The sequence below is a fragment of the Engystomops pustulosus genome, chromosome 6 (genome assembly GCF_040894005.1).
Source record: "Engystomops pustulosus chromosome 6, aEngPut4.maternal, whole genome shotgun sequence".
Classification (NCBI taxonomy): Eukaryota; Metazoa; Chordata; class Amphibia; order Anura; family Leptodactylidae; genus Engystomops; species Engystomops pustulosus.
This window is the reverse complement of record NC_092416.1, coordinates 186,191,332-186,335,510: the sequence shown is the minus strand read 5'-3', so window position 1 is coordinate 186,335,510 and position 144,179 is coordinate 186,191,332. Positions and strand designations below refer to the sequence as shown.

Here is a 144,179-nt window from a genome sequence, read left to right as displayed (position 1 = left end):
AGACTGTGCAGACATCAGCTCCCTGCTCCACCATACAGACTGTGCAGCCATCAGCTCCCTGCTCCACCATACAGACTGTGCCGCCATCAGCTCCCTGCTCCACCATACAGACTGTGCAGCCATCAGCTCCCTGCTCCACCATACAGACTGTGCAGCCATCAGCTCCCTGCTCCACCATACAGACTGTGCCGCCATCAGCTCCCTGCCCCACCATACAGACTGTGCCGCCATCAGCTCCCTGCTCCACCATACAGACTGTGCCGCCATCAGCTCCCTGCTCCACCATACAGACTGTGCAGCCATCAGCTCCCTGCTCCACCATACAGACTGTGCAGTCATCAGCTCCCTGCTCCACCATACAGACTGTGCAGCCATCAGCTCCCTGCTCCTCCATACAGACTGTGCAGCCATCAGCTCCCTGCTCCACCATACAGAATGTGCAGCCATCAGCTCCCTGCTCCACCATACAGACTGTGCAGCCATCAGCTCCCTGCTCCACCATACAGACTGTGCAGCCATCAGCTCCCTGCTCCACCATACAGACTGTGCAGCCATCAGCTCCCTGCTCCACCATACAGACTGTGCAGCCATCAGCTCCCTGCTCCACCATACAGACTGTGCAGCCATCAGCTCCCTGCTCCACCATACAGACTGTGCAGCCATCAGCTCCCTGCTCCACCATACAGACTGTGCAGCCATCAGCTCCCTGCTCCACCATACAGACTGTGCAGTCATCAGCTCACTGCTTCACCATACAGACTGTGCAGCCATCAGCTCCCTGCTCCACCATACAGACTGTGCAGCCATCAGCTCCCTGCTCCACCATACAAACTGTGCAGTCATCAGCTCCCTGCTCCACCATACAGACTGTGCTACCATCAGCTCCCTGCTCCACCATACAGACTGTGCTACCATCAGCTCCCTGCTCCACCATACAAACTGTGGCGCCATCTGCTCCCTGCTCCACCATACAGACTGTGCTACCTGCTCCACCGTACAGACTGTGCCGCCATCAGCTCCCTGCTCCACCATACAGACTGTGCTACCATCAGCCCCCTGCTCCATCATACAGACTGTGCCGCCATCAGCCCCCTGCTCCACCATACAAACTGTGCCGCCATCAGCTCCCTGCTCCACCATACAAATTGTGCAGCCATCAGCTCCCTGCTCCACCATACAGACTGTGGCGCCATCTGCTCCCTGCTCCACCATACAGACTGTGCAGCCATCAGCTCCCTGCTCCACCATACAGACTGTGCTACCATCAGCTCCCTGCTCCACCATACAGACTGTGCCGCCATCAGCTCCCTGCTCCACCATACAGACTGTGCAGCCATCAGCTCCCTGCTCCACCATATAGACTGTGCTACCATCAGCTCCCTGCTCCACCATACAGACTGTGCAGTCATCAGCTCCCTGCTCCACCATACAGACTGTGCAGTCATCAGCTCCCTGCTCCTCCATACAAACTGTGGCGCCATCTGCTCCCTGCTCCACCATACAGACTGTGCCACCATCAGCTCCCTGCCCCACCATACAGACTGTTCAGCCATCAGCTCCCTGCTCCACCATACAGACTGTGCCGCCATCAGCTCCCTGCTCCACCATACAGAGTGTGCAGCCATCAGCTCCCTGCTCCACCATACAGACTGTGCAGTCATCAGCTCCCTGCCCCACCATACAGACTGTGCCGCCATCAGCTCCCTGCTCCACCATACAGAGTGTGCCGCCATCAGCTCCCTGCTCCACCATACAAACTGTGCAGCCATCAGCTCCCTGCTCCACCATACAGACTGTGGCGCCATCTGCTCCCTGCTCCACCATACAGACTGTGCAGCCATCAGCTCCCTGCTCCACCATACAGACTGTGCTACCATCAGCTCCCTGCTCCACCGTACAGACTGTGCCGCCATCAGCTCGCTGCTCCACCATACAGACTGTGCAGCCATCAGCTCCCTGCTCCACCATATAGACTGTGCTACCATCAGCTCCCTGCTCCACCATACAGACTGTGCAGTCATCAGCTCCCTGCTCCACCATACAGACTGTGCAGCCATCAGCTCCCTGCTCCACCATACAGACTGTGCCGCCATCAGCTCCCTACTCCACCATACAGACTGTGCTACCATCAGCCCCCTGCTCCATCATACAGACTGTGCCGCCATCAGCTCCCTGCTCCACCATACAGAGTGTGGTGCCATCAGCTACCTGCTCCACCATACAAACTGTGCAGTCATCAGCTCCCTGCTCCACCATACAAACTGTGGCGCCATCTGCTCCCTGCTCCACCATACAGACTGTGCTACCTGCTCCACCGTACAGACTGTGCCGCCATCAGCTCCCTGCTCCACCATACAGACTGTGCAGTCATCAGCTCCCTGCTCCACCATACAGACTGTGCAGCCATCAGCTCCCTGCTCCTCCATACAGACTGTGCAGCCATCAGCTCCCTTCTCCACCATACAGACTGTGCCGCCATCAGCTCCCTGCTCCACCATACAGACTGTGCAGCCATCAGCCCCCTGCTCCACCATACAGACTGTGCAGCCATCAGCTCCCTGCTCCACCATACAGACTGTGCAGTCATCAGCTCCCTGCTCCACCATACAGACTGTGCAGCCATCAGCTCCCTGCTCCACCATACAGACTGTGCAGCCATCAGCTCCCTGCTCCACCATACAAACTGTGCAGTCATCAGCTCCCTGCTCCACCATACAGACTGTTCAGCCATCAGCTCCCTGCTCTACCATACAGACTGTTCAGCCATCAGCTCCCTGCTCCACCATACAGACTGTGCCACCATCAGCTCCCTGCCCCACCATACAGACTGTGCCGCCATCAGCTCCCTGCTCCACCATACAGAGTGTGCAGCCATCAGCTCCCTACTCCACCATACAAACTGTGCAGTCATCAGCTCCCTGCTCCACCATACAGACTGTGCCGCCATCAGCTCCCTGCTCCACCATACAGACTGTGCAGCCATCAGCTCCCTGCTCCACCATACAGACTGTTCAGCCATCAGCTCCCTGCTCCACCATACAGACTGTTCAGCCATCAGCTCCCTGCTCCACCATACAGACTGTGCCACCATCAGCTCCCTGCCCCACCATACAGACTGTGCCGCCATCAGCTCCCTGCTCCACCATACAGACTGTGCCGCCATCAGCTCCCTGCTCCACCATACAGACTGTGCCGCCATCAGCTCCCTGCTCCACCATACCGACTGTGCAGCCATCAGCTCCCTGCTCCACCATACAGACTGTGCCGCCATCAGCTCCCTGCTCCACCATACAGACTGTGCAGCCATCAGCTGCCTGCTCCACCATACAGACTGTGCAGCCATCAGCTCCCTGCTCCACCATACAGACTGTTCAGCCATCAGCTCCCTGCTCCACCATACAGACTGTTCAGCCATCAGCTCCCTGCTCCACCATACAGACTGTTCAGCCATCAGCTCCCTGCTCCACCATACAGACTGTGCTACCATCAGCTCCCTGCTCCACCATACAGACTGTGCCGCCATCAGCCCCCTGCTCCACCATACAGACTGTGCCGCCATCAGCTCCCTGCTCCACCATACAGACTGTTCAGCCATCAGCTCCCTTCTCCACCATACAGACTGTGCTACCATCAGCTCCCTGCTCCACCATACAGACTGTGCCGCCATCAGCCCCCTGCTCCACCATACAGACTGTGCAGCCATCAGCTCCCTGCTCCACCATACAGACTGTGCAGCCATCAGCTCCCTGCTCCACCATACAGACTGTGCAGTCATCAGCTCCCTGCTCCACCATACAGACTGTGCCGCCATCAGCTCCCTGCTCCACCATACAGACTGTGCCGCCATCAGCTCCCTGCTCCACCATACAGACTGTGCAGCCATCAGCTCCCTGCTCCACCATACAGACTGTGCAGCCATCAGCTCCCTGCTCCACCATACAGACTGTGCAGTCATCAGCTCCCTGCTCCACCATACAGACTGTGCAGCCATCAGCTCCCTGCTCCACCATACAGACTGTGCCGCCATCAGCCCCCTGCTCCACCATACAGACTGTGCAGCCATCAGCTCCCTGCTCCACCATACAGACTGTGCAGCCATCAGCTCCCTGCTCCACCATACAGACTGTGCCGCCATCAGCTCCCTTTATAAACACATGTACAATAAGTTTCCACTTTCTTTCTTATGCAAAGTGAAACAGAAAACTGGTGCAAACACTTTAGTAAACGTGCGCCATTGCTGGGTTCATCTGAATCCAAACAGAAACATTTGTGTTTGCAGCCAGAATCTGAAAATTTGCCTCTGCTATCAATCGTCTATGTATCTCCTGCCATGCATACAAAGCTATCATTACCTGCCCTGCTCACACAGGTGAAGTTTTGTTACTATGTATCAGTTAGGACACTATACTAGGTGGTTCTCCATATTCCAGGTTCCCCTTAATCAATAACATGTCGCTGTGTCAGTCTTCACTGACATTCTGGATTTGAGTTCATGAAGAAGGCAGAGCAGGATGAACAGTGTTACAGATCCCTGCCAGGATTGGCCGTGACCCCGAGAACCCCCTTTATGGCTGGCACCGGGCACTTGATGTCATTCAATCCCGGACGGTTCTGTAGTAACGCAGCGACCCGTTCTCACAGTGATGCCAAGGAGCCCCGGAGCCGGGGTGAGCGGTAACCGGAGCCCTCCTTTATTATAATATCTTCATTGTCTCTGCTTTTATTTTAATCCATTAATAGGATGTGATGTATAAAGCGGCAGGAGAGCGCCGAGGCCGTAACAACCTGCATTATTCATCTTGTACCAGAATGGGCGCAGGATATGCAGAACCAGGGGTGAGCAGGTCAAGCACTGGGTCAGTGATCCGGATCAGGGACTACATGGGAACCAGTTACTAATACAGGTCCCTGCACGCTCTGAACCTGCGTTATTAATGATCTGGCTGTGTGTCAGTCTATACTGTCATGCTGGAATTTGATTCATGCACTGAAAAAGAATCTGAATACTGAGAGCTGTAGACACTTTGTAGCCCATAGGCCTCCTGCAGGCGGCCATATTTGATCAGTGTAATAGTGACTGGATGTCGGCTGGGACCTAGGACCCCGGGTTATGATGCTGACATCTGGTGCACATTACACGTCTGTGTGAGACCATGGAATGATGGGAGTAAAAAATCTGAAAAAATTGGATAAATGAATGGCTACACATGGGCACTAGATATAAGGATACAGATACGTGTCCTCTGCCTGATACACAGGACCAAAACCTCAGCCACTGGGGGCGACGACACTGAAGATTCATGGGATAAATTAGGTCACTGTCATCGACCAGTCTATAGACTGCTTTCTATAAAACAGCGCCTCGCCTGGTGAAAAATGTGCTATTACAACTCAGAATTATCAAACGGGTATGAGACCCGACACATCACAAGAGCAGGGGGGGGTCCAATGGGGTCCGAGAAACTTCCGCCTGACCCCTCATTGCTCCCCAAAAGCAGCTCCATATAGATGAAAGGAGCAAAACGGACATGCACGCTCGTCTGCTCCATTATATATTGGAAACCACGAGTGGTCCGACGGAGGTACCACGGGCCCCCTATTCTCGTGATCTGTGGGAGTCTCACCACTTAGACCCCACTAATCAGCAGGTTAGGCCCTATTCCATGGATAGGGCCTAACTTGTTTTGAGGGAAAACCCCTTTAATTTGAAAGGGCTGAGCTGTAATACCACGCAAAACCTACACCCAGGTGTGGCGCTATTTTTATAAAGAAAGCAGCCATGTATTTTTTTGAATATTAGACAAAATTAGTAAATCAGCCTCATTGTTTCAAATACTTTCCACATCTCTGCTTGCTGTTAGTGAATGGGAACATAATTTTAGCTATACGGTGAGGTGTTCATGAGCAGCGGATTTGCTCCATATTTCGGCTGCTGAAAATCCCTTATCCTCCTCTGAGTGCCGTTAGCCTCAGTGAAAGGTGATCGAATCTCTGCAACAATCTGCAGCGAGTGAATATACACTTATATACAGGAATCCTCTTGTCTCAGGTATTAAAGGGGATGTCTGGAGGTCGGAAAGTATGTCCGCTTACATCCAAGCAATTCTTCTCTCCTTACCATGGATAGTGCATGGGATTACGACTAAGCTCCATTCGTCTCTATACGGCTGAGATGCAATACCAGCACCAGCCATGCTCTGGAGTGGCGCTGTTTTTAGAAGAAAGCAGGTCAATCCCTTTAATGACAAAGCCTCAGGACATATGTGAGACCAACAACTATACTAAAAACAGAGGCGGCCTGACCCCCCATCCTGTAGGCCCAGCATGCCGCCGGCTCCTCATTCACTTCTATGGGAGAGACACAAGTAGCTGATGCTGTTTGCTTGACTGTTTGTGGGCACCCAGCAATCTTATCATGTGGTCAGGCCACGCGTGGTCCATGGCACAGACTGACAATGGTAGAACGGTTCAGCTCTAATAAATATCTGACGAGATCAGGTCAGTCTTTTGCATGTAAACAATATTTCCATTCACTGCCCGGAAGCAGGAATCTTGAAAATGGAGAGTAAATCAGAACACTGAGCCTATAGGAAACTACAGAACCTTTCATGATACTGTGACCCATGTTGTTCTCGCATCTCTGTGGTCCAGTTTTCATTGATTTCTGGGCTGTGATTTTTGTAGTGTTTTGTAAAATTTTAGCAAAAATCACAAAACGGCGTGAAATGACTGCGCAGTGTGAACAGGGCCTGAGGTCCCTGTGTCACTGTGTCAAGGTCAAGGTGTTATACTGGGATCTGTCAGGGCTCGTTCACACGTTGCGTTTTGGTTGCGTTTGAAACGCATATACAACAGCTGATGAGAGGTCATTTGCCTAATTATATTACCGTTTACGTTTGTAAACGCAATGTTATCGCATGCGTTAACAAAACGCATGTGTTAACGCTTTGTTGTAATTAGGCAAATCACCTCTCCTCAGCTGTTGTATAGGCGTTTCAAACGCAATGAAAACGCAGGTCAAAACGCAACGTGTGAACGCGCCCGCAAAGTTGGAGGAGCAAAGTTTTAGGCTACCTGCACACAATTCAGATTGTCATGCGGAAAAAGTGCATTAAATATGTGTGTGTGTTTTTTTATATTTGTGTTATTTGTAGTGCATTTTAGATGCAGATCTACGTGCGTTTTTTTTCTACATGTTCTTTTTGTTTGTTTTTTACCTGCTTTGTTTCACCTGATCATTTCAAGCTTAAACCTGCATCATATCCGTGTCATGCTGCAGATTCGATGCAGATTTTCACATGTAAATAGACTTCAATTTAAAAAAAAAAAAAAATTTTTAAAATCTGCATCTACGCGCAAGAAAAGTGACGTAATCATTATTATATTTTCCACAGGGGAAAAAAACCCCATCATCTTTGTTACTTCCAAATCCCATCTCTTAAATGCTTCTGTGTTGTATTTTGTATTTTCCGCACCATAATCTGCAGGTAAAATCCGCACATAATCCGCACATATGCAAATATCCTGAGACCTGGAGGGTTTTGCGTTTCTTACCTCTTCCACCAGTGCGGAGAAGTGATCCAGGGGCGCGTAGGACAGGTCCCCGTACACCAGGCTGCTCTTCATGGAGTCGGGGCTCAGGAAGACGTTGGGCCTCTTCAGGAAGTAGACGGCTTTATTCTTGGTGGAGTTGGGGTACTCCAGCATGGGCACCAGCAGTCCGGCCGGGCTGAGGGCCACCACCAGCACCATGTGATCGGCCTTCTCCAGGAAGTCCTGGAAGACGCTGCGGTTCTCCTCGGTGGACAGACATTTGTGCCAGCGCTCGGGCTTCAGCTTTAGGGTCTTCAGGACGTATTCCTCTATGAATTGCAGCCTCTTGTCGACGTTGGGGGCCGCCGGCTCGTCCATGTCTGTACCGGGATGGCAGAGATTTGTTCAGTTCATGTGCAGGGGCTGCAGGCAGCGAGGACTGAGGCTCCCGGCGGCTCGGATACCTCCTTCTTCTCTCTCGGCTGCTATGGGAACTCTGTTTGTATCCAGCACGTTGCAGAGAGTTGTGGTTGCTGCAGTTGGGACAATGGTTGGTTCTCTCCCCCGGGGAGGCTGTGAGGAGACAACGTGGTTACTATTGTGTGTAACTACAGACAGAGACTCTGATTAACTTGTCCGACCAGGTGGAACCGCTGCGGGGAAACAGGGACTGTGGATCCTGGGGAGGTCCTGTGTGCTGTCACCTATAACACCGTGCAGGACCTCTACATGACACGTCCTAGTGGCCCCATGTAATATCCATACAATGTCCTGGGAATCAGGGACTGTGGATCCTGGGGAGGTCCTGTGTGCTGTCACCTGTAACACTGTGCAGGACCTCTACATGACACGTCCTAGTGGCCCCATGTAATATCCATACAATGTCCTGGGAAGCTGCGGGGAATCAGGGACTGTGGATCCTGGGGAGGTCCTTTGTGCTGTCACCTGTAACACTGTGCAGGACCTCTACATGACACGTCCTAGTGGCCCCATGTAATATCCATACAATGTCCTGGGAAGCTGCGGGGAATCAGGGACTGTGGATCCTGGGGAGGTCCTTTGTGCTGTCACCTGTAACACTGTGCAGGACCTCTACATGACACGTCCTAGTGGCCCCATGTAATATCCATACAATGTCCTGGGAAGCTGCGGGGAATCAGGGACTGTGGATCCTGGGGAGGTCCTGTGTGCTGTCATCTATAACACCGTGCAGGACCTCTACATGACACGTCCTAGTGGCCCCATGTAATATCCATACAATGTCCTGGGAAGCTGCGGGGAATCAGGGACTGTGGATCCTGGGGAGGTCCTGTGTGCTGTCACCTATAACACCGTGCAGGACCTCTACATGACACGTCCTAGTGGCCCCATGTAATATCCATACAATGTCCGGGGAAGTTGTGGGAATCAGGGACTGTGGATCCTGGGGAGGTCCTGTGTGCTGTCACCTATAACACCATGCAGGACCTCTATCTGCAGGACCTATGGCCCCATGTAATCTCCATACAATGTAGCGGCTTGCAGGGCTGGTGATATTGGGGGTGTTTGGGGTGCGCCAGGTGCTTGTTTTCCCGTTACCTCTACAGTCTGAACGCACGAGACAAGACTTAGAGAAAATGTCTATAATCCGCAGTGTCGGGGGGGGGGGGGGGGGGGTGCTTAGGGGTTTGGCAGGGGGGGAGGGGCCTCTTATCTCCTACAATGTTACTCTCACTATTGTCTGCCAGTCGTTTGCTTTGTCTCAGTTTATGAGACTTGTGTCCACACTGTGATACAGCTGGAGATCTGGTACATTGTTTCCCTAAAGAGGTTGTCTGGAAGTTGAAAACAAGTCTTCTTTCTTCCAAAATCAGCGCCTCACCTGACTATGGCTCGTGCTGGTATTACAGCTCAGCGCCTCCCCTGACTATGGCTCGTGCTGGTATTACAGCTCAGCGCCTCCCCTGACTATGGCTCGTGCTGGTATTACAGCTCAGCGCCTCCCCTGACTATGGCTCGTGCTGGTATTACAGCTCAGCGCCTCCCCTGACTATGGCTCATGCCGATATTACAGCTCAGCGCCTCCCCTGACTATGGCTTGTGCTGGTATTACAGCTCAGCGCCTCCCCTGACTATGGCTCGTGCTGGTATTACAGCTCAGCGCCTCCCCTGACTATGGCTCGTGCTGGTATTACAGCTCAGCGCCTCCCCTGACTATGGCATGTGCTGGTATTACAGCTCAGCGCCTCCCCTGACTATGGCTTGTGCTGGTATTACAGCTCAGCGCCTCCCCTGACTATGGCTCGTGCTGGTATTACAGCTCAGCGCCTCCCCTGACTATGGCTCGTGCCGGTATTACAGCTCAGCGCCTCCCCTGACTATGGCTTGTGCTGGTATTACAGCTCAGCGCCTCCCCTGACTATGGCTCGTGCCGGTATTACAGCTCAGCGCCTCCCCTGACTATGGCATGTGCTGGTATTACAGCTCAGCGCCTCCCCTGACTATGGCTTGTGCTGGTATTACAGCTCAGCGCCTCCCCTGACTATGGCTCGTGCTGGTATTACAGCTCAGCGCCTCCCCTGACTATGGCTTGTGCTGGTATTACAGCTCAGCGCCTCCCCTGACTATGGCTCGTGCTGGTATTACAGCTCAGTGCCTCCCCTGACTATGGCTCGTGCTGGTATTACAGCTCAGCGCCTCCCCTGACTATGGCTTGTGCCGGGATAACAGCTCAGCGCCTCCCCTGACTATGGCTTGTGCTGGTATTACAGCTCAGCGCCTCCCCTGACTATGGCTCGTGCCGGTATTACAGCTCAGCGCCTCCCCTGACTATGGCTCGTGCTGGTATTACAGCTCAGCGCCTCCCCTGACTATGGCATGTGCTGGTATTACAGCTCAGCGCCTCCCCTGACTATGGCTTGTGCTGGTATTACAGCTCAGCGCCTCCCCTGACTATGGCTCGTGCTGGTATTGCAGCTCAGCGCCTCCCCTGACTATGGCTCGTGCTGGTATTACAGCTCAGCGCCTCCCCTGACTATGGCTCGTGCCGGTATTACAGCTCAGCGCCTCCCCTGACTATGGCATGTGCTGGTATTACAGCTCAGCGCCTCCCCTGACTATGGCTCGTGCTGGTATTACAGCTCAGCGCCTCCCCTGACTATGGCTCGTGCTGGTATTACAGCTCAGCGCCTCCCCTGACTATGGCTTGTGCTGGTATTACAGCTCAGCGCCTCCCCTGACTATGGCTCGTGCCGGTATTACAGCTCAGCGCCTCCCCTGACTATGGCATGTGCTGGTATTACAGCTCAGCGCCTCCCCTGACTATGACTCGTGCTGGTATTACAGCTCAGCGCCTCCCCTGACTATGGCTCGTGCTGGTATTACAGCTCAGCGCCTCCCCTGACTATGGCATGTGCTGGTATTACAGCTCAGCGCCTCCCCTGACTATGGCTTGTGCTGGTATTACAGCTCAGCGCCTCCCCTGACTATGGCTCGTGCTGGTATTACAGCTCAGCGCCTCCCCTGACTATGGCTCGTGTCGGTATTGCAGCTCAGCGCCTCCCCTGACTATGGCTCGTGCTGGTATTACAGCTCAGCGCCTCCCCTGACTATGGCTCGTGCCGGTATTACAGCTCAGCGCCTCCCCTGACTATGGCTCGTGCTGGTATTACAGCTCAGCGCCTCCCCTGACTATGGCTCGTGCTGGTATTACAGCTCAGCGCCTCCCCTGACTATGGCATGTGCTGGTATTACAGCTCAGCGCCTCCCCTGACTATGGCTCGTGCTGGTATTACAGCTCAGCGCCTCCCCTGACTATGGCTTGTGCTGGTATTACAGCTCAGCGCCTCCCCTGACTATGGCTTGTGCTGGTATTACAGCTCAGCGCCTCCCCTGACTATGGCTCGTGCTGGTATTACAGCTCAGCGCCTCCCCTGACTATGGCTCGTGCTGGTATTACAGCTCAGCGCCTCCCCTGACTATGGCTCGTGCTGGTATTACAGCTCAGCGCCTCCCCTGACTATGGCTAGTGCTGGTATTACAGCTCAGCGCCTCCCCTGACTATGGCTCGTGCTGGTATTACAGCTCAGCGCCTCCCCTGACTATGGCTTGTACAGGTATTACAGCTCAGCGCCTCCCCTGACTATGGCTTGTGCTGGTATTACAGCTCAGCGCCTCCCCTGACTATGGCTCATGCCGATATTACAGCTCAGCGCCTCCCCTGACTATGGCTCGTGCTGGTATTACAGCTCAGCGCCTCCCCTGACTATGGCTCGTGCTGGTATTACAGCTCAGCGCCTCCCCTGACTATGGCTTGTGCTGGTATTACAGCTCAGCGCCTCCCCTGACTATGGCTCATGCCGATATTACAGCTCAGCGCCTCCCCTGACTATGGCTCGTGCTGGTATTACAGCTCAGCGCCTCCCCTGACTATGGCTAGTGCTGGTATTACAGCTCAGCGCCTCCCCTGACTATGGCTCGTGCTGGTATTACAGCTCAGCGCCTCCCCTGACTATGGCTCGTGCTGGTATTACAGCTCAGCGCCTCCCCTGACTATGGCTCGTGCCAGTATTACAGCTCAGCGCCTCCCCTGACTATGGCTTGTGCTGGTATTACAGCTCAGCGCCTCCCCTGACTATGGCTTGTGCTGGTATTACAGCTCAGCGCCTCCCCTGACTATGGCTCGTGCTGGTATTACAGCTCAGTGCCTCCCCTGACTATGGCTCGTGCCGGTATTACAGCTCAGCGCCTCCCCTGACTATGGCTTGTGCTGGTATTACAGCTCAGCGCCTCCCCTGACTATGGCTCATGCCGATATTACAGCTCAGCGCCTCCCCTGACTATGGCTCGTGCTGGTATTACAGCTCAGCGCCTCCCCTGACTATGGCTAGTGCTGGTATTACAGCTCAGCGCCTCCCCTGACTATGGCTCGTGCTGGTATTACAGCTCAGCGCCTCCCCTGACTATGGCTCGTGCTGGTATTACAGCTCAGCGCCTCCCCTGACTATGGCTTGTACAGGTATTACAGCTCAGCGCCTCCCCTGACTATGGCTCGTGCTGGTATTACAGCTCAGCGCCTCCCCTGACTATCACTCGTGCTGGTATTACAGCTCAGCGCCTCCCCTGACTATGGCTCGTGCTGGTATTACAGCTCAGCGCCTCCCCAGAATATGGCTCGTGCTGGTATTACAGCTCAGCGCCTCCCCTGACTATGGCTTGTGCTGGTATTACAGCTCAGCGCCTCCCCTGACTATGGCTCGTGCCGGTATTACAGCTCAGCGCCTCCCCTGACTATGGCTCGTGCTGGTATTACAGCTCAGCGCCTCCCCTGACTATGGCTCGTGCTGGTATTGCAGCTCAGCGCCTCCCCTGACTATGGCTTGTGCTGGTATTACAGCTCAGCGCCTCCCCTGACTATGGCTCATGCCGATATTACAGCTCAGCGCCTCCCCTGACTATGGCTTGTGCCAGTATTGCAGCTCAGCGCCTCCCCTGACTATGGTGTGTGCCGGTATTACAGCTCAGCGCCTCCCCTGACTATGGCTTGTGCCAGTATTACAGCTCAGCGCCTCCCCTGACTATGGCTTGTGCTGGTATTACAGCTCAGCGCCTCCCCTGACTATGGCTCGTGCTGGAATTGCAGCTCAGCGCCTCCCCTGACTATGGCTCGTGCCGGTATTACAGCTCAGCGCCTCCCCTGACTATGGCTCATGCCGATATTACAGCTCAGCGCCTCCCCTGACTATGGCTTGTGCAGGTATTACAGCTCAGCGCCTCCCCTGACTATGGCTTGTGCCAGTATTGCAGCTCAGCGCCTCCCCTGACTATGGCTTGTGCTGGCATTACAGCTCAGCGCCTCCCCTGACTATGGCTTGTGCTGGTATTACAGCTCAGCGCCTCCCCTGACTATGGCTCGTGCCGGTATTACAGCTCAGCGCCTCCCCTGACTATATCTAGTGCTGGTATTACAGCTCAGCGCCTCCCCTGACTATGGCTTGTACAGGTATTACAGCTCAGCGCCTCCCCTGACTATGGCTCGTGCTGGTATTACAGCTCAGCGCCTCCCCTGACTATGGCTCGTGCTGGTATTACAGCTCAGCGCCTCCCCTGACTATGGCTTGTGCTGGTATTACAGCTCAGCGCCTCCCCTGACCATGGCTTGTGCTGGTATTACAGCTCAGCGCCTCCCCTGACTATGGCTCGTGCTGGTATTGCAGCTCAGCGCCTCCCCTGACTATGGCTTGTGCCGGTATTACAGCTCAGCGCCTCCCCTGACTATGGCTCGTGCTGGTATTACAGCTCAGCGCCTCCCCTGACTATGGCTTGTGCTGGTATTACAGCTCAGCGCCTCCCCTGACTATGGCTCGTGCTGGTATTACAGCTCAGCGCCTCCCCTGACTATGGCTCGTGCTGGTATTACAGCTCAGCGCCTCCCCTGACTATGGCTTGTGCTGGTATTACAGCTCAGCGCCTCCCCTGACTATGGCTCGTGCCGGTATTACAGCTCAGCGCCTCCCCTGACTATGGCTTGTGCTGGTATTACAGCTCAGCGCCTCCCCTGACTATGGCTCGTGCCGGTATTACAGCTCAGCGCCTCCCCTGACTATGGCTCGTGTCGGTATTGCAGCTCAGCGCCTCCCCTGACTATGGCTCATGCCGGTATTGCAGCTCAGCGCCTCCCCTGACTATGGCTTGTGCAGGTATTACAGCTCAGCGCCTCCCCTGACTATGGCTCTTGCCGGTATTACAGCTCAGCGCCTCCCCTGACTATGGCTCGTGCTGGTATTGCAGCTCAGCGCCTCCCCTGACTATGGCTTGTGCCATTATTACAGCTCAGCGCCTCCCCTGACTATGGCTCTTGCCGGTATTGCAGCTCAGCGCCTCCCCTGACTATGGCTCGTGCCGGTATTACAGCTCAGCGCCTCCCCTGACTATGGCTCGTGCTGGTATTACAGCTCAGCGCCTCCCCTGACTATGGCTCATGCTGGTATTACAGCTCAGCGCCTCCCCTGACTATGGCTCGTGCCGGTATTACAGCTCGGTTCCATTCATCGACAGCTGAGCTGCAATACCGGCACCAACCATGTTCAGGTGTGGCGCTGTTTGTGGGAGATGACAGGGATATTTTTCAACCTGTGGACAACCCCTTTAAGGCCAGATTTTCATGAACTATGTCCATTAAGTTCAGTGATTTGAGGTTCAGTCAGGCCTGAGTCCACTATGAGATGAGTGGGATCCGGACCCCCAACAACCAGGATTCCTCCAGCTTCTGACAGTGCTGCCCCAGTCTCTGTTTAGTGGCTGGACTGAGTTACTGCACCTCAGCTCTCATTCATTTAAAGGGGTTGTACATTATTATCCCTCCTCTTCAGGATCCCCCCCCCTTATTCTCAGTCTCCAGCGCTTGTATGCAGAGCTTGTATTACACAGAGCGCCCCCTACAGAGCACTCCCCACCTCTGCAATGTACATCAGTGATCTCGGCATAACCCCGGAGCGGGACCCCCGCACTCACCAGCGACAGCCAGCAACCGGATTATCAGATGTTCCGGACCATCAGCACTGCAAAAAAGAGAGAAGGTTTTAATGTTTATGTAATTAAAGGTTATTTATTGTTATGTAATGGAGATGGCACAGAGCACAGCAGTGTGAGGACACGCCCACTCCCTTACAATCCTGGAATGTAATTCCATATTTCACAGTCCCGCTGCTACAACATACACAAATGTCTGATGGGACAATACATAACACTGGCTGCAGAGAGCACAGAGCACAGCAGTGTGAGGTCTGATTACACATCTCTCCAGGAACAATACATAACACTGGCTGCAGAGAGCACAGAGCACAGCAGTGTGAGGTCTGATTACACATCTCTCCAGTAACAATACATAACACTGGCTGCAGAGAGCACAGAGCACAGCAGTGTGAGGTATGATTACACATCTCTCCAGGGACAATACATAACACTGGCTGCAGAGAGCACAGAGCACAGCAGTGTGAGGTCTGATTACACATCTCTCCAGGGACAATACATAACACTGGCTGCAGAGAGCACAGAGCACAGCAGTGTGAGGTCTGATTACACATCTCTCCAGGGACAATACATAACACTGGCTGCAGAGAGCACAGAGCACAGCAGTGTGAGGTCTGATTACACATCTCTCCAGGAACAATACATAACACTGGCTGCAGAGAGCACAGAGCACAGCAGTGTGAGGTCTGATTACACATCTCTCCAGGAACAATACATAACACTGGCTGCAGAGAGCACAGAGCACAGCAGTGTGAGGTCTGATTACACATCTCTCCAGGGACAATACATAACACTGGCTGCAGAGAGCCCAGAGCACAGCAGTGTGAGGTCTGATTACACATCTCTCCATGGACAATACATAACACTGGCTGCAGAGAGCACAGAGCACAGCAGTGTGAGGTCTGATTACACATCTCTCCATGGACAATACATAACACTGGCTGCAGAGAGCACAGAGCACAGCAGTGTGAGGTCTGATTACACATCTCTCCAGGGACAATACATAACACTGGCTGCAGAGAGCACAGAGCACACCAGTGTGAGGTCTGATTACACATCTCTCCAGGGACAATACATAACACTGGCTGCAGAGAGCACAGAGCACAGCAGTGTGAGGTCTGATTACACATCTCTCCAGGAACAATACATAACACTGGCTGCAGAGAGCACAGAGCACAGCAGTGTGAGGTCTGATTACACATCTCTCCAGGGACAATACATAACACTGGCTGCAGAGAGCACAGAGCACAGCAGTGTGAGGTCTGATTACACATCTCTCCAGGGAAAATATATAACACTGGCTGCAGAGAGCACAGAGCACAGCAGTGTGAGGTCTGATTACACATCTCTCCAGGGACAATACATAACACTGGCTGCAGAGAGCACAGAGCACAGCAGTGTGAGGTCTGATTACACATCTCTCCAGGGACAGTACATAGCACTGGCTGCAGAGAGCACAGAGCACAGCAGTGTGAGGTCTGATTACACATCTCTCCAGGGACAGTACATAGCACTGGCTGCAGAGAGCACAGAGCACAGCAGTGTGAGGTCTGATTACACATCTCTCCAGGAACAATACATAACACTGGCTGCAGAGAGCACAGAGCACAGCAGTGTGAGGTCTGATTACACATCTCTCCAGGGACAATACATAACACTGGCTGCAGAGAGCACAGATACCAGCAGTGTGAGGTCTGATTACACATCTCTCCAGGGACAATACATAACACTGGCTGCAGAGAGCACAGAGCACAGCCGTGTGAGGTCTGATTACACATCTCTCCAGGGACAATACATAACACTGGCTGCAGAGAGCACAGATACCAGCAGTGTGAGGTCTGATTACACATCTCTCCAGGGAAAATATATAACACTGGCTGCAGAGAGCACAGAGCACAGCAGTGTGAGGTCTGATTACACATCTCTCCAGGGAAAATATATAACACTGGCTGCAGAGAGCACAGAGCACAGCAGTGTGAGGTCTGATTACACATCTCTCCAGTGACAATGCATATCACTGGCTGCAGAGAGCACAGAGCACAGCAGTGTGAGCTATGATTACACATCTCTCCAGGGACAATACATAACACTGGCTGCAGGGAGCACAGAGCACAGCAGTGTGAGGTCTGATTATACATCTTTCCAGAGAGAATACCTAATACTGGCTGCCAAGAGTGAGGACACGGCCGCCCCCTTACAATTCTGAAATATAAATACATATTTCCCAGTCCTGCTGCTACTAAGAACATATATAAAGGTCTGATAAAATATCCTGGGACTGTACACAACACTGACTGCAGAAAGCACAGCAGTGTGAGGTATGATAACACATCTTCCCAGGGAGGATACTTCTCACTGGTTGCAGAGAGCACAGTGCACAGCAGTGTGAAGAAACAACCCTAAAGGTTGGAATATAAATTCATATTTCACAGTCCTGATGCTACTAACAACATACACAAAGGTATGATTACATGGCTCTGCAGGGACAATACCTAACATTGGCTGCAGAGAGCACAGAGCACAGCAGTGTGGGGATAGACAGTGCTCTTGGAGAATATACAATACGTAAAGGTTAGGGTGAAGACAGACGTGGCGTTTTTAGGCCGTTTTTGCAAACGCATGCGTTTTTGACAGGTTTGACCAATTATCTTAATTCAAACTGGTCAAAAACGCATGCGTTTTTTACGATCTGAAAACGCACTAACTAAAAACGGCCCAAAAACGCCACGTTTTCACCCAAGCGTCCACACTCAAATATCCGTATCAGGTGTCGCCTTCCTTTAACCCATTCCCCTCTTCCTGACTAACTCCGACAAAACGTCACCTCGTGTAGTAGTCGTCCCCATAATGTTGTGTGTTTTTAATGGGTTTTATTTAAATTTTTGAAATTTATGAAATGTGAAAAAAATCCTCTCCCTTTCTTCCCACATCATGTGATATAAAATCTGCCTGCACTGACACAGTGTAACGCAGCAGCGCTCTTCCAGTGGGGTCCGTCAGTCATGGTCGGTTAATCATGGTCGGTTGGTCAAGGTCGGCCATTTTGTCGGCCATTTTGTCCTGTATCTGATACTGGTAAATGGGGCAGCCCGTGACAAAAACACGTTGGCCTCCACTAGTCGCCTGCAGGATCAGGCGGAGACGAACCCTGGAGCCAGTGTGAACACGGCCTGAGCTGCCGCAGATCTCTGAGGTAAATTATGAGATTTTACCTCAGAATAACTCAAAACTGTCAAAAACATGAACCATGTCCTAAAAAGCGAAAACGTGTCAGAAATATGAAATTTGTGAGAAAAATGTCATAAAACTGCACATTTCCATCACTTTAACATGAAAATATTCTCAGAAGAAGGAGAAGAAAAACATCTTATAGAGTCACTCATGTTTTACCACAGATTGTGCACCCCCCTCCCCTCACCACATGAACCCGTCCTCTAGAGAGCAGGCGCCATTTTAGACTTTCTGGAGCCTCAGCACTGACTAGACCCGCACAGCCAATAGGCGGCCGCCATTTTCCCGCCCACGCGTGACGTCATCCGGAGGAGGGCGTGGCTACTCAGATGACAGTTTGCCCGTGTGCTCAGTGACGGTTTTCTTGGTGGGTGTGGCTTATTTCGGGGGCGAGGCTTCTGAATAGAAGAGGCGTGGCTCGGAGACTGTTATCACATGGGACCGTATGTAAGGGGCGGAGCAACATTTAGTTTTTTACATGGGACTGTATATTTTATAATAAAAAGAGAGAGGGGGGATATTTTTACATGGGTCTGCATGGTTTGTATGTTGAGGTGATGTTTTACATGGGACTGTATTTTAGAGGGGTCCTGGGGGGAGGGGTTATGTAAGTGGAGGTTAAGGGGACAGGAAGCGTCATTAGAGGTGTTAGAGCAGAATAGTTGCCCATAGCAACCAATCAGAATTCAGCTTTCATTTTCCCAGGGCTGTTTATAAAGTGAAAGCTGAGCTCTGATTGGTTGCCCCGGACAGTTCTGCTCTGAGACGCTTCTAATGAATGACACACACTGAATTTGACATAGGACTGCATGTTATTGGGGGTCTTAACAAGGGACTTTAAGTAGGGGCCTCTGGAGGTAGTGGTGGTGTTATTAAATCAGGCTCGCTTTATTTTACATGGGACTGCTCATTGAGAAGATGTGAATGAAGGGAAGTGATGTTTTACATGGGACTGCACTGTATGTGGGAGGGTAGTACAAATGGATATGGAGGGGCTGAAGGGTGTTATATATCTTACATAGGACTGCAGGTTAGGGGCTGGAGGTGCAGAGTTATGAATTTACATAGGACTGCATGTTAGGGGCTGGAGGTGCGGAGTGATGTATTTACATAGGACTGCATGTTAGGGGCTGGAGGTGCAGAGTGATGTATGTACATAGGACTGCATGTTAGGGGCTGGAGGTGCGGAGTGATGTATTTACATAGGACTGCATGTTAGGGGTTGGAGGTGCGGAGTGATGTATTTACATAGGACTGCATGTTAGGGGCTGGAGGTGCGGAGTGATGTATTTACATAGGACTGCATGTTAGGGGCTGGAGGTGAGGAGTAATGTATGTACATAGGACTGCATGTTAGGGGCTGGAGGTGAGGAGTAATGTATGTACATAGGACTGCATGTTAGGAGGCTGGAGGTGCGGAGTGATGTATTTACATAGGACTGCATGTTAGGGGCTGGAGGCGCGGAGTGATGTATTTACATAGGACTGCATGTTAGGGGCTGGAGGTGAGGAGTGATGTATTTACATAGGACTGCATGTTAGGAGGCTGGAGGTCAGGAGTGATGTATGTACATAGGACTGCATGTTAGGAGGCTGGAGGTCAGGAGTGATGTATGTACATAGGACTGCATGTTAGGAGGCTGGAGGTGCGGAGTGATGTATTTACATAGGACTGCATGTTAGGGGCTGGAGGAGCGGAGTGATGTATTTACATAGGACTGCATGTTAGGAGGCTGGAGGTGAGGAGTGATGTATTTACATAGGACTGCATGTTAGGGGCTGGAGGTGCGGAGTGATGTATGTACATAGGACTGCATGTTAGGAGGCTGGAGGTCAGGAGTGATGTATGTACATAGGACTGCATGTTAGGGGCTGGAGGAGCGGAGTGATGTATTTACATAGGACTGCATGTTAGGGGCTGGAGGAGCGGAGTGATGTATTTACATAGGACTGCATGTTAGGAGGCTGGAGGTGCGGAGTGATGTATGTACATAGGACTGCATGTTAGGGGCTGGAGGAGCGGAGTGATGTATTTACATAGGACTGCATGTTAGGAGGCTGGAGGTGCGGAGTGATGTATGTACATAGGACTGCATGTTAGGGGCTGGAGGTGCGGAGTGATGTATGTACATAGGACTGCATGTTAGGGGCTGGAGGAGCGGAGTGATGTATGTACATAGGACTGCATGTTAGGAGGCTGGAGGTGCGGAGTGATGTATGTACATAGGACTGGATGTTAGGGGCTGGAGGAGCGGAGTGATGTATGTACATAGGACTGCATGTTAGGGGCTGGAGGTGCGGAGTGATGTATGTACATAGGACTGCATGTTAGGGGCTGGAGGAGCGGAGTGATGTATGTACATAGGACTGCATGTTAGGAGGCTGGAGGTGCGGAGTGATGTATGTACATAGGACTGGATGTTAGGGGCTGGAGGAGCGGAGTGATGTATGTACATAGGACTGCATGTTAGGGGCTGGAGGAGCGGAGTGATGTATGTACATAGGACTGGATGTTAGGGGCTGGAGGTGAGGAGTGATGTATGTACATAGGACTGCATGTTAGGAGGCTGGAGGAGCGGAGTGATGTATGTACATAGGACTGCATGTTAGGAGGCTGGAGGTGCAGAGTGATGTATGTACATAGGACTGCATGTTAGGAGGCTGGAGGAGCGGAGTGATGTATGTACATAGGACTGCATGTTAGGAGGCTGGAGGTGCGGAGTGATGTATTTACATAGGACTGCATGTTAGGAGGCTGGAGGTGCAGAGTGATGTATTTACAGAGGACTGCATGTTAGGAGGCTGGAGGAGCGGAGTGATGTATGTACATAGGACTGCATGTTAGGAGGCTGGAGGTCAGGAGTGATGTATGTACATAGGACTGCATGTTAGGAGGCTGGAGGTGAGGAGTGATGTATTTACATAGGACTGCATGTTAGGGGCTGGAGGTGCGGAGTGATGTATTTACATAGGACTGCATGTTAGGGGCTGGAGGTGCGGAGTGATGTATGTACATAGGACTGCATGTTAGGAGGCTGGAGGTGCAGAGTGATGTATGTACATAGGACTGCATGTTAGGGGCTGGAGGTGAGGAGTGATGTATGTACATAGGACTGCATGTTAGGGGCTGGAGGTGAGGAGTGATGTATGTACATAGGACTGCATGTTAGGGGCTGGAGGAGCGGAGTGATGTATTTACATAGGACTGCATGTTAGGGGCTGGAGGAGCGGAGTGATGTATTTACATAGGACTGCATGTTAGGAGGCTGGAGGTGAGGAGTGATGTATGTACATAGGACTGCATGTTAGGGGCTGGAGGTGCGGAGTGATGTATTTACATAGGACTGCATGTTAGGGACTGGAGGTGAGGAGTGATGTATGTACATAGGACTGCATGTTAGGGGCTGGAGGTGCGGAGTGATGTATTTACATAGGACTGCATGTTAGGAGGCTGGAGGTGCGGAGTGATGTATTTACATAGGACTGCATGTTAGGAGGCTGGAGGTGCGGAGTGATGTATTTACATAGGACTGCATGTTAGGGGCTGGAGGAGCGGAGTGATGTATGTACATAGGACTGGATGTTAGGAGGCTGGAGGTGCGGAGTGATGTATTTACATAGGACTGCATGTTAGGGGCTGGAGGTGCGGAGTGATGTATTTACATAGGACTGCATGTTAGGGGCTGGAGGTGAGGAGTGATGTATGTACATAGGACTGCATGTTAGGGGCTGGAGGTGCGGAGTGATGTATTTACATAGGACTGCATGTTAGGAGGCTGGAGGTGCGGAGTGATGTATTTACATAGGACTGCATGTTAGGGGCTGGAGGAGCGGAGTGATGTATTTACATAGGACTGCATGTTAGGGGCTGGAGGTGAGGAGTGATGTATTTACATAGGACTGCATGTTAGGAGGCTGGAGGAGCAAAGTGATGTATTTACATAGGACTGCATGTTAGGAGGCTGGAGGTGCGGAGTGATGTATTTACATAGGACTGCATGTTAGGAGGCTGGAGGTGCAGAGTGATGTATTTACATAGGACTGCATGTTAGGGGCTGGAGGTGCGGAGTGATGTATTTACATAGGACTGCATGTTAGGGGCTGGAGGTGAGGAGTGATGTATGTACATAGGACTGCATGTTAGGGGCTGGAGGTGCGGAGTGATGTATTTACAAAGGACTGCATGTTAGGAGGCTGGAGGTGCGGAGTGATGTATTTACATAGGACTGCATGTTAGGGGCTGGAGGAGCGGAGTGATGTATTTACATAGGACTGCATGTTAGGAGGCTGGAGGTGCGGAGTGATGTATGTACATAGGACTGCATGTTAGGAGGCTGGAGGAGCGGAGTGATGTATGTACATAGGACTGGATGTTAGGAGGCTGGAGGTGCGGAGTGATGTATTTACATAGGACTGCATGTTAGGAGGCTGGAGGTGCGGAGTGATGTATTTACATAGGACTGCATGTTAGGAGGCTGGAGGTGCGGAGTGATGTATTTACATAGGACTGCATGTTAGGGGCTGGAGGAGCGGAGTGATGTATGTACATAGGACTGGATGTTAGGAGGCTGGAGGAGCGGAGTGATGTATTTACATAGGACTGCATGTTAGGGGCGGAGTGATGTATGTACATAGGACTGGAGACCCTCCATCAGAGAGTACACGGGGGTCTCTCATATCTACAATGGGGAGGATCCCTCCTGATCGCGGACATTGGGGGGTGGGGGGTCCCTCCTGATCTGGGACATTGGGGGGGGGGTCCCTCCTGATCTGGGACATCGGGGGGGGGGGGGGGGTCCCTCCTGATCTGGGACACTGGGGGGGGGGGCTCCTGATCTGGGACATTGGGGGGGGGGGTCATTCCTGATCTGGGACACTGGGGGGGGGGGGGGGCTCCTGATCTGGGACATTGGGGGGGGGGTGTCATTCCTGATCTGGGACACTGGGGGGGGGGCTCCTGATCTGGGACATTCGGGGGTGGGGGGGGTCCCTCCTGATCTGGGACTTTCCTAGTGACATGTGGAAGAGTCAGGGAAAGCAGACAAGAGACGGCAACCAAATAATGACCAGTTATTACATTGGGTGGTGCGCAGCTCAGGGTCCTGGTGTACGACCCAAAGTCCAATATAGAAAGGAGAAGGCCGCAGCGTCCAGTATGATCCAGTCTGATCCAGTATGATCCAGTCTGATCCAGTATGATCCAGTATGATCCAGTCTGATCCAGTATGATCCAGTCTGACCCAGTCTGACCCAGTATGATCCAGTATGATCCAGTATGATCCAGTATGACCCAGTATGACCCAGTCTGACCCAGTATGATCCAGTCTGACCCAGTATGATCCAGTCTGATCCAGTATGATCCAGTATGACCCAGTATGACCCAGTCTGACCCAGTATGATCCAGTCTGACCCAGTATGATCCAGTCTGATCCAGTATGATCCAGTATGATCCAGTATGATCCAGTCTGACCCAGTATGATCCAGTCTGATCCAGTATGATCCAGTATGATCCAGTATGATCCAGTCTGACCCAGTATGATCCAGTATGACCCAGTATGATCCAGTCTGACCCAGTATGATCCAGTATGATCCAGTCTGATGCTGGACAAAGATTCATGAGGAATGGAAGCGTTGCAGTTTTTTCTATTCCTGTGTAATTAGAGGTTTATCACCTTTTTCATATCGGATGGTTGTGTCACCACCTCCTGACACTAGAGGGCGGCAGCGGCCCAGGAGATCAGCACACACACACACCTATTCCTCTCCTCATGTGGCTGATAACAGAGAACAATAGATTCAGAACCAAATAATAATTATCAATTATGTAAATGATAGAATCCCCCCCCCTCCTCCTGGTGCCCGCACTGGAGCAGCCGACCTTTCACCTGTGGAGGCAATAAATTCTATAAAAAGAAGATCCTTCTGTGAAGAATTCCCCCCCCCCCAGCCCCTGCCCCTCAGCCCCTGCCCCTCCCGGCCCACCAGCCCCTGCCCCTCCAGGCCCCCCAGCCCCTGCCCCTCCCGGCCCCCCAGCCCCTGCCCCTCCAGGCCCCTCAGCACCTGCCCCTCCCGGCCCCTCAGCACCTGCCCCTCCCATCCCCTCAGCGCCTGCCCCTCCCAGCCCCTCAGCACCTGCCCCTCCCAGCCCCTCAGCACCTGCCCCTCCCAGCCCCTCAGCACCTGCCCCTCTCGGTCCCCCAGCACCAGCCCCTCCAGGCCCCTCAGCACCTGCCCCTCCCAGCCCCTCAGCACCTGCCCCTCTCGGTCCCCCAGCACCAGCCCCTCCAGGCCCCTCAGCACCTGCCCCTCCCAGCCCCTCAGCACCTGCCCCTCTCGGTCCCCCAGCACCAGCCCCTCCAGGCCCCTCAGCACCTGCCCCTCCCAGCCCCTCAGCACCTGCCCCTCCCAGCCCCTCAGCACCTGCCCCTCTCGGTCCCCCAGCACCAGCCCCTCCCCATCTCTATTTTAAATTTAAAAAAAAAAATCATAATATTTATTTTTAATTTGTATTTAGAAGTAAGGCTACATTCCCACGATGTATGCCCGGTGTACCGTAGTATGGCGGGCATACATCGGCGCTGCGGAGAGGAGCAGGGAATGAGCGCTGCTCACCCCCGCCCCTCTCCATAGGGAGGTACAGCACACGGCGCCGTATCACGGAAAAAGATAGGACATTTCCTATCTTTTCCCGGGCTACGGAGCGGAACGGTGCCGCACATGTGCTGCACCGTACCACTCCCGTACAGGGCCGTGAGCCCATCCCCATCCCTCCTCCCTGGGGCAGCCCCCCCCCCCCCCCCCCCAACTCACACCTGGAAGTGGAGGCTTCCAGCATTAGCATTTTTAATACTGACTAATTTTTTTATTCTGCCACACCCCTATTAACATGCCCCTCCCACACTTTACCCCATGCCCCACCCACATCCTTCCTACCTTCACATCTCCCATGTCCCCTGCACTTCTCCATGCCATGTCCACCTGTGCCCCACCCACACCTCTCCCAAGGCCATTCACACCTCTCTCATGCCCCGCCCACAACTCCAATGCTCCACCCATTCCTCTGACATGCCCCACTCACAACTCTCCTATGTTGCACCCAAAACTCTCATGTCTTAACCACACCCTGTGCTGCTGTGCCCCACCCCCACCTCTTCCCATGCCTTTCAAAGACGACATCACTCCCATACTCTAGGTGCTGCCCCACCTACACCATTCTCAAGCTCCGCCCACAACTCTCCCATGCTCCACCTGCACTTCATGTCACGCCCCACCACAGTCCACCCACACCTCTCCCATGCCCCACCTTCACCTCTATAGTGCACCACCCACCCTTTTCCCATGGCCATTCACACCTCTGCAATATGTCACCCATTCCTTTTACATTCCCCACCCACAAACCCACAACTCTCCCATGCCACATGCCCCATGCCCACCTACTCCTCTGTCATAGCCTTTTACGCCTCTCCCATTCCCCAGCCGCACATCTCCCATGCCCCCACCCACAACTCTCCAGTGCTCCACCCACACCTCTGCCATGCACAACTCTCCAGTGCTCCACCCACACCTCTGCCATGTCCCACCCACAACTCTCCGGTGCCCCACCCACACCTCTGCCATGCCCCACCCACAACTCTCCAGTGCTCCACCCACACCTCTGCCATGCCCCACCCACAACTCTCCAGTGCTCCACCCACACCTCTGCCATGTCCCACCCACAACTCTCCGGTGCCCCACCCACACCTCTGCCATGCCCCACCCACAACTCTCCAGTGCTCCACCCACACCTCTGCCATGCCCCACCCTCAGCCAGCCAGTGGCCTCCTAGGACCACGGGACAACTAAGACAGGGACATTCTGTGGCCAGAGGAAGTGATGTCCTGTGGAACCCATGGAACTTTTGGGGGGCCCGGTGCCAGGACTACCAGAAGTACCTTAGTGCCCCAGTAGCCAGAGTAGGGTAAATTGGCTTCCTTAGTTTTCCACCCCTGCCCCCATGGAATCCGGGAAAACCCCTTTAAGGAGCATTTTTTTTTAAGTTTCGTCTAAGAACAAAAAAAAACAAAAATACTTCAAAAATGCAAATTTGTAGCAGTTGTATCTTGTCTCCTGTGCAGGTAGGTGGGTGCAGGGTGCGGGCAGGTGAGTAAATAAGAGGTGACATGAGGAGTCCTCTCCCTCCGCTGCCCCTCACCCATATTTATTCACCTGCTTCCAAAATCCCCCCCTGGGGGGGCTGCTGGGTGTCTCCTCCCCCTCTGCAGTCCAGTCCCGAATCCTCGGTGAGTTCTGGAGATGACCCACCCAGCGGCTGCCAGGACCGGATACTACAAGGAATGACAAATCCCTCTCGGAATGACTTGGAAGTTACAATGAAAACTCCATAAACTTTTTGCTTTTTTTTTTTTTTTTTGCCGGGGAGGAAGGGGTTAAGCCATTAGCGAGGAGACAGAATGCTGGGAATATCGGCAGCGGAGGACGGAGAGAGCCAGAGCGCGATCTACGGGGAGGACGCGGCACGATGTGGACTGCGCTGCTCCAGGATCGGTAAACTCCTGCTCCTCACCTACGACAGAAGACGCCCCATCGACGACGTGAGTACCCGAGCGCCCAAAATACCCCAAAATACCCCAAAATCCTCAGAGATCCATGCTGCTTTGTTACAGTGTTTGTAGATTTTTATGTTTGGTTTTCTTCTAGTTTGTTTTGTGTGGTTCTTATGTGCCGGATTTATAGGGATTATTTTTAGGAATCTCCTATTTTTGGGGATCGAGGTGACAAAAAAAATGGCGAAGGTGTTAATATTTTTATGAATGTCATCATTCGGGTTACATGGATCTGATAGTTTTTGTTATATTTTATCATATTCTAGTATTATATTTTTATTGTTGTTATAGTTGTTACATTTAGTTACTGTTATACTTATTTGTTATTGTTATAGTTGTTACATTTAGTTACTGTTATACTTATTTGTTATTGTTATAGTTGTTACATTTAGTTACTGTTATACTTATTTGTTTTTGTTCTGATGACTGTGATTCGTTCTTGTTATAGTTATTTCTCTCGTCTGGTTATTGTGTATCAGTCGTGGTGACCGGGGGGCGGCTTTGTTACTCCGGGGTCCCCTGCTCTTCCTTCCTGTGTTGGTATTAGGGGCCATAGGAGGTCAGTGTGAGGCCCCCCTGATCACTGGGGTCCCAGGTTTTGACCTGTATTGCTCTATGGGTAGTTCCTCCCCCCCGGTTGTAACTTGCAAAGTAAAATACAGAATAAGTGGAGCACATGGGACGGGGCAGAGGAGCCTCAAATATCTGATGTATAGACGGAGCGGAGAGAAGCGGCGCCCGGGGATCTCCCCCCGACACTGATCATGTCACATCATGTATAACTACAGGAAGAGGAGATTATTCACCCGCCAGAGGGGGCGCTACCACAGGGCACAGCACAGAGGATCCCCCACATATAGTATACACTGTGTATGATGGTACCGGGGAGCAGAGGATACACAGCTCAGGAGGCTGTATCACACAGGAGAGGATTAGATACACAGCTCAGGAGACTGTATCGCACAGGAGAGGATTAGATACACAGCTCAGCAGACAGTATCACACAGGAGAGGATTAGATAAACAGCTCAGGAGGCTGTATCACACAGGAGAGGATTAGATACACAGCTCAGGAGACTGTATCACACAGGAGAGGATTAGATACACAGCTCAGGAGACTGTATCACACAGGAGAGGATTAGATACATAGCTCAGCAGACAGTATCACACAGGGGAGGATGAGATACACAGCTCAGCAGCCAGTATCACACAGGAGAGGATTAGATACACAGCTCAGCAGACTGTATCGCACAGGAGAGGATTAGATACACAGCTCAGCAGAGAGTATCACACAGGAGAGGATGAGATACACAGCTCAGGAGACAGTATCACACAGGAGAGGATGAGATACACAGCTCAGGAGACTGTATCACACATGTGAGGATGAGATACACAGCTCAGGAGACTGTATCACACAGGGGAGGATGAGATACACAGCTCAGGAGACTGTATCACACAGGGGAGGATGAGATACACAGCTCAGCAGCCAGTATCACACAGGAGAGGATTAGATACACAGCTCAGCAGACTGTATCGCACAGGAGAGGATTAGATACACAGCTCAGCAGAGAGTATCACACAGGAGAGGATGAGATACACAGCTCAGGAGACAGTATCACACAGGAGAGGATGAGATACACAGCTCAGAAGACTGTATCACACATGTGAGGATGAGATACACAGCTCAGCAGGCAGTATCACACAGGAGAGGATTAGATGCACAGCTCAGCAGACAGTATCACACAGGATGGGATTAGATACACAGCTCAGCAGACAGTATCACACAGGATAGGATTAGATACACAGCTCAGCAGTATCACACAGGAGAGGATTAGATACACAGCTCAGCAGTATCACACAGGATAGGATTAGATACACAGCTCAGCAGTCAGTATCACACAGGAGGGAATTAGATACACAGCTCAGCAGACAGTATCACACAGGATGGGATTAGATACACCGCTCAGCAGGCAGTATCACACAGGAGAGGATTAGATGCACAGCTCAGCAGACAGTATCACACAGGATGGGATTAGATACACAGCTCAGCAGACAGTATCACACAGGATAGGATTAGATACACAGCTCAGCAGGCAGTATCACACAGGAGAGGATTAGATGCACAGCTCAGTAGACCGTATCACACAGGATAGGATTAGATACACAGCTCAGCAGACAGTATCACACAGGAGAGGATTAGATACACAGCTCAGCAGACTGTATCACACAGGAGAGGATTAGATACACAGCTCAGCAGGCAGTATCACACAGGAGAGGATTAGATACACAGCTCAGCAGGCAGTATCTCCCGGATAGGACATGATGCAGCTCTGGTGGTGACTGGAGTAGAGATGACACAGTCCTGTACAGGGGATACGGAGACGATTGTGTAGTAATTATCTCGGGGGATGATGGGGGTCGCCCGGCGCTGCTCTGGGGTCACGCCGTCGGATCGCTGTCTCTCAGAATCCATCATCTACATTTCTCGCATCGGATAATTGGATTCTTTCATACGAGGAAATGAGACCAGAAGCTTAAAAGCCGAGGACACGGCCTGAAGTGCTCGTCCCGTGCCAGCTGGGCACCACCCAAAGCTGCAATAAGATACCAGGACCAGGACAAGAGCACAAAGTCCTGCTGCCGAGAATACGGACTGGACAACAAGAACCTGCGACATCATCAGGACGCTACATAGTCAGGAGAATACAGAGTATCAATACAACAAGAACCTGTGACATCATCAAAACCTGTGACATCATCAGGACGCTACATAGTCAGGAGAATACAGAGTATCAATACAACAAGAACCTGTGACATCATCAGGACGCTACATAGTCAGGAGAATACAGAGTATCAATACACCAAGAACCTGTGACATCATCAAAACCTGTGACATCATCAGGACGCTACATAGTCAGGAGAATACAGAGTATCAATACAACAAGAACCTGTGACATCATCAAAACCTGTGACATCATCAGGACGCTACATAGTCAGGAGAATACAGAGTATCAATACAACAAGAACCTGTGACATCATCAGGACGCTACATAGTCAGGAGAATACAGAGTATCAATACACCAAGAACCTGCGACATCATCAAAACCTGTGACATCATCAGGACGCTACATAGTCAGGAGAATACAGAGTATCAATACAACAAGAACCTGTGACATCATCAGGACGCTACATAGTCAGGAGAATACAGAGTATCAATACACCAAGAACCTGTGACATCATCAGGACGCTACATAGTCAGGAGAATACAGAGTATCAATACAACAAGAACCTGTGACATCATCAGGACGCTACATAGTCAGGAGAATACAGAGTATCAATACAACAAGAACCTGCGACATCATCAGGACGCTACATAGTCAGGAGAATACAGAGTATCAATACAACAAGAACCTGTGACATCATCAAAACCTGTGACATCATCAAAACCTGTGACATCATCAGGACGCTACATAGTCAGGAGAATACAGAGTATCAATACACCAAGAACCTGTGACATCATCAGGACGCTACATAGTCAGGAGAATACAGAGTATCAATACAACAAGAACCTATGACATCATCAGGACGCTACATAGTCAGGAGAATACAGAGTATCAATACAACAAGAACCTGTGACATCATCAAAACCTGTGACATCATCAGGACGCTACATAGTCAGGAGAATACAGAGTATCAATACAACAAGAACCTGTGACATCATCAAAACCTGTGACATCATCAGGACGCTACATAGTCAGGAGAATACAGAGTATCAATACAACAAGAACCTGTGACATCATCAAAACCTGTGACATCATCAGGACGCTACATAGTCAGGAGAATACAGAGTATCAATACACCAAGAACCTGTGACATCATCAGGACGCTACATAGTCAGGAGAATACAGAGTATCAATACACCAAGAACCTGTGACATCATCAGGACGCTACATAGTCAGGAGAATACAGAGTATCAATACAACAAGAACCTGTGACATCATCAGGACGCTACATAGTCAGGAGAATACAGAGTATCAATACACCAAGAACCTGTGACATCATCAGGACGCTACATAGTCAGGAGAATACAGAGTATCAATACAACAAGAACCTGTGACATCATCAGGACGCTACATAGTCAGGAGAATACAGAGTATCAATACACCAAGAACCTGTGACATCATCAGGACGCTACATAGTCAGGAGAATACAGAGTATCAATACACCAAGAACCTGTGACATCATCAAAACCTGGGACATCATCAGGACGCTACATAGTCAGGAGAATACAGAGTATCAATACAACAAGAACCTGTGACATCATCAGGACGCTACATAGTCAGGAGAATACAGAGTATCAATACAACAAGAACCTGTGACATCATCAGGACGCTACATAGTCAGGAGAATAGAGTATCAATACAACAAGAACCTGTGACATCATCAAAACCTGTGACATCATCAGGACGCTACATAGTCAGGAGAATACAGAGTATCAATACACCAAGAACCTGTGACATCATCAGGACGCTACATAGTCAGGAGAATACAGAGTATCAATACACCAAGAACCTGTGACATCATCAGGACGCTACATAGTCAGGAGAATACAGAGTATCAATACACCAGAAAACTGTCACATCATCAAATCCTGTGACATCACCCAGACACTACATAGAGGTCAACCCGGAGCTGTGACATCATCGAGACATTTGGGGTCTGTGCATGATTAAAACATCAAAACCTGAAACATCATCGGGACATTGAGGAATCTTTGATGTCATCGAAACCTCTGACATCATCAAGACGCTACCTAGTCATGAGACTATCAATACATTAAGAACCAGTGACATCATCGAGGCGTCATTGAGACATCAAAACCTGATACATCGAAGAATCATTTAGGAATCGGTGACATCATGGAGACACTACACAGTGGTGAGAAAGCGGACACCATGAACCTGTGACATCACCAAAGCCCTATGTAGTCATAAGAACGCAGCCAATCAATACAATAGAAACCTGTGACATCATCGCGACACTTCTCAGTAGCGAGAATACAGCAAGAGACTAGTGACATCATCAAGGCACTACGTAGTCACTCCAGGAACCTGTCATACCACTTGGACGCTATTGATGATGTCACCGGTTCCTCCTGGTGATTCCCCAGGACATCATCAGTTTCCCTCTGATTAGAAAGGGTCTTATGATGTCACTCCATGTTGAGGGGAGTACAGCAGTGACATCACTTATCATCAGGTAATTTATGATGTCACAGGGCGAGGCTTCTGTCCTCTTCCCTCATTTTACTACACACATTAGTCTTCGCCTTCCCCTTTAAGACGACGCTGGCGGCCGCGCGCTCTACTCGGGACATGGACCCGTAGTCAAAGTTGTGTCACCCAACAAACAGGGTAAATATTGTCTCCCTGGGGCGGCAGATGTGCACCATGTAAATCAACAAGCTTTACATACATATGGACTTCTCGCAGCTGATGCTTTGTTATAGTTGTATCTGGTCTTGACGCAACTGTAACAAAACCCCAGCTGCGATAAGTATTTGGTGTCTCAGCCCTGGTGATCCTCGGTGATCCTGACATTCCTGCACTTAGATGGTGATAATGACGTCTCCCCTGTGGCGGGGAGAGGGTTAAGTGGCTAATGGTTCAGTAAATTATTCAGGAGATGTTCAGCGGTTACAACCAAATCTGCACATTTTATGTAATTTGTACGAGTCTGCGGGGAGCCCCGGATACAGCGGAGTAATGCCGAGTAATGGACTCTCCCGTGTCTCCATTTACACTCTATTACCACCACTGCCCATATCACTCTATGGGGAAAGAAGACTCCGCCCACCTGACGCTGATTGACAGCATTCTCCCCATGCACAGAAGTAGGAAGGAAGCTTCTCCCCATGCAGGTTACGCCCGGCAATCAGCATCTGGAAACGTGTGGCTGAAGTGGAATTTGTAGCAGAAAACCAAGGGTTCTGCAGGTCACATGCCCCTAAGTCCTCCTCCTCTTACTGCTGATAGACAGCATTCTCCCCATGCACCGTAGGAGGAAGTAAGCTGTCAATCAGCATGTAGAAGAAATCCGATGTGTATCCAAAGTGGAATCTGTAGCAGAAATCCAATGGTTCTGGTGGTTACATGTCCATATGTCCTACTCCTATTACCGCTGATTGACAGAATTCTCCCTGTACACAGTAGGAGGCAGTAAGCTGTCAATCAGCATGTAGAATAAATCCGATGTGTATCCAAAGTGGAATTTGTAGCAGAAATCCAATGGTTCTGTGGTTTACATGCCCCTATGTCCTCATCCTCTTACTGCTGATAGACAGCATTCTCCCCATGCACTGTAGGAGGCAGTAAGCTGTCAATCAGCACCCGGAAAAGAATCCGATGTGTATTTGAAGTGGAATTTGTAGCAGAAATCCAATGTTCTGGTGGTAACATGTCCATATGTCCGCATTCTATTACCGCTGATTGACAGAATTCTCCCTGTACACAGTAGGAGGCAGTAAGCTGTCAATCAGCATGTTGAATAAATCCAATGGATATCCAAAGTGGAATTTGTAGCAGAAATCCAATGGTTCTGGTGGTTACATGCCCCTATGTCCTCATCCTCTTACTGCTGATAGACAGCATTCTCCCCATGCACCGTAGGAGGAGGTAAGCTGTCAATCAGCAACTGGAAAAGAATCCGATGTGTATTTGAAGTGGAATTCGTAGCAGAAAACCAATGTTGCTGCAGTTCATACGGTTACAGGTCCTCATCCTGCTACTGCAGATTGACAGCCTTCTCCTTATGCACAGAGGGAAGCTGTCAGTAGTATCACTATGTATCTAAAGTGGAAACGGTGGAAATCCAAGGGGAACCCCCAGGCTTCTTTTGTAGTTCCCAGCTGCAGGTCCTCATATCCTAGAGGTCATATCCACAGCCAAAACCTTTCCCTGTCCTGATTGTTTCTGTCTACACCAGATGCATTTGTAACAAACCCTCAGCTGTTTTTTTTTTTTGTCCAGCATATAAAAGAGCTGATTATGTGCTGACAAAATGTCTCACTTTCCATTCACTGACAGGTAGTAGAGATCTTGAACACAGGTACCTCGCTGTAATTGGGATTTCCATTAAAAATAAAATCATATGTAAAGGTTCCTCCATTCCGTCACTGCTGCTCCTGGTCCTCACTACACTTTACTTTTTGGTGTCCCGTCACAGCCAATCACGGGTCACCACTACAGCGATTGGCTGAAAGTCCCATTCCATTGCTTCCTATGGGAGGCACCAGGGCGTCTAGCTCAGCAGGGATCAGGAGCAATGGAGAGGGAGCGGGAAGCAATGTCTAAATTATTTTACTGCCCCCCTGTAAATCCCCTTTACATATATTCTTATTATTGGACAATCCCTTTAAGAAGTAACAAATCGGTCATGTAACAGATACAACTTGTGTATTAGGAATAAAATGACTCCAGAACTTCCTGAGCCGCTATGTCTCCTGTGCCGGGGGCCCAGATATGAGGCCGGGGCTGTACATGGTCCTGGCACAGCACAGGGAGCGGCTAATCTCACGTCCCGGATCCGTGGTCAGGAATTCTCGGAGATCCTTACACCGTGTCCATGACTCATTCCGAGGTCACGGATAATTGTGACCCCTGCGGTACCCGGCGTTTTACACTTTGATGTCTCCCGAAATGTCCGTCCTGTGATATAAGTGGAGGGACATGGAGTGCGGGTTCATCCGGGAACACGAGCAGCACAATAGCGGATGAGATTAGTTTCCTTAAAGGGGAAGTGTCCTGAGGGCGACCCCTCTGCAGTACAGAAGATGACAGGACGAAAATGGACTAAAATCTAATGTGCGCTGAATTCGTTACATTGTAAGATTCCTTCATTTTCTAGTAATTGTGTTTATGGAATTGTAATGTCAGCAATTCCTTGACTGCAGTTGTTTAACCCCTTGGCGACCTGCGTCTGTATTGCAGGTCAGCTCAGGGCCAAATGAACCTCTCACATCTACCCTCAACTCTTGCCAGAGGCTCAATCCAAAACACAAACCACACATTTGTACTAGTAAAAACTACTACTTGTCCCACAAAATACAAGCCAAAATACAGATGTCAAAGCACTTTTGCTTATTTTTCACACACCTTACCTTTCAAAAGCCAGAAACTTTTCAAAAATTCAGTTTTTAGAGCCGTATCCGGACTTGTTTTTTGCAAGATGAGTTGATTATTGACTCTCTATCGTTGATTATTTCAATTTATGGCCTTCAGCTTGTGGTATATATATACTGGGGGTCATTTACTAAGGGCCCGATTCGCGTTTTCCCGACGTGCTACCCGAATATTTCCGATTTGCGCCGATTTTCCCTGAATTGCCCCGGGATTTTGGCGCACACGATCGGATTGTGGCGCATCGGTGCCGGCATGCGCGCGACGGAAATGGGGGGGCGTGGCCGAACGAAAACCTGACGTATTCGGAAAAACCGCCGCATTTAAAAACCGAAAATGTGCCGCTTGGGAAGCGCTTACCTTCACCTGGTCCAGCTCGGTGTATTCTGGTGCGTTCAGATGATTTTCAGCACAGCAGCGCCACCTGGTGGACGGCGGAGGAACTACCTTCATAAATCCCGTCCGGACCCGAATCCTGTGCAGAGAACGCGCCGCTGGATCGCTAATGGGCCGGGTAAGTAAATCTGCCCCACTGTATATATAACACAATGGGGCAGATTTACTTACCCGGTCCATTCGCGATCCAGCGGCGCGTTCTCTGCGGTGGATTCGGGTCCGGCCGGGATTCACTAAGGCAGTTCCTCCGCCGTCCACCAGGTGGCGCTGCTGCGCTGAAGTCCACCGAGGCCCGCTGGAACGCACTCAAGTTCACCAGCCTATTCCTGGTGAAGGTAAGTGCAAGCTCCGCGACACTTTTTGTTTTTTTAAATGCGGCGGTTTCTCCGAAACTGTCGGGTTTTCGTTCAGCCACGCCCCCCGATTTCCGTCGCGTGCATGCCGGGGCCGATGCGCCACAATCCGATCGCGTGCGTCAAAATCCCGGGACGACCCAGGGGAAGTCGGCGCAAATCGGAAATATTCGGGTAACACGTCGGCAAAACACGAATTGGGCCCTTAGTAAATGACCCCCAATAACTTTGCTCTCCAGGTCAGTACAATTCCGGAGACAACAAATTTGCATATTGTTTGTGCAGCTTAACAAAAGTTTCCACGTCACAACATTTCAAGACTTATTTTTCTGCTTACAGGACTGTATTGTGGCTTGTTTTTTGTGTGACAAGTTGCAGTTTTTATTGGTACCATTTTGTGGTTGATGTATTAGACGGTGGCTCTGGCAACAGATGAGGTCAGAATGTGGTTGGTACAGACGTCACTTTCATCATCTAAAGAGTAAACCACAAGCACCACTCTGCACTAGCAGTGGGTAGAAAAGTTCTGCAATCCTGGGGTGTATTGGGTGTCGCCACTTCACGTCCTAATAGAAACTGGACCTGCAAATTAGCTGCATGGGACCTCGGTTCCACTAATGGCTCAATATTCTCAATATGCTGCCTCCTCACTTTCCAAAAGCCATAACTTTTTTGCTTTTCAGTAAAACAAAACTGTATGAGGGTTTGTTTTTTGCTGAACAATTTGCACTTTCTACTATCGATTAAATGTTATTAGAGATGGGAAATGGGGGGGGGGAATCCTACAGTTTTTTGTGTTTACAGTGTTTAAGAAGCAGTAAAAATCACATGTGACCCTCAAAGAAACCTGGGGGGTCTAAAAAAAAAACAAAAAACCAAGAAAGCATACTTATGGTGCCCCCGCTCCCAGTTTATATGTTGTTTTGGTACTGGGACGTGAATCAGCCAATGAGTGACCACCTCAGGCAAGGGGACATCCAAGGAAGTGTAGTCCCTGGGAAAACTGAAGTGATGCCCAGTGGTCCGAAGAGCAGAGAATCCGGACAGACTCTGACCTGACGCGTCTCCGGTCACAGCGGACCCTTAGTCATACATAGTGAGTGTTACGCAGGTGGAGGTGTGTGAGCTCCGCCCATCACTATATCATAGATATACAAAATATATCTGAATACACAAATAATTTAAGATCAGGTCATTACGTACATTGAATCCATTTGGAACGATACAACCCGTTCACAGAAGCCAAGACCCCTCCCTGGTGAGAAGGAGACGTCTAAGATCTCCTCCTATCACGGGTTAATTAACCCTCTACAATCCATTAAATCTCGTATCAAAGCTCCTGCATGGACATTACATAAATGTTTGGAGACCTTAGAATTACAAGGCATTGGTTCGGCCTCACCTGGAATATGCCGTCCAGATCTGAGCACCAGGCCATAAAAAGGAAGCCCTGGAGCTAGAGAGGGTTCTACAAAGAGCCACAAAAATAATATGGAGGGTCTCCGTTATGAGGAAAGATTAAACCAACTAGATTTATTTAGTCTGGAAAAGAGAGACGACTACGAGGGGACATGATTAATCTATATAAATATATGAATGGTCCATCCAAAAAATATGGGGGAAAGAAAATTTGTTCCAGATTAAATCAATTCAAAAGACGAGGGGGCACTGTCTCCACCTGGAGGAAACAAGGTTTAATCACTAGAGGGGACAGGGCTTTTTTACTATGAGAACTGTCAATCTGTGGAATAGCAGAGCTCAGGAGCTGGTCACAGCAGGGACAGCAGAGAGCTCAGGCGCTGGTCACAGCAGAGACAGTAGAGAGCTCAGGTGCTGGTCACAGCAGGGACAGCAGAGAGCTCAGGCGCTGGTCACAGCAGGGATAGCAGAGAGCTCAGGTGCTGGTCACAGCAGGGACAGCAGAGACAGTAGAGAGCTCAGGCGCTGGTCACAGCAGAGACAGAGAGCTCAGGTGCTGGTCACAGCAGGGACAGTAGAGAGCTCAGGCGCTGGTCACAGCAGGGACAGCAGAGAGCTCAGGCGCTGGTCACAGCAGGGACAGCAGAGAGCTCAGGCGCTGGTCACAGCAGGGACAGCAGAGAGCTCAGGCGCTGGTCACAGCAGGGACAGTAGAGAGCTCAGGCGCTGGTCACAGCAGGGGCAGCAGAGAGCTCAGGCGCTGGTCACAGCAGGGACAGCAGAGAGCTCAGGAGAAGAGCACAGCAGGGACAGCAGAGCTCAGGTGCTGGTCACATCAGGGACAGCAGAGAGCTCAGGAGCAGAGCACAGCAGGGACAGCAGAGAGCTCAGGTGCTGGTCACAGCAGGGACAGCAGAGAGCTCAGGTGCTGGTCACAGCAGGGACAGCAGAGAGCTCAGGTGCTGGTCACAGCAGGGACAGCAGAGAGCTCAGGTGCTGGTCACAGCAGAGCGCTCAGGAGCAGAGCACAGCAGGGACAGCAGAGAGCTCAGGCGCTGGTCACAGCAGGGACAGCAGAGAGCTCAGTCGCTGGTCACAGCAGGGACAGTAGAGAGCTCAGGCGCTGGTCACAGCAGGGACAGCAGAGAGCTCAGGCGCTGGTCACAGCAGGGACAGCAGAGAGCTCAGGAGCAGAGCACAGCAGGGACAGCAGAGAGCTCAGGCGCTGGTCACAGGAGGGACAGCAGAGAGCGCCGGTGCTGGTCACAGCAGGGACAGCAGAGAGCTCAGGAGCAGAGCACAGCAGGGACAGCAGAGAGCTCTGGAGCAGAGCACAGCAGGGACAGCAGAGAGCTCAGGCGCTGGTCACAGCAGGGACAGCAGAGAGCTCAGGTGCTGGTCACAGCAGGGACAGCAGAGAGCTCAGGCGCTGGTCACAGCAGGGACAGTAGAGAGCTCAGGCGCTGGTCACAGCAGGGACAGCAGAGAGCTCAGGCGCTGGTCACAGCAGGGACAGCAGAGAGCTCAGGAGAAGAGCACAGCAGGGACAGCAGAGCTCAGGTGCTGGTCACATCAGGGACAGCAGAGAGCTCAGGAGCAGAGCACAGCAGGGACAGCAGAGAGCTCAGGTGCTGGTCACAGCAGGGACAGCAGAGAGCTCAGGTGCTGGTCACAGCAGGGACAGCAGAGAGCTCAGGTGCTGGTCACAGCAGGGACAGCAGAGAGCTCAGGTGCTGGTCACAGCAGAGCACTCAGGAGCAGAGCACAGCAGGGACAGCAGAGAGTTCAGGCGCTGGTCACAGCAGGGACAGCAGAGAGCTCAGTCGCTGGTCACAGCAGGGACAGTAGAGAGCTCAGGCGCTGGTCACAGCAGGGACAGCAGAGAGCTCAGGCGCTGGTCACAGCAGGGACAGCAGAGAGCTCAGGAGCAGAGCACAGCAGGGACAGCAGAGAGCTCAGGCGCTGGTCACAGGAGGGACAGCAGAGAGCGCCGGTGCTGGTCACAGCAGGGACAGCAGAGAGCTCAGGAGCAGAGCACAGCAGGGACAGCAGAGAGCTCTGGAGCAGAGCACAGCAGGGACAGCAGAGAGCTCAGGAGCTGAGCACAGCAGGGACAGCAGAGAGCTCAGGCGCTGGTCACAGCAGGGACAGCAGAGAGCTCAGGCGCTGGTCACAGCAGGGACAGCAGAAAGCTCAGGAGCTGAGCACAGCAGGGACAGCAGAGAGCTCAGGCGCTGGTCACAGCAGGGACAGCAGAGATCTCAGGCGCTGGTCACAGCAGGGACAGCAGAGAGCTGAGGAGCAGAGCACAGCAGGGATAGCAGAGAGCTGAGGAGCAGAGCACAGCAGGGACAGCAGAGAGCTCAGGCGCTGGTCACAGCAGGGACAGCAGAGAGCTTCAAGAAGGGTCTAGATGCCTTTTTACACCTAAATAACATTGCTGGTTATGTTATATAGAATTGTTTCCCATAAATCCCTTCCTCATCCAATCCCTACCCTTCCTTGGTTGAACTTGATGGACGAGTGTCTTTTTTCAACCGTATAAACTATGATACTAAACTATGAATCTGTTGGGTCTGACCCTCGGATATGTTCTCTAATTCGTTCCTTTAGTCATCTAGCGGTACGTCCCACATCCATAGGGTGGCAGGCGATGCGCTCCGCTCTGTGCACCACTGACCTAGTGTCACAATTCAGAAAACTTTTTGAATTGATATTTTTATCCTCTATCTTAGACATTATGGTGCTATAATCTTGTATGCAAATTTGCAACACATACAACGATTTGCACTGCAATGAAAAAAACCTTTTAGTATCTTTCCAGGTCAACCTGACAGGCGAAATTTGTGGGCACCTACGAGATAACGGGGAACCCAATGTTGGGGATCTTTTTGTAGAAAAATGTGCAACCCTCTTCCAAAAAATGTAGATAACACATCATCTTCATAAAGTAAAGGAAGATATTTGTGAACTCTCTTCCTTACCTTATGGTGTTCTCTACTCAGTAGTGACAAAAATTGGTCCGTCGGGTCCGTTCTGAGCGGAACCTCGTCAGGAAGTCTATCTGGATTTTCTGCGCTCATTTTTGCTCCTGTTAATGTGGACTAAATAAAGAAGAAATATTTTATAGGATATAAGGAACCACCACAAGTCTGTTGGCTATTTTCTTCATTTCGTTTGGATTTCCCTTGTTATTGGATTTCTCTTGCCTTGTTATTGGAGTCGGCCGCCCGTGCAGCCCGAGGTGAGCAGGTGACGACTTGTCTTATAGACATGTTATTAAAATATCCAAAAATATGTTCATTGTACATGATCCGTTCTGCCTGTAGAGCCGAGTAATGACTTGTTTTTTGCAGGGCGAGCTGTGGTTCGTATTACTAACATTTCCAGCTTCGCATGGCTTTTTGATCACTTTTCTAAAAAAAAAAAAAAAAAAATTGGGGGAAGGCTAAGAAGCTAAAAAAAAGATGATTTAAGCATCTCAAATATTTTTCAACCACGCGGATAAACAATTTTTTATAGGTCAATAGTTTGGGTTTTCTTTTGCTGCATCAATACCAATGAGGTGCATATGTTTTATTAATAATAATAAATAATAATTCCTTTATATAGCGCCTACAGATTACGCAGCGCTGCTCAGAGCTTTGCCGAATTGGTCCCTGTCCCCAATTGGGGCTCACAATCTAAATCAACCTACCAGTATGTTTTTGGAGTATGGGAGGAAACTATTTATTTATTGTTATTTGTAAATATAGGATTTTTTTATGACCTCTCAGATGCCACGGTTGCAATTCCCAATGGCATCAAAGGGGTTAAAGGTCCATGATTTGCGTTCCCTCTGGTCCCAGATGAATCTTTTGTAAAACGGAACAGAAATTCTGGGATGAATCCTACAAGTCATCCTCATGACTGTATAAAGGTGAGCCCTGCAGGATCTGCAGCTTAGATTAGAAGGTTTGTGATGGTACAGAAAGTTCTACTGATCAGAATTGGGCCCTCATGGTCAGTCCTTGGAGACCTGCATAAAAATTTTACCAGTATTTCTCTAAAGAGGTTTTAACAATTGTGGGAAGGCGGCAAATTTAAGATAAGGAGGTAATAAGAAGAGTAGATGCAACTGGTCCAATGAACTGAGGCCAGATGTTGGAGGCGCCATCACAAATACAATGATTGTGACATCAGCACTTCTGGTCCAATGGGATCAGAGACCATAAACATATTTTAAAAAATCTGTATAGGATCAAATCCAAGTAAAATTTTTAAAAATCCTGAAACTAAACCCTTTATCGATTTTTATGTATTTCAGATATTTGTTGCTGATTTGGAGAATGCAAAGATGGACCGGTCACCGGAGCACATTGTTCTGAGTGAGTACAGCAGCGTGGAGAGGTCTTCATCCGCCGAATCCAAGGACCTGGTCACCAGCAGGACTGACAGCACGTTGTACAGTAGCTCACGAAGCGAGTCTCTGTGGACCAACGCCCAACGAAGTGCCTGGGACACCTATCAAAAGCCCATAATTATCATGTCTGTCGGGGGATCGGTGTTCCTACTGGGGATTATACTGACCACTATGTACTTTGTGTACACGACAACGGCACCAATCTCAAAAAACATGGGACCTGTTGCCCTCTCCATTGGACTAATGATCTTGATTGTTGGTTTGGTTTGGGTTCCGATCATCAGGAAGAAGAGGAAACAGAGGTCGTCCTCTCGACTCTTCAACCATCACTCACGTCAGTTTTTCATTCACTTCTGATCATTTTGGAGACCAGACAATTGATATGATACAATGCTCGGTGTCCAAAAAGTTAAAAAAGTTTTATAAACCGTTGATGTTCTTCAATGGCCCATGAGATCTTCAACGGGAGAAGTAGAATCCTTTTGGTCTACAAATTCAAAATCTACATTTACAGAATCCATTGAGGTACCGAAAGATGCTCATTGGATCGAGACAAAGAGTAACAAGTTTTATTTTTCGAAAAAGCTGAGGGTCTGCAATGATGTTCTACAATTGTCTTCTTCAAGTTCTTCACCAAGGAATCTAGAACCTTGATGATCCACAGATTGATATTCAACATTCTAAGGTCACCATCTAAAAGCAAAATACTATCCACAAGGTCTCACAAGAAGAAGGTGAAGTATTTTTGAAAAGCTGTTGGTCTACAGAGATGTATTCAGTGGTTGACGTCAAGGCCTTCACTTGTGGAATCTAAAACCTCAATGGTCTACAGACATAATCAGGTTCCAGTCTGACAGCAATTTGATCCACAAGATTTCTTAAAGTAAAGAGAATATAAAAAAGTTTTTGGAGGCTATTGGTCTTCAAAGATGTTTCTCCAGGGTCGACGTCAAGTTCTTCAGAAGGCAACATAGTCATTGGATGTTCTTCACGTTGATATCAAACATTCTTAGAACCCGAAGTGAGACCAAGATCCAGAAAATTGGCAAAGGAGGTGGAAAAATTTTATGAAATCAAGTGGTCTACATTCATTTTCGATGTTGGTTTGCATGGAGCTTTATGACTTTGGATGATATCCCATTGTAATTTCCATGTCTATGAGGCATTGATTTTTTGGACCATAGAGAATTATGGTCAATTTCCTAATAGAAGTGGAAGAATTCTGTATAAACTGTGTTCTCCCTAAGTGGTGGCATGACCTTGTGCCTTTTCGTCCATACTAACAATCAGAGAGGGCCACCATTATCGGGGGGGGGAACTTGCATGACAATTTCATGTGAGACGTGATATACTCAAGTGAAAGGAACTACATATGTATGAAGCACACGGCAAGCTTTAATTTGGGGTTTTACTATTGGGTTTGTTATGACTTGTATGAGCTTTGCTGTGACAAAAAAATATTTATTTGCATTTTGCTTTAAATAAAATATCACTATTTCCCTTTAGGTTCATGGTTTTCAGGTACAAATCTAGAGGTCCTCAAGTGGTAAAATCATGGAATTAGATGCTCCGAAAGTTGAGGTGTTTTTGGTTTCTCGTCTGGCCAACAACCCAAAAGCATCAGAAAGGAAGCGGTAGAGAAATCCAAAATTAATATTGCTCCCTTTGATCGTTTAGAAGTTTCACAAGCCTGTAGGTATACCTGGAACATTTTTGTTTTACGCATGGTGAGCAGAGTTGTAAGTCTTTCCAAAAAATCACCTAAATCTCAAAAGGTCACCCTTCGACCATTGTTTAATAGATGGTTCTGCAATAGATCTCTGAGCTTACAGACCTGAGGTTGCCTGAGGTGTCAACCAAACGATGATTCACCTGCCGGCCATGCCTCTGGTGGTCCCATGCGTGTCTTAGGACCACCCCATATCGTAGATGTGGTTTTCCATTTTAGTTGCCCAAAACGTATGTACACGGTTTTGGGGAAAGACTGGATGATGTATGTTTAGAAGTGATAAATCACATGTCTTAGTGATCATCAGAGAGCACCATACATATTTAAGACTTTCAGATACTTGGTTGAAATTCCATGCTTGGTCGAATACGCACCCATTGGTCTTCTGTAATGATCAGTCAACCAATAATCTGACTGACGGACAACAATTATGGTGATAGACGACCACTATCAACAACTATATGGCCACCTCTAAATGGCTTTAGGTATAATCTGTTGAGGAAGACCAGAGAGGCCACCACAAACATAAAACAGTCTAAACTTTATAGAATAGTATCACGTCCAATGGAGAAGGACAATAACCAGACAATGTACATCAAGAAACACTAAATCACAGTGATGTCCCTTTTCACATGAACGTCAAGGAAGACCATACACATCTGAGGCCGCCAGATGCTCGGATGAGATATTCCAATGTGACCGACCACAGATTGTTGATTCTTCCACTTGGTGAATCTTGGTGAAGAACTTATGAACTTCATGGCCACTTCTAAAAATCGATGGCCACAATTGTAATGTTCAATATCGACCACTTTGATCAACTTTTAACAAATCGATCTTCACGTAACTCTATCGACACTCATTCTATTACAAATCACCGACTTATCAACTTTTAGAAATGGAGTCAATGATTGACACGTGATTTTCAACCATTTCTGATCTATTCTGATAGACTTTCTGATATAAATATTCTGATACCATTGACCATTTTATCAGCAGATCTTTGGTCTTTAGTAACGATCATTCTTCTTGTACTTGACCGTCAATCATTCTGTTCAAAATCGAGAATTATGATCGACTTTTATAAAATATCTATTGCCACCTCTAAATATCTGTACACATTCACATTCAAGTCTGATGGACAATTTTTGGAGCTCAGCCCAAATATTCCAATTCCGTTGACCAACTTGTTGAACAGACCATTGGACGTTGGTAACATTGATCTTCCAATAACTTTAGCGACGAGAGTTCTGTTCGGAATCCACCACTTTTCATCGACTTTTAGGATTAGAGTCAGTGATCGGCACAGTGATTGATATAGATATTCAACACTTCCTGATCCTCGCTTGAAATATTCCGATACTAGTGACCATCTTCCAGTATATTCCAGTAACTTGACCGACAATCGTTCCGGTCAACCAATTTTTTCAATCTTTATCTAATATCTGCAGTAACCTCTATATATTTGTAGACATCATCTATCAGGGAAGAATCGAGAGGCCGCCACACACATAAAACAGTCAACCAGTTACTACACTCTACACATCGGATGGTGGACGACAGTTACCAGAAGATGAGTGTCACAGGTGCTCCCGCGACCCATGTCTCGGGTCATGGGCTCACCTGTGATCCTCGGTCTGCCCCAACGCAACTCCGCTCTATCTTACCTCTCCCCGTTCCTGATTTCCTTCCGGAGGCCATGTGTGTGGTCCCGTCTCCTAGGGCACGGGCGTCGGCTTCAGAAGATAGCGCACCGCTAATTGGAAATGGATAAAGACAGGCGTCTCCCAGAATTCCCTGCTGGATCTTCGTGCTATAAGCCATCAAGCTTTGTCCTGTGCCTAGTGCTTGTGATTGGATTTTTCCTTGTGACCCCGGACCTGTTCCCCTTTACGCTCCTCCACTGCCTGCCCTGTCCTCCTGCTCCGTCCCAGACCCTGAACCATTGCCACCTGCCTTGACCATGTGCATATCCCCGACTGCGAGATTGCCTACCGATTTTGTACCACGACCTTGGCTGCCACCGCGGACAAGTCGCACCTGTGGAACAACCTGGTGGTACCACCCCGCAGCAAGACCAACCCACTTTGTAGTGGGCTCTGGTGAAAACGGGGTACGACTAAGACTCTAGTCCCAGGTGTCGGTTTGTGTCATCGCCCGCGGTGGTCCAGGGGGTTCACTACCCCAGAACCCTGACAACGAGTGGCCGGAAGTGGTGAAACACTTGTCACTCTAAAACAACCAATGAAGACCCAAACAAATTGTGGTGGACTTATATTTTTCGCAGACATTTATTTGCCTACAACCCTTGTTCTTCCAAGAGAATAAAAGGGTCCCCATCTTTTCTTGCCCCCAACTTGTCTATCGAAGGAGGTCTCCAACAAAGTCAGCCGTTCTCTCCAAAATTTTGCTCAAATATTTGTTCTTTGATACTTATGTTCACAGCTGAGGGTTTTCTGCAATTTCACGAGGTTTCTCCACGACTGCAGAACCTTCTGTTACACAATAAAAAATGATCAATGACACAACAATAAAAAACCACAGGATTCTAAATGTTCCAACAAACTCCCTCTACAGGTTTTCATCTTCCCGAATTCCTTCCGTTTACACAATTTCTTCATGAGTTTTTCCCCCCCTGTAGTCCTCGGCTGTGACTCACGTGAAGTAACCTGATGACCTCAAGGTGACACCAAATGTTTACAGCTGATTCAGAAAGATTTGCATCTGTGATGTCACCAGCAGAATCATCGCAAAGGAAGAGCAAAACCCAAACTGTGATGGGATGAAAGGTTACACAATGTTAAGTCGCTCGTTGTACATAAAGCTTCCTTAAAGAGGTTGTATCGACACATATAACAAGCCTCTACATGACACCCCCCCCCCCCCCCCCCCGCACACGGAGTAACGATAATTACACCCGAGACTCAGACACTAAATTGCAAGAACTTCATTTATTACAATCCACCAAGACAACACAACAAGGGATAAGATGGAAGGATCTAATGGAGAGTAAAGGACACAATCATAATACAATATCTATAGGGAAGAGTCAGAGACTTACATAATGGAGGCAAAGGGATTAAAGGCTCAGACACCCAGAAAATACCAGACAAAACAAAAATTCACATTACTGTTAGGAGGAATTCTGTAATAATGAATGATAGTAGTTATATTCCTGTACATAGGGGGCAGTATTATAGTAGTTATATTCCTGTACATAGGGGGCAGTATTATAGTAGTTATATTCCTGTACATAGGGGGCAGTATTATAGTAGTTATATTCCTGTACATAGGGGGCAGTATTATAGTAGTTATATTCTTGTACATAGGGGGCAGTATTATAGTAGTTATATTCTTGTACATAGGGGGCAGTATTATAGTAGTTATATTCCTGTACATAGGGGGCAGTATTATAGTAGTTATATTCCTGTACATAGGGGGCAGTATTATAGTAGTTATATTCCTGTACATAGGGGGCAGTATTATAGTAGTTATATTCCTGTACATAGGGGGCAGTATTATAGTAGTTATATTCCTGTACATAGGGGGCAGTATTATAGTAGTTATATTCCTGTACATAGGGGGCAGTATTATAGTAGTTATATTCTTGTACATAGGGGGCAGTATTATAGTAGTTATATTCTTGTACATAGGGGGCAGTATTATAGTAGTTATATTCCTGTACATAGCGGGCAGTATTATAGTAGTTATATTCCTGTACATAGGGGGCAGTATTATAGTAGTTATATTCCTGTACATAGGGGGCAGTATTATAGTAGTTATATTCCTGTACATAGGGGGCAGTATTATAGTAGTTATATTCCTGTACATAGGGGGCAGTATTATAGTAGTTATATTCCTGTACATAGGGGGCAGTATTATAGTAGTTATATTCCTGTACATAGGGGGCAGTATTATAGTAGTTATATTCTTGTACATAGGGGGCAGTATTATAGTAGTATATTCCTGTACATAGGGGGTAATATTATAGTAGTTATATTCTTGTACATAGGGGGCAGTATTATAGTAGTTATATTCCTGTACATAGGGGGCAGTATTATAGTAGTTATATTCTTGTACATAGGGGGCAGTATTATAGTAGTTATATCCCTGTACATAGGGGGCAGTATTATAGTAGTTATATTCTTGTACATAGGGGGCAGTATTATAGTAGTTATATTCTTGTACATAGGGGGCAGTATTATAGTAGTTATATTCTTGTACATAGGGGGTAATATTATAGTAGTTATATTCTTGTACATAGGGTACAGTATTATAGTGGTTATATTCCTGTACATAGGGGGCAGTATTATAGTAGTTATATTCCTGTACATAGGGGGCAGTAATATAGTAGTTATATTCTTGTACATAGGGGGAAGTATTATAGTAGTTATATTCCTGTACATAGGGGGCAGTATTATAGTAGATATATTCCTGTACATAGGGGGCAGTATTATAGTAGTTATATTCCTGTACATAGGGGGCAGTATTATAGTAGTTATATTCCTGTACATAGGGGGCAGTATTATAGTAGATATATTCTTGTACATAGGGGGCAGTATTATAGTAGTTATATTCTTGTACATAGGGGACAGTATTATAGTAGTTAAATTCTTGTACATAGGGGGCAGTATTAAAGTAGTTATATTCTTGTACATAGGGGGCAGTATTATAGTAGTTATATTCCTGTACTTAGGGGGCAGTATTATAGTAGTTATATTCCAGTACATAGGGGGCAGTATTATAATAGTTATATTCTTCTTCATAGGGGGCAGTATTATAGTAGTTATATTCTTGTACATAGGGGGCAGTATTATAGTAGTTATATTCTAGTACATAGGGGGCAGTATTATAGTAGTTGTATTCTTGTACATAGGGGGCAGTATTATAGTAGTTATATTCTTGTACATAGGGGGCAGTATTATAGTAGTTATATTCTTGTACATAGGGGGCAGTATTATAGTAGTTATATTCCTGTACATACAGGGCAGTATTATAGTAGTTATATTCTTGTACATAGGGGGCAGTATTATAGTAGTTATAATCCTGTACATAGGGGACAGTATTATAGTAGTTATATTCCTGTACATAGAGGGCAGTATTATAGTAGTTATATTCCTGTACATAGGGGGCAGTATTATAGTAGTTATATTCCTGTACATAGCGGGCAGTATTATAGTAGTTATATTCCTGTACATAGGGGCAGTATTATAGTAGTTATATTCTTGTACATAGGGGGCAGTATTATAGTAGTTATATTCCTGTACATAGGGGGCAGTATTATAGTAGTTATATTCCTGTACATAGCGGGCAGTATTATAGTAGTTATATTCTTGTACATAGGGGGCAGTATTATAGTAGTTATATTCTTGTACATAGGGGGCAGTATTATAGTAGTTATATTCTTGTACATAGGGGGCAGTATTATAGTAGTTATATTCCTATACATAGGGGCAGTATTATAGTAGTTATATTCCTGTACATAGGGGGCAGTATTATAGTAGTTATATTCCTGTACATAGGGGGCAGTATTATAGTAGTTATATTCCTGTACATAGGGGGCAGTATTATAGTAGTTATATTCTTGTACATAGGGGGCAGTATTATAGTAGTTATATTCTTGTACATAGGGGGCAGTATTATAGTAGTTATATTCCTGTACATAGGGGGCAGTATTATAGTAGTTATATTCCTGTACATAGGGGGCAGTATTATAGTAGTTATATTCCTGTACATAGGGGGCAGTATTATAGTAGTTATATTCCTGTACATAGGGGGCAGTATTATAGTAGTTATATTCCTGTACATAGGGGGCAGTATTATAGTAGTTATATTCCTGTACATAGGGGGCAGTATTATAGTAGTTATATTCTTGTACATAGGGGGCAGTATTATAGTAGTTATATTCTTGTACATAGGGGGCAGTATTATAGTAGTTATATTCCTGTACATAGCGGGCAGTATTATAGTAGTTATATTCCTGTACATAGGGGGCAGTATTATAGTAGTTATATTCCTGTACATAGGGGGCAGTATTATAGTAGTTATATTCCTGTACATAGGGGGCAGTATTATAGTAGTTATATTCCTGTACATAGGTGGCAGTATTATAGTAGTTATATTCCTGTACATAGGTGGCAGTATTATAGTAGTTATATTCCTGTACATAGGGGGCAGTATTATAGTAGTTATATTCCTGTACATAGGGGGCAGTATTATAGTAGTTATATTCCTGTACATAGGGGGCAGTATTATAGTAGTTATATTCCTGTACATAGGGGGCAGTATTATAGTAGTTATATTCCTGTACATAGGTGGCAGTATTATAGTAGTTATATTCCTGTACATAGGGGGCAGTATTATAGTAGTTATATTCCTGTACATAGGGGGCAGTATTATAGTAGTTATATTCCTGTACATAGGGGGCAGTATTATAGTAGTTATATTCCTGTACATAGGGGGCAGTATTATAGTAGTTATATTCCTGTACATAGGTGGCAGTATTATAGTAGTTATATTCCTGTACATAGGGGGCAGTATTATAGTAGTTATATTCCTGTACATAGGGGGCAGTATTATAGTAGTTATATTCTTGTACATAGGGGGCAGTATTATAGTAGTTATATTCCTGTACATAGGGGGCAGTAATATAGTAGTTATATTCTTGTACATAGGGGGAAGTATTATAGTAGTTATATTCCTGTACATAGGGGGCAGTATTATAGTAGATATATTCCTGTACATAGGGGGCAGTATTATAGTAGTTATATTCCTGTACATAGGGGGCAGTATTATAGTAGTTATATTCCTGTACATAGGGGGCAGTATTATAGTAGATATATTCTTGTACATAGGGGGCAGTATTATAGTAGTTATATTCTTGTACATAGGGGACAGTATTATAGTAGTTATATTCTTGTACATAGGGGGCAGTATTATAGTAGTTATATTCTTGTACATAGGGGGCAGTATTATAGTAGTTATATTCCTGTACTTAGGGGGCAGTATTATAGTAGTTATATTCCAGTACATAGGGGGCAGTATTATAATAGTTATATTCTTCTTCATAGGGGGCAGTATTATAGTAGTTATATTCTTGTACATAGGGGGCAGTATTATAGTAGTTATATTCTAGTACATAGGGGGCAGTATTATAGTAGTTGTATTCTTGTACATAGGGGGCAGTATTATAGTAGTTATATTCTTGTACATAGGGGGCAGTATTATAGTAGTTATATTCTTGTACATAGGGGGCAGTATTATAGTAGTTATATTCCTGTACATACAGGGCAGTATTATAGTAGTTATATTCTTGTACATAGGGGGCAGTATTATAGTAGTTATAATCCTGTACATAGGGGACAGTATTATAGTAGTTATATTCCTGTACATAGAGGGCAGTATTATAGTAGTTATATTCCTGTACATAGGGGGCAGTATTATAGTAGTTATATTCCTGTACATAGCGGGCAGTATTATAGTAGTTATATTCCTGTACATAGGGGCAGTATTATAGTAGTTATATTCTTGTACATAGGGGGCAGTATTATAGTAGTTATATTCCTGTACATAGGGGGCAGTATTATAGTAGTTATATTCCTGTACATAGCGGGCAGTATTATAGTAGTTATATTCTTGTACATGGGGGGCAGTATTATAGTAGTTATATTCTTGTACATAGGGGGCAGTATTATAGTAGTTATATTCTTGTACATAGGGGGCAGTATTATAGTAGTTATATTCCTATACATAGGGGCAGTATTATAGTAGTTATATTCCTGTACATAGGGGGCAGTATTATAGTAGTTATATTCTTGTACATAGGGGGCAGTATTATAGTAGTTATATTCCTGTACATAGGGGACAGTATTATAGTAGTTATATTCCTGTACATAGAGGGCAGTATTATAGTAGTTATCTTCCTGTACATAGGGGGCAGTATTATAGTAGTTATATTACTGTACATAGCGGGCAGTATTATAGTAGTTATATTCCCGTACATAGGGGGCAGTATTATAGTAGTTATATTCCTGTACATAGGGGGCAGTATTATAGTAGTTATATTCCTGTACATAGGGGGCAGTATTATAGTAGTTATATTCCTGTACATAGGGGGCAGTATTATAGTAGTTATATTCCTGCACATAGGGGGCAGTATTATAGTAGTTATATTCCTGTACATAGGGGGCAGTATTATAGTAGTTATATTCCTGTACATAGGGGGCAGTATTATAGTAGTTATATTCCTGTACATAGGGGGCAGTATTATAGTAGTTATATTCCTGTACATTGGGGGCAGTATTATAGTAGTTATATTCTTGTACATAGAGGCAGTATTATAGTAGTTATATTCTTGTACATAGGGGCAGTATTATAGTAGTTATATTCTTGTACATAGGGGGCAGTATTATAGTAGTTATATTCCTGTACACAGGGGGCAGTATTATCGTAGTTATATTCCTGTACATAGGGGGCAGTATTATAGTAGTTATATTCCTGTACATAGGGGGCAGTATTATAGTAGTTATATTCTTGTACATAGGGGGCAGTATTATAGGAGTTATATTCCTGTACATAGGAGGCAGTATTATAGTAGTTATATTCCTGTACATAGGGGGCAGTATTATAGTAGTTATATTACTGTACATAGGGGGCAGTATTATAGTAGTTATATTCTTGTACATAGGGGGCAGTATTATAGGAGTTATATTCCTGTACATAGGAGGCAGTATTATAGTTGTTATATTTCTGTACATAGGAGGCAGTATTATAGTAGTTATATTCCTGTACATAGGGGGCAGTATTATAGTAGTTATATTCTTGTACATAGGGGGCAGTACTATAGTAGTTATATTCCTGTACATAGGGGGCAGTATTATAGTAGTTATATTCCTGTACATAGGGGGCAGTATTATAGTAGTTATATATCTGTACATAGGGGGCAGTATTATAGTAGTTATATTCCTGTACATAGGGGGCAGTATTATAGTAGTTATATTCCTGTACATAGGGGGCAGTATTAGAGTAGTTATATTCCTGTACATAGGGGGCAGTATTATAGTAGTTATATTCCTGTACATAGGGGGCAGTATTATAGTAGTTATATTCTTGTACATAGGGGGCAGTATTATAGTAGTTATATTCCTGTACATAGGGGGCAGTATTATAGTAGTTATATTCCTGTACATAGGGGGCAGTATTATAGTAGTTATATTCCTGTACATAGGGGGCAGTATTATAGTAGTTATATTCCTGTACATAGGGGGCAGTATTATATTAGTTATGTTCTTGTACATAGGGGGCAGTATTATAGTAGTTATATCCCTGTACATAGGGGGCAGTATTATAGTAGTTATATTCCTGTACATAGGGGGCAGTATTATAGTAGTTATATTCTTGTACATAGGGGGCAGTATTATAGTAGTTATATTCCTGTACATAGGGGGCAGTATTATAGTAGTTATGTTCTTGTACATAGGGGGCAGTATTATAGTAGTAATATTCTTGTACATAGGGGACAGTATTATAGTAGTTATATTCCTGTACATAGGGGGCAGTATTATAGTAGTTATATTCTTGTACATAGGGGGAGTATTATAGTAGTTATAGTCTTGTACATAGGGGGCAGTATTATAGTAGTTATATTCCTGTACATAGGGGGCAGTATTATAGTAGTTATATTCTTGTACATAGGGGGCAGTATTATAGTAGTTATATTCCTGTACATAGGGGGCAGTTTTATAGTAGTTATATTCTTGTACATAGGGGGAGTATTATAGTAGTTATATTCCTGTACATAGGGGGCAGTATTATAGTAGTTATATTCCTGTACATAGGAGGCAGTATTATAGTAGTTATATTCTTGTACATAGGGGGCAGTATTATAGTAGTTATATTCTTGTACATAGGGGCAGTATTATAGTAGTTATATTCTTGTACATAGGGGGCAGTATTATAGTAGTTATATTCCTGTACATAGGGGGCAGTATTATAGTAGTTATATCCCTGTACATAGGGGGCAGTATTATAGTAGTTATATTCCTGTACATAGGGGGCAGTATTATAGCAGTTATATTCCGGTACATAGGGGGCAGTATTATAGTAGTTATATTCTTGTACATAGGGGGCAGTATTATAGTAGTTATATTCTTGTACATAGGGGGCAGTATTATAGTAGTTATATTCCTGTACAGAGGGGGCAGTCTTATAGTAGTTATATTCTTGTACATAGGGGGCAGTATTATAGTAGTTATATTCCTGTACATAGGGGGCAGTATTATAGTAGTTATATTCTTGTACATAGGGGGCAGTATTATAGTAGTTATATTCCTGTACATAGGAGGCAGTATTATAGTAGTTATATTCTTGTACATAGGGGGCAGTATTATAGTAGTTATATTCCTGTACATAGGAGGCAGTATTATAGTAGTTATATTCCTGTACATAGGGGGCAGTATTATAGTAGTTATATTCCTGTACATAGGGGGCAGTATTATAGTAGTTATATTCTTGTACATAGGGGGCAGTATTATAGTAGTTATATTCCTGTACATAGGGGGCAGTATTATAGTAGTTATATTCTTGTACATAGGGGGCAGTATTATAGTAGTTATATTCTTGTACATAGGGGGCAGTATTATAGAAGTGTTTGGCTGGGGAGGGGGTAGATAAATGAGTATTTTATTGCCCTCCTGTTTACTCTGCGCTCCTATTCCCTGGATATATGACATAACCTTAGTTGTTGTTGTTGTAGATGAAAGCTCACAGTAAGAGAATTTTCACTTCTTCTCAGAATACCACAGATGGTCACAGAGCATTAGTAGTAAAGTGGAGAGATCTCAGCTATAAATCAGTATTCTGAGAAGCCGCAGTAATACAGGTTAACCCTTCACAGGCCTTAGAGGGGGGAAATATATCTGGGCTGTTAGTATAGTGGAAAGACTATGAATGAAACTATAAATGTGAAATCAACAAAACCTCAACAATGCTGATTGGATACAGACCCATCCCTTTCTCCATAAACCCCTGAATACTAATTCTGGTGTAAATTTGCTTGAATAATTAAAAAAGTCAAAACCTCCAAATATTTTTGATGCTTCTTGTGCACACTAAATAAAGTAACTGCACCAACAGCAGAATAGTGAGTGCAGCTCTGGAGTATAATACAGGATGTAACTCAGGATCAGTACAGCATAAGTAATGTCATGTATGTACACAGTGACTGCACCAGCAGCAGAATAGTGAGTGCAGCTCTGGAGTATAATACAGGATGTAACTCAGGATCAGTACAGCATAAGTAATGTCATGTATGTACACAGTGACTGCACCAACAGCAGAATAGTGAGTGCAGCTCTGGAGTATAATACAGGATGTAACTCAGGATCAGTACAGCATAAGTAATGTCATGTATGTACACAGTGACTGCACCAGCAGCAGAATAGTGAGTGCAGCTCTGGAGTATAATACAGGATGTAACTCAGGATCAGTACAGCATAAGTAATGTCATGTATGTACACAGTGACTGCACCAGCAGCAGAATAGTGAGTGCAGCTCTGGGGTATAATACAGGATGTAACTCAGGATCAGTACAGGATAAGTAATGTCATGTATGTACACAGTGACTGCACCAGCAGCAGAATAGTGAGTGCAGCTCTGGGGTATAATACAGGATGTAACTCAGGATCAGTACAGGATAAGTAATGTCATGTATGTACACAGTGACTGCACCAGCAGCAGAATAGTGAGTGCAGCTCTGGAGTATAATACAGGATATAACTCAGGATCAGTACAGGATAAGTAATGTCATGTATGTACACAGTGACTGCACCTGCAGCAGAATAGTGAGCGCAGCTCTGGAGTATAATACAGGATGTAACTCAGGATCAGTACAGGATAATTAATGTCATGTATGTACACAGTGACTGCACCAGCAGCAGAATAGTGAGTGCAGCTCTGGGGTATAATACAGAATGTAACTCAGGATCAGTACAGGATAAGTAATGTCATGTATGTACACAGTGACTGCACCAGCAGCAGAATAGTGAGTGCAGCTCTGGAGTATAATACAGGATGTAACTCAGGATCAGTACAGGATAATTAATGTCATGTATGTGCACAGTGACTGCACCAGCAGCAGAATAGTGAGTGCAGCTCTGGAGTATAATACAGGATGTAACTCAGGATCAGTACAGGATAAGTAATGTCATGTATGTACACAGTGACTGCACCAGCAGCAGAATAGTGAGTGCAGCTCTGGGGTATAATACAGGATGTAACTCAGGATCAGTACAGGATAAGTAATGTCATGTATGTACACAGTGACTGCACCAGCAGCAGAATAGTGAGTGCAGCTCTGGGGTATAATACAGGATGTAACTCAGGATCAGTACAGCATAAGTAATGTCATGTATGTACACAGTGACTGCACCAGCAGCAGAATAGTGAGTGCAGCTCTGGGGTATAATACAGGATGTAACTCAGGATCAGTACAGGATAAGTAATGTCATGTATGTACACAGTGACTGCACCAGCAGCAGAATAGTGAGTGCAGCTCTGGGGTATAATACAGGATGTAACTCAAGATCAGTACAGGATAAGTAATGTCATGTATGTACAGTGACTGCACCAGCAGCAGAATAGTGAGTGCAGCTCTGGAGTATAATACAGGATGTAACTCAGGATCAGTACAGGATAAGTAATGTCATGTATGTACACAGTGACTGCACCAGCAGCAGAATAGTGAGTGCATCTCTGGGGTATAATACAGGATGTAACTCAAGATCAGTACAGGATAAGTAATGTCATGTATGTATACAGTGACTGCTCCAGCAGCAGAATAGTGAGTGCAGCTCTGGGGTATAATACAGAATGTAACTCAGGATCAGTACAGGATAAGTAATGTCATGTATGTACACAGTGACTACACCAGCAGCATAATAGTGAGTGCAGCTCTGGGGTATAATACAGGATGTAACTCAGGATCAGTACAGGATAAGTAATGTCATGTATGTACACAGTGACTGCACCAGCAGCAGCAGAATAGTGAGTGCAGCTCTGGGGTATAATACAGGATGTAACTCAGGATCAGTACAGGATAAGTAATGTCATGCATGTACACAGTGACTGCACCAGCAGCAGAATAGTGAGTGCAAGTCTGGGGTATAATACAGGATGTAACTCAGGATCAGTACAGGATAAGTAATGTCATGTATGTACACAGTGACTGCACCAGCAGCAGAATAGTGAGTACAGCTCTGGAGTATAATACAGGATGTAACTCAGGATCAGTACAGGATAAGTAATGTCATGTATGTACACAGTGACTGCACCAGTAGCAGAATAGTGAGTGCAGCTCTGGAGTATAATACAGGATGTAACTCCGGATCAGTACAGGATAAGTAATGTCATGTATGTACACAGTGACTGCACCAGCAGCAGAATAGTGAGTGCAGCTCTGGGGTATAATACAGGATGTAACTCAAGATCAGTACAGGATAAGTAATGTCATGTATGTACAGTGACTGCACCAGCAGCAGAATAGTGAGTGCAGCTCTGGAGTATAATACAGGATGTAACTCAAGATCAGTACAGGATAAGTAATGTCATGTATGTACAGTGACTGCACCAGCAGCAGAATAGTGAGTGCAGCTCTGGAGTATAATACAGGATGTAACTCAGGATCAGTACAGGATAAGTAATGTCATGTATGTACACAGTGACTGCACCAGCAGCAGTATAGTGAGCGCAGCTCTGGAGTATAATACAGGATGTAACTCAGGATCAGTACAGGATAAGTAATGTCATGTATGTACACAGTGACTGCACCAGCAGCAGAATAGTGTGTGCATCTCTGTGGTATAATACAGGATGTAACTCAAGATCAGTACAGGATAAGTAATGTCATGCATGTATACAGTGACTGCACCAGCAGCAGAATAGTGAGTGCAAGTCTGGGGTATAATACAGGATGTAACTCAAGATCAGTACAGGATAAGTAATGTCATGCATGTATACAGTGACTGCACCAGCAGCAGAATAGTGAGTGCAGCTCTGGGGTATAATACAGGATGTAACTCAGGATCAGTACAGGATAAGTAATGTCATGTATGTACACAGTGACTGCACCAGCAGCAGAATAGTGAGTGCAGCTCTGGAGTATAATACAGGATATAACTCAGGATCAGTACAGGATATGTAATGTCATGTATGTACACAGTGACTGCACCAGCAGCAGAATAGTGAGTGCAGTTCTGGGGTATAATACAGGATATAACTCAGGATCAGTACAGGATAAGTAATGTCATGTATGTACACAGTGACTGCACCAGCAGCAGAATAGTGAGTGCAGCTCTGGAGTATAATACAGGATATAACTCAGGATCAGTACAGGATAAGTAATGTCATGTATGTACACAGTGACTGCACCAGCAGCAGAATAGTGAGTGCAGCTCTGGGGTATAATACAGGATATAACTCAGGATCAGTACAGGATAAGTAATGTCATGTATGTACACAGTGACTGCACCAGCAGCAGAATAGTGAGTGCAGCTCTGGGGTATAATACAGGATGTAACTCAGGATCAGTACAGGATAAGTAATGGCATGTATGTACACAGTGACTGCACCAGCAGCAGCAGAATAGTGAGTGCAGCTCTGGGGTATAATACAGGATGTAACTCAGGATCAGTACAGGATAAGTAATGTCATGTATGTACACAGTGACTGCACCAGCAGCAGAATAGTGAGTGCAGCTCTGGGGTATAATACAGGATGTAACTCAGGATCAGTACAGGATAAGTAATGGCATGTATGTACACAGTGACTGCACCAGCAGCAGAATAGTGAGTGCAGCTCTGGGGTATAATACAGGATGTAACTCAGGATCAGTACAGGATAAGTAATGTCATGTATGTACCCAGTGACTGCACCAGCAGCAGAATAGTGAGTGCAGCTCTGGGGTATAATACAGGATGTAACTCAGGATCAGTACAGGATAAGTAATGGCATGTATGTACACAGTGACTGCACCAGCAGCAGAATAGTGAGTGCAGCTCTGGGGTATAATACAGGATGTAACTCAGGATCAGTACAGGATAAGTAATGGCATGTATGTACACAGTGACTGCACCAGCAGCAGAATAGTGAGTGCAGCTCTGGGGTATAATACAGGATGTAACTCAGGATCAGTACAGGATAAGTAATGGCATGTATGTACACAGTGACTGCACCAGCAGCAGAATAGTGAGTGCAGCTCTGGGGTATAATACAGGATGTAACTCAGGATCAGTACAGGATAAGTAATGTCATGTATGTACACAGTGACTGCAGCAGCAGCAGAATAGTGAGTGCAGCTCTGGGGTATAATACAGGATGTAACTCAGGATCAGTACAGGATAAGTAATGTCATGTATGTACCCAGTGACTGCACCAGCAGCAGAATAGTGAGTGCAGCTCTGGGGTATAATACAGGATGTAACTCAGGATCAGTACAGGATAAGTAATGTCATGTATGTACACAGTGACTGCACCAGCAGCAGAATAGTGTGTGCAGCTCTGGGTATAATACAGGATGTAACTCAGGATCAGTACAGGATAAGTAATGTCATGTATGTACACAGTGACTGCACCAGCAGCAGAATAGTGAGTGCAGCTCTGGGTATAATACAGGATGTAACTCAGGATCAGTACAGGATAAGTAATGTCATGTATGTACACAGTGACTGCACCAGCAGAATAGTGAGGGCAGCTCCGGAGTATAATACAGGATGTAACTCAGGATCAGTACAGGATAAGTAATGTCATGTATGTACACAGTGACTGCACCAGCAGAATAGTGAGGGCAGCTCCGGAGTATAATACAGGATGTAACTCAGGATCAGTACAGGATAAGTAATGTCATGTATGTACACAGTGTCTGCACCAGCAGCAGAATAGTGAGTGCAGCTCTGGTGTATAATACAGGATGTAACTCAGGATCAGTACAGGATAAGTAATGTCATGTATGTACAGTGACTGCCCCAGCAGCAGAATAGTGAGTGCAGCTCTGGGGTATAATACAGGATGTAACTCAGGATCAGTACAGGATAAGTAATGTCATGTATGTACACAGTGACTGCACCAGCAGCAGAATAGTGAGTGCAGCTCTGGGGTATAATACAGGATGTAACTCAGGATCAGTACAGGATAAGTAATGTCATGTATGTACACAGTGACTGCACCAGCAGCAGAATAGTGAGTGCAGCTCTGGGGTATAACACAGGATGTAACTCAGGATCAGTACAGGATAAGTAATGTCATGTATGTACAGTGACTGCACCAGCAGCAGAATAGTGAGTGCAGCTCTGGAGTATAATACAGGATGTAACTCAGGATCAGTACAGGATAAGTAATGTCATGTATGTACACAGTGACTGCACCAGCAGCAGAATAGTGAGTGCAGCTCTGGGGTATAATACAGGATGTAACTGAGGATCAGTACAGGATAAGTAATGTCATGTAGCAGAATAGTGAGTGCAGCTCTGGGGTATAATACAGGATAAGTAATGTCATGTAGCAGAATAGTGAGTGCAGCTCTGGGGTATAATACAGGATAAGTAATGTCATGTAGCAGAATAGTGAGTGCAGCTCTGGGGTATAGTACAGAGAGTTGCTATGAGATTGGAGCTGGTGCAGGACGTGAATGATGTGCGGTGGTCGTCACTTACGGTCAGATCGATGGTTGTACATTTTGTATAACATTTTCCCAGCATGTACATTATGATGGAGCAGGCTGCGCTGGGTTTGGGCGGTTCTGGTGATGGATTCTGGAGGTTGCGGTTTGGACAGGGGAGCCTCCTCTTACGCTCTGCATTACTTAGTGGATGAAATGGACTCTCTGCTCTTAATCCAATTTGATTACAGAGCAATTTAGACTTTGTTCTTCCTCTTAAAAGTGGGAAATTTGCTTGTGGCAGACACATTACAGATTAACTATCAGCCCATTACCAGCAGACGGCGAGAGCACCACTTCCTTAAGGAGATATTATGTGCGAGGGGGGGGGGGGGATTAACCCTTCACTATGAGGAGTAAACATAAACAAGGCAAAATCCTCGCCCATGACCCAGAACGTCAGATGAGGGAGAAGCCTCCATCCTGTACATTCACAATCACCACCAGACAGGGGGGGAAGGGTGCCGCCATCCCATAGGGTAAGGGGGTAATTCAGAGCCCATGGGGGGAGCACTTGCTGCTCCACATTATAATGCAATCTATGGTGCCCTCATGTCATGTCCACAGCAGGAGCCGGAGCAACAGCAGGAGGAGAATATTGTGGGATCACAAGATCAGTCCTGGTGCTGTCATTTCTAATGCTGTACTCCCATAATAAACTTATGAAGCCTGGTTCTGGTGCTGTATTTATGTATGAAGCCTGGTTCCGGTGCTGTATTTATGTATGAAGCCTGGTTCTGTATTTATGTATGAAACCTGGGTCTGGTGCTGTATTTATGTATGAAGCCTGGTTCTGGTGCTGTATTTATGTATGGAGCCTGTTTCTGGTGCTGTATTTATGTATGAAGCCTGGTTCTGGTGCTGTATTTATTTATGAAGCCTGGGTCTGGTGCTGCATCTATGTATGAAGCCTGGTTCTGGTGCTGTGTTTATGTATGAAGCCTGGTTATGGTGCTGTGTTTATGTATGAAGCCTGGTTCTGGTGTTGTATTTATGTATGAAGCCTGGTTCTGGTGCTGTGTTTATGTATGAAACCTGGGTCTGGTGCTGTATTTATGTATGAAGCCTGGTTCTGGTGCTGTATTTATGTATGGAGCCTGGTTCTGGTGCTGTATTTATGTATGGAGCCTGGGTCTGGTGCTGTATTTATGTATGAAGCCTGGTTCTGGTGCTGTATGTATGTATGGAGCCTGTTTCTGGTGCTGTATTTATGTATGAAGCCTGGTTCTGGTGCTGTATTTATGTATGGAGCCTGGTTCTGGTGCTGTATTTATGTATGGAGCCTGGGTCTGGTGCTGTATTTATGTATGAAGCCTGGTTCTGGTGCTGTATTTATGTATGAAGCCTGGTTCTGGTGCTGTATTTATGTATGAAGCCTGGTTCTGGTGCTGTGTTTATGTATGAAACCTGGTTCTGGTGCTGTGTTTATGTATGAAGCCTGGTTCTGGTGCTGTATTTATGTATGGAGCCTGGTTCTGGTGCTGTGTTTATGTATGAAGCCTGGTTCTGTATTTATTTATTGAGCTCCATTGTTTTTTTAAGTATTAACATTTTTTATTTAAAGGAATACAAAATTTAAAATATAAAATACAGTCAATATCAAAATATAATTTTACTTTAGAATACTATATATCCTCTAGACCCCCCACTCAGCACCCCAACTTACCCTCCCTGACTGCAAAAAGATTAAGGGGAATGAAAAAAATGTCTTTTTCTGGTGCTTTATTTTTATCCATAGCCCAGTTCTGGTGCTAGATTTTTGTCTAGAGCTCAGCTCTGGTGCTGCATTTTGCCTATAGCCCAGGTCTGGTGCTGTCTTTTTATCCGTAGCCCAGTTCTGGTGCTTTATGTTTGTCCATAGCCTGGTTCTGGTGCTGTATTTTCGTCCAGATTCTGGTGCTGTATTTTGTCCAGAGCCTGGTTCTGGTGCTATATTTTTTGTCCAGAGCCCAATTCTGGTGCTTTATTCCTGTAATAAGCTTGGTTCTGGTGCTGTATTAATCTTCTGAGCTGTTTTAATTAATTCAGGAGGAGGCACTATACTATAATTTACTAGTCTGGTGGATATTGTGTGGGGGTCACTGTATAGATTATAATTAATTTGTGAAAGCATTGTATGCACATTACAAACTCGGCGCTGCATACAATAAAATTATTCATTTTATTCCTAATTTTTAGGGGGCATTGTACAAGTGACAAGGACTTTTTGGGGTGGGGAATTCAACAAAGACTTCAAATTGCAATACTGTAGAAAAACTACCCACATGATGAGGTTTTAGAGGTTATAGTGATAATAAGTCATCTGGTTACCCATAATGCAATGCATTTCATTATTTACATATCACATCTGCGGCCTCTGGGACCAGCTGAACCAGAAGTTCTGGGGTCTGGAAGCCACCATCATGCTGGAACCAGAAATCAACACAAGGTAAGAACTTATTTGTATAGTCCATTCATTGGGGGTTTCCAGAATTCAAGGAAAACCCCTTTACCAATACATTTCCCATAATGCACCACAAGACAACAGCCACCTACGACAGTGATGGCTAACCTATGACACGCGTGTCAGTGCTGACACATGTAGCCATTTTCACTGACACGCGGCTGCCTGAGAGTTAAGTTTCATCCTACATGACCAGGTGCAGTAGCCAGGAGGCTGAGAGATTGAACTGAGCTTCCAGCACTCCCCCCTCCTCCTCCTCCCCCGGGCCGGCCCCTCCCCATGTGTGAGCTGTGCCTAGTGTCTCCAGTCAGCACAGGTATCCGCACAGGGCACAGCAGGAGAGGTGACCCGGCCATACACCCAGGAGGCTCCTCTGCAGCTCCTGATAGTTGTGGTGGGGGTAGGATGGCAACACAGTCAGAGGCCACATTGCTGCTGCCTTGTGTGATGTCCCAGCAGCTGCCACCTCTACACTGACCAGCTCCAGAGCAGGGATGAGGGAGGACAACAACTCCCATCATACAGTGAGTAAGGTCAGTGCACTGTATGATAGAAGACAGTCATCAGGACTTGTGTGTCAGTTTTGTGACGTACAAGCCCTGAAATAATCGCAACGCCTTGCAAATCGCCAGACATTGCGATTATTTTGCTCCGCACACCTTCTCCATGCCAAGAGGGCATGAAGGAAATGCGGACAGCGGTGCCTGCGCCCTCGCTATAACCTGTGAACTTTCATGACTGAAAGTTTGCAGGTTACTAAGCAATTTCACACCTGTCTGATTGTATGGCAGTACATGGTAGGATCAATCAGACAATCCACGGTTAAAGTACCCTAGAAGTTAAATAGTATACATATTTGTTATTTAAACTATAAATATCAAAAAAATATGTTTTTTTTGTCAAGGTGACACACCACCCGAGTTATGCTCGGTTTTTTGGCGAATTTTGACACACCAAGCTCAAAAGGTTGCCCATCACTGACCTACGAGGAACCAGTAGTGGGACGTAGGAGGTCACTAGCCCAATCCAGAACCCGGCCGTTCTGTTACGTCCGGCTGATCGCCTGAGCATCATATATGGTTCTTCTTAAAGCTGCTCCTCGTCCTGCAAAACATAAGCCACAAGCAACAGAAATAAAACTCTCCGCACTCGTCATCACCACAAACTTTAATATGTGAATAATGTCAAATGGAATAAGCTCAATGAGCGGAAAGGGGTTAAAAGAAGTCACTCAACAGGTGGAATGTTCCCCAAAATATAACCATTCAAAAATACAATGTAACTCACAAAAAACAAACCCGACCAGTTACACCTCTGGAAAAGTAACAAAGTTATAGGTTATAGAACACAGAACTGATAGGATGTAACCTGAGAGATAATTGTGTCATTCTAAAGACCTCTATAGGGGCTGATACCCCGGCACAGACACAGGACCTGGTGTAAGTACTGGAGTATACTATAGGTTAGCCCATGGGGCCGATTGATAAACCGATACAAAATATGGACCTTGTTTAGTAAAATACATCCAACTTTATTAAACAGAATGAGAAATACACAGACGAGATACGAGAGATTGTTGCAATGTCCTGGGATGTGACGTCATTTGCTCCAGGAAGTTTTTCGGGTTACTACATCCAGGCTGACGTCTAGCTGGTGTTCCCTGCTACTACCCTATTCCACCTGCAGCCTCAGCATGGATCAGATACAATGGGACCGACCCACCCTGAGAAGTACATGGGGGCCCCAATCCTGCACATCCTTCTGTTCTGGGGTAAATGTGTGGGGTGAATCTGAGGGTGCATGTGTATGGGGCATCTGATGGATATTCATTATTGTAAGGTTAGAGGTCTCCCACATCACCCCACTGTACAGGTCCTTACATACTCAGCGCTCCAGTGCAATTGTTGTGCAGGACCTGTCCAGCCCAGCTCCATCTCTAAGGTCCATCACCCTCTGCAGCCGGTGGACTATTATAACCACTGACCGCTATGTGGGTATCATACTCGGGCCACTAACCTCAGGGATAGGTTACTGTTGTCTTACCTGCTGGTTGCAATAGATGGTAGTGAACTACAACTCTCAGCATACTACTACTACTACTACTAGTTGGACACTATAGATGTGGTGATAGACCTCGGAGTTCAGTAAATTCTGCCTCCTCCACATTCATCAAGGACTCACAGGTAGAAGATATTCAGAGCTTGTATCCGAGCTGGCACTACAAGTCCCAGCATGCCATTGTAGCATCAGATAGAAGAACACAACCTGCTTGGCCTCTCAGGATCCTAGAATAGAAGCCTGGGCTTGCTGGGACTTCTGGTTCCTAAGCAGAGGAAGAGGAGCAAAGGGGCTGTTGTCTGTAACATTGCAGCTGTGGCACCACAATTACCAGCATGTCTTGTCACAGGTAGTTAAATGCAGCTGCCACATCGGTAATGCTGGACGTTGTTGACAGAGGAGAACTAAAAGTCTCAGAAAGCGATTCTAGTGTCAGGAGTCAGAGGAAGCAACGTCAAAATGTCAGTCGAAATAGTTTTCATTGCGATTGAAACGCATTACAACAGCTGACGAGAGGTGATTTGTCTAATTACATTACTGTTAATATTTGCGTTTACAAAATGTGATGTTAACACATGTGTTAACACTGTGTTTACATATGCATTTTTTTTAAACATTGTGTTAGCAAATGTAAACCGTAATGTAATTTGGCGAATCGCCTTTCCTCAGCTTTTGCAATGCGTTTCAAACGCAATGAAAACACAACCAACAACGCAGCATGTGAACGCGGCCTCAAGCTGCTGTGGTGGTCCTTCTTTGTTTACAGCCTGATAGTCCAGGGCAGAGCATTCCATAGAATAGGTAAATGACCCCCAATGTGTATCATATGATGTACCTTGTGGCTGTGGGTTATAAGCACAGAGGAGCCTGCGGATGTTTAGGAACCAGAAGTCCCAGCAAAACCCTCAGCACGGATGTACAGGCAGCCCGACCCCTGGCAGACACTAGAATGCCATGCTGAGACTTGTAGTTCACCTCTGCCAACACCTCAGGGAGCATTCACACGATGATTGACACATTCCACTTCAGCTCCAGCCTTGATTACATGCTGAGGTTACATTGTGTTTTAGTAAATGCAAAGGAAACACAATGTAACCTCTGCATGTGATCCAGGCTGGAGCAAGTGGAATGGGTCAAAAACGCATCAGAAAACGCGCATGGAAATCTTGTGAATGCGCTCTCAGGGTGCGTTCACACTGTTAAAGTAGCTTTTTGGTTACATTTACCATTGGTGTGTTACCAGGAGGGATGGCAAGTGCTGAGGATGCAGCATGTGAACACACCCTGAGGTGGGAGGGGATTTATGCAGAGCACAGGGGAGGGCACAGGTGAGGGTGAGTGCTCGCAGGTGAGTGCAGCCTCAGTGATGTCTCAGGGACACCCCAGGAGGCTGCTCGGCCGCTGCTCCTTCCTCTTCGTCCTGGCTCTGGTCTTTGATGTGGTGGGGCTCAGCCTCATCCTCATTGGCATCTTTGTCACCCTGGAGCTGAATGGCAGAAGTTTTGGGGAGTTCTTGATCTACACTGGGGGGATCCTGCTCTTCTTCAGCCTGCTCTGGTGGTTAGCCTGGTACTCCCTCAATCTGGAGGTCTCCATAGAAGATCTGATGAAGGAATCTCAGGTCTCCCCCAAGAAGAGTAACCTGGTCCAACTGGCCAGGAAGTTCTCCGAGAGGTTCTCCAAGGGGAGCAGAAGGAAAACTGAGCCAGTGCCCAGCAGGGTGCCCCCTGTGCCCAGCACCCCCTCACCCCTGGATGCTGCTGTCTTCATCAACAATGCCTACAGCTGCTCCCAGGACACCCCGACCCCTGCAGGGTCACAGCTGGAGCTGAGTGTGAATGGACACCTAGTGGTCACAGAAGGCCTGAGGGTGGAGGACAGGCTGGTCTAGGAGTGGATGGACAGGTGAGGTTACCAGCGGTGCCAGGCGGAGGTACATATGAACTAATACAATGCTGTCGTGTATTCTGGGAAAGCTGAGTTATGACTAACTTGGGTGCTTTAGGAAAGCTGGGTTAAAAATAATAAAACCACTTTGGGAAAGCTGGATTATGACTAATTTGGGAAAGCTAGGTGAGAACCAATATGGCTGCTTTTGACCATCACCCAGCTTTCCCCAGTCGCCAATATGAATGTGGCCTTTGAATGATCCCAGTACCTCCTGTGGGACTACAAGTGTCAGCATGCCCCCAGGGTCTCCTCAGCGAGGATCTTCCAGGTAGTTATTTATTGCTGTTATTTCCTGGAGCTGCCGCCCAATATGACATAATGTGCCCCGTGTCCTGGCATCCCTGGAATGTCATTAGTCGGTGTTCACACAGATTTCTAGGTCCATCGCCCCCTCTGGTCAAAATCTTATGAAAAGGGGAGGGGGGTGCTTGCTGCGACCCCTGGAGAGGTAGTAAGGGGAGGGGGTGCTTGCTGCGACCCCTGGAGAGGTAGTAAGGGGAGGGGGTGCTTGCTGCGACCCCTGGAGAGGTAGTAAGGGGAGGGGGGTGCTTGCTGCGACCCCTGGAGAGGTAGTAAGGGGAGGGGGTGCTTGCTGCGACCCCTGGAGAGGTAGTAAGGGGAGGGGGTGCTTGCTGCGACCCCTGGAGAGGTAGTAAGGGGAGGGGGGTGCTTGCTGCGACCCCTGGAGAGGTAGTAAGGGGAGGGGGGTGCTTGCTGCGACCCCTGGAGAGGTAGTAAGGGGAGGGGGGTGCTTGCTGCGACCCCTGGAGAGGTAGTAAGGGGAGGGGGGTGCTAGCTGCGACCCCTGGAGAGGTAGTAAGGGGAGGGGGGTGCTAGCTGCGACCCCTGGAGAGGTAGTAAGGGGAGGGGGGTGCTAGCTGCGACCCCTGGAGAGGTAGTAAGGGGAGGGGGTGCTAGCTGCGACCCCTGGAGAGGTAGTAAGGGGAGGGGGGTGCTCGCTGCGACCCCTGGAGAGGTAGTAAGGGGAGAGGGGTGCTCGCTGCGACCCCTGGAGAGGTAGTAAGGGGAGGGGGTGCTCGCTGCGACCCCTGGAGAGGTAGTAAAACACATTATAAAAGCTGAGGAGAGGAGATTTGCCTAATTATATTATTGTTAACATTTGCATTTACAAAATGCTGTGTAAACATGTTAACAAATGTAAATGTAAATAGTAATGTATTTTGGCAAATCACCTCTCCTCAGCTGTTGTAATGAGTTTTAAACACAATGAAAAGGCAACCAAAGCGCAATGTGTGAATGCAGCCTGGGGGGGGGGGGTGTGCTCGCTGTGACCCCCGGTTGAGGCGGTAAGGGAGAGGGGGTGCTCGCTGTGACCCCCGGTTGAGGCGGTAAGGGAGAGGGGGTGCTCGCTGTGACCCCTGGCTGAGGCGGTGAGGGAGAGGGGGTGCTCGCTGTGACCCCTGGCTGAGGCGGTGAGGGAGAGGGGGTGCTCGCTGTGACCCCCGGTTGAGGCGGTGAGGGAGAGGGGGTGCTCGCTGTGACCCCCGGTTGAGGCGGTGAGGGAGAGGGGGTGCTCGCTGTGACCCCCGGTTGAGGCGGTGAGGGAGAGGGGGTGCTCGCTGTGACCCCCGGTTGAGGCGGTGAGGGAGAGGGGGTGCTCGCTGTGACCCCCGGTTGAGGCGGTGAGGGAGAGGGGGTGCTCGCTGTGACCCCCGGTTGAGGCGGTGAGGGAGAGGGGGTGCTCGCTGTGACCCCCGGTTGAGGCGGTGAGGGAGAGGGGGTGCTCGCTGTGACCCCCGGTTGAGGCGGTGAGGGAGAGGGGGTGCTCGCTGTGACCCCCGGTTGAGGCGGTGAGGGAGAGGGGGTGCTCGCTGTGACCCCCGGTTGAGGCGGTGAGGGAGAGGGGGTGCTCGCTGTGACCCCCGGTTGAGGCGGTGAGGGAGAGGGGGTGCTCGCTGTGACCCCTGGCGACCCCTCGGCGTGACATTGGATTTCCCACAAGAGGTGGGATCCTCAGGATCCAGCGGGCTCTGCAGGTAGCCCCTCCATTATACACTGCTGTACACAGGTGACGCTCACATCTGAGCCTATAGGGAAGCATCTCTGGGGCTGGAGCTGGTCGGACGACTTCCAGGAATATGACACGAACAGTCCCTCCTCAATTTCTGATGTGACCTCCACCCAAATATGTGAAATAATGGGGTTACTCTACCCGAAAACATTTTGTCACTGATCTACAGGGTTGATGACAGATGTTCTGCAGATCATCCACAGACGCCGGACCTGACGTGTAGCATGGAGCGCGTGTGTCCTCTCACACAGGAGAGATAAGCCCGGAGGGGCTCGTGCTGCACGTCAGGGCTACATCATGCTGCAATGTGGGGCCTATGACCGGGAGGGAGAATTAGGGTCCCACTCCCCACTGTTCCATCCCATGCACCAGAGAATATTTTACCTCCGGAGAACATGTCCCCTCAGGCTTCTTCCTGATTGGCTATAGTAAGGAGGTGGCACTGAGCGCTATACATCACACATGGAAAGCAATTACCATACTCCACAGTAATAACCATTACATCCCATGATGACTGCTGCACCCAATTTACCTGCTAATAGCCCTGTGTTATTAGCCCTCCCCCCCCCCCTCCTAGGGGGGAGCTCTGCACAATAGCCGCCCCCTCCTCCCCCTCCGATTGGGCTTGCCCATTTCAATGGAATCAGAGCTGTAAATCCTGGGCGAGGCCTGGGGATGGGAGATGGATCTTGGAGGGAGTTTCCCGCAGTTTCTAATCTTGTACATCCCCCTCCAAAGATTACAGGGGTCTATGTAAATAAATGAGCCACAAGGGGGCGCTGCAGGCAGATCCATGTGTTCCCGTAGACGGGAGATGTAACTGGGGAACATCTGTAGGATCTGGTGGAGCAGAACACGCGATGCCGGGCAATAACGGACCCAAAAATTGTCTATTTGGGAATGTTTTTGGGAAAATGTTGCAATTTTTGAGCCAAAGTGGATGGATCCAACTCTTGATTTAAAAAGCTGGATAGGGAATAATAAGCCTCATTGGCCGGGGGTCCGCTCCTCTTGTCCCTCCACCCCCACCTCTTATTCATGGAGAATTAGGGGGAGAATAAGTCCATACAATATCGAATTTTCATCTCAACTTACAGTAGATGTTGGAATTCGCTTCCCAGTCCTTTTTTATTTTTTGGAGATGGTTACCCAAGTTTTATAGCACCAAACTGCAATACCAGTCCTGACCTACTGACATGTGGGGGCGCTATTGTTGTGTTACTGTCTCACATCCTTGGTGTAATCAGTGTGTACAGAGTTGCCCTTTACGACTTGATAGTCAATGTATTGTATGTTTTTCTCTTTAGGTCGGAAAGAAACGGAACATTTCATGAAATTCCCGGATGAGGAATCCATTTCTACTGTGACCGAATTATCGCTGGCGCCTGTTCTCCCCCCAAATCCCTGAGGCTCCGCCTCTCTTTTATCGGGCGGATGTGATGTTTTATACAATGACACTATTTATAGTCACTGGTTGTACTATTATTTTTATACAGTGTTTTGGCATAATTTTTTCTTTGCCCCTCCCCCATAGCGATAGGAATTTTTTTTTTTTTTTTAAGCTTAATTTTTTTTTTCGTGTCCTTTTTTACAACATGTTTACAAATGTTTATTTCTATGTAAAAAAAAATCTAATTGCTGTTTATTACGGGTATTTTTTTTTTTCGGAGGGGATTTTTATATTTTCCTATGTTTTACATTTTATGGAACAAGAGGATCAGACTCGCACACGGGAATGCCAAAAATTGGACTTTTTTTTTTGTGGCAAAACAGAACATAAAAGTTCATCTTGTATTTTTTTTCAGGATAATTTTTTTTTTTTTTCACACTCAAATTGCAATAAATGTGAATGAATATTACCTTATCGGAGGGACGTGATTCTTTCTGCACTTCCTCGGCACCTCTTGTACTCGGCTTTCTCAATGAATTTCTCTCTGATGTCTCGGCTGCATTCTCTCTTGCTAGTAAGAAGATTACATGGCTGTCTATGGAGAGGGGAGGGGGGAGAAGTGAGTTGCGGCAGCTCAGCCTCCACCTAGGGCAGGGGTCGGGAACCTATGGCTCGGGAGCCGGATGTGGCTCTTCTGATGGCTCTGGGACAAATCATTGATTCATAGTGATTGTCAGTGTGTACATGTAAGACGCAGGGATGTTACCGCTGCCTGCCTCCTGCATGTCACCCAGTTCCTGCACCTGACAGAGGCCAAAACACGTTGTGCATCCAATAAATGATCCTGTAATTTTATACAAAGGCAATCCGAAACTTTGTTGCACGAAGCGTCGAAATAGACGAGATAACTACATGTGTACAAATATTTGATACTGGGGGCATGTGCCATGGTTACCAATATACTGTGGGGCATGTGCTGGGGCCGCCTGTCTACTTGGGGGCATGTGCTGGGGCCGCCTGTCTACTTGGGGGCATGTGCTGGGGCCGCCTGTCTACTTGGGGGGCATGTGCTGGGGCCGCCTGTCTACTTGGGGGGCATGTGCTGGGGCCGCCTGTCTACTTGGGGGGCATGTGCTGGGGCCGCCTGTCTATTTGGTTGCATGGGATGTGGCTACATATGTGCTGGGGCTCCCTATTTACAGGGGGGGCCGAGTGCTGGGGCTCCCTATTTACAGGGGGGGCCGAGTGCTGGGGCTCCCTATTTACAGGGGGGGCAGTGCATATTGTATGGCTCTCACAGAATTACATTTTAAAATATGTTGTGTTCATGGCCCTCAGAGCTAAAAAGGTTCCGGACTCCTAACCTAAGGGCTCGGGGAGAATTTAGAATTATAAAACGGAGAATACTACTAGAAAGTGAAGTCTTTAGGATGTTCTGTTCTCATTGTGGAGAATGATGGGGAAGAGGGGAAAAGGATTGGCCATGTTACATTTTTAATACATCTGATGCCCCTCCCAGAAGTGCCTGGTGGCTTATTCCTTCGCTATAGGCCAAACCCAATGTATGGAGGAATAGCCGATGGCTAAGGAGTATAGTTTGTTCTGCCCAGGATTTGAGGGAGCAGGATGGGAATTGTGCAAACCGTACTCAAAAGTCGTCCTCCTCGGGGTGGTTGGTGCTGTACCAGGTCTAAGGCTTAGAATTGGTGACAGTCCAAATATTTGTAAGAAGGTCATCTGTATTAGGAGATGAGTGGCCTCCTGACTCTCGCCCCCACAGCAGATGTCATGGGAGATCCGGATTTGGCTGATGAATTTTTACATGCATGATAATGAGATGTATAGCAGCGGCTCACCCTGCGCCCCATCATTCAGGACACAGGTATGTAGTAATATGGAGGCCGTGCTCGCTTACTGCTGCTCCCTGCATTGTCTGAGTACTCGCGTCACTATGAATCTATATACACTGTACAGACTTACATCTTTATTGTGTAAGGATTTTATATACCGAGATCACTCAAAATGTCAAAACAATGCTCTCATCGTGACAATGAAGTGTCAGGGGTGTGGAGGATATTGGGAAACAGGTGAACAGTCCTTGTAGATGATGTGGCAAAGACGATACAAAAATAAAACCCGGAATCTATTCCCCGTCTTGTGGGACGCGCAGCGCAGGGGTTTCCCAGGAAGTAAAGAGTAACCCAGCTCATCATGGGGACTAATGTGGGGGATATTATGTGTGAGCCTCAGATCTACTCCCTGCACCCACTTATAACAAAACCAAACGATGAACCTACTTCATAGGTCACATCACAAAGACATTTGGGGGAAAATGTCATTGCTGCTCAAGGGAAGCATCAAAGAAGACCCCATGGCGGTACCACAAGCCCAATACCAGCCGATTCTTCTTATGCTTTTATTGCAATTACAGTTTTTCTCTATAGATGGAAAAATGCTTAAAATATATAAAATAAAGGGATTATAGGCGCAACCACAGCACGCAGTACAACAGAATTCACTCACTGACTTACCGACGACATTGGGGCTTATTTACATAGTATTTTCATCGGGTTTTCCGACTTTTCGGGGATCACGCCACCAGGACAGGGATTAAGAAGGGTATTGTGTTGCACGCGATTGGAATTTGGCGCAATCGCACCGGCTTTCGTGCGATACAGATCAGGGGGGTTGGGCCATGGGACAAACCGCAGCATTTAACTTTAAATTGTGTCGCAAGCCATGCACTTACATGCACTGAGAAGGAGAAGGTGAACTCCAGCGCACCTGAGCGGGGAGCGACACATGCAGGATAGCTGGCGCACGCTTGCAGTGAATCGCGGCACAGTGCATGTTCATCTGACATTCCAGATCGGAGATCGCGACGTGGACAGGTAAGTAAATGTGCCCCATTGCGTGTGAGCCTGATATCTACTCTGGGCGCTCACTTAAAACCTACCATTTCTGTTTGCCCCAGGTCTTCCTTGTCATCAGAACCTCATCGTTCCCAACACAAAGTCATTTTGGGAAGAAAATAGATATTTTAGCATTGTTTATGAAAGGAAACCTCAATGTGGACCCCATTGCAGTACCACAAGACCACTGTGCGTGGCATCTTCCTGTGCTGGCATTGCAATTACAGTATTTCTCTATAGACAAATGCTTCAAATATATATAAACGAGAGGGATAATACATTTCCATTAACTTCCAAACATCATTTTACTTTGCAGCTACTAACATATCAAAAAGCACAGTGTATAGCAGAAGTATAAAGCATGGAGGTTGTGATTCTGGCTGCTTCTACTATTATATATGCAGGCTAGCCTATGTTATGTGTCAACTAAACATCACACATATAATTTATGTACTTCACACCTCCCAACATTCCCGGAAGAAGAGGAACAGTCCTGGATTTCCGCTCCGTCCCAAGAAACCTGTGCTGTTTCACGTCCTCATGTTAACAGATTGCCAATGGGTGAGGTCCACATGGTGCAGAGAAGGAGGTCAGCGGAGCAGAGGCCCAGAGCTTACTTACCCTTGGACAGCAGAAATGTGAATACAGGCGGTCCCCTACTTAAGGACACCCGACTTACAGGCAACCCATAGTTACAGACGGACCTCTCTGCCCACTGTGACCTCTGGATGCTTTACTATAGTCCCAGACTGCACTGATCAGCTGTAAGGTGTCTGTAATGAAGTTTTATTGATAATTCTTGGTCCAATTACACCAAAAATTTTGAAACTCCAATTGTCACTGGGGCAAAAGAATTTTTTTTTCCAGAACTTCTATTATAAAATATACAGTTTCGACTTACATACAAATTCAATTTAAGAACAAACCTCCAGACCCTATCTTGTATGTAACCCGGGGACTGCCTGTAAGGGCAATTGCCTCCAAGCAAGTTTGATCCAAGCGACTCTTGTCCCAATGTGACCTCTGTTTCGTGAAAACTATTGTTGTGCGCCTACTGTCTGTCACTGGTGGGGGCCCTGGGTCTTACAGTTACTTGTCTTCACATCTATAGCTTTCAGTAACAACGACTTCTTACTGGCCGAGTACAGAAGGACAAATTAGGTTTGTCAAAACATTATAGGTGGCTGTACGCTGGCGTATCTAAGCCTCCCCAACGAGTGATAAACCTGCCTAGTGTAACACTGACTGCTGTATCTAACACTGGCATGTAGGGTACATAGCGAAAAAAGTGAACAGTTCTGGAGACGGTGTAAAAACAATACAAAAATAAGACCCGCCACGCACTGAGGTGTGGACTCCACTCCGGTAATGGGGTTTTCCCTGCTCATAATGGGGACTCACTCAATGACATTGTAGGAGAGCCTTCTATCTACGCCTGTGCCCGATTGTAACAAAACTGAACAATGAACTTACCATTTCAGCTTTTGCTTAGGTCATTAGGACCTCATAGGTCACATCACAAAGATGGTTTGGGGTGATTACAGGTATAGCACTGCGTTCTAAGGGAAGCGTCAATGCGGACCCCATGGCGGTACCAGAAGACCACTGCCAGTGCTTTCTTATTGAGCTTTCAATCCAATGACACTTTTTCTCTATAGACGAACAATGCTTCAAATATATAAAAGAGAGGAATAAGACAAGCTCCAGTTTCCAACGACCACAGCACATAGCGCCACAGAATTGTATATGCTTCACCAATAAATTGCCACTCAGGAAGGCAAGGGCCTATAGTCTTGTTACCCTCGGACAGCTAAAATGTGAATAAGGACAGTTGCCTCCAGTTTGACACATCCAACACGGTCCCCGATGTCATCTCTGTGTCATGTTGTTGCAAGTCTCTTGTCTTCCACTAGTGGGAGCCCTAGGTCTTATTAGTTACTATTAGTAACGTCTATAGCTTTCAGTAACACACGGCTTCTTACAGGCTGGGAACACAGGGACAAATTATGTAAATTTTAATATTAAGTTTTTCAAAACGTAGATGATTGTATGCTGGTGTATCTAAGCCTACAGATTGTGAGATAAGTCTGCGTGCTGAGCTGCTGTATCTAAGACCAGCATGTGATACTCAACCGCAGCAATCTATATGACACCCAACGTAACATTCCTCTCATAGAAACCTAGGTTTTAACCTCTGAGTCTGTTTGTCCAGGGTGTTGTATGGCGCATGTCTTTATCTATCAGAACTGACATTATGACTCCGTAACCCGACTAATGTAATACTGTAATACTAACTAAAATACTGAGAAAAGGAAAGTATTGTCTGTACAATGAGTATTGTCATCCGATCTATAAATGACTAAACCATAATCCTGCCTAAAGTCAAGAACCCGATCCTGTCTGTAATCTGCTTATGTCTGAATAAAGATTGTACACACAGAGAAGTGGTAAACTACTGTATCTGCAATATGCACAAGAATATAACTACTATAATACTGCCCCGTATGTACAGGAATATAACTACTATAATACTGCCCCCTATGTACAGGAATATAACTACTATAATACTGCCCCCTATGTACAGGAATATAACTACTATAATACTGCCCCCTATGTACAAGAATATAACTACTATAATACTGCCCCCTATGTACAGGGATATAACTACTATAATACTGCCCCCTGTGTACAAGAATATAACTACTATAATACTGCCCCCTATGTACAAGAATATAACTACTATAGTACTGCCCCCTATGTACAGGAATATAACTACTATAATACTGCCCCCTATGTACAGGAATATAACTACTATAATACTGCCCCCTATGTACAGGAATATAACTACTATAATACTGCCCCCTATGTACAGGAATATAACTACTATAATACTGCCCCCTATGTACAGGAATATAACTACTATAATACTGCCCCCTATGTACAAGAATATAACTACTATAATACTGCCCCCTATGTACAAGAATATAACTACTATAATACTGCCCCCTATGTACAGGAATATAACTACTATAATACTGCCCCCTATGTACAGGAATATAACTACTATAATACTGCCCCCTATGTACAGGAATATAACTACTATAATACTGCCCCCTATGTACAGGAATATAACTACTATAATACTGCCCCCTGTGTACAGGAATATAACAACTATAATACTGCCCCCTATGTACAAGAATATAACTACTATAATACTGCCCCCTATGTACAGGAATATAACTACTATAATACTGCCCCCTATGTACAGGAATATAACTACTATAATACTGCCCCCTATGTACAGGAATATAACTACTATAATACTGCCCCCTATGTACAGGAATATAACTACTATAATACTGCCCCCTATGTACAGGAATATAACTACTATAATACTGCCCCCTATGTACAAGAATATAACTACTATAATACTGCCCCCTATGTACAAGAATATAACTACTATAATACTGCCCCCTATGTACAGGAATATAACTACTATAATACTGCCCCCTATGTACAGGAATATAACTACTATAATACTGCCCCCTATGTACAGGAATATAACTACTATAATACTGCCCCCTATGTACAGGAATATAACTACTATAATACTGCCCCCTATGTACAAGAATATAACTACTATAATACTGCCCCCTATGTACAAGAATATAACTACTATAATACTGCCCCCTATGTACAGGAATATAACTACTATAATACTGCCCCCTATGTACAAGAATATAACTACTATAATACTGCCCCCTATGTACAAGAATATAACTACTATAATACTGCCCCCTATGTACAAGAATATAACTACTATAATACTGCCCCCTATGTACAGGAATATAACTACTATAATACTGCCCCCTATGTACAGGAATATAACTACTTTAATACTGCCCCCTATGTACAGGAATATAACTACTTTAATACTGCCCCCTATGTACAGGAATATAACTACTATAATACTGCCCCCTATGTACAAGAATATAACTACTATAATACTCCCCCTATGTACAAGAATATAACTACTATAATACTGCCCCCTATGTACAGGAATATAACTACTATAATACTGCCCCCTATGTACAGGAATATAACTACTATAATACTGCCCCCTATGTACAGGAATATAACTTCTATAATACTGCCCCCTATGTACAGGAATATAACTACTATAATACTGCCCCCTATGTACAAGAATATAACTACTATAATACTGCCCCCTATGTACAAGAATATAACTACTATAATACTGCCCCCTATGTACAGGAATATAACTACTATAATACTGCCCCCTATGTACAAGAATATAACTACTATAATACTGCCCCCTATGTACAAGAATATAACTACTATAATACTGCCCCCTATGTACAAGAATATAACTACTATAATACTGCCCCCTATGTACAGGAATATAACTACTATAATACTGCCCCCTATGTACAGGAATATAACTACTTTAATACTGCCCCCTATGTACAGGAATATAACTACTTTAATACTGCCCCCTATGTACAGGAATATAACTACTATAATACTGCCCCCTATGTACAAGAATATAACTACTATAATACTCCCCCTATGTACAAGAATATAACTACTATAATACTGCCCCCTATGTACAGGAATATAACTACTATAATACTGCCCCCTATGTACAGGAATATAACTACTATAATACTGCCTCCTATGTACAAGAATATAACTACTATAATACTGACCCCTATGTACAGGAATATAACTACTATAATACTGCCCCCTATGTACAGGAATATAACTACTATAATACTGCCCCCTATGTACAGGAATATAACTACTATAATACTGCCCCCTATGTACAGGAATATAACTACTTTAATACTGCCCCCTATGTAAAGGAATATAACTACTATAATACTGCCCCCTATGTACAAGAATATAACTACTATAATACTCCCCCTATGTACAAGAATATAACTACTATAATACTGCCCCCTATGTACAGGAATATAACTACTATAATACTGCCCCCTATGTACAGGAATATAACTACTATAATACTGCCCCCTATGTACAGGAATATAACTACTATAATACTGCCCCCTATGTACAGGAATATAACTACTATAATACTGCCCCCTATGTACAGGAATATAACTACTATAATACTGCCCCTATGTACAGGAATATAACTACAATAATACTGCCCCCTATGTACAAGAATATAACTACTATAATACTGCCCCCTATGTACAAGAATATAACTACTATAATACTGCCCCCTATGTACAGGAATATAACTACTATAATACTGCCCTTATGTACAAGAATATAACTACTATAATACTGCCCCGTATGTACAGGAATATAACTACTATAATACTGCCCCTATGTACAGGAATATAACTACAATAATACTGCCACTATGTACAGGAATATAACTACAATAACACTGCCCCCTATGTACAAGAATATAACTACTATAATACTGCCCCCTATGTACAAGAATATAACTACTATAATACTGCCCCCTATGTACAGGAATATGACTACTATAATACTGCCCCCTATGTACAGGGATATAACTACTATAATACTGCCCCGTATGTACAAGAATATAACTACTATAATACTGCCCCCTATGTACAGGGATATAACTACTATAATACTGCCCCCTATGTACAAGAATATAACTACTATAATACTGCCCCCTATGTACAGGGATATAACTACTATAATACTGCCCCCTATGTACAAGAATATACCTACTATAATACTGCCCCCTATGTACAAGAATATAACTACTATAATACTGCCCCCTATGTACAGGAATATAACTACTATAATACTGCCTCCTATGTACAGGAATATAACTACTATAATACTGCCCCCTATGTACAAGAATATAACTACTATAATACTGCCTCCTATGTACAGGAATATAACTACTATAATACTGCCCCCTATGTACAAGAGTATAACTACTATAATACTGCCACCTATGTACAAGAATATAACTACTATAATACTGCCCCCTATGTACAAGAATATAACTACTATAATACTGCCCCCTATGTACAGGAATATAACTACTATAATACTGCCCCCTATGTACAGGGATATAACTACTATAATACTGCCCCCTATGTACCGGAATATAACTACTATAATACTGCCCGCTATGTACAGGAATATAACTACTATAATACTGCCCCCTATGTACAAGAATATAACTACTATAATACTGCCCCCTATGTACAAGAATATAACTGCTATAATACTGCCCCTATGTACAGGAATATAACTACTATAATACTGTCCCCTATGTACAAGAATATAACTACTATAATACTGCCCCCTATGTAGAGGAATATAACTACTATAATACTGCCCCCTATGTACAGGAATATAACTACTATAATACTGCCCCCTATGTACAAGAATATAACTACTATAATACTGCCCCCCATGTACAGGAATATAACTACTATAATACTGCCCCTATGTACAGGAATATAACTACTATAATACTGCCCCCTATGTACAGGAATATAACTACTATAATACTGCCCCCTGTGTACAGGAATATAACTAATATAATACTGCCCCCTATGTACAAGAATATAACTACTATAATACTGCCCCTATGTACAGGAATATAACTACTATAATACTGCCCCCTGTGTACAAGAATATAACTACTATAATACTGCCCCCTATGTACAGGAATATAACTACTATAATACTGCCCCCTATGTACAGGAATATAACTACTATAATACTGCCCTCTATGTACAAGAATATAACTACTATAATACTGCACCCTATGTACAAGAATATAACTACTATAATACTGCCCCCTATGTACAAGAATATAACTACTATAATACTGTCCCCTATGTACAGGAATATAACTACTATAATACTGCCCCTATGTACAGGAATATAACTACTATAATACTGCCCCCTATGTACAGGAATATAACTACTATAATACTGTCCCCTATGTACAGGAATATAACTACTATAATACTGCTCCCTATGTACAGGAATATAACTACTATAATACTGCCCCCTATGTACAAGAATATAACTACTATAATACTGCTCCCTATGTACAGGAATATAACTACTATAATACCGCCCCTATGTACAAGAATATAACTACTATAATACTGCCCCCTATGTACAAGAATATAACTACTATAATACTGCCCCCTATGTACAAGAATATAACTGCTATAATACTGCCCCCTATGTACAAGAATATAACTACTATAATACTGCCCCTATGTACAGGAATATAACTACTATAATACTGCCCCCTATGTACAAGAATATAACTACTATAATACTGCCCCCTATGTACAGGAATATAACTACTATAATACTGCCCCCTATGTACAAGAATATAACTACTATAATACTGCCCCCCTATGTACAGGAATATAACTACTATAATACTGCCCCCTATGTACAAGAATATAACTACTATAATACTGCCCCTATGTACAGGAATATAACTACTATAATACTGCCCCCTATGTACAAGAATATAACTACTATAATACTGCCCCCTATGTACAGGAATATAACTACTATAATACTGCCCCCTATGTACAAGAATATAACTACTATAATACTGCCCCCTATGTACAGGAATATACCTACTATAATACTGCCCCCTATGTACAGGAATATAACTACTATAATACTGCCCCCTATGTACAGGGATATAACTACTATAATACTCCCCCCCTATGTACAAGAATATAACTACTATAATACTGACCCCTATGTACAGGAATATAACTACTATAATACTGCCCCCTATGTACAGGGATATAACTACTATAATACTCCCCCCCTATGTACAAGAATATAACTACTATAATACTGACCCCTATGTACAGGAATATAACTACTATAATACTGACCCCTATGTACAGGAATATAACTACTATAATACTGCCCCCTATGTACAGGAATATAACTACTATAATACTGCCCCCTACGTACAAGAATATAACTACTATAATACTGCCCCCTATGTACAAGAATATAACTACTATAATACTGCCCCCTATGTACAGGAATATAACTACTATAATACTGCCCCCTATGTACAGGAATATAACTACTATAATACTGCCCCCTATGTACAGGAATATAACTACTATAATACTGCCCCCTATGTACAAGAATATAACTACTATAATACTGCCCCCTATGTACAAGAATATAACTACTATAATACTGCCCCCTATGTACAGGAATATAACTACTATAATACTGCCCCCTATGTACAGGAATATAACTACTATAATACTGCCCCCTATGTACAGGAATATAACTACTATAATACTGCCCCCTATGTACAGGAATATAACTACTATAAACTGCCCCCTATGTACAAGAATATAACTACTATAATACTGCTCCCTATGTACAGGAATATAACTACTATAATACTGCCCCTATGTACAAGAATATAACTACTATAATACTGCCCCCTATGTACAAGAATATAACTACTATAATACTGCCCCCTATGTACAAGAATATAACTGCTATAATACTGCCCCCTATGTACAAGAATATAACTACTATAATACTGCCCCTATGTACAGGAATATAACTACTATAATACTGCCCCCTATGTACAAGAATATAACTACTATAATACTGCCCCCTATGTACAGGAATATAACTACTATAATACTGCCCCCTATGTACAAGAATATAACTACTATAATACTGCCCCCCTATGTACAGGAATATAACTACTATAATACTGCCCCCTATGTACAAAAATATAACTGCTATAATACTGCCCCCTATGTACAAGAATATAACTACTATAATACTGCCCCCTATATACAGGATATAACTACTATAATACTGGCCCCTCTGTACAGGAATATAACTGCTATAATACTGCCCCCTATGTAAAAGAATATAACTACTATAATACTGCCCCTATGTACAGGGATATAACTACTATAATACTGCCCCCTATGTACAAGAATATAACTACTATAATACTGCCCCCCTATGTACAGGAATATAACTACTATAAAACTGCCCCCTATGTACAAGAATATAACTGCTATAATACTGCCCCCTATGTACAAGAATATAACTACTATAATACTGCCCCCTATATACAGGATATAACTACTATAATACTGCCCCCTCTGTACAGGAATATAACTGCTATAATACTGCCCCCTATGTACAAGAATATAACTACTATAATACTGCCCCCTATGTACAGGAATATAACTACTATAATACTGCCCCTATGTACAGGAATATAACTACTATAATACTGCCCCCTATGTACAGGATATAACTACTATAATACTGCCCCCTATGTACAGGAATATAACTACTATAATACTGCCCCTATGTACAGGAATATAACTACTATAATACTGCCCCCTATGTACAGGAATATAACTACTATAATACTGCCCCCTATGTACAGGATATAACTGCTATAATACTGCCCCCTATGTACAGGAATATAACTACTATAATACTGCCCCCTATGTACAGGAATATAACTACTATAATACTGCCCCCTATGTACAGGATATAACTGCTATAATACTGCCCCCTATGCACAGGAATATAACTACTATAATACTGCCCCCTATGTACAGGAATATAACTACTATAATACTGCCCCTATGTACAGGAATATAACTACTATAATACTGCCCCCTATGTACAGGAATATAACTACTATAATACTGCCCCCTATGTACAGGATATAACTGCTATAATACTGCCCCCTATGTACAGGAATATAACTACTATAATACTGCCCCCTATGTACAAGAATATAACTACTATAATACTGCCCCCTATGTACAGGAATATAACTACTATAATACTGCCCCCTATGTACAGGAATATAACTACTATAATACTGCCCCCTATGTACAGGATATAACTGCTATAATACTGCCCCCTATGTACAGGAATATAACTACTATAATACTGCCCCCTATGTACAAGAATATAACTACTATAATACTGCCCCCTATGTACAGGATATAACTGCTATAATACTGCCCCTATGTACAGGGATATAACTGCTATAATACTGCCCCCTATGTACAGGAATATAACTACTATAATACTGCCCCTATGTACAGGGATATAACTGCTATAATACCGCCCCTTGTGTACAGGATATAACTGCTATAATACTGCCCCCTATGTACAGGATATAACTGCTATGTCAGGAGGTGACGGTGTAACATAACGCTGTGTTCTATATTTATCCTCCTGATGAAACACGTTACACATGTAGCAGGACAGTGATTAGTACATGTGTCCCGCCAGTAATCTGTGCTGCGGTTTTCTTCTGCACAATGCCACCACCCGCAGCCAAGGTGTTGTTGTTCTCGGTCTATCATGTCATCCGTCAGGTTTTTCAGGGCAGAAATAGCTCAGAAATGTCCCGGCGGGGAGTAAAGAGTTACTGGTGTGCGGTGAGATAGCAGGCAGAGGTGTGGACTGTTTGACTATCCATATACCTGGTGGAAAACGTCACAACGTATAACCTGCGCCTCAGCCATGTAAAGGTCTCCTCGTCATAGCCCAGGGTGTCCGCCACCATGAAGTCTCCGAAGTTCATCGGCCGCTGCACCCCCATATTCCTCATCGCCCTCCTCTTTGACCTGGTGGGGGTCATTCTGCTCCTTGTGGGGATATTCGCTCCCTATAGTTACTGGGATTTCTACATCTACACCGGGGCCATCATCATCGCCCTGAGTCTGGTCTTCTGGGTCTTGTGGTACACCTTCAACGTGGTCGTCTCTCACAAGGAGCTGGACTTGGGGTTCTAGACTGCGAGTTACATCTAACAAGAATCATAACTCAAGATTTAGAATCTTTTGTATCTAAAATCTTTCCTTGTTTGGAATTGTGCCGGACATCGTGACGGAATATTCCCTGCAGGGAAGACGATAACCCGGAGCACAAAGGTGATGTATGTATGGAGAACAAATACTGAACTAAATGTTTTAATTATTATGTGCTCATTTTTCTTGAAGGTTTCATATATTTGTATCTTGTATTATACTCCAGAGCTGCACTCACTATTCTGCTGCTGGTGCAGTCACTGTGTACATACATGACATTACTTATCCTGTACTGATCCTGAGTTACATCCTGTATTATACCCCAGAGCTGCACTCACTATTCTGCTGCTGGTGCAGTCACTGTGTACATACATGACATTACTTATCCTGTACTGATCCTGAGTTACATCCTGTATTATACCCCAGAGCTGCACTCACTATTCTGCTGCTGGTGCAGTCACTGTGTGCATACATGACATTACTTATCCTGTACTGATCCTGAGTTACATCCTGTATTATACCCCAGAGCTGTACTCACTATTCTGCTGCTGGTGCAGTCACTGTGTGCATACATGACATTACTTATCCTGTACTGATCCTGAGTTACATCCTGTATTATACCCCAGACCTGCACTCACTATTCTGCTGCTGGTGCAGTCACTGTGTACATACATGACATTACTTATCCTGTACTGATCCTGAGTTACATCCTGTATTATACCCCAGAGCTGCACTCACTATTCTGCTGCTGGTGCAGTCACTGTGTACATACATGACATTACTTATCCTGTACTGATCCTGAGTTACATCCTGTATTATACCCCAGAGCTGCACTCACTATTCTGCTGCTGGTGCAGTCACTGTGTACATACATGACATTACTTATCCTGTACTGATCCTGAGTTACATCCTGTATTATACTCCAGAGCTGCACTCACTATTCTGCTGCTGGTGCAGTCACTGTGTACATACATGACATTACTTATCCTGTACTGATCCTGAGTTACATCCTGTATTATACTCCAGAGCTGCACTCACTATTCTGCTGCTGGTGCAGTCACTGTGTACATACATGACATTACTTATCCTGTACTGATCCTGAGTTACATCCTGTATTATACCCCAGAGCTGTACTCACTATTCTGCTGCTGGTGCAGTCACTGTGTGCATACATGACATTACTTATCCTGTACTGATCCTGAGTTACATCCTGTATTATACCCCAGAGCTGCACTCACTATTCTGCTGCTGGTGCAGTCACTGTGTGCATACATGACATTACTTATCCTGTACTGATCCTGAGTTACATCCTGTATTATACCCCAGAGCTGCACTCACTATTCTGCTGGTGCAGTCACTGTGTACATACATGACATTACTTATCCTGTACTGATCCTGAGTTACATCCTGTATTATACCCCCAGAGCTGCACTCACTATTCTGCTGCTGGTGCAGTCACTGTGTACATACATGACATTACTTATCCTGTACTGATCCTGAGTCACATCCTGTATTATACCCCAGAGCTGCACTCACTATTCTGCTGCTGGTGCAGTCACTATGTACATACATGACATTACTTATCCTGTACTGATCCTGAGTTACATCCTGTATTATACCCCAGAGCTGCACTCACTATTCTGCTGCTGGTGCAGTCACTGTGTACATACATGACATTACTTATCCTGTACTGACCCTGAGTTACATCCTGTATTATACTCCAGAGCTGCACTCACTATTCTGCTGCTGGTGCAGTCACTGCGTACATACATGACATTACTTATCCTGTACTGATCCTGAGTTACATCCTGTATTATACCCCAGAGCTGCACTCACTATTCTGCTGCTGGTGCAGTCACTGTGTACATACATGACATTACTTATCCTGTACTGATCCTGAGTTACATCCTGTATTACACTCCAGAGCTGCACTCACTATTCTGCTGCTGGTGCAGTCACTGTGTACATACATGACATTACTTATCCTGTGCTGATCCTGAGTTACATCTTGTATTATACCCCAGCGCTGCACTCACTATTCTGCTGCTGGTGCAGTCACTGTGTACATACATGACATTACTTATCCTGTACTGATCCTGAGCTACATCCAGTATTATACTCCAGAGCTGCACTCACTATTCTTCTGCTGGTGCAGTCACTGTGTACATACATGACATTACTTATCCTGTACTGATCCTGAGTTACATCCTGTATTATACCCCAGAGCTGCACTCACTATTCTGCTGCTGGTGCAGTCACTGTGTACATACATGACATTACTTATCCTGTACTGATCCTGAGTTACATCCTGCATTATACCCAGAGCTGCACTCACTATTCTGCTGCTGGTGCAGTCACTGTGTACATACATGACATTACTTATCCTGTACTGATCCTGAGTTACATCCTGTATTATACCCCAGAGCTGCACTCACTATTCTGCTGCTGGTGCAGTCACTGTGTACATACATGACATTACTTATCCTGTACTGATCCTGAGTTACATCCTGTATTATACCCCAGAGCTGCACTCACTATTCTGCTGCTGGTGCAGTAACCGTGTACATACATGACATTACTTATCCTGTACTGATCCTGAGTTACATCCTGTATTACACTCCAGAGCTGCACTCACTATTCTGCTGCTGGTGCAGTCACTGTGTACATACATGACATTACTTATCCTGTGCTGATCCTGAGTTACATCTTGTATTATACCCCAGCGCTGCACTCACTATTCTGCTGCTGGTGCAGTCACTGTGTACATACATGACATTACTTATCCTGTACTGATCCTGAGCTACATCCAGTATTATACTCCAGAGCTGCACTCACTATTCTTCTGCTGGTGCAGTCACTGTGTACATACATGACATTACTTATCCTGTACTGATCCTGAGTTACATCCTGTATTATACCCCAGAGCTGCACTCACTATTCTGCTGCTGGTGCAGTCACTGTGTACATACATGACATTACTTATCCTGTACTGATCCTGAGTTACATCCTGCATTATACCCAGAGCTGCACTCACTATTCTGCTGCTGGTGCAGTCACTGTACATACATGACATTACTTATCCTGTACTGATCCTGAGTTACATCCTGTATTATACTCCGGAGCTGCACTCACTATTCTGCTGCTGGTGCAGTCACTGTGTACATACATGACATTACTTATCCTGTACTGATCCTGAGTTACATCCTGTATTATACCCCAGAGCTGCACTCACTATTCTGCTGCTGGTGCAGTAACCGTGTACATACATGACATTACTTATCCTGTACTGATCCTGAGTTACATCCTGTATTACACTCCAGAGCTGCACTCACTATTCTGCTGCTGGTGCAGTCACTGTGTACATACATGACATTACTTATCCTGTGCTGATCCTGAGTTACATCTTGTATTATACCCCAGCGCTGCACTCACTATTCTGCTGCTGGTGCAGTCACTGTGTACATACATGACATTACTTATCCTGTACTGATCCTGAGCTACATCCAGTATTATACTCCAGAGCTGCACTCACTATTCTTCTGCTGGTGCAGTCACTGTGTACATACATGACATTACTTATCCTGTACTGATCCTGAGTTACATCCTGTATTATACCCCAGAGCTGCACTCACTATTCTGCTGCTGGTGCAGTCACTGTGTACATACATGACATTACTTATCCTGTACTGATCCTGAGTTACATCCTGCATTATACCCAGAGCTGCACTCACTATTCTGCTGCTGGTGCAGTCACTGTGTACATACATGACATTACTTATCCTGTACTGATCCTGAGTTACATCCTGTATTATACCCCAGAGCTGCACTCACTATTCTGCTGCTGGTGCAGTCACTGTGTACATACATGACATTACTTATCCTGTACTGATCCTGAGTTACATCCTGTATTATACCCCAGAGCTGCACTCACTATTCTGCTGCTGGTGCAGTCACTGTACATACATGACATTACTTATCCTGTACTGATCCTGAGTTACATCCTGTATTATACTCCGGAGCTGCACTCACTATTCTGCTGCTGGTGCAGTCACTGTGTACATACATGACATTACTTATCCTGTACTGATCCTGAGTTACATCCTGTATTATACCCCAGAGCTGCACTCACTATTCTGCTGCTGGTGCAGTAACCGTGTACATACATGACATTACTTATCCTGTACTGATCCTGAGTTACATCCTGTATTACACTCCAGAGCTGCACTCACTATTCTGCTGCTGGTGCAGTCACTGTGTACATACATGACATTACTTATCCTGTACTGATCCTGAGTTACATCCTGTATTATACCCCAGAGCTGCACTCACTATTCTGCTGCTGGTGCAGTCACTGTGTACATACATGACATTACTTATCCTGTACTGATCCTGAGTTACATCCTGTATTATACTCCAGAGCTGCACTCACTATTCTGCTGCTGGTGCAGTCACTGTGTACATACATGACATTACTTATCCTGTGCTGATCCTGAGTTACATCTTGTATTATACCCCAGAGCTGCACTCACTATTCTGCTGCTGGTGCAGTCACTGTGTACATACATGACATTACTTATACTGTACTGATCCTGAGTTACATCCAGTATTATACTCCAGAGCTGCACTCACTATTCTGCTGCTGGTGCAGTCACTGTGTACATACATGACATTACTTATCCTGTACTGATCCTGAGTTACATCCTGTATTATACCCCAGAGCTGCACTCACTATTCTGCTGCTGGTGCAGTCACTGTGTACATACATGACATTACTTATCCTGTACTGATCCTGAGTTACATCCTGTATTATACCCCAGAGCTGAACTCACTATTCTGCTGCTGGTGCAGTCACTGTGTACATACATGACATTACTTATCCTGTACTGATCCTGAGTTACATCCTGTATTATACCCCAGAGCTGCACTCACTATTCTGCTGCTGGTGCAGTCACTGTGTACATACATGACATTACTTATCCTGTACTGATCCTGAGTTACATCCTGTATTATACCCCAGAGCTGCACTCACTATTCTGCTGCTGGTGCAGTCACTGTGTACATACATGACATTACTTATCCTGTACTGATCCTGAGTTACATCCTGTATTATACCCCAGAGCTGCACTCACTATTCTGCAGTATTACCTTCCGGATCCTGCATTCAGATGTGGCTATTACATGGAGGTTGTACTGTAAAACTTTGATGAGGAGGTGAAAGTTTTTACTTCAGTTGTAACCTCCACTTCCTTCTAAATTTAAGGATTTCTTTTCTGGAGATGAGAACTGATTCGTGGTTCTGGTCTTGGGTAATCCCTGTCTTATATAATGATGCGGTTATAACCGGCAGGACTTGTAGATATAGGAAATGGTGCAGATCTTGTGTGACAGGTCTGTTACAATGTGGTGATGTAGGTGTCAGCCTGGAGTATGTGACACCTGTCACTAGGTGTGACTACACACACTGCAGTAATGTAGGTGGAAAGATGTCATCAATTATTTTGTACTATGTTAGTAGCAGCAGGACTGTGATGAATTTATATTCCAGGATGATAGTTTCTCCAAGTTTACTGTGGGAAGTGTCCTCACACTGCTGTGCTCTGCGCAACTAGTGTTAGGTTCTGTCCTTGTAGAGTTGTGTAATCATACCTTATGTATATGGTGGGGCTTATTTACTAAGGGTCCCGCGGCCACATTTCCGTAAGGTTTTCGCGCCGCCGGGACAGGGATTTAGAAGGGAATTGTGTCACACACAATCGAATTTTGGAGCATTGGCCGCCGGACGATCCGACTGATTCGGACAAACCATGGGATTTAACTTTCAATTTGTGTCACAAGATCAAGCACTTACATGCACCAGGAAGAAGAAGGTGAACTCCGAGGACCTGAGCTGGGAAGAGACACATGCAGGATATCGGGTGCACGATCTTAGTGACTCCCCGCACAGCGCATTATACACGGACAATGCACTTACATGCACCAGGAAGAAGAAGGTGAACTCCGGGTATCTGAGCGGGGAAGCGACACATGCAGGATATCGGGCGCACGATCTTAGTGACTCCCCGCACAGCACATTATACACGGACAATGCACTTACATGCACCAGGAAGAAGAAGGTGAACTCCAGGGACCTGAGCGGGGAGTGACATATGCAGGATATCAGGTGCAGGATCTTAGTGACTCCCCGCACAGCGCATTATACACGGACAATGCACTTACATGCACCAGGAAGAAGAAGGTGAACTCCGGGGACCTGAGCGGGGTAGCGACACATGCAGGATATCGGGCGCAGGATCTTAGTGACTCCCCACACAGCGCATTATACACGGACAATGCACTTACATGCACCAGGAAGAAGAAGGTGAACTCCGGGGACCTGAGCGGGGAAGCGACACATGCAGGATATCGGGTGCAGGATCTTAGTGACTCCTCGCACAGCGCATTATACACAGACAATGCACTTACATGCACCAGGAAGAAGAAGGTGAACTCCAGGGACCTGAGCGGGGAAGCGACACATGCAGGATATCGAGCGCAGGATCTTAGTGACTCCCCGCACAGTGCATTATACACGGACAATGCACTTACATGCACCAGGAAGAAGAAGGTGAACTCCGGGGACCTGAGCGGGGAAGCGACACATGCAGGATATCGGGCGCAGGATCCTAGTGACTCCCCGCACAGCACATTATACACGGACAATGCACTTACATGCACCAGGAAGAAGAAGGTGAACTCCGGGGACCTGAGCGGGGAAGCGACACATGCAGGATATCGGGTGCAGGATCTTAGTGACTCCTCGCACAGCGCATTATACACGGACAATGCACTTACATGCACCAGGAAGAAGAAGGTGAACTCCAGGGACCTGAGCGGGGAGTGACACATGCAGGATATCGGGCGCAGGATCTTAGTGACTCCTCGCACAGCGCATTATACACGGACAATGCACTTACATGCACCAGGAAGAAGAAGGTGAACTCCGGGGACCTGAGCGGGGAAGCGATACATGCAGGATATTGGGTGCACGATCTTAGTGACTCCCCGCACAGCGCATTATACACGGACAATGCACTTACATGCACCAGGAAGAAGAAGGTGAACTCCAGGGACCTGAGCGGGGAAGCGACACATGCAGGATATCGATTTTCATGAATCGCGGGAAGATGTGCATTCCAGTTGAACATTCCAGATCGGGGAACGCGCAGGGACCGGGTAAGTAAATGTGCCCCACTGAGTAGCAGCAGGACTGTTAAATACAGACTTATGTTCCATGATTGCACGTGCACTGGAGTGGATCAAAAGGTCACACAGTCCTCAAAATGGTAGCAATGAAAACGTCATCTCATCTCGCAAAAAGTCACCCCTCACGCAGCTCCGTGCACCGAAGTACGAGAAAGTTTATTAGCGTCAGAAGATGGCACAACATTTTGTTTTTCCTACACATTGGGGTCGTTTATCTTAGAATTTTCTCCTTTTATTTTTGCCACTTTTTTGACACATTTGATATATTTACACCTAGATTAGTGACTTTTCCACTCGCCTAGCACAACTGTCCGCACAAGAGTTTTTTAGTGTTGCGTCTGATATTATCTTTAAAATACGGATGTGAAAGTATGAAAAAGTCGCAATTTTGGTGAAGAAGTCACAAATAAACTCCAGTGCAGGCCATGTGCAGGAAGAACAATAAAATAAGTTGAAGAAGAGTTTGAGACTTTTGTGAGACTAAAAAGTCACAAAAATCCTGTACGTAGATAAATGTTTTGGTGTCCAGCCCGGCAGTTTTGTGGGTCGGCAGGCGGGTGTTAGGCCAATGGACGGAAAGCTGGAGGGAGTTCGGGCATAATTTTGGGCGGCTGCGTTGCGAGCCAGGAGGAGGCCCGTCAACTGTGCCGTGGGGCGGGGAGGAGGGCCGTCTGCTGGGCGGGTAGCAGCAGGGCTTTTGCTATGCCGTCTGGTGGGGGAGGAATGTGGGCGACTGTGGGCAGGGTGGGCAGTGAACTGTGGCGGCAGGAGTTTGGGCGGCGGTTTCCAGACCTAGGAGCGAAGTAGGGACACAGAGGAAAGGGCCCCGGGCCCCTTATCATCATGGGGCTGTTGTTCAGCAGGGAGACAGAGGGAAAAGCCTGGGGGCGGAGTATCAATAAATTATGACTTGGCCGTGCCTCCCCGGGCCCTTACCTTCACGGGCCCCAAAGCAGCAGCCACTGGTTAGTAGTAACAGGACTGTGTAATATGGATTGATATTCCAGAATTGTGCACTAGGGGTGGAGCTCTGTCTGGTGAGAGCCGAATGTTTCTTAGTTTAGCTAAGAGATCACTTTGTGTGTGTGGAGGATATTTTCGGCATCTCCATGGCTATGGGGAGTCCTCTCCCGCTCTCTTGGAGGACATGTGGCCTCCTCCCTGTGATGTCTGTGCTGAGTATCGCTGACCACAAATAATTGTCATTTCATTGTTTTCTCAAACAATCAGATGTAAGAAGGTTCCTGGAAAGTTCCTGGATAAATAAAGCGGCACGGAGCTCATGGAGCGCTTCCACCTGGAGTCCTGCCACTGCATGATGAGCGGATTATCATTATATGTACATAGGGATTAGAGGGAATACAATACTTGTACATAGTAACGTCTCTAAACTGCAATACCGGTTTTCACCACATTTACACGCCCATTATTCTCTATGGAAACCTGTACAATAGCGCCCCCACCAATCTTCTACTGGACAACTGTTCAGACCGAGCGGCCGTGTGTACAAGACGTGAAACACTGGAACCTGGGCCCCTTCTATTATGTATATTCTGCATGTATAGCAGCTTACCCCTCTATAGTCTCCTGATAACATACTGACCATTAAACCTTAGAGGACTGAGCCCTTTATCGTCTTCGCGTTCCTATCAACGGAATTCAGTATTCTATGGAATGTACTGGAAAGCTAGAAAAAGAAAAAAAAAACATTCCAAATGTGGTGAAACTGATGAAAAATCACATCTGCGCCGCTTTTCTTTCTTTTTTATTCAACTTTAATTTTGTGTTTTTTCCTAAAAACATTGGGGCAGATTTACTTACCCGGTCCATTCGCGATCCAGCGGTGCGTTCTCTGCACTGGATTCGGGTCCGGCCAGGATTCATGAAGGTAGTTCCTCCGCCGTCCACCAGGTGGCGCTGCTGCGCTGAAAAGCATCGGAACGCACTGGAGTTCACCGAGCCATTCTGGATGAAGGTAAGTGCAAGCTCCGCGACAGATTTTTTTTTTTTTAAATGCGGGCGTTTTTCCGAATCCGTCGGGTTTTCTCTCGGCTACGCCCCCCTATTTCCGTCGTGTGCATGCCGGCGCCGATGCGCCACAATCCGATCACGTGCGCCAAAATCCCGGGGCAATTCAGGGGAAATCGGTGCAAATCAGAAATATTCGGGTAACACGTCAGGAAAATGCGAATCGGGCCCTTAGTAAATGACCCCCAATAACTTATATGTAGATTCAGAGAAGGCGATACAGGAGTATCAAAAGTAGCACTATATCCTGCAATTGTGAAACATTAAAAAAACAACAAAGAAACAAAAGAAAAAAAAGGAACAAAGTAACAATTGTCACATATGTAAAGCATAAGTATGATAACATCCCAAGTAGTATAATCACTCATAACATTCAGGAAATCAATCTAGCATTGTATACGTCCCATTGAGTCCAGATCTTCTCAAATTTCTGCGTCGCTTTCTTACGGGCTTAATATTTACAGCTGTACATGAGACGTTCCCTTTGTTCTTTGGGTCAGGATAATCATGGAGATACAAGATTTATATTGTTTCGATTATGGCTCATTGCCGTAATTTAAAAAATGTAAAAACGTTGCTGCTATCTTGGGCTCAATAGCACCCAGAAACTGGCATCTGGTGTCACTTTAAAGATCGAAATATTAGCTTTTCACACACATCAGAATTGTGGCTCTGTGTGGTATAAAACCAGAGATAAGGGTATTCCCTCCTATGTCCTGACCAGACCAGATTTCTACTTTGTGCGATTGTAATCTGTGACTCTCATGTTTGAATGATAGTTTTTGGTGCTGAAGAGCCCAAGATCCAATATACTACCCCCACCAATCCTTCAGCGTGACTCATCGCCAGTAAAAAGTGACTCTTTTCAGCTCATTTGCATATGGCTTATGATGTGATTTTGTAGGCAAATGGATGATATTTAACACATTGAAAGCTTAAAAGGCGGCTGTGGGTTTAATAATTATAATAGTTCTTTATTTATATAGCGCACACAGATTACGCATTGCTGCTCAGATCTTGTCACAGCAGTCCCTGTCCCCATTGGGGCTCACAATCTAATCATCCTACCAGTATGTTTTGGAGTGTGGGAGGAAACCGGAGGACCCGGAGGAAGCCCACGCAAACACAGAGAGAACATACAAACTCTTTGCAGATGTTGACCCTGGGATTTGAACCCAGGACCCCAGCGCTGCAAGACTGTAGTAGTGATAAAGTTTCTCTTTAAGGGGTTAACAGAAGAAGGTATACACAGTAGAGATGAGAGGACCTGTAGTGTTAGTTCGGGTTAGGCTGCGGGACCTAGACATATTGCTGGATTGGACACCTGCTGGCAAATGGACGCCCCTTGCTACTTGCCATGGCCATGAGTGTCCCCCTGGCCAATTATTGCCATGGCTAGTAGCAGAGGATGTCCATTTGCCAGATTGGCTGTTTGGTTGCCCATCCGTCATATGTCGATGGGGCAGATTTACTTACCCGGTCCATTCGCGATCCAGCGGCGCGTTCTCCGGCGCTGATTCGGGTTCTGCCGGGATTCACTAAGGTCGTGCGCCCGATGTCCTCCAGGTGTCGCTGCTGCGCCGAGGTCCGCCGGAGTTCACCTTCTTCGTCCCGGTGTATGTGAGTGCTATTTTTGCGACACCAATTTTTACAAAAATTATGCGTTTTCCAACGGACACGCCCCCGATTTCTGTTGTGTGAAAGCCGGCGCCGATGCGCCACAATCCGATCGCGTACGCAATTCGGCGCAAAACGGGAAAAATTCGGGAAACCCACCGGAAAAACGCGATTCGGACTCTTAGTTAGTGTGCCCCAATATGTCAGGGTCACGTGTCTGAATCCAAACATGAAACCTGAAGTCAAACTACAAGTCCCCTGATCTCTAATACACAGTAAGGGGGATGAAAACATAAGGTTATGGGTCACTGGAGGTCGTCTACAAGCCTCGCTCAAAGACGTTGCGATGAGTCAGTCCATCACATTGAAGACATCTCATCACACATAAGGCTTCCAAAATCCGGCAACACCTCAGTGTCAGCTCCTCCGGATTCACATTTTTGTCATGTTTTTCTTCTTTTTAAGCGAATTCCATGGCGGTCATTATCCGTGTAACAGAAGGTGAAGCTGTAGTAACGCATTGTTCCAGCCTGAGCACGGGGCTTTAGTTTGTTTTTCTCGGCACCCTGAATCATCCGCCAGGTATTCGGATCCTGACATAACCGTGCTGTGCCTGGACACGCACAATGTCATAGTCACATCCTCCTGCTTAAATACAGCGGATGCCTGGCTGCCGGGTGATTATAACCCACACGAGATCTGACTCCTCCAGGCCCAACATGGGGATCTGCAGCGTCGCCGGGCGATGTGCCTTCATCCTCGTCCTCGCCATCCTGGTGGATATCGTCGGGGTTGTCCTCCTTCTTTTGGGAATCTTTGCCAAATTCAGTTACTGGGACTTCTACATCTACTCTGGGGCGGTCGGCCTGGCCCTCAGTATCGTCCTGTGGATCTTCTGGTACACGTTCAATGTGGAAGTCACATACGAAGAGTTGGACTTGGATTTTGCTTAATATTTTATCCGATGACTTTTTTGGATGTTTTTCGGGTCTGGCCGGATAAGTGTCAGGATCTCCGGAGGAAGCGTCTATGATTTTTTTTTTTAATCTATTTTATAATCTATATTTTATATTAATTTATTTATATTTATTCATCAATTTTCACATTTCAACGACGTTCCAAGGGGCGTCGGGTTTCGCAAACCCGGATTATCACTGCGATTGCGTGGATTGAAGGTCTAACGTGGAGAATGAAGGTATCTTATATGTTACGTTTTACGTTTCTGCTACTATCCAAAAATACTGACGGGGGTGGATGGGAAAAGGCAAAATCATTTCACTTCCAGGGTCATTGGTGAGGTCTGTTTACTGCTTAAAGGGGCTTTCCACAGGCTTTGGGACACTTTGATGGTACAGTATACAGGCGGTCCCCTACTTAAGGACACCCGACTTACAGATGACCCCTAGTTAAAGACCCCTCTGCCCCCTGTGACCTCTGGTGACCTCTCTGAATGCTATTACTATAGTCCCAGACTGCAATGATCAGCTGTAAGGTGTCTGTAATGAAGCTTTATGGATAATCCTTGGTCCCATTACAGCAAAAAAAATTTAAACTCCGGGGCAAAACATTTTTTTTGTCTGGATCTACAGTTATAAAATATACAGTTTCGACTTACATACAAATTCAACTTAAGAACAAACCTACAGACCCTATCTTGTATGTAACCCGGGGACTGTGTCCAGTTCTCCGAGGTTGTGTACGGAGCTATTTATATACATGACAAGGTTGAGCGCTAGTGGCCTAATACGAGCAAACACGTTTTACATGGACGCCGATCCGCAGAAATCTCTATGTGTTTTGCAAACGCTCTCGCAAATAATCCCGAAATAGACGCCAGTTGTCCATACCTTACGTTCCTGCATAGATTTTCCAAAATCATCCCCAATACAAATACCAAACACCCGAAGCTGCGCGGTCCGGTTCTCGTTATTTTACAGAGAAAATCATTCATCAATATACGCTCCGAATACTCATCCACATGATCGATATTTGAGCAATTGTCTTTCCATCGTCTGTAATTTCCTTTGCTGTGAATGTTGAGAGACCAATAACCGGAGGACTGCGACTGTAAGACCAGGGAGGGAAACGCATCTGAGATTGGTCAGAATCCAGAATATGCATCTGTGTATCTAGGGTTACCCTGATTCTAGATCTTCAGCCTGTAGTAGGGTCCCTGTAGGTAGCAGGTGCTTTTCGGCTTCTCCTGCACTTTATATGGCACATATGAATTATAGGTTCTCCTTGGAATAAGCGCTTGCTACCTGTGGCCGAGTCTCACACGTTTTTAGGCCGTTTTTAAGCAGTCCGTTAAAAAATGCGTCTGTTTTTTTTGACAGTTTTTGTCCGTTTTCCAATTATCTTAAGATAATTGGGAAAAAAGGTCAAAAACGGATGCGTTTTTTAACGGACTGCTTAAAAACGGCCTAAAAACGGATTCAAAACGCCACGTGTCCCACCACCTTTTGGCTGCGTACGCACGTTGCTTTTGAATTGCGTTTAGAAACACAACTCAAGTGCAGTAATGACGGGACTAGCAACACTTTATGCATTGTTTGCTGACAAAACATGTGACGTTAGTTCCAAGACCTAAGGGTGAAGACACACATGGCGTTTTTGGGCCGTTTTTGGGCCGTTTTTACTAAGTGCGTTTTCAGATCGTTAAAAACGCATGCGTTAAAAAACGCATCTGTTTTTTTTTTTAAAAACGCATGCGGTTTTTTAAAAACGCATGCGGTTTTTTAAAAACGCATGCGTTTTTGTCCGCTTTTCCGAAATTGCGCAATGAAAAACTGACAAAAACGCATGCGTTTTTAAAAAACGGATGCGTTTTTTAACGCATGCGTTTTTAACGATCTGAAAACGCACTTAGTAAAAACGGCCCAAAAACGGCCCAAAAACTCCATGTGTGTCTTCACCCTGAGGGCGCGTTCACACGTTGCGTTATGGTTGCGTTTTCATTGCGTTTGAAACGCATATACAACAGCTGATGTGAGGTAATTTGACTAATTACATTACCGTTTACGTTTGTAAACGCAATGTTAACGCATGCGTTAACACTTTGTTAACGCATGCGTTAACATCGCGTTTACGATGCGTTTTGTAAACGGAAACGTTTTCAGTGATGTAATTAGGCAAATCACCTCTCCTCAGCTGTTGTATATGCGTTTGAAACGCAATGAAAACGCAGGTCAAAACGCAACGTGTGAACGCGCCCTGAGTGTTTGGCCTAAATGCATCTGCGCTCTGGAGTAGCTCCCCTCCAATACACCTGAATTGTGCTTCAAATCTAAATGCAACACGTGAAATCGGTCTCAGTTTCTGCACGCGGTAATGTGGAAAATACATAACAATCACAAATGCAACATATTTTTCTGTATTTCATGGCAATTTTCTATTGTGTGTTGTTTGCTTTCATTGAAGGTTGAGAAATCATCGATATTGTTTGAAAAATCGATATTGTTGCGGGTTTCATGCAGATTTTCATTCGTAAAATGAAAGTGGAAAAAAATGCACACAAAAAACTTGTAGCCGATTGTCAAAAAGTGATATGGCGCAGACTTCATCTGTATTATTTTAGCAAAATCACATTTGCAGGAATGCTGCTCCATTGGGGTGCGTCACACATTGCATTAGCAGACACAGTAACATTGGGGCTCATTTACTAATGGAACGAATCGCGGGATTCCGTCAGGTATGGTTTCCGATTTGCACCGAATTCCGCCGAGATTTTGGCGCACGCGATTGGTAGTATGCAAAGGAAATCGGGGGGCATGGCCGTCGGAAACTTCGGTGAACTCAGGCGGACCTCGGCGCAGCAGCGACACCTGGTGGATATCGGCGCACGGACCTTAGTGAATCGCCGGAAGACCCGAATCCTCGTTGGTGAACGCGCCGCTGGATCGTGACTGGACCTGGTAAGTAAATGTGCCCCATTGTCTCTATGTACATGTGAGGTTAACATGGTATAAACGCAATGTTAACATAATTCAAGTGTAAAAAAATCTGTGCAAACAATGCGTCATATGGGCTCAGCACCTGCATATGACTGGAGATAACTCTACCATAAGTCTGTGGGTAGATTTGGTAGATTTCGGGTTCACCCTCTGAGAAATCCATCTGAAAACCTGAGATCATTATGTTACATATTGCAAACAGTTTTCCACTTGTGGAAAGAAATTTGGGTAAATCTTGTCTGTGTGCAGGTTCTCTTGTACTCCAGAGCTGCAATCACAATCCTGCTCGCTGTTATTTGGAAACGAGCAATATTTTCGACTAACCCCTAAGGTCGGCGGCACACGTGGCGTTTTCAAAAAACGCATGGGTTTTCTAACTGACTGCTTAAAAACGGACCAAAAACGGGTTCAAAACGCCATGTGTGCCGCCGGCCTAAGGGTGCTGTCACATGGTGCTTCCTGGTCCATTCATGGTGTGTTTTTACATGTTTTTCATTCGTTTGGCTGGCTTGAATCAGTTTTTCTTCATTTCTGGAAGTGTAAGCAGCTGTAGTAACATTTTTACAGCTGCTTACACTTCCAGAAATGAAAAAAAATATGGATTCAATCCAGCCCAACGCATGGTAAACATGTAAAAGCGCTCCATGAACAGACAAAGACCGCTCAGTGAGTAAGGATGTAAACTGGCCGCGCAGATACTGAACAAGCAGAGCCTGTAGGTGATGTGAGCTACAAGGACTGTATGAGTCCCCTATGTTTTCGTGCATATTTGATGTCCTTGTGACTCACGTGATACATATGTACGATATGTAATAGACGGATGTAGTACAGTAGTCAGGCTGGGATCTCTGCACATACTGTACGAGCTCTCTCTTACATAACGCTGAGGGCATGAATGATGCAGATTACAATGTCCAGATAAGTATTTATCTCCGGATCTTACACGTGTAGCGGTGCTCCAGCCCTCACTCCAGAAGGGAACACAAACCTCTGGACACAGAGGACGGAAATGTTTACACACGGATTCATCCGGATATTTTATAGGGAAGCCATCAGCGCGAGGGAACTGGGAGACGAGGGAATCATATGAGGACACTCACCACCTCCACCATAATCCCTCTTCCCATATCAGGTATTAGCTGTAGGGAGAGGGGTAATGCAGTGTCTAGTTACATCATTGGGCCTGACTGCCTGGAAACCCATCAGTACCGCCTGTGTCCATCATATCCCGTCACTCTACAGAACATAAACGTGGGGCTTATTTACTAAGGGGCCGTCGGACGCATTTTCGCCAGGTTTCACGGTTTTTTTTTTCCGATTTGCCCTGAATTTCCCCGGGTTTTTGGCGCACGCGATCGGATTGTGGTGCATCGGCGCCGGCTTTCATGCGACACAAATCGGGGGCCGTTGGACCCGACTGATTCGGACAAACCACGGAATTTAAAAATGAAATTATGTCGCAAGATCAAGCACTTACATACACTGGGAAGAAGAAGGTGAACTCTGGCCGACCTCAGCGGGGGAAGCGACACATACACGATCTTAGTGAATCGCGGCAGCTCCGAATCCTCCTCGGACTTTCCGGATCGGCGGTGTCAACAGTACAGGTAAGTAAATGTGCCCCAATGTGTTGTGCCAGTGCTGGAAGTACATGAGTCCTCAGACCTACCTCTAGGACCCACAGTTACATTGTAGGTTCCCTGACTTCCATCTATTCTGCCTGATGATGTCATGTAAGGAAAACGGGACCATAGAGGGCGATGGACCATATCTATCCGGCATCTATGTGTATCGGGGTCAGACTGGTGATCTGGGAAAGGAAAACAATTCTGAAAAATCATGGAATTCTAGTGACACAGAGATACATTTATGTTCCATGTTACTTTACGGCTGATCAGTGTTTGTTTTAATACATTTATGCCCCTCTAGACGTCTTTTCCCACTTGTTGGAGCAACACAGTGTCCCCCTATACTATTATCACCACTTGTGACTATTGTGCTGACTACTATTATTAATACTGTAACAAGTAATAAGAAGTCATGGCCTGTTCTATTCTCTCTCCAGAAATCAACATACGAAGCACTTTACTATACCCAAGAGTCACTTACACTCTGAGGAAGTCTATAGAAGTCTTGCAAGGACCGCTGCTGGGACCACTGAGGACCACTTTTTACTGCTGGGACCACTGAGGACCACTTCTCATTACTGGGACCACTGAGGACCGCTTCTCATTACTGGGACCACTTCTCATTACTGGGACCACTGAGGACCACTTCTTCTTGCTGGGACCACTTCTCATTGCTGGGACCACTTCTTATTGCTGGGACCACTTCTTACTGCTGGGACCACTGAGGACCACTTCTCATTGCTGGGACCACTTCTCATTGCTGGGACTTAGCCTTCTCATCCTCTGGTACAGTGGTCCTGATGTTGGGGCTTCCTGCACGGATCTTTATTGTATCCCATGAAGATTGCGAGTCAGAAGACTGAAGTGGGACCTGATGGGGACATTCATGGGACTGCTGTGATATATTTCACTCCGGCTATAATGAAGGACGCTCCGCAAAGAGCACAACAAGACACAAACACCTCATAAAACACTCCACTACCTCATTCTGTCACATGTTTTCTATGAAATATGCTTTTTTTTTTTTAAACCCAAATCCTTAGGTCAGGGGCTCAGAGGAAGGGACGACAGAACTGACTCCTATGTGATATATGATTAATCATAAGCAGCAAAACTGTGAATTATGCATTTATTTTTCAGGATTTTAGATTGTGTACTAATGGTGATTCCTCACACTGCTGTGTTCTGTGCTTCTTTGTACTGAAATACTCTGATGACAAGCTGTTGTAGGCTTCTGGTTCACAACAACAGCAGAACCTCAGAGCAATTCTTTGCAGAAAGCAGAGAGCACAGCAGTGTGAGGACACGCCTCCAGAGCACTTGGAGAAGCTAGACTGCAGACATATACATCTGTATTTTACAGTCCTGCTGCTACTAACGGCATACAGAAAGGCCTGATTACACATTTCTCCAGGGACAATACATAACACTGGCTGCAGAGAGCACAGAGCACAGCAGTGTGAGGTCTGATTACACATCTCTCCAGGGACTATACATAACACTGGCTGCAGAGAGCACAGAGCACAGCAGTGTGAGGTCTGATTACACATCTCTCCAGGGACAATACATAACACTGGCTGCAGAGAGCACAGAGCACAGCAGTGTGAGGTCTGATTACACATCTCTCCAGGGACAATACATAGCACTGGCTGCAGAGAGCACAGAGCACAGCAGTGTGAGGTCTGATTACACATCTATCCAGGGACAATACATAACACTGGCTGCAGAGAGCACAGAGCACAGCAGTGTGAGGTCTGATTACACATCTTTCTGGGGACATTACCTAACACTGACTGCAGAAAGCACAGGACACAGCAGTGTGAGGTATGATTGCACATCTCTCCAGGGACAATACATAACACTGGCTGCAGAGAGCACAGAGCACAGCAGTGTGAGGTCTGATTATACATCTCTCCAGGTACAATACATAACACTGGCTGCAAAGAGCACAGAGCACAGCAGTGTGAGGTCTGATTACACATCTCTCCAGGGACAATACATAACACTGGCTGCAGAGAGCACAGAGCACAGCAGTGTGAGGTCTAATTACACATCTCTCCAGGGACAATACATAACACTGGTTGCAGAGAGCACAGAGCACAGCAGTGTGAGGTCTGATTACACATCTCTCCATGGTCAATACACAACACTGGCTGCAGAGAGCACAGAGCACAGCAGTGTGAGGTCTGATTATACATCTCTCCAGGGACAGTACACAACACTGGCTGCAGGGAGCACAGAGCACAGCAGTGTGAGGTCTGATTACACATCTTTCTGGGGACATTACCTAACACTGGCTGCAGAGAGCACAGAGCACAGCAGTGTGAGGTCTGATTACACATCTCTCCAGGGACAATACATAACACTGGCAGCAGAGAGCACAGAGCACAGCAGTGTGAGGTCTGATTACACATCTCTCCAGGGACAATACATAACACTGGCTGCAGAGAGCACAGAGCACAGCAGTGTGAGGTCTGATTACACATCTCTCCAGGGACAATACATAACACTGGCTGCAGAGAGCACAGAGCACAGCAGTGTGAGGTCTGATTACACATCTCTCCAGGGACAATACATAACACTGGCAGCAGAGAGCACAGAGCACAGCAGTGTGAGGTCTGATTACACATCTCTCCAGGGACAATACATAACACTGGCTGAAGAGAGCACAGAGCACAGCAGTGTGAGGTATAATTACACATCTCTCCAGGGACAATACATAACACTGGCTGCAGAGAGCACAGAGCACAGCAGTGTGAGGTATGATTACATATCTCTCCAGGGGCAATACATAACACTGGCAGCAGAAAGCACAGAGCACAGCAGTGTGAGGTCTGATTACACATCTCTCCAGGGACAATACATAACACTGGCTGAAGAGAGCACAGAGCACAGCAGTGTGAGGTCTGATTACACATCTCTCCATGGTCAATACATAACACTGGCTGCAGAGAGCACAGAGCACAGCAGTGTGAGGTCTGATTACACATCTCTCCAGGGACAATACATAACACTGGCTGCAGAGAGCACAGAGCGCAGCAGTGTGAGGTATAATTACACATCTCTCCAGGGACAATACATAACACTGGCAGTAGTCTGCATGGTCACAGCTGCTGACAAGTTCCTTTAAAAACAGGAAATGTTTGTATCACACGAAGTCAGGACTACATGGTGGGGTGACAATCTTTGCCTTGGAATAATAGGTGAGCAGAGTTCACACAAAGGTGTGTTATATTTTCCATCCAGGGGGGTAACTAGGAGACGCAGGGCCCCGACTTCTGAATGGGGCACTCCTCTAAACATATTTGTATCCTCACACATTCATACATATAGATGGGTCCCAGTAGCTGCTGACCACATGGGGGAAATACATGTCAGGAATCAGAGATGAGAGATCCCCGGTCCTGTCCTTCTGCTGTCCCCTCCCTCTCCCCCGACATTTCTTATCTGAGCTTATGATTCGTGCTGTGTATTGTGGAGGATGTGCAGTGTTATATACATTGTGTACAATGTACAGGATAATATGTATATAATGGTGCATATCGTCCATTCTTTACTGTGTCAGGTTGGATTCTGGGGCCCCCTGACATTGCGGGCCCCATAGTAGCTGTAGTTACGCCCCTGTTTCCATCCCTGAATAGAATTATATTCTTATAATATTGTAGTGAGGGTCGTCCGCTGTGTCCTGCTGGGGTGTAAAGGGTCCAAACTTTCAATGATTTGATAAATAGTTAAATTTGAGGTGTTTTCTCTCCTGGGCCACAGCCTGGATCTCATAGTATCTCTGGGTCTGGGTCTAAACAGCTTTAAAGTGAAGGTATGGAAACCTGTGTTCATTTCAAGGGAAGTGATTCTTTACATATCTGTACCCCTGAGGGGTTTTTTAGGAGCTACAGCCCCACAATATAGCCGCCCCCCTGACACAAGGTGCACTTTATATGAGGATATTATAGAACGTGAGATGCTATATCATTTGTACGTTATATGGTGTAATACTGTGAAGACGACATGTACTCTGTATAGAGCGTCAGCTCTGAAGCCAATTTTTTTTTTACCTTCTTCCTTACGCTGTGCACAATAAATGGTTGGACGTTCAAGTTGTGTCGCCGTTCAATCCGTGTATATTAAATGGGTCTAGAATGCAATTTTAATTCAATGCAATTTGAATATCGATTCCTGTTACAACCTGTATATAGGGGGTCGATGTGGCGCACAATATACAGGCACTGTATAGGGAGTACATATATAGCCAGACCCTGTATATGGGGGCGATGTGGCGCACAATATACAGGCACAGTATAGGGAGCACATATATAGCCAGACCCTGTATATGGGGGCGATGTGGCGCACAATATACAGGCACAGTATAGGGAGCACATATATAGCCAGACCCTGTATATGGGGGCCATGTGGCGCACAATAAACAGGCACAGTATAGGGAACACATATATAGCCAGACCCTGTATATGGGGGCGATGTGGCGCACAATATACAGGCACAGTATAGGGAGCACATATATAGCCAGACCCTGTATATGGGGGCGATGTGGTGCACAATATACAGGCACAGTATAGGGAGCACATATATAGCCAGACCCTGTATATGGGGGCGATGTGGCACACAATAAACAGGCACAGTATAGGGAGCACATATATAGCCAGACCCTGTATATGGGGGCCATGTGGCGCACAATATACAGGCACAGTATAGGGAGCACATATATAGACAGACCCTGTATATGGGGGCCATGTGGCGCACAATAAACAGGCACAGTATAGGGAACACATATATAGACAGACCCTGTATATGGGGGCCATGTGGCGCACAATATACAGGCACAGTATAGGGAGCACATATAGCCAGACCCTGTATATGGGGGCGATGTGGCGCACAATATACAGGCACAGTATAGGGAGCACATATATAGCCAGACCATGTATATGGGGGCCATATGGCGCACAATATACAGGCACAGTATAGGGAGCACATATATAGCCAGACCCTGTATATGGGGGCCATGTGGCGCACAATATACAGGCACAGTATAGGGAGCACATATATAGCCAGACCCTGTATATGGGGGCGATGTGGCGCACAATATACAGGCACAGTATAGGGAACACATATATAGCCAGACCCTGTATATGGGGGCGATGTGGCGCACAATAAACAGGCACAGTATAGGGAACACATATATAGCCAGACCCTGTATATGTGGGCCATGTGGCGCACAATATACAGGCACTGTATAGGGAGCACATATATAGCCAGACCCTGTATATGGGGGCGATGTGGCGCACAATATACAGGCACAGTATAGGGAGCACATATATAGCCAGACCCTGTATATGGGGGCAATGTGGCGCACAATAAACAGGCACAGTATAGGGAACACATATAGCCAGACCCTGTATATGGGGGCGATGTGGCGCACAATATACAGGCACAGTATAGGGAACACATATATAGCCAGACCCTGTATATGGGGGCGATGTGGCGCACAATATACAGGCACAGTATAGGGAACACATATATAGCCAGACCCTGTATATGGGGGCGATGTGGCGCACAATAAACAGGCACAGTATAGGGAACACATATATAGCCAGACCCTGTATATGGGGGCGATGTGGCGCACAATATACAGGCACAGTATAGGGAGCACATATATAGCCAGACCCTGTATATGGGGGCGATGTGGCGCACAATATACAGGCACAGTATAGGGAGCACATATATAGCCAGACCCTGTATATGGGGGCCATGTGGCGCACAATATACAGGCACAGTATAGGGAACACATATAAAGACAGACCCTGTATATGGGGGCCATGTGGCGCACAATATACAGGCACTGTATAGGGAACACATATATAGACAGACCCTGTATATGGGGGCAATGTGGCGCACAATATACAGGCACAGTATAGGGAGCACATATATAGCCAGACCCTGTATATGGGGGCCATGTGGCGCACAATATACAGGCACAGTATAGGGAGCACATATATAGCCAGACCCTGTATATGGGGGCGATGTGGCGCACAATATACAGGCACAGTATAGGGAACACATATATAGCCAGACCCTGTATATGGGGGCGATGTGGCGCACAATAAACAGGCACAGTATAGGGAACACATATATAGCCAGACCCTGTATATGTGGGCCATGTGGCGCACAATATACAGGCACTGTATAGGGAGCACATATATAGCCAGACCCTGTATATGGGGGCGATGTGGCGCACAATATACAGGCACAGTATAGGGAGCACATATATAGCCAGACCCTGTATATGGGGGCGATGTGGCGCACAATATACAGGCACAGTATAGGGAGCACATATATAGCCAGACCCTGTATATGGGGGCAATGTGGCGCACAATAAACAGGCACAGTATAGGGAACACATATATAGCCAGACCCTGTATATGGGGGCGATGTGGCGCACAATATACAGGCACAGTATAGGGAACACATATATAGCCAGACCCTGTATATGGGGGCGATGTGGCGCACAATAAACAGGCACAGTATAGGGAACACATATATAGCCAGACCCTGTATATGGGGTCGATGTGGCGCACAATATACAGGCACAGTATAGGGAGCACATATATAGACAGACCCTGTATATGGGCGCGATGTGGCGCACAATAAACAGGCACAGTATAGGGAACACATATATAGCCAGACCCTGTATATGGGGGCGATGTGGCGCACAATATACAGGCACAGTATAGGGAACACATATAGCCAGACCCTGTATATGGGGGCGATGTGGCGCACAATATACAGGCACAGTATAGGGAACACATATATAGCCAGACCCTGTATATGGGGGCGATGTGGCGCACAATATACAGGCACAGTATAGGGAACACATATATAGCCAGACCCTGTATATGGGGGCGATGTGGCGCACAATAAACAGGCACAGTATAGGGAACACATATATAGCCAGACCCTGTATATGGGGGCGATGTGGCGCACAATATACAGGCACAGTATAGGGAACACATATATAGCCAGACCCTGTATATGGGGGCGATGTGGCGCACAATAAACAGGCACAGTATAGGGAACACATATATAGCCAGACCCTGTATATGTGGGCCATGTGGCGCACAATATACAGGCACTGTATAGGGAGCACATATATAGCCAGACCCTGTATATGGGGGCGATGTGGCGCACAATATACAGGCACAGTATAGGGAGCACATATATAGCCAGACCCTGTATATGGGGGCGATGTGGCGCACAATATACAGGCACAGTATAGGGAGCACATATATAGCCAGACCCTGTATATGGGGGCAATGTGGCGCACAATAAACAGGCACAGTATAGGGAACACATATATAGCCAGACCCTGTATATGGGGGCGATGTGGCGCACAATATACAGGCACAGTATAGGGAACACATATATAGCCAGACCCTGTATATGGGGGCGATGTGGCGCACAATAAACAGGCACAGTATAGGGAACACATATATAGCCAGACCCTGTATATGGGGTCGATGTGGCGCACAATATACAGGCACAGTATAGGGAGCACATATATAGACAGACCCTGTATATGGGGGCGATGTGGCGCACAATATACAGGCACAGTATAGGGAACACATATAGCCAGACCCTGTATATGGGGGCGATGTGGCGCACAATATACAGGCACAGTATAGGGAACACATATATAGCCAGACCCTGTATATGGGGGCGATGTGGCGCACAATATACAGGCACAGTATAGGGAACACATATATAGCCAGACCCTGTATATGGGGGCGATGTGGCGCACAATAAACAGGCACAGTATAGGGAACACATATATAGCCAGACCCTGTATATGGGGGCGATGTGGCGCACAATATACAGGCACAGTATAGGGAGCACATATATAGCCAGACCCTGTATATGGGGGCGATGTGGCGCACAATATACAGGCACAGTATAGGGAGCACATATATAGCCAGACCCTGTATATGGGGGCCATGTGGCGCACAATATACAGGCACAGTATAGGGAACACATATAAAGACAGACCCTGTATATGGGGGCCATGTGGCGCACAATATACAGGCACTGTATAGGGAACACATATATAGACAGACCCTGTATATGGGGGCAATGTGGCGCACAATATACAGGCACAGTATAGGGAGCACATATATAGCCAGACCCTGTATATGGGGGCAATGTGGCGCACAATATACAGGCACAGTATAGGGAGCACATATATAGCCAGACCCTGTATATGGGGGCAATGTGGCGCACAATATACAGGCACAGTATAGGGAGCACATATATAGCCAGACCCTGTATATGGGGGCGATGTGGCGCACAATATACAGGCACAGTATAGGGAGCACATATATAGCCAGACCCTGTATATGGGGGCGATGTGGCGCACAATATACAGGCACTGTATAGGGAACACATATATAGCCAGACCCTGTATATGGGGGCGATGTGGCGCACAATATACAGGCACAGTATAGGGAGCACATATATAGCCAGACCCTGTATATGGGGGCGATGTGGCGCACAATAAACAGGCACAGTATAGGGAACACATATATAGCCAGACCCTGTATATGGGGGCGATGTGGCGCACAATATACAGGCACAGTATAGGGAGCACATATATAGCCAGACCCTGTATATGGGGGCGATGTGGCGCACAATAAACAGGCACAGTATAGGGAACACATATATAGACAGACCCTGTATATGGGGGCCATGTGGCGCACAATATACAGGCACAGTATAGGGAACACATATAGCCAGACCCTGTATATGGGGGCCATGTGGCGCACAATATACAGGCACAGTATAGGGAACACATATATAGACAGACCCTGTATATGGGGGCCATGTGGCGCACAATATACAGGCACAGTATAGGGAACACATATATAGCCAGACCCTGTATATGGGGGCGATGTGGCGCACAATATACAGGCACAGTATAGGGAACACATATAGCCAGACCCTGTATATGGGGGCCATGTGGCGCACAATATACAGGCACAGTATAGGGAACACATATATAGACAGACCCTGTATATGGGGGCCATGTGGCGCACAATATACAGGCACAGTATAGGGAACACATATATAGCCAGACCCTGTATATGGGGGCGATGTGGCGCACAATATACAGGCACAGTATAGGGAACACATATATAGCCAGACCCTGTATATGGGGACGATGTGGAGCACAATATACAGGCACAGTATAGGGAACACATATATAGCCAGACCCTGTATATGGGGACACTCTTTACAATGACTGACTGTACATGGACAGGGTTATTATCACTGTTCCTTCATGTAGGAGTCATACTCAGCGATATTATATTTGGCGCACAGCCTGATATAGCATGTAAGCCATGGATTACCAGGAGCGTGCCAGATGTAAGCTGATAGGGACACAGTCACACATGACAGATGACCATGTGGGCAGAGGTCCGGGCAGTCTGTACGGCAGATCATACATCCATCAGGCCGGATCAGGACACCTGGAAGGTGACAAGACAAGTCTAAGTCGTCACGTTGTGATAAATACCTTGGGGCGTGTGGAGATTCCTAAAATGCTCCTGGAGTCATGTGACTGACATTGTTCAACCTGATCGTCAAGTCAGACTCGTTAGCTCAAACCATTGTGTCTACAGATCACTGAAGACGGAGATTTAAAGAGGAATGGAGGTGACCCCATAGAAGACCAAGAAAGACTTTATCACACATTATATGAGTGTTATAGTGCAGGAAGGGGGAGGACATGTACAGGATATAGTGCCAGGAGGGGGAGGACATGTACAGTATATAGTGCCAGGAGGGGTAGGACATGTACAGGATATAGTGCCAGGAGGGGGAGGACATGTACAGTATATAGTGCCAGGAGGGTGAGGCATGTACAGGATATAGTGCCAGGAGGGGGAGGACATGTACAGTATATAGTGCAAGGAGGGGGAGGACATGTACAGTATACAGTGCCAGGAGGGGGAGGACATGTACAGTATATAGTGCCAGGAGGAGGAGGACATGTACAGGATATAGTGCCAGGAGGAGGAGGACATGTACAGTATATAGTGCCAGGAGGGGGAGGACATGTACAGTATACAGTGCCAGGAGGGGGAGGACATGTACAGTATATAGTGCCAGGAGGGGGAGGACATGTACAGGATATAGTGCCAGGAGGAGGAGGACATGTACAGGATATAGTGCCAGGAGGAGGAGGACATGTACAGTATATAGTGCCAGGAGGGGGAGGACATGTACAGTATACAGTGCCAGGAGGGGGAGGACATGTACAGTATATAGTGCCAGGAGGGGGAGGACATGTACAGGATATAGTGCCAGGAGGAGGAGGACATGTACAGGATATAGTGCCAGGAGGAGGAGGACATGTACAGGATATAGTGCCAGGAGGAGGAGGACATGTACAGGATATAGTGCCAGGAGGGGGAGGACATGTACAGGATATAGTGCCAGGAGGGGGAGGACATGTACAGGATATAGTGCCAGGAGGGGGAGGACATGTACAGGATATAGTGCCAGGAGGGGGAGGACATGTACAGTATATAGTGCCAGGAGGGGGAGGACATGTACAGTATATAGTGCCAGGAGGGGGAGGACATGTACAGTATATAGTGCCAGGAGGGGGAGGACATGTACAGGATATAGTGCCAGGAGGAGGAGGACATGTACAGAATATAGTGCCAGGAGGGGGAGGACATGTACAGGATATAGTGCCAGGAGGGGGAGGACATGTACAGTATATAGTGCCAGGAGGGGGAGGACATGTATAGGATATAGTGCCAGGAGCGGGAGGACATGTATAGGATATAGTGCCAGGAGGGGGAGGACATGTACAGTATATAGTGCCAGGAGGGGGAGGACATGTACAGGATATAGTGCCAGGAGGGGGAGGACATGTACAGGATATAGTGCCAGGAGGGGGAGGACATGTACTGGATATAGTGCCAGGAGGGGGAGGACATGTACAGTATATAGTGCCAGGAGGGGGAGGACATGTACAGTATACAGTGCCAGGAGGGGGAGGACATGTACAGGATATAGTGCCAGGAGGGGGAGGACATGTACAGTATACAGTGCCAGGAGGAGGAGGACATGTACAGTATATAGTGCCAGGAGGGGGAGGACATGTATAGGATATAGTGCCAGGAGCGGGAGGACATGTATAGGATATAGTGCCAGGAGGGGGAGGACATGTACAGTATATAGTGCAAGGAGGGGGAGGACATGTACAGGATATAGTGCCAGGAGGGGGAGGACATGTACAGGATATAGTGCCAGGAGGGGGAGGACATGTACAGGATATAGTGCCAGGAGGGGGAGGACATGTACAGTATACAGTGCCAGGAGGGGGAGGACATGTACAGGATATAGTGCCAGGAGGAAGAGGACATGTACAGTATACAGTGCCAGGAGGAGGAGGACATGTACAGGATATAGTGCCAGGAGGAGGAGGACATGTACAGGATATAGTGCCAGGAGGGGGAGGACATGTACAGGATATAGTGCCAGGAGGGGGAGGACATGTACAGTATATAGTGCCAAGAGGGGGAGGACATGTAAAGGATATAGTGCCAGGAGGGGGAGGACATGTACAGTATATAGTGCCAGGAGGAGGAGGAGGACATGTACAGGATATAGTGCAGGAAGGGGGAGGACATGTACAGTATATAGTGCCAGGAGGGGGAGGACATGTACTGGATATAGTGCCAGGAGGGGGAGGACATGTACAGGATATAGTGCCAGGAGGGGGAGGACATGTACAGTATATAGTGCCAGGAGGAGGAGGACATGTACAGGATATAGTGCAAGGAGGGGGAGGACATGTACAGTATATAGTGCCAGGAGGGGGAGGACATGTACAGTATATAGTGCCAGGAGGGGGAGGATATGTACAGTATATAGTGCCAGGAGGGGGAGGACATGTACAGGATATAGTGCAAGGAGGGGGAGGACATGTACAGTATATAGTGCCAGGAGGGGGAGGACATGTACAGTATACAGTGCAAGGAGGAGGAGGACATGTACAGGATATAGTGCCAGGAGGAGGAGGACATGTACACGATATAGTGGCAGGAGGGGGAGGACATGTACAGTATATAGTGCCAGGAGGGGGAGGACATGTACAGGATATAGTGCAAGGAGGGGGAGGACATGTACAGTATATAGTGCCAGGAGGGGGAGGACATGTACAGTATACAGTGCCAGGAGGAGGAGGACATGTACAGGATATAGTGCCAGGAGGAGGAGGACATGTACACGATATAGTGGCAGGAGGGGGAGGACATGTACAGTATATAGTGCCAGGAGGGGGAGGACATGTACAGGATATAGTGCCAGGAGGGGGAGGACATGTACAGTATATAGTGCCAGGAGGGGGAAGACATGTACAGTATATAGTGCCAGGAGGGGGAGGACATGTACAGGATATAGTGCCAGGAGGGGGAGGACATGTACAGTATATAGTGCCAGGAGGGGGAGGACATGTACAGTATATAGTGCCAGGAGGAGGAGGACATGTACAGGATATAGTGCCAGGAGGGGGAGGACATGTACAGTATATAGTGCCAGGAGGGGGAGGACATGTACAGTATATAGTGCCAGGAGGGGGAGGATATGTACAGTATATAGTGCCAGGAGGGGGAGAACATGTACAGGATATAGTGCCAGGAGGGGGAGGACATGTACAGTATATAGTGCCAGGAGGGGGAGGACATGTACAGTATATAGTGCCAGGAGGAGGAGGACATGTACAGGATATAGTGCCAGGAGGGGGAGGACATGTACAGTATATAGTGCCAGGAGGGGGAGGACATGTACAGTATACAGTGCAAGGAGGAGGAGGACATGTACAGGATATAGTGCCAGGAGGAGGAGGACATGTACAGTATATAGTGCCAGGAGGGGGAGGACATGTACAGGATATAGTGCCAGGAGGGGGAGGACATGTACAGTATACAGTGCCAGAAGGAGGACATGTACAGTATATAGTGCCAGGAGGGGGAGAACATGTACAGGATATAGTGCAAGGAGGCGGAGGACATGTACAGGATATAGTGCCAGGAGGGGGAGGACATGTACAGGATATAGTGCCAGGAGGAGGAGGACATGTACAGGATATAGTGCAAGGAGGAGGAGGACATGTACAGTATATAGTGCCAGGAGGGGGAGGACATGTACAGGATAAAGTGCCAGGACGGGGAGGACATGTACAGAATATAGTGCCAGGAGGAGGAGGACATGTACAGTATATAGTGCCAGGAGGAGGAGGACATGTACAGGATATAGTGCCAGGAGGGGGAGGACATGTACAGGATATAGTGCCAGGAGGGGGAGGACATGTACAGGATATAGTGCCAGCAGGGGGAGGACATGTACAAGATATAGTGCCAGGAGGAGGAGGACATGTACAGGATATAGTGCCAGGAGGGGGAGGACATGTACAGGATATAGTGCCAGGAGGGGGAGGACATGTACAGTATATAGTGGCAGGAGGGGGAGGACATGTACAGGATATAGTGCCAGGAGGAGGAGGACATGTACAGGATATAGTGCCAGGAGGGGGAGGACATGTACAGTATATAGTGCCAAGAGGGGGAGGACATGTACAGTATACAGTGCCAGGAGGAGGAGGACATGTACAGGATATAGTGCCAGGAGGGGGAGAACATGTACAGGATATAGTGCCAGGAGGCGGAGGACATGTACAGGATAAAGTGCCAGGAGGGGGAGGACATGTACAGGACATAGTGCCAGGAGGGGGAGGACATGTACAGGATATAGTGCCAGGAGGAGGAGGACATGTACCGGATATAGTGCCAGGAGGGGGAGGACATGTACAGTATATAGTGCCAGGAGGGGGAGGACATGTACAGTATACAGTGCAAGGAGGAGGAGGACATGTACAGGATATAGTGCCGGGAGGGGGAGGACATGTACAGGATATAGTGCCAGGAGGCAGAGGAGATGTACAGGATAAAGTGCCAGGAGGGTGAGGACATGTACAGGACATAGTGCCAGGAGGGTGAGGACATGTACAGTATACAGTTCCAGGAGGAGGAGGACATGTACAGGATATAGTGCCAGGAGGGGGAGGACATGTACAGGATATAGTGCCAGGAGGCGGAGGACATGTACAGGATATAGTGCCAGGAGGGGGAGGACATGTACAGGATATAGTGCCAGGAGGAGGAGGACATGTACAGGATATAGTGCCAGGAGGAGGAGGACATGTACAGGATATAGTGCCAGGAGGAGGAGGACATGTACAGGATATAGTGCCAGGAGGAGGAGGGCATGTACAGGATATAGTGCAAGGTGGAGGAAGACATGTACAGGATATAGTGCCAGGAGGAGGAGGGCATGTACAGGATATAGTGCCAGGAGGAGGAGGACATGTACAGGATATAGTGCCAGGAGGAGGAGGACATGTACAGGATATAGTGCCAGGAGGAGGAGGACATGTACAGGATATAGTGCCAGGAGAAGGAAGACATGTACAGGATATAGTGCCAGGAGGAGGAGGACATGTACAGGATATAGTGCCAGGAGGAGGAGGACATGTACAGGATATAGTGCAAGGAGGGGGTGGACATGTACAGGATATAGTGCCAGGTGGAGGAGGACATGTACAGGATATAGTGCAAGGAGGAAGAGGGCATGTACAGGATATAGTGACAGGTGGCGGAGGACATGTACAGGATATAGTGCCAGGAAGAGGAGGACATGTACAGGATATAGTGCCAGGAGGAGGAGGACATGTACAGGATATAGTGCCAGGAGGAGGAGGACATGTACAGTATACAGTGCCAGGAGGAGGAGGACATGTACAGGATATAGTGCCAGGAGAGGGAGGACATGTACAGGATATAGTGCCAGGAGGAGGAGGACATGTACAGGATATAGTGCCAGGAGGAGGAGGACATGTACAGGATATAGTGCCAGAAGGAGGAGGACATGTACAGGATATAGTGCAAGGAGGAGGAGGACATGTACCGGATATAGTGCAAGGAGGGGGAGGACATGTACCGGATATAGTGCCAGGAGGGGGAGGACATGTACAGGATATAGTGCCAGGAGGGGGAGGACATGTACAGGATATAGTGCCAGGAGGAGGAGGACATGTACAGGATATAGTGCCAGGAGGGGGAAGACATGTACAGGATATAGTGCCAGGTGGGGGAAGACATGTACAAGATATAGTGCAAGGAGGGGGAGGTCATGTACAGGATATAGTGCAAGGAGAGGGAGGACATGTACAGGATATAGTGCCAGGAGGAGGAGGACATGTACAGGATAAAGTGCCAGGAGGAGGAGGACATGTACAGGATATAGTGCCAGAAGGAGGAGGACATGTACAGGATATAGTGCAAGGAGGAGGAGGACATGTACAGTATATAGTGCCAGGAGGGGGAGGACATATACCGGATATAGTGCCAGGAGGAGGAGAACATGTACAGCATATAGTGCCAGGAGGGGGAGGACATGTACAGGATATAGTGCCAGAAGGGGGAGGACATGTAGAGGATATAGTGCCAGGAGGGGGAGGACATGTACAGGATATAGTGCCAGGAGAGGGAGGACATGTACAGGATATGGTGTCAGGAGGAGGAGGACATGTACAGGATATAGTGCCAGGAGGAGGAGGACATGTACAGGATATAGTGTCAGGAGGAGGAGGACATGTACAGGATATAGTGCCAGGAGGAGGAGGATATGTACAGGATATAGTGACAGGTGGCGGAGGACATGAACAGGATATAGTGCCAGGAAGAGGAGGACATGTACAGGATATAGTGCCAGGAGGAGGAGGACATGTACAGGATATAGTGCCAGGAGGAGGAGGACATGTACAGGATATAGTGCCAGGAGGAGGAGGACATGTACAGTATACAGTGCCAGGAGGAGGAGGACATGTACAGGATATAGTGCCAGGAGAGGGAGGACATGTACAGGATATAGTGCCAGGAGGAGGAGGACATGTACAGGATATAGTGCCAGGAGGAGGAGGACATGTACAGGATATAGTGCCAGAAGGAGGAGGACATGTACAGGATATAGTGCAAGGAGGAGGAGGACATGTACCGGATATAGTGCAAGGAGGGGGAGGACATGTACCGGATATAGTGCCAGAAGGGGGAGGACATGTACAGGATATAGTGCCAGGAGGGGGAGGACATGTACAGGATATAGTGCCAGGAGGAGGAGGACATGTACAGTATATAGTGCAAGGAGGGGGAGGACATGTACAGGATATAGTGCCAGGAGGGGGAGGTTATGTACAGGATATAGTGCCAGGAGGGGAAGGACATGTACAGGATATAGTGCCAGGAGGGGTAGGACATGTACAGGATATGCTGCCAGGAGGGGGAGGACATGTACAGGATATAGTGCCAGAAAGGGGAGGACATGTAGAGGATATAGTGCCAGGAGGAGGAGGACATGTACAGGATATAGTGCCAGGAGGGGGAGGACATGTACAGTATATAGTGCCAGGAGGAGGAGGACATGTACAGGATATAGTGCCAGGAGGGGGAGGACATGTACAGGATATAGTGGCAGGAGGGGGAGAACATGTACAGTATATAGTGCCAGGAGGGGGAGGACATGTACAGGATATGGTGCCAGGAGGAGGAGGACATGTACAGGATATAGTGCCAGGAGGAGGAGGACATGTACAGTATATAGTGTCAGGAGGGGGAGGACATGTACAGGATATAGTGCCAGGAGGAGGAGGACATGTACAGGATATAGTGCCAGGAGGGAGAGGACATGTACAGGATATAGTGCCAGGTGGGGGAAGACATGTACAAGATATAGTGCCAGGAGGGGGAGGACATGTACAGTATATAGTGCCAGGAGGAGGAGGACATGTACAGGATATAGTGCCAGGAGGAGGAGGACATGTACAGGATATAGTGCCAGGAGGGGGAAGACATGTACAGGATATAGTGCCAGGTGGGGGAAGACATGTACAAGATATAGTGCCAGGAGGGGGAGGTCATGTACAGGATATAGTGCCAGGAGAGGGAGGACATGTACAGGATATAGTGCCAGGAGGAGGAGGACATGTACAGGATAAAGTGCCAGGAGGAGGAGGACATGTACAGGATATAGTGCCAGAAGGAGGAGGACATGTACAGGATATAGTGCAAGGAGGAGGAGGACATGTACAGTATATAGTGCCAGGAGGGGGAGGACATGTAACGGATATAGTGCCAGGAGGAGGAGAACATGTACAGGATATAGTGCCAGGAGGGGGAGGACATGTACAGGATATAGTGCCAGAAGGGGGAGGACATGTAGAGGATATAGTGCCAGGAGGGGGAGGACATGTACAGGATATAGTGCCAGGAGAGGGAGGACATGTACAGGATATGGTGTCAGGAGGAGGAGGACATGTACAGGATATAGTGCCAGGAGGAGGAGGACATGTACAGGATATAGTGTCAGGAGGAGGAGGACATGTACAGGATATAGTGCCAGGAGGAGGAGGACATGTACAGGATATAGTGCCAGGAGGAGGAGGACATGTACAGGATATAGTGCCAGGAGGGAGAGGACATGTACAGGATATAGTGCCAGGTGGGGGAAGACAGGTACAAGATATAGTGCCAGGAGGGGGAGGACATGTACAGTATATAGTGCCAGGAGGAGGAGGAAATGTACAGGATATAGTGCCAGGAGGAGGAGGACATGTACAGGATATAGGGCCAGGAGGGGGAAGACATGTACAGGATATAGTGCCAGGTGGGGGAAGACATGTACAAGATATAGTGCCAGGAGGGGGAGGTCATGTACAGGATATAGTGCCAGGAGGAGGAGGACATGTACAGGATATAGTGCAGGAAGGGGGAGGACATGTACAGGATATGGTGCAAGGAGGGGGAGGACATGTACTGGATATAGTGCCAGGAGGGGGAGGACATGTACAGGATATAGTGCCAGGAGGGGGAGGACATGTACAGGATATAGTGCCAGGAGGAGGAAGACATGAACAGGATATAGTGCCAGGAAAGGGAGGACATGTACAGTATATTATGCCAGGAGGGGGAGGACATGTACAGTATATAATGCCAGGAGGAGGAAGAAATGTACAGGAAATAGTGCCAGGAGGAGGAGGAGGACATGTACAGGATATAGTGCCAGGTGGGAAGAGACATGTACAAGATATAGTGCCAGGAGGGGGAGGACATGTACAGTATATAGTGCAAGGAGGAGGAGGACATGTACAGGATATAGTGCCAGGAGGGGGAGGTCATGTATAGGATATAGTGCCAGGAGGAGGAGGACACATACAGGATATAGTGCAGGAAGGGGGAGGACATGTACAGGATATGGTGCCAGGAGGAGGAGGACATGTACAGGATATAGTGCCAGGAGGAGGAGGACATGTACAGTATATAGTTCCAGGAGGGGGAGGACATGTAGAGGATATAGTGCCAGGAGGGGGAGGACATGTACAGGATATAGTGCCAGGAGGAGGAGGACATGTACAGGATATAGTGCCAGGAGGGGGAGGACATGTACAGGATATAGTGCCAGGAGGGGGAGGACATGTACAGGAAATAGTGCCAGGAGGAGGAGGACATGTACAGGATATAGTGCCAGGAGGGGGAGGACATGTACAGCATATAGTGCCAGGAGGGGGAGGACATGTACAGGATATAGAGCCAGGAGGGGGAGGACATGTACAGGATATAGTGCCAGGAGGAGGAGGACATGAACAGGATATAGTGCCAGGAGGGGGAGGACATGTACAGGATATAGTGCCAGGAGGGGGAGGACATGTAGAGGATATAGTGCCAGGAGGGGGAGGACATGTACAGGATATAGTGCCAGGAGGAGGAGGACATGTACAGGATATAGTGCCAGGAGGGGGAGGACATGTACAGGATATAGTGCCAGGAGGGGGAGGACATGTACAGGAAATAGTGCAAGGAGAAGGAGGACATGTACAGGATATAGTGCCAGGAGGGGGAGGACATGTACAGCATATAGTGCCAGGAGGGGGAGGACATGTACAGGATATAGAGCCAGGAGGGGGAGGACATGTACAGGATATAGTGCCAGGAGGAGGAGGACATGTACAGGATATAGTGCCAGGAGGGGGAGGACATGTACAGGATATAGTGCCAGGAGGGGGAGGACATGTACAGGATATAGTGCCAGGAGGGGGAGGACATGTACAGGATATAGTGCCAGGAGGGGGAGGACATGTACAGTGTATAATGCCAGAAGGAGGAGGACATGTACAGTATATAATGCCAGGAGGAGGAGGACATGTACAGGATATAGTGCCAGGAGGAGGAGGACATGTACAGGATATAGTGCCAGGAGGGGAGGACATGTATAGTATATAGTGCCAGGAGGAGGAGGACATGTACAGGATATAGTGCCAGGAGGGGGAGGACATGTACAGGATATAGTGCCAGGAGGGGGAGGACATGTACAGGATATAGTGCCAGGAGGAGGAGGACATGTACAGGATATAGTGCCAGGAGGAGGAGGACATGTACAGGATATAGTGCAAGGAGGGGGAGAACATGTACAGTATATAGTGCCAGGAGGGGAAGGACATGTACAGGATATAGTTCCAGGAGGAGGAGGACATGTACAGGATATAGTGCCAGGAGGAGGAGGACATGTACAGGATATAGTGCAGGAGGGGGAGAACATGTACAGGATATAGTGCCAGGAGGGGAGGACATGAATAGTATATAGTGCCAGGAGGGGGAGAACATGTACAGAATATAGTTCCAGGAGGGGGAAAACATGTACAGGATATAGTGCCAGGAGGGGGAGGACATTTACAGGATATAGTGCCAGGAGGAGGAGGACATGTACAGGATATAGTGCAAGGAGGAGAAGGACATGTACAGTATATAGTGCCAGGAGGAGGAGGACATGTACAGGATATAGTGCCAGGAGGGGGAGGTCATGTAGAGGATATAGTGCCAGGAGGAGGAGGACACGTACAGGATATAGTGCAGGAAGGGGGAGGACATGTACAGGATATGGTGCCAGGAGGGGGAGGACATGTACAGGATATAGTGCCAGGAGGGGGAGGACATGTACAGGATATAGTGCCAGGAGGAGGAGGACATGTACAGGATATAGTGCCAGGAGGGAGAGGACATGTACAGGATATAGTGCCAGGAGGGGGAGGACATGTACAGGATATAGTGCCAGGAGGGGGAGGACATGTACAGTATATAGTGGCAGGAGGGGGAGGACATGTACAGGATATAGTGCCAGGAGGAGGAGGACATGTACAGGATATAGTGCCAGGAGGGGGAGGACATGTACAGTATATAGTGCCAAGAGGGGGAGGACATGTACAGTATACAGTGCCAGGAGGAGGAGGACATGTACAGGATATAGTGCCAGGAGGGGGAGAACATGTACAGGATATAGTGCCAGGAGGCGGAGGACATGTACAGGATAAAGTGCCAGGAGGGGGAGGACATGTTCAGGACATAGTGCCAGGAGGGGGAGGACATGTACAGGATATAGTGCCAGGAGGAGGAGGACATGTACCGGATATAGTGCCAGGAGGGGGAGGACATGTACAGTATATAGTGCCAGGAGGGGGAGGACATGTACAGTATACAGTGCAAGGAGGAGGAGGACATGTACAGGATATAGTGCCGGGAGGGGGAGGACATGTACAGGATATAGTGCCAGGAGGCAGAGGACATGTACAGGATAAAGTGCCAGGAGGGTGAGGACATGTACAGGACATAGTGCCAGGAGGGTGAGGACATGTACAGTATACAGTGCCAGGAGGAGGAGGACATGTACAGGATATAGTGCCAGGAGGGGGAGGACATGTACAGGATATAGTGCCAGGAGGCGGAGGACATGTACAGGATATAGTGCCAGGAGGGGGAGGACATGTACAGGATATAGTGCCAGGAGGAGGAGGACATGTACAGGATATAGTGCCAGGAGGAGGAGGACATGTACAGGATATAGTGCCAGGAGGAGGAGGACATGTACAGGATATAGTGCCAGGAGGAGGAGGGCATGTACAGGATATAGTGCAAGGTGGAGGAGGACATGTACAGGATATAGTGCCAGGAGGAGGAGGGCATGTACAGGATATAGTGCCAGGAGGAGGAGGACATGTACAGGATATAGTGCCAGGAGGAGGAGGACATGTACAGGATATAGTGCCAGGAGGAGGAGGACATGTACAGGATATAGTGCCAGGAGGAGGAAGACATGTACAGGATATAGTGCCAGGAGGAGGAGGACATGTACAGGATATAGTGCCAGGAGGAGGAGGACATGTACAGGATATAGTGCAAGGAGGGGGTGGACATGTACAGGATATAGTGCCAGGTGGAGGAGGACATGTACAGGATATAGTGCAAGGAGGAAGAGGGCATGTACAGGATATAGTGACAGGTGGCGGAGGACATGTACAGGATATAGTGCCAGGAAGAGGAGGACATGTACAGGATATAGTGCCAGGAGGAGGAGGACATGTACAGGATATAGTGCCAGGAGGAGGAGGACATGTACAGGATATAGTGCCAGGAGGAGGAGGACATGTACAGTATACAGTGCCAGGAGGAGGAGGACATGTACAGGATATAGTGCCAGGAGAGGGAGGACATGTACAGGATATAGTGCCAGGAGGAGGAGGACATGTACAGGATATAGTGCCAGGAGGAGGAGGACATGTACAGGATATAGTGCCAGAAGGAGGAGGACATGTACAGGATATAGTGCAAGGAGGAGGAGGACATGTACCGGATATAGTGCAAGGAGGGGGAGGACATGTACCGGATATAGTGCCAGGAGGGGGAGGACATGTACAGGATATAGTGCCAGGAGGGGGAGGACATGTACAGGATATAGTGCCAGGAGGAGGAGGACATGTACAGGATATAGTGCCAGGAGGGGGAAGACATGTACAGGATATAGTGCCAGGTGGGGGAAGACATGTACAAGATATAGTGCCAGGAGGGGGAGGTCATGTACAGGATATAGTGCAAGGAGAGGGAGGACATGTACAGGATATAGTGCCAGGAGGAGGAGGACATGTACAGGATAAAGTGCCAGGAGGAGGAGGACATGTAAAGGATATAGTGCCAGAAGGAGGAGGACATGTACAGGATATAGTGCAAGGAAGAGGAGGACATGTACAGTATATAGTGCAAGGAGGGGGAGGACATGTACCGGATATAGTGCCAGGAGGAGGAGAACATGTACAGGATATAGTGCCAGGAGGGGGAGGACATGTACAGGATATAGTGCCAGAAGGGGGAGGACATGTAGAGGATATAGTGCCAGGAGGGGGAGGACATGTACAGGATATAGTGCCAGGAGAGGGAGGACATGTACAGGATATGGTGTCAGGAGGAGGAGGACATGTACAGGATATAGTGCCAGGAGGAGGAGGACATGTACAGGATATAGTGTCAGGAGGAGGAGGACATGTACAGGATATAGTGCCAGGAGGAGGAGGACATGTACAGGATATAGTGACAGGTGGCGGAGGACATGTACAGGATATAGTGCAAGGAAGAGGAGGACATGTACAGGATATAGTGCCAGGAGGAGGAGGACATGTACAGGATATAGTGCCAGGAGGAGGAGGACATGTACAGGATATAGTGCCAGGAGGAGGAGGACATGTACAGTATACAGTGCCAGGAGGAGGAGGACATGTACAGGATATAGTGCCAGGAGAGGGAGGACATGTACAGGATATAGTGCCAGGAGGAGGAGGACATGTACAGGATATAGTGCCAGGAGGAGGAGGACATGTACAGGATATAGTGCCAGAAGGAGGAGGACATGTACAGGATATAGTGCAAGGAGGAGGAGGACATGTACCGGATATAGTGCAAGGAGGGGGAGGACATATACCGGATATAGTGCCAGGAGGGGGAGGACATGTACAGGATATAGTGCCAGGAGGGGGAGGACATGTACAGGATATAGTGCCAGGAGGAGGAGGACATGTACAGTATATAGTGCAAGGAGGGGGAGGACATGTACAGGATATAGTGCCAGGAGGGGGAGGTTATGTACAGGATATAGTGCCAGGAGGGGGAGGACATGTACAGGATATAGTGCCAGGAGGGGGAGGACATGTACAGGATATGCTGCCAGGAGGGGGAGGACATGTACAGGATATAGTGCCAGAAAGGGGAGGACATGTAGAGGATATAGTGCCAGGAGGAGGAGGACATGTACAGGATATAGTGCCAGGAGGGGGAGGACATGTACAGTATATAGTGCCAGGAGGAGGAGGACATGTACAGGATATAGTGCCAGGAGGGGGAGGACATGTACAGGATATAGTGGCAGGAGGGGGAGAACATGTACAGTATATAGTGCCAGGAGGGGGAGGACATGTACAGGATATGGTGCCAGGAGGAGGAGGACATGTACAGGATATAGTGCCAGGAGGAGGAGGACATGTACAGTATATAGTGTCAGGAGGGGGAGGACATGTACAGGATATAGTGCCAGGAGGAGGAGGACATGTAAAGGATATAGTGCCAGGAGGGAGAGGACATGTACAGGATATAGTGCCAGGTGGGGGAAGACATGTACAAGATATAGTGCCAGGAGGGGGAGGACATGTACAGTATATAGTGCCAGGAGGAGGAGGACATGTACAGGATATAGTGCCAGGAGGAGGAGGACATGTACAGGATATAGTGCCAGGAGGGGGAAGACATGTACAGGATATAGTGCCAGGTGGGGGAAGACATGTACAAGATATAGTGCCAGGAGGGGGAGGTCATGTACAGGATATAGTGCCAGGAGAGGGAGGACATGTACAGGATATAGTGCCAGGAGGAGGAGGACATGTACAGGATAAAGTGCCAGGAGGAGGAGGACATGTACAGGATATAGTGCCAGAAGGAGGAGGACATGTACAGGATATAGTGCAAGGAGGAGGAGGACATGTACAGTATATAGTGCCAGGAGGGGGAGGACATGTACCGGATATAGTGCCAGGAGGAGGAGAACATGTACAGGATATAGTGCCAGGAGGGGGAGGACATGTACAGGATATAGTGCCAGAAGGGGGAGGACATGTAGAGGATATAGTGCCAGGAGGGGGAGGACATGTACAGGATATAGTGCCAGGAGAGGGAGGACATGTACAGGATATGGTGTCAGGAGGAGGAGGACATGTACAGGATATAGTGCAAGGAGGAGGAGGACATGTACAGGATATAGTGTCAGGAGGAGGAGGACATGTACAGGATATAGTGCCAGGAGGAGGAGGACATGTACAGGATATAGTGCCAGGAGGAGGAGGACATGTACAGGATATAGTGCCAGGAGGGAGAGGACATGTACAGGATATAGTGCCAGGTGGGGGAAGACAGGTACAAGATATAGTGCCAGGAGGGGGAGGACATGTACAGTATATAGTGCCAGGAGGAGGAGGAAATGTACAGGATATAGTGCCAGGAGGAGGAGGACATGTACAGGATATAGGGCCAGGAGGGGGAAGACATGTACAGGATATAGTACCAGGTGGGGGAAGACATGTACAAGATATAGTGCCAGGAGGGGGAGGTCATGTACAGGATATAGTGCCAGGAGGAGGAGGACATGTACAGGATATAGTGCAGGAAGGGGGAGGACATGTACAGGATATGGTGCCAGGAGGGGGAGGACATGTACTGGATATAGTGCCAGGAGGGGGAGGACATGTACAGGATATAGTGCCAGGAGGGGGAGGACATGTACAGTATATAATGCCAAGAGGAGGAAGACATGAACAGGATATAGTGCCAGGAAAGGGAGGACATGTACAGTATATTATGCCAGGAGGGGGAGGACATGTACAGTATATAATGCCAGGAGGAGGAAGAAATGTACAGGAAATAGTGCCAGGAGGAGGAGGAGGACATGTACAGGATATAGTGCCAGGTGGGAAGAGACATGTACAAGATATAGTGCCAGGAGGGGGAGGACATGTACAGGATATAGTGCCAGGAGGAGGAGGACATGTACAGGATATAGTGCCAGGAGGGGAGGACATGTATAGTATATAGTGCCAGGAGGAGGAGGACATGTACAGGATATAGTGCCAGGAGGGGGAGGACATGTACAGGATATAGTGCCAGGAGGGGAGGACATGTATAGTATATAGTGCCAGGAGGAGGAGGACATGTACAGGATATAGTGCCAGGAGGGGGAGGACATGTACAGGATATAGTGCCAGGAGGGGGAGGACATGTACAGGATATAGTGCCAGGAGGAGGAGGACATGTACAGGATATAGTGCCAGGAGGAGGAGGACATGTACAGGATATAGTGCAAGGAGGGGGAGAACATGTACAGTATATAGTGCTAGGAGGGGGAGGACATGTACAGCATATAGTTCCAGGAGGAGGAGGACATGTACAGGATATAGTGCCAGGAGGAGGAGGACATGTACAGGATATAGTGCAGGAGGGGGAGAACATGTACAGGATATAGTGCCAGGAGGGGAGGACATGAATAGTATATAGTGCCAGGAGGGGGAGAACATGTACAGAATATAGTTCCAGGAGGGGGAAAACATGTACAGGATATAGTGCCAGGAGGGGGAGGACATTTACAGGATATAGTGCCAGGAGGAGGAGGACATGTACAGGATATAGTGCAAGGAGGAGAAGGACATGTACAGTATATAGTGCCAGGAGGAGGAGGACATGTACAGGATATAGTGCCAGGAGGGGGAGGTCATGTACAGGATATAGTGCCAGGAGGAGGAGGACACGTACAGGATATAGTGCAGGAAGGGGGAGGACATGTACAGGATATGGTGCCAGGAGGAGGAGGACATGTACAGGATATAGTGCCAGGAGGAGGAGGACATGTACAGTATATAGTGCCAGGAGGGGGAGGACATGTACAGGATATAGTGCCAGGAGGGGGAGGACATGTACAGGATATAGTGCCAGGAGGGGGAGGACATGTACAGGATATAGTGCCAGGGAGGAGGAGGACATGTACAGGATATAGTGCCAGGAGGGGGAGGACATGTACAGGATATAGTGCCAGGAGGAGGAGGACATGTACAGGATTAGTGCCAGGAGGGGGAGGTCATGTACAGGATATAGTGCCAGGAGGAGTAGGAGGACATGTACAGGATATAGTGCCAGGAGGAGGAGGACATGTACAGGATATAGTGCCAGAAGGGGGAGGACATGTACAGTATATAGTGCCAGGAGGAGGATGACATGTACAGGATATAGTGCCAGGAGGAGGAGGACATGTACAGGATATAGTGCCAGGAGGGGGAGGACATGTACAGGATATAGTGCCAGGAGGAGGAGGACATGTACAGGATACAGTGCCAGGAGGGGGAGGACATGTACAGGATATAGTGCCAGGAGGTGGAGGACATGTACAGGATATAGTGCCAGGAGGAGGAGGACATGTACAGGATATAGTGTCAGGAGGAGGAGGAGGACATGTACAGGATATAGTGCCAGGAGGAGGAGGACATGTACAGGATATAGTGGCAGGAGGGGGAGAACATGTACAGTATATAGTGCCAGGAGGGGGAGGACATGTACAGGATATAGTGCCAGGAGGAGGAGGACATGTACAGGATATAGTGCCAGGAGGGGGAGAACATGTACAGAATATAGTGCCAGGAGGGGGAAGACATTCACAGGATATAGTGCCAGGAGGGGGAGGACATTTACAGGATATAGTGCCAGGAGGAGGAGGACATGTACAGGATATAGTGCCAGGAGGAGGAGGACATGTACAGGATATAGTGCGAGGAGGACATGTACAGGATATAGTGCCAGGAGGAGGAGGACATGTACAGAATATAGTGCCAGGAGGGGGAGGTTATGTACAGGATATAGTGCCAGGAGGAGTAGGAGGACATGTACAGGATATAGTGCCAGGAGGAGGAGGACATGTACAGAATATAGTGCCAGGAGGGGGAGGTTATGTACAGGATATAGTGCCAGGAGGAGTAGGAGGACATGTACAGGATATAGTGCCAGGAGGAGGAGGACATGTACAGGATTAGTGCCAGGAGGGGGAGGTCATGTACAGGATATAGTGCCAGGAGGAGTAGGAGGACATGTACAGGATATAGTGCCAGGAGGAGGAGGACATGTACAGGATATAGTGCCAGAAGGGGGAGGACATGTACAGTATATAGTGCCAGGAGGAGGATGACATGTACAGGATATAGTGCCAGGAGGAGGAGGACATGTACAGGATATAGTGCCAGGAGGGGAGGACATGTATAGTATATAGTGCCAGGAGGAGGAGGACATGTACAGGATATAGTGCCAGGAGGGGGAGGACATGTACAGGATATAGTGCCAGGACGGGGAGGAAATGTACAGTATATAGTGCCAGGACGGGGAGGAAATGTACAGTATATAATGTCAGGAGGAGGATGACATGTACAGGATATAGTGCCAGGAGGGGGAGGACATGTACAGGATATAGTGCCAGGAGGGGGAGGACATGTACAGAATATAGTGCCAGGAGGGGGAGGATATGTACAGTATATAATGCCAGGAGGGGGAGGTCATGTACAGGATATAGTGCCAGGAGGAGTAGGAGGACATGTACAGGATATAGTGCCAGGAGGAGGAGGACATGTACAGGATATAGTGCCAGAAGGGGGAGGACATGTACAGTATATAGTGCCAGGAGGAGGATGACATGTACAGGATATAGTGCCAGGAGGAGGAGGACATGTACAGGATATAGTGCCAGGAGGGGAGGACATGTATAGTATATAGTGCCAGGAGGAGGAGGACATGTACAGGATATAGTGCCAGGAGGGGGAGAACATGTACAGGATATAGTGCCAGGACGGGGAGGAAATGTACAGTATATAGTGCCAGGACGGGGAGGAAATGTACAGTATATAATGCCAGGAGGAGGATGACATGTACAGGATATAGTGCCAGGAGGGGGAGGACATGTACAGGATATAGTGCCAGGAGGGGGAGGACATGTACAGAATATAGTGCCAGGAGGGGGAGGATATGTACAGTATATAATGCCAGGAGGAGGAGGACATGTACAGGATATAGTGCCAGGAGGAGGAGGACATGTACAGGATATAGTGCCAGGAGGGGGAGGACATGTACAGGATATAGTGCCAGGAGGAGGAGGACATGTACAGGATACAGTGCCAGGAGGGGGAGGACATGTACAGGATATAGTGCCAGGAGGAGGAGGACATGTACAGGATATAGTGCCAGGAGGAGGAGGACATGTACAGGATATAGTGTCAGGAGGAGGAGGAGGACATGTACAGGATATAGTGCCAGGAGGAGGAGGACATGTACAGGATATAGTGGCAGGAGGGGGAGAACATGTACAGTATATAGTGCCAGGAGGGGGAGGACATGTACAGGATATAGTGCCAGGAGGAGGAGGACATGTACAGGATATAGTGCCAGGAGGGGGAGAACATGTACAGAATATAGTGCCAGGAGGGGGAAGACATGTACAGGATATAGTGCCAGGAGGAGGAGGACATGTACAGGATTAGTGCCAGGAGGGGGAGGTCATGTACAGGATATAGTGCCAGGAGGAGTAGGAGGACATGTACAGGATATAGTGCCAGGAGGAGGAGGACATGTACAGGATATAGTGCCAGAAGGGGGAGGACATGTACAGTATATAGTGCCAGGAGGAGGATGACATGTACAGGATATAGTGCCAGGAGGAGGAGGACATGTACAGGATATAGTGCCAGGAGGGGAGGACATGTATAGTATATAGTGCCAGGAGGAGGAGGACATGTACAGGATATAGTGCCAGGAGGGGGAGGACATGTACAGGATATAGTGCCAGGACGGGGAGGAAATGTACAGTATATAGTGCCAGGACGGGGAGGAAATGTACAGTATATAATGCCAGGAGGAGGATGACATGTACAGGATATAGTGCCAGGAGGGGGAGGACATGTACAGGATATAGTGCCAGGAGGGGGAGGACATGTACAGAATATAGTGCCAGGAGGGGGAGGATATGTACAGTATATAATGCCAGGAGGAGGAGGACATGTACAGGATATAGTGCCAGGAGGAGGAGGACATGTACAGGATATAGTGCCAGGAGGGGGAGGACATGTACAGGATATAGTGCCAGGAGGAGGAGGACATGTACAGGATACAGTGCCAGGAGGGGGAGGACAAGTACAGGATATAGTGCCAGGAGGAGGAGGACATGTACAGGATATAGTGCCAGGTGGAGGAGGACATGTACAGGATATAGTGTCAGGAGGAGGAGGAGGACATGTACAGGATATAGTGCCAGGAGGAGGAGGACATGTACAGGATATAGTGGCAGGAGGGGGAGAACATGTACAGTATATAGTGCCAGGAGGGGGAGGACATGTACAGGATATAGTGCCAGGAGGAGGAGGACATGTACAGGATATAGTGCCAGGAGGGGGAGAACATGTACAGAATATAGTGCCAGGAGGGGGAAGACATGTACAGGATATAGTGCCAGGAGGGGGAGGACATTTACAGGATATAGTGCCAGGAGGAGGAGGACATGTACAGGATATAGTGCCAGGAGGAGGAGGACATGTACAGGATATAGTGCGAGGAGGACATGTACAGGATATAGTGCCAGGAGGAGGAGGACATGTACAGAATATAGTGCCAGGAGGGGGAGGTTATGTACAGGATATAGTGCCAGGAGGAGTAGGAGGACATGTACAGGATATAGTGCCAGGAGGAGGAGGACATGTACAGAATATAGTGCCAGGAGGGGGAGGTTATGTACAGGATATAGTGCCAGGAGGAGTAGGAGGACATGTACAGGATATAGTGCCAGGAGGAGGAGGACATGTACAGGAAATAGTGCCAGGAGTGGGAGGACATGTACAGGATATAGTGCCAGGAGGAGGAGGACATGTACAGGATATAGTGCCAGGAGGGGGAGGACATGTACAGTATATAGTGCCAGGAGGGGGAGGACATGTACAGTATACAGTGCCAGGAGGAGGAGGACATGTACAGGATATAGTGCCAGGAGGGGAAGGACATGTACAGGATATAGTGCCAGGAGGCGGAGGACATGTACAGGATATAGTGCCAGGAGGGGGAGGACATGTACAGGATATAGTGCCAGGAAGGGGGAGGACATGTACAGGATATAGTGCCAGGAAGAGGAGGACATGTACAGGATATAGTGCCAGGAGGAGGAGGACATGTACAGGATATAGTGCCAGGAGGAGGAGGACATGTACAGAATATAGTGCCAGGAGGGGGAGGTTATGTACAGGATATAGTGCCAGGAGGAGTAGGAGGACATGTACAGGATATAGTGCCAGGAGGAGGAGGACATGTACAGGATATAGTGCCAGGAGCGGGAGGACATGTACAGGATATAGTGCCAGGAGGAGGAGGACATGTACAGGATATAGTGTCAGGAGGAGGAGGAGGACATGTACAGGATATAGTGCCAGGAGGGGGAGGACATGTACAGGATATAGTGCCAGGAGGGGGAGGACATGTACAGGATATAGTGCCAGGAGGGGGAGGACATGTACAGTATATTATGCCAGGAGGGGGAAGACATATACAGGATATAGTGCCAGGAGGAGGAGGACATGTACAGGATATAGTGCCAGGAGGAGGAGGACATGTACAGGATATAGTGCCAGGAGGAGGAGGACATGTACAGGATATAATGCCAGGAACGGGAGGACATGTACAGGATATAGTGCCAGGAGGAGGAGGACATGTACAGGATATAGTGCCAGGAGGAGGAGGACATGTACAGTATATTATGCAAGGAGGGGGAGGACATGTACAGTATATTATGCCAGGAGGGGGAGGACATGTACAGGATATAGTGCCAGGAGGGGGAGGACATGTACAGGATATAGTGCCAGGAGGAGGAGGACATGTACAGGATATAGTGCCAGGAGGGGGAGGACATGTACAGTATATAGTGCCAGGAGGGGGAGGACATGTACAGTATACAGTGCCAGGAGGAGGAGGACATGTACAGGATATAGTGCCAGGAGGGGAAGGACATGTACAGGATATAGTGCCAGGAGGCGGAGGACATGTACAGGATATAGTGCCAGGAGGGGGAGGACATGTACAGGATATAGTGCCAGGAAGGGGGAGGACATGTACAGGATATAGTGCCAGGAAGAGGAGGACATGTACAGTATATAGTGCCAGGAGGAGGAGGACATGTACAGGATATAGTGCCAGGAGGAGGAGGACATGTACAGGATATAGTGCCAGGAGGAGGAGGACATGTACAGGATATAGTGCCAGGAGGGGGAGGACATGTACAGGATATAGTGCCAGGAGGAGGAGGACATGTACAGGATATAGTGCCAGGAGGAGGAGGACATGTACAGAATATAGTGCCAGGAGGGGGAGGTTATGTACAGGATATAGTGCCAGGAGGAGTAGGAGGACATGTACAGGATATAGTGCCAGGAGGAGGAGGACATGTACAGGATATAGTGCCAGGAGCGGGAGGACATGTACAGGATATAGTGCTAGGAGGAGGAGGACATGTACAGGATATTGTGTCAGGAGGAGGAGGAGGACATGTACAGGATATAGTGCCAGGAGGGGGAGGACATGTACAGGATATAGTGCCAGGAGGGGGAGGACATGTACAGGATATAGTGCCAGGAGGGGGAGGACATGTACAGTATATTATGCCAGGAGGGGGAAGACATGTACAGGATATAGTGCCAGGAGGAGGAGGACATGTACAGGATATAGTGCCAGGAGGAGGAGGACATGTACAGGATATAGTGCCAGGAGGAGGAGGACATGTACAGGATATAATGCCAGGAGCGGGAGGACATGTACAGGATATAGTGCCAGGAGGAGGAGGACATGTACAGGATATAGTGCCAGGAGGAGGAGGACATGTACAGTATATTATGCCAGGAGGGGGAGGACATGTACAGGATATAGTGCCAGGAGGGGGAGGACATGTACAGGATATAGTGCCAGGAGGGGGAGGACATGTACAGTATATTATGCCAGGAGGGGGAGGACATGTACAGGATATAGTGCCAGGAGGAGTAGGACATGTACAGTATATAGTGCCAGGAGGAGGAGGACATGTACAGGATATAATGCCAGGAGGGGGAGGACATGTACAGGATATAGTGCCAGGAGGAGGAGGACATGTACAGTATATAGTGCCAGGAGGAGGAGGACATGTACAGTATATAATGCCAGGAGGGGGAGGCCATGTACAGGATATAGTGCCAGGAGGAGTAGGAGGACATGTACAGGATATAGTGCCAGGAGGAGGAGGACATGTACAGGATATAGTGCCAGGAGGAGGACATGTACAGTATATAATGCCAGGAGGAGGAGGACATGTACAGGATATAGTGCCAGGAGGGGGAGGACATGTACAGGATATAGTGCCAGGAGGGGGAGGACATGTACAGGATATAGTGCCAGGAGGGGGAGGACATGTACAGGATATTATGCCAGGAGGGGGAGGACATGTACAGTATATTATGCCAGGAGGGGGAGGACATGTACAGGATATAGTGCCAGGAGGGGGAGGACATGTACAGGATATAGTGCCAGGAGGGGGAGGACATGTACAGGATATAGTGCCAGGAGGGGGAGGACATGTACAGGATATTATGCCAGGAGGGGGAGGACATGTACAGTATATTATGCCAGGAGGGGGAGGACATGTACAGTATATTATGCCAGGAGGGGGAGGACATGTACAGTATATTATGCCAGGAGGGGGAGGACACCCTTCATTGACATCTATCTATTTTTTATCATTCACTACATTTGCACTTTGCCTAATGATTCATTAATTTAACAATCCGTCCGCTATTGTTTCCCTTCTCCACACAGAATGCATTGATGTGAATTATTTATACGGAGAGATATCAAACATGATTTATCCTGGTCCAACCAGCCAAGAATCCTAATAGCAGTGTCATGTGTTCAGGTTTTCAGCAGCTCTACAATTCCCACCGCGACCTGAAGACTTAAAAAAAAAACGAGATACACAATTAACGCTGCCATTGTTCTGCCATTAACGTCAATTAGCTTCAAAGTTGTCACTTTCTGAATTATTGAAAAGGATCCGATTTGTACGGAAGAGAAATACACAAGTCTGAGGGCAGCCCCAGATGCTGGACTCAGGTGTACTTTGTTTCTTAAAGGAAAGGACATGCCCCCTTGGTATACATTAAGCCTGTGAAACCTGTCTCCTAATATCTCAATATTCCTAGGCTGAGATATGACAAGTTCAATTTATGGGCCCTAAGCCCTAATCACATGCAGAACCAGAGCTTCCACTACTTCCACCCCTCCTTAACAATCATTGTTGTTAGTTTCCAAACCTAATATGCTAATAGGGCTCTACTCAGCCAAGTGGGTGGTACTAGGATGAAACAGGCAGCTTGGCTCCACCCATCTGACATGAGAGAGCCTGACACCTATTGCTTAGAATAGCAATTGCGCCAAAATTAAACTAAATAAATGAAAGGATGATAAAAGTTGGTAGAAGAAGTGAAAAGTTTTCTTAAAATCCAAATTTCCTACTCCCAGATACACCTCTGGCCATTAAAGGTATATTTGGACTAGGTAAAGATTCATTGACGAAATTATCCTTTTTTGGCCAGAAATTTTCAGTAGAGTTTCATCAATTTTCGCTCTTGAAGTGCACATACATCACACTGACAGAGGAGATTGTTGGGAAATACAGGGATCAGGGGAAGCGCTAACCACGTGGATTACGGTAATGCACTCGCTGTAATGGCTACTATTAGTGTAGGAGTCTCACTATTCCACGTATACATCCATTATATAACATCCCATTCTCCTGGCGATTACTGACGTCCGAATATTTCTGGAAAAAGTGGGGGAAAAGGACCATACAGACAAATACAAATACATATGAAGCGACTACAAGCTTACTAGGGCCTCTCGGATACATAAAGGCTTCTCTAGGGGTTAAACCTAAAGGGGGTTGGATCAAGTTTACAAATTATCGCTTGTTCACATGATAGGTGATACCATTCTGGGAGGGGGTCCCTTGATAAGAAGAACAGGGTCCTGTGTCCTCCATATGGATATTCAGGTTCTGTGTATTTGGGTACCATTAGTAGTCCCTGTGTCCAAGAACTATGATTCCCCAAATACTGTATATATATACAATAACACAACTAAGCCTATTGTCTAGATATGCTAACAGTACCAAGCTTACTGTATAGCTATAATAAGAGAGCTAAGCTTATTTTATATATACGGTAACAGAACCATGCTTACAGTATAGATACAGTATAGATATGGTAACAGAAACAAGTGTACTGTAAAGGTACGGATATAGAACCAATCTTACTGTATATAAATGGTAAAAGAACGGTTTAATAGCTATGGTAACAGAACCAAGCTTACTGCATAGATATGGTAACCTAACCAAGCTTATAATATAGATATGGTATTAGAACCAAGCTTACTGCAAAGATACGGGAATAGAACTAATCTTACTGTATAGATACAGTAATAGGACCAAATTTATTGTATAGATAAGGTGACAGAACCAATGTTACTGTATATGAATGGTAAAAGAACTAGCTGGTTTAATAGCTATGGTAACAGAACCAAGCTTACTGCATAGATATGGTATTAGAACCAAGCTTACTGCAAAGATACGGGAATAGAACTAATCTTACTGTATAGATACACTAATAGGACCAAATTTATTGTATAGATAAGGTGACAGAACCAATCTTATTGTATTGATATGGTAACCAAATCAAGCTTACTATTTAGACGCTGTAACAGAACCAAGCTTACTGTATAGATAGAGTAGTAGAACCAGGCTTACTGTATAGATATGGTAACAGAACCAAGCTTAATGTATAGATTAATGGAATCAAGCTTACTGTATAGATATGGTAATAGAACCAAACTTACTGTATTGAGTTATAGGGCCAAGCTTACTGTATTGAGTTATAGGGCCAAGCTTACTGTATAGATATGGTAACAGAACCAAGCTTACATAATAGATACGGTAATAAAAGCAAGCTCACTATAGAGATATGTCCTGTCTAAACCTGGTCCAACCCCATAAAATGTTGTATGATATAAATTTCAATTTTCTATTATGCTTTCTTCTAGTTTTCCCTATTTTGAAGATCTCTGATTGGTTACGTAAATGGTTACATAATAATATGCATCTTACCGAGCCGCATGACACTTACCTTATGGTTTGCTATAAGGCCTTTTTGAGGCAGCGGCTCCTAGACTGTTTTTTAACAGAAAGCAAAGACCATAATTGATGATCTGTATTGATGCATTATCCAGTAATATGGGTATAACAATGTTTTGCGGCCTGACACACAGCCGTGAATTAGGACTGCACATCCTACAATGTTATTATAATAGTCACTCAGCGCCCCCTGGTGCAGGGAATCCCGGTACTGTAATTCCATTATTAGTACAGGATTGTTCCTGTACTAGGAGCACATGACTGGCGGATGAGAAATCTTACTGTATGATAACTTCACGTACTGTACCAAAGCCAGTGATGTCACAGTGACTGGAGCGAGCCCGAGCCGTGACTGTGATGCCGCTCAATGGCCCCATGTAGTGGTGAAGTGTGTAACTGCATGATGGGGGTCAGAGGAGAAAGCATTACCTCCTGCTCCAGGAATGTTCCTCTGATTCCAGACAAAGGGCATTGTACTATCCGCGCTAACATTATAGCTCTACTAATCTGTGCACGTACTCATGACACTCAGCACCTCTGCCAGTACAAATACCACCTGCAAGATACAGAAAAAAACGCTGTAAGGCTAAATTTACACTAACATGTGCATCGGCGCCGGGGAGAGGAGGAGGGGATGAGCGCTGCTCACCCCTGCCCTCTCCATAGAGAAATATGAGGCACGGCACCGTATTCCGGGGAAGGACAGGACACGTCCCATCTTTCTCCCGGCTACGGAACGGATGTGTGCTGCCATACAGCGCCGTGCGCCCATTGCCGTCTATGGGGGACGTATATACAGCGTATATACGTCAGCAGTATATGCGTCCCCCATATGGCCGTGTTAATGTAGACTAGAGGGACTTACATCTGTGCAACATACTGCACTAAGCTAGTGCAGAATGTATTAAAACATCACGGTGGCTGAGTGAGTAGCACTTCTGCCTTGCAGCGCTGAGGTCCTGGGTTCGAATTCCACCCAGGTCAACATCTGCGAAGAGTTTGTATGTTCTCTCCGTGTTTGCGTTTGGATTCTGACCAATCTCAGATGCGTTTCCCTCCCTGGTCTTACAGTCGCAGTCCTCCGGTTATTGGTCTCTCGACATTCACAGCAAAGGAAATTACAGGCGATGGAAAGACAATTCCTCAAATATGGATCGTGTGGATGAGTATTCGAAGCGTATATTGATTATCGTAACAACTTTCTCGGTAAAATCCTGACAGCTGGACCGCGCAGCTTCGGATATTTGTATTGGAGATGATTTTGGAAAACCTGTGCAGGAACGTAAGGTATGGACAATTTGCGTCTATTTCGGGATTATTTGCGAGCGCGTTTGCAAAACACAGAGATTTCTGCAGATCGGCGTCCATGTAAAACGTGTTTGCTCGTATTAGGCCACTAGCGCTCAGCCTTGTCATGTATATAAATAGCTCGGAGAACTGGACGCTGTGATGATTGATGCAGTCCCGGGGTTACATACAAGATAGGGGCCGTAGGTTTGTTCTTATGTTGAATTTGTAAGTCGCAGCTGTATATTTTATAACTGTAACCCCAGCCAAAAAATTATTTTTTGCTCCAGTGACAATTGGAGTTTCTAATGGGACCAGGGATTATGAATAACGCTTCATTACAGACACTCTACAGCTGATCATTGCAGTCTGAGACTGTAGTAACATCCAGAGAGGTCACCGGAGGACACAAAACAATGGCGTGCGTCACAATCCCCGGCGCGATCCCTGAAATCGGGGGAAAACTCGACAAAAATGCATCCGCGAGACCCTAGTAAATAAGACCCAGTGAAGTCAGTGAATGCTAGGAACATGTATGTCATCCCATTGCTTGCATATTGATTGTTTCACCACTAGATGGCAGGAGAGAGCCATGTGTATCAGGACTGCACTGGATGAAACCCAATCTGTGGCTGCAGTCAGCACAAAGCAGCAGTGACTGGTGGGAAGATACAGGGCAAAATGTATAACCCACCAGGAGAGGATGCCCCGTCACACTGGCAGAGCTACAGGGCGTTCAGAATTAACTGTAATAGTGAAGCAGAAAGCCGTCAGCTCCCTGCTCCTGCATGAAACCTCTGCCACTGCTGTATGAAGCAGGCGCAGGGTGATGATGTCATCATGCCTGCTGGCTTCAAAGCCGCTTATAACAAAGGCAGCAGCTATAGTGCTTGTGCTCTTGTTCGTGAACAACCTGAGCCGGCTCCCATCAGTGAGCCGATGGCTCACTAAACCCCACCCCTAAACGGCTGAGCACGTCCCCTTTAACCCGATAATATCGGAGTGATGGGGGGGCGCCTGACTGGCCTGCGGCGCCCTATTATATATTTAATATGGAGCCGTTCAGAAGCCAGAAAAGCCGGCTCTTCTTAGTGAGCGGAGCCTAATGAGCCGGCTCACTAAGAAGAGCCGGAATTCCCATCACTACTACAGTGGGAGGCTTCCAAAAGGGGGGGGGCATAAGGTGTGAGGGGGCTACAGAATGGGGGGCATTTTAAGTGGGAGAGGAACGAGATGAGGCTTCATAAGTAAAGGGGACTACAGACCAGTCGCACTACGAGTACAAGGGGATAAGGAATTAAATTTATATTGATGAGAGTAAATGAATGGCATTGGGGGGGGGGGGGGGCTGCAATAAGCAGCCAAAAGTTTGCTATACAGCTCAATTATTTTCTACTACAACCTGGTTCAATTGAGTCTGGGGGAGATAGAGGAAGTTATATCTGATAATCTAGAAAGTCTGATAATCCCGCAGTGTACTTGCTGTGAATATGACGACCTTAGGATGAGGCCGGATCTGCCCTACCTGGAGGATGACCGCTGTGTAGAACAGATGAGATCCTGCCGGGGGAGATGACGTGATGAGCTGGAGGGGTCGCCTGCCATAGTGCGTCATTATCCGGGCAGGATGCAGCACATCGCGCCTCTCCTGTAAATATAACACAGCTGTGACACCTGCAGCCACAGAGAACAGCAGCCACAGAGAACAGCAGCCGCAGAGAACAGCAGCCGCAGAGAACAGCAGCCACGGAGAACAGCAGCCACAGAGAACAGCAGCCACGGAGAACAGCAGCCACAGAGAACAGCAGCCACAGAGAACAGCAGCCACAGAGAACAGCAGCCACAGAGAACAACAGCCACAGAGAACAACAGCCACAGAGAACAGCAGCCACAGAGAACAGCAGCCACAGAGAACAGCAGCCACAGAGAACAGCAGACACAGAGAACAGCAGCCACAGAGAACAGCAGCCACAGAGAACAACAGTCACAGAGAACAGCAGACACAGAGAACAGCAGCCACAGAGAACAGCAGCCACAGAGAACAGCAGCCACAGAGAACATCAGCCACAGAGAACAGCAGACACAGAGAACAGCAGCCACAGAGAACATCAGCCACAGAGAACAGCAGCCACAGAGAACAGCAGCCACAGAGAACAGCAGCCACAGAGAACAGCAGACACAGAGAACAGCAGCCACAGAGAACAGCAGACACAGAGAACAGCAGCCACAGAGAACAGCAGCCACAGAGAACAGCAGCCACAGAGAACAGCAGACACAGAGAACAGCAGCCACAGAGAACAGCAGCCACAGAGAACAACAGCCACAGAGAACAGCAGACACAGAGAACAGCAGCCACAGAGAACAGCAGCCACAGAGAACAGCAGCCACAGAGAACAGCAGCCACAGAGAACAGCAGCCACAGAGAACAGCAGACACAGAGAACAGCAGCCACAGAGAACAGCAGCCACAGAGAACAGCAGCCACAGAGAACAGCAGACACAGAGAACAGCAGCCACAGAGAACAGCAGACACAGAGAACAGCAGCCACAGAGAACAGCAGACACAGAGAACAGCAGCCACAGAGAACAGCAGACACAGAGAACAGCAGCCACAGGAGCAAAGACACATCTAGAGAGAGAGAGAAATAACTCACGGAGTAACAGAAAGACAAATGCACCTGTGTGAATGTCATGTGACTGGATATATCTATATCAAATCACATCTATCAATCTCCTCTGTCTATGGCTGCATTCACATGGCGTTGGGGAATGTATACACTCACCGGCCACTTTATTAGGTACACCATGCTAGTAACGGGTTGGACCCCCTTTTGCCTTCAGAACTGCCTCAATTCTTCGTGGCATAGATACAACAAGGTGCTGGAAGTATTCCTCAGAGATTTTGCTCCATAGTGACATGATGGCATCACACAGTTGCCGCAGATTTGTCGGCTGCACATCCATGATGAGAATCTCCCGTTCCACCACATCCCAAAGATGCTCTATTGGATTGAGATCTGGTGACTGTGGAGCCATTTGTGTCCAGTGACCTCATTGTCATGTTCAAGAAACCAGTCTGAGATGATTCCAGCTTTATGACATGGCGCATTATCCTGCTGAAAGTAGCCATCAGATGTTACAGGGTACATTGTGCTCATAAAGGGATGGACATGGTCAGCAACAATACTCAGGTAGGCTGTGGCGTTGTACCAAGGGGCCCAAAGACACCATGACACCACCACCACCAGCCTGAGCCGCTGATACAAGGCAGGATGGATCCATGACACCACCACCACCAGCCTGAGCCGCTGATACAAGGCAGGATGGATCCATGACACCACCACCAGCCTGAGCCGCTGATACAAGGCAGGATGGATCCATGACACCACCACCACCAGCCTGAGCCGCTGATACAAGGCAGGATGGATCCATGACACCACCACCACCAGCCTGAGCCGCTGATACAAGGCAGGATGGATCCATGACACCACCACCACCAGCCTGAGCCGCTGATACAAGGCAGGATGGATCCATGACACCACCACCACCAGCCTGACCCGCTGATACAAGGCAGGATGGATCCATGACACCACCACCACCAGCCTGAGCCGCTGATACAAGGCAGGATGGATCCATGACACCACCACCACCAGCCTGAACCGCTGATACAAGGCAGGATGGATCCATGACACCACCACCACCAGCCTGACCCGCTGATACAAGGCAGGATGGATCCATGACACCACCACCACCAGCCTGACCCGCTGATACAAGGCAGGATGGATCCATGACACCAGCACCAGCCTGACCCGCTGATACAAGGCAGGATGGATCCATGACACCACCACCACCAGCCTGACCCGCTGATACAAGGCAGGATGGATCCATGACACCACCACCACCAGCCTGAGCCGCTGATACAAGGCAGGATGGATCCATGACACCACCACCACCAGCCTGACCCGCTGATACAAGGCAGGATGGATCCATGACACCACCAGCACCAGCCTGACCCGCTGATACAAGGCAGGATGGATCCATGACACCACCAGCACCAGCCTGACCCGCTGATACAAGGCAGGATGGATCCATGACACCACCACCACCAGCCTGAACCGCTGATACAAGGAAGGGTGGATCCATGACACCAGCACCACCAGCCTGACCCGCTGATACAAGGCAGGATGGATCCATGACACCACCACCACCAGCCTGACCCGCTGATACAAGGCAGGATGGATCCATGACACCACCACCACCAGCCTGAGCCGCTGATACAAGGCAGGATGGATCCATGACACCACCACCACCAGCCTGAGCCGCTGATACAAGGCAGGATGGATCCATGACACCACCACCACCAGCCTGACCCGCTGATACAAGGCAGGATGGATCCATGACACCACCACCACCAGCCTGACCCGCTGATACAAGGCAGGATGGATCCATGACACCACCACCACCAGCCTGAGCCGCTGATACAAGGCAGGATGGATCCATGACACCACCACCACCAGCCTGACCCGCTGATACAAGGCAGGATGAATCCATGGCACCACCACCACCAGCCTGAGCCGCTGATACAAGGCAGGATGGATCCATGACACCACCACCACCAGCCTGACCCGCTGATACAAGGCAGGATGGATCCATGACACCAGCACCAGCCTGACCCGCTGATACAAGGCAGGATGGATCCATGACACCACCACCACCAGCCTTAGCCGCTGATACAAGGCAGGATGGATCCATGACACCACCACCAGCCTGAGCCGCTGATACAAGGCAGGATGGATCCATGACACCAGCACCACCAGCCTGAGCCGCTGATACAAGGCAGGATGGATCCATGACACCACCACCACCAGCCTGACCCGCTGATACAAGGCAGGATGGATCCATGACACCACCACCACCAGCCTGAGCCGCTGATACAAGGCAGGATGGATCCATGACACCACCAGCACCAGCCTGACCCGCTGATACAAGGCAGGATGGATCCATGACACCACCACCACCAGCCTGAGCCGCTGATACAAGGCAGGATGGATCCATGACACCACCACCACCAGCCTGACCCGCTGATACAAGGCAGGATGGATCCATGACACCACCAGCACCAGCCTGACCCGCTGATACAAGGCAGGATGGATCCATGACACCACCACCACCAGCCTGACCCGCTGATACAAGGCAGGATGGATCCATGACACCACCACCACCAGCCTGAGCCGCTGATACAAGGCAGGATGGATCCATGACACCACCACCACCAGCCTGACCCGCTGATACAAGGCAGGATGGATCCATGACACCACCAGCACCAGCCTGACCCGCTGATACAAGGCAGGATGGATCCATGACACCACCAGCACCAGCCTGACCCGCTGATACAAGGCAGGATGGATCCATGACACCACCACCACCAGCCTGACCCGCTGATACAAGGCAGGATGGATCCATGACACCACCACCACCAGCCTGAGCCGCTGATACAAGGCAGGATGGATCCATGACACCACCACCACCAGCCTGAGCCGCTGATACAAGGCAGGATGGATCCATGACACCACCACCACCAGCCTGACCCGCTGATACAAGGCAGGATGGATCCATGACACCACCACCACCAGCCTGACCCGCTGATACAAGGCAGGATGGATCCATGACACCACCACCACCAGCCTGAGCCGCTGATACAAGGCAGGATGGATCCATGCTTTCATGTTGTTGACGCCAAATTCTGACCCTACCATCCGAATGTCGCAGCAGAAATCGAGACTCATCAGACCAGGCAACGTTTTTCCAATCTTCTACTGTCCAATTTCGATGAGCTTGTGCAAATTGTAGCCTCAGTTTCCTGTTCTTAGCTGAAAGGAGTGGCACCCGGTGTGGTCTTCTGCTGCTGTAGCCCATCTGCCTCAAAGTTCGACGTACTGTGCGTTCAGAGATGCTCTTCTGCCTACCTTTGTTGTAACGGGAGGTGATTTGAGTCACTGTTGCCTTTCTATCAGCTCGAACCAGTCTGCCCATTCTCCTCTGACCTCTGGCATCAACAAGGCATTTCCGCCCACAGAACTGCCGCTCACTGGATGTTTTTTCTTTTCTGGACCATTCTCTGTAAACCCTAGAGATGGTTGTGCGTGAAAATCCCAGTAGATCAGCAGTTTCTGAAATACTCAGACCAGCCCTTCTGGCACCAACAACCATGCCACGTTCAAAGGCCACAAATCACCTTTCTTCCCCATACTGACGCTCGGGAGAACTGCAGGAGATTGTCTTGACCATGTCTACATGCCTAAATGCACTGACTGGCCGCCATGTGATTGGCTGATTAGAAATTAAGTGTTAACGAGCAGTTGGACAGGTGTACCTAATAAAGTGGCCGGTGAGTGTACATCCCCCATAGGCCGGCAATGGAGGCATGGCGGTGTATGCTGCACAACACGTGTGGCACCGTAGCGCTCCATACTGACATGTCCTATCTTTCCCTGTAATACGGCGTTGTGCGCCATGTTTCTCTATGGAGGAGGTGCCGACCCGTGTGTGTGAACATATCTATCTGCAGTGTCAGGCTACATTCACACTAACGTGTGCCCGTGTACCATCTAGTGCATAAAAAGGTAAAAGTAATATTAAAAAAACTTGTTACACAGAAACTTTTACACGGGAACATCACCGAAACCAATCTTACTACATAGACTACATACAGCAGCAGCACCAAACTTACCGCATAGAGATGTTACCAGAACCAAGATCACTGAAATACAAGACCAGAACCAAAATTAATACCTAGATACAGTAATAGAATCCATCTGGTTTTCCAATGGCCACGCCCCCCAATTTCCACGCCGATGCGCCACAATCCGATCACGTGCGCCAAAACCCCGGGTTCAATTCGCCGCAAAATGGTAATTTTTGGGAAACGCAACGAAAAATAGCAATTCGGGCCCTTAGTAAATGACCCCCATTGTGTTTCTTACAAGTGAATGTGATGCATCTTTGGAATTTTTGAGGTACCGGTAAATGTTTCTTGTTACTATTTTCCAGAGACAAGTTTTTGTATACGACTTTTCTGGGGTAAGTGTGCGATTTCTCTCTTCTTCTTCCAAAAAATGTGACAGCTTTTCGGAGGTGAAATTTCTTCTGTACCACGCTTTTGAAGTAAATATACAATCTTTTTCCTCATTTCAGGGCCCAATCTAAGGAAAAGAAAGCAGAGATGGAGCTTCAGAGATGATCGTTCTGCTCACCTTGATGGGTTTGGCACAACACGTTAAAATGTAAAGGATTTCAGCTCCGTGAAGGATCCTCCAACGCCAGAAGGCAGATAATTGGCTGAATAATCCATAGAGAGGTGCTGAAATAAGTCCAGATAATTTGGATCCAAAATAAAGGGCGCAAATCCTTGATCTAGTTTCAATATTTACTATAATTAAATCGTGCATAAA

At 47.3% G+C, this 144,179-nt stretch overlaps 2 protein-coding genes and 1 long non-coding RNA gene across 5 annotated transcripts in view; 1 reads left to right on the top strand and 2 right to left on the bottom strand.

Moving 5' to 3' along the window:
• The window catches only part of DNAH9 (dynein axonemal heavy chain 9), a 233,304-nt gene extending 225,208 nt beyond the window's left edge, over positions 1-8,096 (bottom strand). The window contains exon 1 of the mRNA XM_072113597.1: positions 7,555-8,096. Within this exon, the coding sequence (XP_071969698.1) occupies positions 7,555-7,911 (357 nt within the window). The 5' untranslated portion in view covers positions 7,912-8,096. The remainder of the gene's footprint in view (positions 1-7,554) is intronic.
• An 18,590-nt stretch (positions 8,097-26,686) lies between these two features.
• PIRT (phosphoinositide interacting regulator of transient receptor potential channels) lies at positions 26,687-43,081 on the top strand. The gene is made up of 2 exons (XM_072113734.1): positions 26,687-26,864; positions 41,527-43,081. Exons 1-2 carry the CDS (start codon positions 26,724-26,726, stop codon positions 41,977-41,979), a joined length of 594 nt encoding a protein of 197 aa, XP_071969835.1. The 5' UTR covers positions 26,687-26,723; the 3' UTR covers positions 41,980-43,081.
• Positions 43,082-62,524: 19,443 nt separating this feature from the next.
• On the bottom strand, positions 62,525-143,832 carry LOC140065159 (uncharacterized). 3 transcript variants are annotated; one of them, XR_011847861.1, is made up of 6 exons: positions 143,749-143,832; positions 138,255-138,377; positions 92,555-92,638; positions 70,403-70,527; positions 63,485-63,606; positions 62,525-62,590 (listed from the first exon to the last, which is right to left on the bottom strand). It is a non-coding gene; the product is annotated as an uncharacterized lncRNA (long non-coding RNA). The 3 variants fall into 3 exon arrangements; XR_011847862.1 differs by lacking the exon at positions 143,749-143,832 and adding an exon at positions 143,459-143,577; XR_011847863.1 differs by lacking the exons at positions 138,255-138,377; positions 143,749-143,832 and adding an exon at positions 100,219-100,342.
• Between the last annotated feature and the right edge of the window lie 347 nt (positions 143,833-144,179).

Excerpts from the sequence above, each read along its gene's own strand:
- PIRT (XM_072113734.1), top strand. The coding sequence starts at position 26,724 with ATGCTGGGAATATCGGCAGCGGAGGACGGAGAGAGCCAGAGCGCGATC. Across the intron at positions 26,865-41,526 it reads GAAGACGCCCCATCGACGAC|ATATTTGTTGCTGATTTGGA; the intron begins GTGAGTACCCGA and ends TATGTATTTCAG.